Source organism: Myxine glutinosa, chromosome 1 (genome assembly GCF_964187855.1).
Source record: "Myxine glutinosa chromosome 1, kmMyxGlut1.1, whole genome shotgun sequence".
Classification (NCBI taxonomy): domain Eukaryota; kingdom Metazoa; phylum Chordata; class Myxini; order Myxiniformes; family Myxinidae; genus Myxine; species Myxine glutinosa.
In genome coordinates this window covers 71818924-71963102 of record NC_136261.1, presented here as the reverse complement: position 1 = coordinate 71963102, position 144179 = coordinate 71818924, and the positions used below count along the sequence as shown (strand labels likewise).

The 144179-nt window shown below is 43.5% G+C and overlaps 3 protein-coding genes across 12 annotated transcripts in view; 1 reads left to right on the top strand and 2 right to left on the bottom strand.

The window, feature by feature from the left end:
• Positions 1-16868, top strand: part of LOC137425077 (CD276 antigen homolog) — a 48258-nt gene extending 31390 nt beyond the window's left edge. For all 3 annotated transcript variants that reach the window (XM_078773321.1, XM_078773323.1, XM_078773328.1), the window contains exons 2-5: positions 5472-5536; positions 6837-7196; positions 12935-13089; positions 15180-16868. In XM_078773321.1, coding sequence (XP_078629447.1) covers positions 5472-5536; positions 6837-7196; positions 12935-13053 — 544 coding nt within the window. In that variant the 3' untranslated portion in view covers positions 13054-13089; positions 15180-16868. The remainder of the gene's footprint in view (positions 1-5471; positions 5537-6836; positions 7197-12934; positions 13090-15179) is intronic.
• Positions 16869-44357: 27489 nt separating this feature from the next.
• LOC137425046 (pancreatic alpha-amylase-like) lies at positions 44358-98907 on the bottom strand. 8 transcript variants are annotated; one of them, XM_078772920.1, is made up of 11 exons: positions 98710-98907; positions 75198-75391; positions 63982-64128; positions 59945-60142; positions 59582-59812; positions 56696-56829; positions 52690-52812; positions 52412-52511; positions 50434-50555; positions 48935-49060; positions 44358-44710 (listed from the first exon to the last, which is right to left on the bottom strand). In XM_078772920.1, the coding sequence occupies exons 2-11, from the start codon at positions 75384-75386 to the stop codon at positions 44521-44523; spliced, it is 1560 nt and encodes a 519-aa protein (XP_078629046.1). In that variant the 5' UTR covers positions 75387-75391; positions 98710-98907; the 3' UTR covers positions 44358-44520. The 8 variants fall into 8 exon arrangements, with proteins under 8 accessions (XP_078629046.1, XP_067969171.2, XP_067969180.2 ...); XM_068113070.2 differs by lacking the exon at positions 98710-98907 and adding an exon at positions 95684-95919; XM_068113079.2 differs by lacking the exon at positions 98710-98907 and adding an exon at positions 95684-95818 and having other exon boundaries at positions 75198-75387.
• A 13111-nt stretch (positions 98908-112018) lies between these two features.
• On the bottom strand, positions 112019-143803 carry LOC137424999 (uncharacterized). Its single transcript, XM_078773234.1, has 11 exons — positions 143701-143803; positions 138734-139795; positions 136702-137268; positions 126132-126237; positions 124912-125046; positions 118624-118711; positions 117698-117917; positions 115354-115496; positions 115031-115231; positions 113579-113677; positions 112019-112663 (listed from the first exon to the last, which is right to left on the bottom strand). Exons 1-11 carry the CDS (start codon positions 143801-143803, stop codon positions 112604-112606), a joined length of 2784 nt encoding a protein of 927 aa, XP_078629360.1. The 3' UTR covers positions 112019-112603.
• Between the last annotated feature and the right edge of the window lie 376 nt (positions 143804-144179).

Below are 144179 nucleotides of genomic sequence, written 5' to 3'. Positions count from 1 at the left end.
CGTTAATCACAGAAAAAGTGAAACCGACACATAAAACACAAAATAAGGGGAGCGGAAGACAAGATGAGGGGGAAGGACACAAACACAACATTTGAGAGCAGGGACATCGAGAGAAATGTGGGAGGGAGAGTGCTTGGGGGGGAGGTGGGAGAGGTATAAAACATATGGACACTGCAAGGACTTCCAGGAAAGAAGTTGGAATTTCAAAAAAAGTGTATCTGGGGTGAATTAGCAGGGGTAGAAAAGATCAAGGTTTTGGATGGGGGAAGATAAGATATAGTGGTGAACAGCTGTTTTGAAGATCTGGAGGGAGGAGTGGGATTGAAGGGAGTGTGGGAGATTGTTCCAGAGGTGGGAGAAAAGGGGAATGAAAGAGTGAAGGTGAGCAGAGAGCCTAGATTTTGGCAGTTTAACCATAAGAGGGTTGCTGGCAGATCTTGTGCGACCTGTAGGAATATTTGGGGGACAGAGCACAGAGAGGGCTGGGGGAGCAAGACCGGAGAGGAGTCGGTAGAAGACAGAAAGACCACCAACCTGCCTGCGTTGAGTGAGTGAAAGGCCCTCAGAGTTAGCTTCTTCGCAGGAGATTCCAATGATTCTGAAAGCTTTGGTTTCAACAGCGTGAAGCCGAGCTAGGTGTGAGGCAGGAGCACCAGCCCAGAGGGGAGAGCAGTATTCCATTGAGCTGCAGATGAAAGCCTTGTATGTGGTGAGGAGCTCAGGTGTGCCAAGGAAGGACTTCACACGACGGAGGATGCCCAGTCGGCGACTGGCTTTGGAGGCCAACTTAGAAATGTGGTTTTCCCAAGAAAGATCATGGCAGATAGTGAGACCCAAAAGCTTGAGCGACAGAACTTCTTGGAGAGTATTGTTGAGAAAGTAGATGGGAGGGTTTTCCAGTCGGTCTTTTCGGAGAGACATAGTAAGTGTGTGAGATTTGTCAGGATTGAAAGACGTGTTCCACTTGTTTGACCAGTCTGATTTTGTCCAGGTCTGCAGAGTGAGGAGGCTGCAGACTGCCGATCTGAGGGATGAGGAATGGAGCGGCAGATAGTGGAGTCGTCAGCAAAGAGATAGAGAGGATTTTCCAGAGAGTCGGAGAGATCATTGATGAAGACCAGAAATAGCACAGGGCCCAGAACACTACCTTGGGAAACTCCAGACAGAACAGGAAGGGGAGATGAGAGAAATCCATTCAGGGCCACATGTTACCTACGACCAGAGAGGAAGTCCGCAAGCTATGAGTGGAGATTTCCATGGTTACCATAGGAGGAGAGTTTGGTGAGCAGAGCTGGGTGCCAGACCGTATTGAAGGCACGTGATATGTCAAGTGAGACAGCTCTGATTTCCTGTTTGGCATTGAGGACCTCCATCCATTGTTGAGACAGCAGAAGCAACATGTCCAGAGTAGAACGACCTGGTCTGAATCAAAATTGATGGTCAGAGATCAAGCCATTGGAGAAGAGGAAGGATTTGATATCCGAAGCAATGATGGATTCCATGACTTTGCTGATAATTGGGAGCAGGCTGATTGGTCTGTAGTTGCAAGGATTTGTTTTTGCACATTTTTTGTGTAAAGCGGGAATGTTTGCTGATTTCCAAGATGCTGGCAGATGATCTTGAGCAAAAGAGAGGGTGAAAAGAACAGAGAGAGGGTGAGATAGAGCGGCAGAGCAGGATTTTAGGACCCGTGGGCTGATGCCGTCTGGTCCAGTTGCAGAATCAGAGTCGAGGTTTGACAAAAACTTCTCCACCTTGTCAGGAGAGAAGGACACAGAGTCCAGGAGCAGTTGGGTTCGACTGGGAAAGGTGGGAACAGAGAGAGATGGGTTTGGGACACAGGATTTTGAGGCATTCGGCTTTGTCACGTGCGGTGTCAACTGTGTAGCCATTTGAGGTAAGGGAGGGGATGGAGGGGGAACAAACACCAGAAACGGATTTGACCAGACGCCACCAGGATTTGGAGGAAGGAGACAGGTTTGAGAGTTCATTCTTGAGTGTGGAGAGATTGTGCTTCCTGGCACTCCTGAGGGTGGACACACACTTGTTCCGAGCTTGGTGGAAGGAACTGAGATTGCCTTCCAAGAGGCAAGCTGTTTCTGGGCAACTGCCTCACCACAAGATTCAGTGTACCATGGACGGGAGGAAGGGTAAGACAACCGGAGACGAGATGGGATAAATCTGTGCATGAGAGAGAGCAGTTTGCTTTGGAAGAATTCCCAGGAAGAATTGATGCCAGGGGCAGTAGAGATGGGAGACCAGTCCAGAAGATTGATGTCTGCTTGCAGACCGTGTCAGTCAGCCTGAGTGAAATGCCAGACCTGTCAGCGCTGAGGAGGCTCTCTGAGAATGGCCAGAGAGATGTCCACTTTAACAAGCACATGATCAGAACCGATTGGAGCAGAAGAAGAGCAGCAGGGAAGTTTGTCATAACCAAGTCTAGAAATTAAAACATCCCGACATTTGATGGACGATTGTAGTAATTGGGCTGATCGTACAGTTTTAGCAAAGGCTTTGAGTCCATCGAGTTTAGGATGTGTACAGTACAGACAGTACATGGACAGCTGCACTGTTACACGATGAGTCCGTACGTAGTTTGATGACTTTGATGGACAACAGATGTCTTGAGCACATTGGCTCAGGTGAACCCCATCACCACAAAACACGTCATTAGCATTCGACAGTGTTTATTTATTAATTGCTTTTTCTATCTATGTACGGTATGTTTAATTAATTATGTTGTAGTTTCTTAATCCTTTATTTGGCTCTTCCAACTTTCAATCCTAGGTTTGAAATGCATGGGGGAACTAGAAGGGCACTCAGTAGAGAGCATACATACCTCCACCTGGTTGGCCATATCACTCAATGGTGAAGAATCACTTAAAACGTTCTACCCAGCTGGATCCGGATCCGGATCTTCACCAAAATTGAATCAATTCTTCCTTGTCACACACTCAACCTGTCCAACAAGTTTCGTCCAAATCTGTTCATAACATTTTGCGATATCATGCTATGTATCGTTTTTGGTCCTATCTCCCAATGGTGAAGAATCACTTTTAAAATTCTAGTAGCCGGATCCGATTCCTGATATTCACCAAAATCGAATCATTTCATTCTTGTCACATACGTTACATCTCTGCCAAATTTCGTCTGAATCCGACCACAACTTTTTGAGATATCCTGTTCACAAACGGACAGACAGGGGTGAAAACATAACCTCCATCCACGTTTGGTGGTGGAGGTAACAAGACATGTAGACCACCCCATATAGTTCAATGGTTTTTAATTCAATATTTTTTTGTTTTGTATTCCATTGCAGATGTTTTAAAGACGTAAACTGAGATCTACTACGACTAACAATTATTTAATTGGCTTTTTTCCTGTTGGTTGAGTGGTGTGAAATTTTGCCCAAGTCATCCAGTAACAGGCTGGCCAGGCCTGATATTGGATCGGAGGTGATTTGTTCAGAGTGCTGGCAATAACTCGTTTGCTCTTCATGAAAGACACTGTCAGATCTTCAACATCCAACAGTTAATGCTAGCAGACGGGACACCTGGCTGAAGGTCCATCAGAGGGTCCTCGCGTTTTGCAATGATAAGATCAAGCGTTGTACTTGTCGAATTATGACGTCATAATGGAGACACCTATGTCAGCATCATTAACATATTTTATTCCCCATGGAGAGTTCTTTACAATGAGCCATGTCTCAATTTTTTCTATTCAGCACTTTCGGAGATGTCGAGGTGCAAAGTTTTTCGTTTTTTCCTCGATGGCGGCCAAACCACGCGACCGATGACGTCATCATTATATTTTTCTCCACCAGTTTATGCCGACATGGCGCTCAAGAAATTTCATCTTGATTGGATGAAGTTTTGTACTTGTCGAATTATGACGTCATAATGGAGGGACCTATGACATCATCATTAGCATCTTTTATTCCCCATGGAGAGTTCTTTACAATGAGCCATGTTTCAATTTTTTCTATTCAGCGCTTTCTGAGGTATAGAGGTGCAAAGTTTTTCGATTTTTCCAAGATGGCGGCCCGAACCACGTGACCTAAGACGTCATACTTATCATTAAAAAATTATACAGGTGGAGTTGCACCTATGGTGAAAATTTCCTGTCAATCGGACCAACGGTTGCAGAGAAAATCATCTTTATTCTGTGCGGACAAACAGACAAACAAATGAAAAATCGGTCAGAGACCGAGGACTTGCTGGAATGTACTTTTTTATCGGCCATTTTGGACAAACATGACGGCCGAACCACGGCGGCCACGGCCACGCTTTGTGGGTTCAAATACTTTGGGCATGTGGGTGGTTAAGCAGGATCCGTCCAGACGCTCCGCCCTCTCTGACCCGCCCAGACGCTCCGCCCTCTCTGACCCGCCCAGACGCTCCGCCCTCTCTGACCCGCCCAGACGCTCCGCCCTCTCTGACCCGCCCAGACGCTCCGCCCTCTCTGACCCACCCAGACGCTCCGCCCTCTCTGACCCGCCCAGACGCTCCGCCCTCTCTGACCCGCCCAGACGCTCCGCCCTCTCTGATCCGCCCAGGACGCTCCGCCCTCTCTGACCCGCCCAGACGCTCCGCCCTCTCTGACCCGCCCAGACGCTCCGCCCTCTCTGACCCGCCCAGACGCTCCGCCCTCTCTGACCCGCCCAGACGCTCCGCCCTCTCTGACCCGCCCAGACGCTCCGCCCTCTCTGACCCGCCCAGACGCTCCGCCCTCTCTGACCCGCCCAGACGCTCCGCCCTCTCTGACCCGCCCAGACGCTCCGCCCTCTCTGACCCGCCCAGACGCTCCGCCCTCTCTGACCCGCCCAGACGCTCTGCCCTCTCTGACCCGCCCAGATGCTCTGCCCTCTCTGACCCGCCCAGACGCTCCGCCCTCTCTGACCCGCCAAGAAGCTCCGCCCTCTCTGACCCGCCCAGACGCTCCGCCCTCTCTGACCCGCCCAGACGCTCCGCCCTCTCTGACCCGCCCAGACGCTCCGCCCTCTCTGACCCGCTCAGACGCTCCGCCCTCTCTGACCCGCTCAGACGCTCCGCCCTCTCTGACCCGCTCAGACGCTCCGCCCTCTCTGACCCGCTCAGACGCTCCGCCCTCTCTGACCCGCTCAGACACTCCGCCCTCTCTGACCCGCTCAGATGCTCCACAGTCTCCGACCCTCTAGGACAGCCCACCTTACACTCTCATCTTCTCCATCTGATTTGACACTTGTGCTCTTCCTCTCAGCCATTTTCTCTCCCTCTCAGCCACTCCTGCTCTCCTCACTAACTACCATCCACTCCACCTTCTAATCCACTCCTCTCCTCACTAACTACCGTCAACTCCATTGTCCTCTTGCAAGCAAGTCAATGAAGTGACTTTCCAGAGTTGTTTTTGGATACTCTAATAATTGATATTGTGTTTTTGCAAGTATTTTACTGTTCAACAACAACAAAAAAATCCAAATGTTTCTATTGCAGGATGAAGAACCTTCAACTTGTCAAGATGCTTTCAATGCTTTTCATTTTTATTCACCGGTGCAGAGGTAACTGGCTTATAAATAGTATTATCTGATACTTTGAATTACTGTACCACAATATTATAGAAAGAAAATGATTTCTGACCTCGGCATGAATCTTTATTATGAACTTTAATTGTGCTCATTATTGCATTAAAAACGATTTAATTCAAATATTGTAGTAGCGTAATAGTATGTCCCCTCGACATTGCGCCCTCTTTCTTCTTTTCATCATTGACCTCACACCTTGAAGAACATTATCCATTTGTTTGCTAATGACTCCACCTTCAACTCAACTCGTTATAAATCCCAGCATACCTCCTCCTTGCTGCTGATCGCCTCTCAACTGCTGCTGCCTCCATCAGTCGTGATATCGATCTCGTCTTCCAATGGGGCTCTGACAACCTCGTCTGCTTCAATCAGTCAAAGGCTCAAACCCTCCTTGTTTCCAGCAAGACCAACACAGCCAGCCCTACTCTTGTGTCCTGCTCTCAACTCCAGCAGGAAATCTACTGTGCTGAAGCTTAGTCCACTATGGGCCTGTCACTTTCCCATCACAGACAGATTGGTGATCTCTCTACTCTCCAGTCTCCTTCCTGATCTTGCACCCTTTGCCCTTTCCGTGCTTTGTCGTCTTCCCTCCCTGCCCCCCAGGTTTCTGCAGGGCGCACACGATCCACCATCGACCCCCTTCTCGTGAAACTCCCTAAATCCAGGATCACTGCTCACCTCCACTCATTTGTTCCTCTTCTTTCCCACCTGTGGAACCAACTTGCACATTCTCTTCAATCTCATTCTTCCCTCTGTGTCTTTAAGACAGCTGTCCTCCAACATCTCAGATCATTCCCCATCCAAAAGTATTGTATTTTCCACCCCTGTTAATCCATGCCCCACACCTCCTTCCAAGTTTCCAGTTTTTCCTTACTCAGAGTATGTTCTTGCATCCATGTTGTCCACCCCGTGCATCCTGCCACACCCCTCATTCTTCTCCACATTACTTTTGTCCAAGTGTCCCTCTATTTTGTCCTTCCACCCTGCTGTTGGTGTTCTCTCTTTCTGCTGTTCGTTTTGTCCTGTTGCGTCCTGATCCATTCAGTGTTCAGCTCTTACACGAGCTTTGACTCTATAAAAAGTTTTTTTTGTTGTTTTTTTATATACATTTATCTCCAAGATTTATTCCTCTTAACATGGCTGGTTTGAATTAACTTGAGAAAGGAGTACTCAATGTGTTTATTTATTAATGGAAGTTCCATGGAAGTTCAAAAGTGGTTATGTTACAATATGAATAGCCATTCAACTTTAAAATGGTGCTGCTTCTGTTTTTCAGGTTTTAAGCTCGAGACATCGAAGGATCCATTGACTGTTCAGCTCGGTGGTACTGTTGTCATCCCCTGCTTTGTGAAGACTCGTGGAAATATCAATCCCAAGAATATGAAAATATATTGGAGCCATTTTGATGGCACAGGGCTATCACCTGTGCACTATTACTACAAGGGTGCCAACATCCTGGAGAATCAGAAGCCTCGATACAACAATCGCACTTCTTTGCCCGACGAATCCAAGATACGTATTGGAAATATCTCCCTCATACTGACTGCGGTTAGGAGACACGATGAGGGACGATACAAATGTGAGGTGGATCTTTCTGAGGAATCCAAGGAAGAATGGGTGGATGTCAGGGTTTCAGGTACGTACTTTTGCAAATAGGTTTGTTTCATACGACTCCCTCTCACACTGAATTCGTTTGCAGTGTTTGTTGGGGGAGGAAGGGAGGAGGTGACAGTTGTGAGGATCTGGGAAATTATTCCAAAGAAAACATTTCATCAATGTTGCTCTTTATCGATTTTGCATGATATTTTGTCCAAATGTTGCTCTGTGCTCGTCACGGTTACCATCGGGAGTTGAAGGGGGTGAATAAAATGAGGGTGGCGGGAGTTGAGGGGTGAATAGGAAGGTCGTGTTAGTTGAGGGGTGAATAGGTGGATAGCGGGAGTTAAGGGGGGTGAATAGAAGGAGTTTAGTGGGTAAATAAAAGGAGGGTAGCGGAAGTTGAGGGGGTGAATAAATGCAGGGTATTAGGAGTTCAGGGGTGAATAAAAGTTGGGTAGCGGGAGTTGAGTGAATAAAAGTTGGTTTGAGGGGGCTTTAGGAGGGTAGTGGGAGTCGAGGGGGTGAATGGGAGGGTAGCGGGAGTTGAGTATGTGAATAAGAGAATTATCGGGAATTGATGGGGTGAATAAGAGGTGATCTGGAGTTGAGGGGTGAATAAGAGGTGATCTGGAGTTGAGGGGTGAATAAGAGGTGATCTGGAGTTGAGGGGTGAATAAGAGGTGATCTGGAGTTGAGGTGAAGAAAAGGAAGGTAGTGGGAGTTGATGGAATGTGAAAGGGACATGGAATGTAGGGACAATGACAGGGAGATCAGGTGAAGTGGTGGAAGTATTGGTCAGAAGAAGAGTGGACATATGTTGTGTGCAAGAGACGAGATGGAAGGGAAGTGGTGTGAGAATGGTGAAGGGTAGGCAGGGACAGAAATACAAGTTTGTGTGGCAAGGGTGCCCGGAGGGCGTGAATGGTGTTGGTGTCCTGTTTTCTGAGGAGTTTGTAGACAGTGTGGTGAGTGTGACTAGAGTGAGTGATGGTTGATGATGGTGAAAATGATGATTGGAAAGCTCTTGGTGAACGTCATCTCGGGATATGCTCCGCACGTCGGTCGGAGCGATGAAGAGAAGGACAAGTTCTGGTGTGCGATAGAGAAGCTGATGGAAAACGTGAAAGATGAGGAAGTTGTTGTGGTAGGTGGAGACCTAAATGGACATGTGGGAAGGAGTATGGACGGTTTTGAGGGAGTTCATGGGGGTTACGGATATGGTGTGAGAAATGGAGAAGGTGAAAGGATTTTGGAGTTTGCTGATGGAGCTGATTTGTTGATTTGTAATACTCAGTTCCAGAAAGAGGACAATAAGCTTGTTACATACACGTCGGGTGGGTCGACGACAACCGTTGACTACCTGATGGTGCGTAGGCGAGATAGGGTGCACCTCCGGGACACAAAGGTGATCCCGGGGGAGGAGGCTGTTTCACAGCACCACTTGGTTGTCTGCGACATAAGTGTGAAAGATGCGAGGAGAGCTCGGCGGGTGACGTACCAACCTAGAATGAAGGTGTGGAGGTTGAAAGAGGTGACAGTAAGGGAGGCATTCAAAGAAAGGCTGAGTAGGGTCGAGGATGATGTGGTTGAGCTTGAACGTGGTTGGATGTCAATGGAAGATAGTCTGTTGGGAGCCGTTGGTGAGGTATGTGGATGGACAAAAGGACCACCAAGGCACTCGGAAACATGGTGGTGGGATGATGAAGTTGGAAAGAGGATTGACGAGAAGAGGAATAAGTTCAATGAGTGGCAGAAGGCGAAGGGTAAGGGAGCAGAAAAAGCAGAGCATGAAAGATAAGGCAGCCAAGAAGGCTGCAAAGAAAGAGGTAGCAAAGGCGCAGGAGGCATGTCGGAAAATGTTCGGAGAACGCTTGGATTCGGAAGAGGGTCAGAGAGCAGTATTCAGGATTGCAAAGCAGATAGCGAAAGAGAGGTGTGATGTGATGGGGGTGAGTTGCTTGAACGATGAAGTGGGACAAATCGTTGTGGACCCAGATGGAATTAAAGGAAGATGGAAAAGATATATGGAAATGCTGTTGAATACAGAGAATGAATGGGATGGCAACATAGAGAGTAACCCAGTTTTAGGACCGGCAGAGAAGATAACTGAGAAGGAAGCTGAGGAAGCGATAAAAGCAATGAAGAGTAGAAAAGCGGGAGGGCCGACGGGAGTTGTGGGAGATATGTTGAAGGCAGCAGGAAGTTGGGGTGTGAAGAGAATGACAGAGATCTGTAATCTGGTGGTGAAAGAAGGCTGCATTCCAGTGGATTGGGAACTGAGTACCCTCGTCCCTCTAGACAAGGGGAAAGGTGACCCTCTGGACTGTGGCTCGGACCGAGCGATAAAGTTATTGGAGCATGGAATGAAGGTATTGGAAAGGGTGTTGGAGAGGAGGATAAGGAAGAAGGTGAAGATCGACGAAATGCAGTTTGGATTTATGCCAGGAAGAGGAACGACAGACGCGCTCTTTATTGTGAGGCAGTTGCAGGAGAAGTACATGGAGAAGAGGAAGAAGTTGTTTCTTGGGTTTGTTGACCTGGAGAAAGCATTCGATAGGGTTCCACGCGAAGTATTGACATGGGCATTGAGGAAGTTAGAAGTGGAGGAATGGTTGATCAGAGTCGTGATGGCAATGTACAAAAGAGCGCGCACAGCTGTAAGGACGAAGGACGGGAACAGTGGTGAGTTTGAGGTGAAGGTGGGAGTGCATCAGGGGTCGGTACTAAGTCCACTACTATTTGTAGCTGTGATGGAGGTGCTGGCTCAGAACGTAAAGGAGGGTTACCGTTGGAGTTGTATGCAGATTATCTGGTGTTGATTGCGGAAAGTATGGATGGACTGAAGGAAAAGATGAACAAGTGGAAGGAATGTATGGAGACAAAAGGTCTGAAGGTGAATATAGGAAAGACGATGGCAAGTGGTAAAGCATGTGGTGAGGTGGAAAGAACTGGGAAGTGGCCGTGTGCTGTGTGCAGGAAGGGTGTGGGAGTGAACTCCATTCAATGTACAATGTGTGCTGAGTGGGTTCATCAAAAATGTAGTGGTCTGAGAGGGTCATTAACCAGTGTGGCAGCTACATTCAAATGTAAGGTGTGCACAGAGGGAGCTGCAGATGGAGGAAATGTTGAGTTGGATCTTGGAGACGGCGTGAAGCTGGAAGGTGTGAAAATATTTTGCTACCTCGGAGACATGCTGAATGGAGAAGGTGGATCAGACTCGGCAACGGTTGCTCGAGTGAGATGTGCATGGAAGAAGTTTCGGGAACTGAGTGGCGTGCTGATGAGGAGGAGAGTGTCGCTGAAGCTGAAGGGAAAGGTGTATGCTGCATGTGTGAGAAGTGTTATGATTTATGGGAGCGAGACATGGGTTATGAATGTAGAGCAGCAACGAAGGCTGGAAAGGGTGGAAATGCGAATGGTTCGATGAATGTGCGGAGTGTTGGTGAGAGAGGGGAAGACAAATGATGAATTGCGAAAGATGATGGGAATATTGCCTGTGATTGATGCTGTGAAGAGGAACAGGTTGAGATGGTTTGGTCATGTGTTGAGGAAGGATGAAAGTGACTGGTTGAGAAGAGTGATGGAAATGAATGTAGAAGGAAGTAGAGGATGGGGAAGACCGAGAAAGACTTGGCTAAAGATGGTGGAAGAAGAAATGCGGGCAAGGGGGTGAAACAAGGAGAGATGCAGAAAATAGGGCAAAATGGAGAAGATAGTCATTGGGGACCGCAAGGCTAACCCCCGCTCTTGCAGGGAAAATGGCCTTAAAATGCATGTTGTTGTTGTATATCTCCGATACACAAGAGATCATTGAAGTGACTGAATAATTAGTGCTCAAACATCTCAAATCACTGAAACCCGACAAATCTCCAAGTCCAGATGGGATTCACTTGAAAGTACAGAAACAGCAGAGCAAATGTGGAAACCTCTGCTTAATCTACAGGGATTGTTGAAGGAAAAGTACCATCTGCCTGGAGAAAAGCCAATGTTGTGCCAATCCAGCAGAAAGGACGGAGAGACGAATGAGGCAACTACTGTCCTGTTACTTTGACCTGCATAGGTCATGTGATATACGTCACTGCAGAGCATATGGAATGCCACAATATTGTTATGTTTGTGGGGATTGAGATGAAGTACCTTAGTTAAGTCAGGAATGCATAGTTTAGCATGGGCCGTGTGATGCGAAGAAGAAGAATCTCCAAGTAATAAGTAGGGAATATGTATATAATAAGATCGTATGCGTCTCCATTCGAGGGGTAGCGCTATGCTAATTAGGTAGCGCTTAAGGATAATCCCCAATGTGTAATTGCCCTCCTGTGATTTTTACCCTCGCCTGAGGAGAGGGAATTGCATTTGAGTCCGTTTTTGTCTGTCTGTCTGTTGTTTGTCCGCACAGAATAAATATGATTTTCTCTGCAACCGTTGGTCTGATTGACAGGAAATTTTCACCATAGGTGCAACTGCGAAATTGTTTTATATTGTTTTATATGTTTTATACCATGTTTTATACCTCTCCCACCTCCCCCCAAGCCCTCTCTCTCTCCCACAGTTCTCTCGATGTCCCTGATCTTAAATGTTGTGTTTGTGTCTTTGCAGTGTTACGATTATATTTAATAAATTATTAGTATTAACGCTATTATTATTATTATTACAAAGGCAATACTACTGTATTAATAAACCTGGGTTAATTTGTCCGAAGCAGCCTGAAGGTGAGCCATGAAGGAATGAAGCCTAAGGCCTATACGTACTGTCATTGGAAGACCCATAACGCCTGTACTATCGATATTTGATGGTCATTTTAACAATCGGTTTGTTTGTGTTTCACACTGAATGAAAAACGAAAAGGTAGAGCATGGAGATTGTGGTCCATGACAGGTTCGACGATATGGTTGGCCTGAACGGCAAAGGAATCAAAATGGCGGTGTGTGGAGTCGGCCGTCGTACGCTGTGATGACATCACAAATGTAATCACATCACCCCTGTCATGTGACCATATCCTCAGCTCTGATTGGTGTACATTTGAGGGGACGTACATGCATACATACATACATCATATGGACAGACAAACACTGTTCTCGATGGCTTTGCCGTAAAAATGGGGGATATTGTAATCTACTCGGTCTGTATGTCTATCCATCCGTTACACTATTTCCTCCTAAACCATTCAGTACAAATTCACCAAACGTGGTAGTTATGATGAACATGTGGTACAAAGGACAAAGGTGCAAGAGCAGTGTCATATTTGACCCTGAGCGTGGGGTCAAAAGATCAAATGCCTAAAAATGCAATTACGGGCACATTTTAAAATGAAGCATTGTTGGGGGGGCTCATGACATATGTAACAATTTTGTTTTGGGATTTGGCCCCTGTTTCTTGCCCAGGAGGTGGGGACTTGGGACCACAGGGGTCAAAACAGAAAAAACAATTTAACTCAAAATTTGATGTTGGGTCATTCCTGGTGGAACCCTTTGCCATCTTTCAACTTACCTACAGGAGGGAAGCACGGGGATTTGCTATGGTGTGCCATCACCTTCCTTCTAGTTTTTATTATTCCTTTGTTTATCGACAACACTGACATTGCACATATCTGTGTTCATTGAGCGTATTAGAGTATAAATTAAGTCATATATGCATCTTTATGGCTAATTGAGTTGCCATTCTTCAGTGACCAAACGAACCATAAAATTTGGAACCTGCACATGGTACCAGCACATTCAGGTGTTGTATGGTCTGTCACCTTGAGATTATAGTCTGTGCCTCTATTTCTTTCCCTAGGCCAAAGTCGAGCAAATGCACTGGAACATTCATCCGGATGGATGAGGACCGGAGGTGGTGGTCTGGTTGCTGTAACTGTTACATTCATATTTCTGATTTGGGAGGCCTTACTCCTGTAGTATTTCAACTGTCTTGTCTTGGAAGCCAAATTATTGGTAAGTCTTTTTATTATTTCTTATTATTGTGTTTTTTTATTAGTTATTATCATTAAGCATTTTTATGTTGTGTTGTTTCTACTGTGCTCTTTTTTTATTAATATAAACTGCTACAGAATTGAAAAGGTGAAACATATAGAAAGATGTTTCCCAGCCACAAATTTTAATACTCCCCAATTCCGATCTCCCAATGGCTAAATCAGATCACTGACATATAGGTCAAGCCAGAAATACCAGTTATAAAAAGAACTGATCATATTTGATCTATAAACCTGATCATCTGGCATGAGAGATTGTTGGTATGACTCACAACAGCGTGTAACAGTGCGTGAGGATACCCGGCACGAGACTGTTAATGTCGAGCAGTTCTTGAGAAAAAAAACAAGGTCTTCAAAAACCAACATAACAATCCCCGAATGTCACCAGGGGGGATGTTGAGGGAAAGAATCCACAAAACATTTTCACAGCAGTAAAACAGGAAGCACAGCTCGTCCGCAAGAGACGACTTCCACACCATGGCCTGTGGTAATGCCTTCTTCGGGTAACCGTTAGTATAAAGTTACTGAAAAAGGATGCAGCACATGAGAGACTTGACAGAGGAATGGCATCGCCATCGGCAAGGCAAGCTACACAACGGTGATGATGGAGTGATTGCAGCCGAATAACACCGAGATTCCCCTGAGGTGTGGTCCAGACTTTGGCAACTTGTTTTCCATGGCCACTTTGCAGTCATCGAACCATACACTCGTGTTTCCCAAGTGTTTAGTGGTCCGCTCAAGATTCCTTTCTCTCTGCAGCTGTGTCGGATGCCTCGCTTCAGGGAAAATAAAAATGTTCGTTTGGGGGAAACGCTGAACTACCACCTATGGCATTCGCCACAAATTCACCATGCTCGTTTTACTCACAGGTCTATAATCCTCGATCCATCGGCACATTATGCGGTCACCGAGTCCTTCCGATCCCAGTTGGGGTTTGAACCCTTGGCCTGACTTCTTTTTGAACGTCTCCCTTCTCGGTGGGAAATTCTTCCTCTTATAAACCAGATCATCTGACCTTGCTTAACATGTCTGCTGACACCAAATGCGTCAGCCAATCAACATTAACCGAACCACAAACAATGAAATAGGTTCTGGCAGAACGTGTGCGATCTGGACAGGCAAGAGCTGGGCATAAGGGTGAGATGGCAGGAGGAACAACACCCGGATATAACCTGGAAAAAGCTGAAAGGCCACCAACAACCTGCCGCTGGCGAGAATGAAGCGGACCCAGATAATCCACTTCCTAACGATACATCCCAATGACGATGATGCTTTCTGCCTGGCTGGCCTATCCTCGGTCCATCTGCCCATCCCAGAGCACAGGAAATGTATTCTGGATCTCACGGTACTTGTGGGGAGGGAGGAGGCGGAAACTGCACTTGTGAAGAGGAAGTACAAAAGTCTCCATTCCTGCTAGAAGCTTGTTTGTTGACCAGCTGACCGGTCAGGCTCCCTGGCTCCTTGGAAAATAGTCCTTGCTGTCTTTCTACCGAACAATCCACAATGCATCTGTTGCTTGCCCAATTTGCCAATTAGCATCAGATCTCATCTTGGGCATCCACACGGAACATGAAGGTTTAATTCGGGAAAGTTTTCCATGCTCACATTCTTCTTCAAACAGGATCAACCTTCCATTATACTTCATCGATGGCAGTCTCTGGAATAATATTCAACACTCACCCTCCTGATATTTTATTTGTTTTCCCTCTGCGTCTGCTCTCCTCCCTCCGTCGGTTCATCAAAACGGCAGCCCTCCATTGTTCAGCCTCGACCTCTTCATATTTAGACAGACCAACATTTGCAGTACAAAATGGAGAATGTCGGTCTGTTTGGCCTTCCGATCCACGTGCTCGCCTTTTGATTTTCATGCACTAAATACACAACGCCCCTTGTGAGTCGTGACTTTTGTGTATTAACACAAGTAGAGCTGATTGGTTGCTCTACCATGTAACGGTTAGTTTCCAAATTCCAATCGATGTTAAATTAAGAAAATAATGTTGCATTTAGCTTTTCCTTGCATATTAGTTGTTTAAATGCTGTTCTTCCCCACAGTTCGGCCTCCTATGACCATGAAGAAAGAAGTTGAGTTGTGCGGATGAATGATTAATCCAGCACAACGTTAACTCGTGATCTCACATGATTGGATCAACAGTTCATTATTTATTTTTGTTGCTGCTGTTCCTGTGATCTCTCCCTGTTGCATAGTAGGAGTGGACATCACTTTAATTTAAATCGTTTTTTTTTTTTTGCACTTTCATTTGTTTTTGACCGCACGTGTAAATTTTGCACTTTGTTGTTATTTTATTCTTGTGAATGTCTGCGGTTGTAGCTGTTAATTTTAGCGTCTTTTGTAATTTTTTTTGGTATTTAAATGTTTCTACCGCACAGTTGAGGAACTGACTTTTGCACTTTTGCAAGTAATTTAAGCACATTTTAGTCACTTTTAAATTTTAGCACTGCATTCTGCGGTCACCTCTTCAGCCAGGTTTTCAATACGTACCGGGACAAGTTCTTCATACAGTATTTGCTGAGTGGGCAACAAGTTTTGGTGCTCGACCTCACCAATTACAAAACACTCCAAATTTTGACATCCTTGTGTGGAAATGAATGCATTATATAGGGAATAATGTAAATGTCGGTGTAAAAATGAATTGTCATCTCTGGACCAATCAGTGGCACCGATGGTCGTAAAACGTCTGTCATCTTTTGATAAAGGTGGACAGACCCTACATATAAACATCCTCCAAATATTGTATTCCACCAAATCAAAGTACATGTGAAAGTTTACAATGTTTCAGCATTACTCTAAGCCGGCAGCATTAAGGAGTTGGTTTCGATTTGCACTTGTTGTTGGAAGATCTTATTTGTTTTAGTATTGGATCCAAGCAATAATTTGTGTTGCTGAAATATAACCATTCCTTTCATGCCGTGAGGTGCATAGGACTGCCGAGGCAGTTTCATTGGCGAAGGAGTACAATCCTGGACGGGTCGCCACTCCGACGCAGGATACTCAAATGGCTTATTACTCCAGTCACCTGGTTCTCATTTTGCTGACCTCAGAAGGATGACGGGGTGGGTCGACCCAGCTGGTGTTATTTCAACGTCATGACGGGGGTTAGAACTCAACATCCTGAGATCTTAAGCCAGACACCTTAACTGTTAAGCCAACCTGGTTGAAATATATTGCCAATTAATTAATTCTGCTGGCAGAACAAACCTGTACAGTACCTGTTTCTTTAATCGAGCACAGCCGGTCGCTGTGCAGACCTCTATGCTATGCAAGGGTAGTCTTCTTCCTCCATTGTTGTTATCTCCATTTGTGGGTTTCAGAAGATGGGAGGGAATTCTCCCAGAACTGAAAATCTCCACCTCCTTTTTCGGTAAAGCATTATTATTCCTGAGCCAGATTGTGAAATTCGTTCTCATAGCTTCATTCCAAGGACTCTTTTTAACATCCTCACTGAACCTCTGACAGCCAGGATGACCTTTGCAGGTCATCACACCTCTTGAGTGCATTCCTGCGTGTTTTTGTATGGGAAATCTGTTGAATTTTGCTGACTGTGGGAAATGGTATTTTTATATAATTAATTTAATCTGTGTGAATGCTGTTTTTGAATATTTAGCTGTGCCTATCAAACATATTGTATTACTGTTATGCTCTCAGTTGGAATGCTTGAATTATTTTGCAATATCATGAACCTTATCGCTTATGGCAATAAAGATGGATGAGTGTTGGAATAATTCCTTTGATGAAGCGTCATATCTTCAGATTGATCTGACATGTGGTGTTTCTGTATGGAAAGCCAGGATAAAGCTCTTGTGCAAATGCCTTGGTTCAATTCCTCCCCTTCCTCTTCCTGTTCGTCCATTCCCGTGTTTGTCCCTCTTTCACCATATCTACCTTCCATGAGCCTCAAAAATAAAATAAAGTAAAAAAGCTGTGCTTTAGGATAACGATGAATAATAATGGGACAATTGTCTTTCCTCATTGCCAGATCTCAAAATTGAGTAACCCCGACCTTTCCCCATGTTTAGCTCACCTGGAACGAAGGCCAGGGGAGCTTCTGCGATTTTTTTTTTTTTTTTTTTTGTGTACAAGATCGAGGCTCCTGTAAGAGCTAACATTAATCACATAAAAACAAACTGACACATAAAACGTAAGATAAAGGGAGCGGGAGACAAGATGGAGAGAGAGAGAGAGAGGGAAGCACAAGTACAACAGCAGAGAACAGGGACATCGGGAGATCTGTGGGAGGGAGAGGGCTTGGGGGGAGGAGGCATGGGAAGGCGGGGTTGGAGGGGCGGGAGAGGTATAAAACACATGGACACTGCTCGGACTTGCAGGAAAGAAGTCGGTATTTCAAAAAAGTGGATCTAATCTGGGGTGAATTAGCGGGGGTAGAAAAGATCAAGGTTTTGGATGGGGGAAGATAAGAGATGGTGGTGAACAGCCACCGAACCTGGGAAGACCTGGAGGCAGAAGTGGGATTGAAGAGAGTGAGGGAGTTTGTTCCAGAGGTGGGAGAAAAGAGGAATGAAGGAGTGAAGGTGAGCAGAGAGTCTTGATTTTGGCAGTTTAACCATAAGAGGGTTGCTGGCTGATCTTGTGCGACCTGTAGGAATATTTGGGGGACAGAGCACAGACAGCTGGAGGAGCAAGGCCGGAGAGGAGTCGGTGAAGACAGAAAGACCACCAACCTGCCTGCGGTGAGAAAGTGAAAGGCCCTCGGAGTTAGCTTCATCGTTGGAGATTCCAATGATTCTGAAAGCTTTGGTTTCAACACCGTGAAGCCAGGCTAGGTGTGAGACAGGAGCACCGGCCCAGAGGGGGGAACACTATTCCATTGAGCTGTGGATGAAAGTTTTGTATGTGGTGAAGAGCTCAGGTGTGCCAAGGAAGGACTTCGCACGACGGAGGATGTCCAGTCGGCGACTGGCTTTGGAGGCCAGCTTGGAAATGTGGTTTTCCCAGGAAAGATCATGGCAAATAGTGAGACCCAAAAGCTTGAGCGACAGAACTTCTTGGAGAGGATTGTTGAGAAAGTGGATGGGAGGGTTGTCCCTTCGGTCTTTTCGGAGAGACATAGTAAGAGTGAGATTTGTCAGGATTGAAAGACATGTTCCACTTGTTTGACCAGTCTGATTTTGTCCAGGTCTGCAGAGAGTGAGGAGGCTGTAGACTGCCGATCTGAGGGATGAGGAATGGAGCGGCAGAGAGTGGAGTCATCAGCAAAGAGATAGAGAGGATTTTCCAGAGTCGGAGAGATCATTGATGAAGAATTTGTTCATTTGATCATTGAATAATTTATGAAAGATGGCCGTCAGATGACGTCAGTCCGTCCATCAGTCAGTCTGTACTCACTTGAAACCTCTCTGAAACTGCTGATGGGATTACGACCAAATTTGGCACAAATGATATTTGTTGTGTTGTGACTAAGGTTTGTTCATGGCATTAAAAAAAATCGGGGTCTAAGGGGTTTGACCGGGCTCAGAGGATCCAGGTTTAACCCCCAAAAGTAGGTATTTGCTTTTTCCTCTGAAACCACACACACTATTTCGATGAAACTTCACCACAAGCTTAATCACCCATGATGTACCAAAGTTTGTTCAAGGCATCAGAAAAATTTGGGGTCTGAGGAGGTATATGGGGTTGGGGGAGGGGGCTGCCCCCCAAAATAGGTATTTTTTTCTTTGTTTGTTTCAAGTCTTATGATTATGTTAGTTTGAAGGTACATGCTGTCCTGTCTTCTAGCAACCATTGAATTTGGTTTTAAATACCTTTAGTCAATGCAGTATACTGTTTATTCCACCAGGTGAGCGCCAGGGGTATTGCCCCCATGTTTATTTTCACCACTTTTGTGAAAGATTTTAAAATGTCGTTGAAGGTGTATGCGATGGGTGGGGAGTGGAGGTGGGGGCTGCACACATGGCATTTGCCTCAACAGGTGTGGGTTTTATGATTGGTCAATGGGATTTTAAAATTTGACTGACTTGAAAATTGTACATTGGAATTTTCAACAGCTTTATGTAAGCCAAATTCGTTTTTGACGATTGTGGAAGTGGTCAGACTGAAGGTGATAATTATGATTGTTCAGTGGTGCATGTGCTGTGAATCAGCTGCCTTACACACATACGAACACACACACACACATACATAATCCGGCCAGACGGAAGCGAAACAGTTCAATCTTGGTTTCCTCAGACCACAGAATCTTGTTTCTCTCAGTCTGAGAGTCCTTTAGGTGCTTTTTTGCAAACTCCAAGCGGGCTTTCATGTGTCTTTCACTGAGGAGAGGCTTCCGTCTGGCCACTCTGCCATAAAGCCCAGACCGGTGGAGTGTTGCAGTGATGGTTGTCCTTCTGGAGGTTTCCCCCATCTCCACACAGGATCTCTGGAGCTCAGCCAGAGTGACCATCGGGTTCTTGGTCACCTCTCTTACCAAGGCCCTTCTCCCCCGATTGCTCAGTTTGGCCGAGCGGCTTGCTCTAGGAAGTCCTGGTTGTTCCAAACTTCTTCCATTTAAGAATTATGGAGGCCACTGCGCTCTCGGGAACCTTCAATGCAGCAGCATTTTTTTGTCGGCTTCCCCAGATCTGTGCCTCGACCCAATCCTGTCTCTGAGCTCTGCAGGCAGTTCCTTCGACCTCATGGCTTGGTTTTTGCTCTGATATGCATTGTCAGCTGTGAGACCTTATATAGACAGGTGTGTGCCTTTCCAAATCATGTCCAATCAATTGAATTTACCACAGGTGGACTCCAATCAAGGTGTAGAAACGTCTCAAAGATGATCAAGAGAAATGGGAGCCACCTGAGCTAAATTTCAAGTGTCATAGCAAAGGGTATGAATACTTAAGTCAATGTGATATTTCAGTTTTTTCTTTTTAATAAATTTGCAAAACTTTCTAAAATCCTGTTTTCTCTTTGTCATTATGGGGTATTGAGTGTAGATTGATGAGGGAAAAAATGAATTTAAACGATTTCAGCATAAGGCTGCAACATAACAAAATGTGAAAAAAGTGAAGGGGTCTGAATACTTTCTGAATGCACTGTGTATCGAATGACTGATTCCACCTTTTTGGCGAAACAATCCTGCTCTCGATCTGTATACAGATTACCTCCTCCCCAGCTACCTTGAAGAATTAGTGCCCTTCATCAGTATTGGAACAGTGAAGTCAAATTTGTTATTATTGCTATATCCTCAAGAAATTTGAATTTGAGATCAAAAGATGAACATGAGGCAGGATTACAAGTCAGCTTTTATTTCTTGGTATTTCGGTGAATATATGTTTTACGATTGTAGAACAATAGCACTTTTTATTTTATTGACAACAGCATGTTGTAAAGTGTAAACAATAGCACTTTTTATGTTCTTAAAGTAAATGAAAGTTGTGTAATAGTTAGTATTTGGTGGTGTATCCCTCACATGCAATAACTGCATCGTGTGTGTGACACGTCAACATGTGTGACTTTGTCAACAGCCCAAGCCACAAAACTACCTCCACCATGCTTCATAGATAAGGCTTTATGCTTTGGAACATATGCAGATCCTTCCTTTCTCCACACTTTCACATTAACATCGCTTTGGTAAAGGTTTATCTTGTTACCATCTGTCCATAAAACCTTATTCCTGAACTCGATTGGCTCACCTCTGTACTTCTTGGCAAATTCTAATCTGGCCTGAATATATTTGGTGCTGATGAGAGGTTTGCATCTTGCGGAGTAGCCTTTGTAATCTGCTGTTAAAGTCTTCTGTGAACTGTAGATTGTGATACTTCACCCCTGCACTCTAGAGGTAGTTGGTGATGTCACTGACGGTTGTTTTCTGTTTTTTCTTCACAGCTCTGATGGTTTTTACACACTTTTATTTAACTCCATCTGAACTTTGTTTGTCCCGTTTCAAATCTTTGAGCCATTCATTTTTATTTTTTTTTATTTTTTTTGGATACTGAATGGAGGCTCGTGAAAGAGCTAAGATTTTCACAAACAAATCAACCAGACAAACAAAATATATAAAAAGAGGGAGCGGAACACAAGATGGGGAGAAGGGGAAACACACAAACACAACATTTGAGAGTGGGGAGATGTGTGGGAGGGAGAGGGCTTGGGGGGAGGAGGCGTGGGAAGGGGGGGGGTGGGGGGTGGGAGAAGTATAAAACACAAGGACACCAAGGACTTCCTGGAAAGAAGTTGGTATTTCAAAAAAGTGGATTTGGCGTGAAATTAGCGGGGGTAGAAAAGATCATGGTTTTGGATGGGGGATGGTGGACAGCTGTTTTAAAGACCTGGAGGGTGGAGTGGGATTGAAGAGAGTGAGGGAGTTTGTTCCAGAGGTGGGAGAAAAGAGGAATGAAGGAGTGAAGGTGAGCAGAGAGTCTTGATTTTGGCAGTTTAACCATAAGAGGGTTGCAGGCAGATCTTGTGCGACCTGTAGGAATATTTGCGGGACAGAGCCCAGAGAGAGCTGGGGGGGGGGGGGCAAGGCCAGAGAGGAGTCGGTAGAAGACGGAAAGACCACCAACCTGCCTGCGGTGAGTGAGTGAAATGCCCTTGGAGTTAGCTTCATCGAGGTAGATTCCAATGATTCTGAACGCTTTGGTTTCAACAGCGTGAAGACGAGCTAGGTGTGAGGCAGGAGCACCAGCCCAGAGGGGAGAGCAGTATTCCATTGAGCTGCGGATGAAAGCCTTGTATGTGGTGAGGAGCTCAGGTGTGCCAAGGAAGGACTTTGCACGATGGAGGATGCCCAGTTGGCGACTGGCTTTGGAGGCCAGACTTGAAATGTGGTTTTCCCAGGAAAGATCATGGCAGATAGTGAGACCCAAAAGCTTAAGTGACAGAACTTCTTGGAGAGGATTATTCAGAAAGTGGATGGGAGGGTTGTCCAGTCGGTCTTTTCGGAGAGACATCGTAAGAGTGTGAGATTTGTCAGGATTGAAAGACATGTTCCACTTGTTTGCCCTGTCTGTGATTTTGTCCAGGTCTGCAGAGAGTGAGGCGGCTGCAGACTGCCGATCTGAGGGATGAGGAATGGAGCGACAGAGAGTAGAGTCATCAGTAAAGAGATCGAGAGGATTTTCAAGAGAGTCAGATCATTGATGAAGACCAGAAAAAGCACAGGGCCCAGAACACTGCCTTGGGGAACTCCAGCCTGAATAGGAAGAGGAGATGAGAGAAACCCATTCAGGGCCACACGTTGACTATGACTGGAGAGGAAGTCTGCCAGCCATGCGTGGAGATTTCCATGGATACCAAAGGAGGAGGGTTTGGTGAGCAGAGCGGGGTGCCAGACCGTATCGAAGGCACGTGATATGTCAAGGGAGACAGCTCTAATTTCCTGTTTGGCATTGAGGACCTCCATCCATTGTTGATAAAGCAGTAGCAGCATGTCCAGAGTAGAGTGACCAGGTCTGAAACCAAATTGATGATCAGAGATCAAGCCATTGGAGAAGAGGAAAGATTTCATATCTGAAGCAATGATGGATTCCATGACTTTGCTGATAATTGGGAGAAGGCTGATTGGTCTGTAGTTGCTAGGATCTGTTTTTGCACCTTTTTTGTGCAAAGCGGTGATGTTGGCTGATTTCCAAGCAGATGGCAGATGACCTTGAGCAAAAGAGAGGGTGAAGAGAACAGAGAGAGGGAGTGAAAGAGCGGAAGAACAGGATTTTAGGACCCGTGGGCTGATGCCGTCAGGTCCAGTTGCAGAATCAGAGTCGAGGGTTGACAGAAACTTTTCCACCTTGTCAGGAGGAAAGGACACAGAGTCCAGGAGCAGCTGGGTACGGTGGGTACAGAGAGGGATGGGTTTGGGACAAAAGATTTAGAGGCAAACACAGAGTTGAGGCATTCAGCTTTTTCACGTGCGGAGTCAGCCGTGTGGCCGTTTGATGTGAGGGAGGGGATGGAAGTAGTGTATATATGTTGCTTCTGGGACACTCTCATTTTCCCATTGACTTACATGTTAATTTTTCCCCTCCCTCATTGTCCCAAAACACCTCTATTTCTCCCACCCTGTTCTTTACAAACCTTCTAACCTTTTGACATGTTATCCTTATTCATTAGACCACTTAAACAATGGTCCTTCTGTGTGAACCTGTGATCCTTCTGACCTTATGGACCTTTTAACCTTTTACTCTTAATATCATCTGGTGAATCATCTTTGACCCACTCAAACAACGACCCTACAAATATTTGTTTATGCGTGGGAAATAATTTAATTGTCTTGCCACTCCCTTCACCATCTAATATATTAACAAAAAAGATGTTTGAGTTTGGTTCTTTATTAAGATATTTTAACTGAGCTAAGATAAAATGGTAAACCTCCCTCAATGTTCTTGTTTGAGCGCCTCCAGTGCCACATACCATTTTTAAATTAAAGTATATATTTTCCTGGCAACCATCAAAGTTTTCCGTCCACTCAAAAATATTTCCATCTTTTTTACCCAATTCACCGGTATTTAAATTAATTCTCTTATTTGTTTTGTAAATTTTTTTACCAGTTGTCTTTTCAATTATACCTATTTGATATTTTTCACATTCGTTATGTTTACCATTTATATACCAAGGTTGATTACACCTCCACTCTTTAGTCTGGTTGGTACTTGGTTCTATCATTTATATAATAGTAAAAAGGCGGCGGTAGCCCGTTAAAATCCCTAACCCCCCTTTTTAACTTATCACTTATATACTTATATAACCATAAGGGAGACTATCAATTCCATTTTCTAAAATAAACCTCTTATCATCAAAAGCCCCCAATGCTTTCTTATTCACCTCTTCTGAATATAATTTATGTTTATAACTTCTTATTCCATTAATCTTTCTAAACTCTTCTTTCTTTGTTGTTAAACAGTTATAATAATCCTTAAAGTTTATTGTTTCTTTAATGACATTTTTCTTTATGCCTTTTAACTTCTTATCAGTTTTTTCAACGTTATTCACAATGTATTTATAAGCATAAGCCTTAGACCTCAATCAAACAAATTCACTCATGACATTTCCTCCTAATTCATCCTTAAACTTTCCAATCACCTTTTTATTTTTAGAAGAGAACAACTCACTCTCTGGACTGTAATTACTAGTGTCATAGATATTAATGTCCTTTTTCATGTCTGAATAAACATCATCAGTATTAATTTGCAAAATAAAACTATCTGTATCCATATAAAGTAGATGAACATCATTTTGATATTTCTTCCTCAAGTTATTATAAAAGTAATCATACATTAATGACTTTGATAAATCAAGAATTGATGTTCCAATATAAATAGGTTTGTCCATTTCAATACTCTCTTTAATCAAATGGATCGCACAAAAGTTCTCAGTAAAGACCTCAGCTCTAGTAAAACTCGGTCTATTAATTAATTTTGATGCTTGTTTCCAAGATGTTGATAGTCTGATATTTTGTCTTTTTCTCACATTTTCCATGGTCTTACCAAAGACCGCATTATTCATCAATTTATAAAAGTCTTTCTCAAAATCTGTTTTTGACTCTGTTCTTCTTTGTGTATTAAAATCAATGTACCCCTTCAACCAATGACTTTGATTGAACTTTAGAACCCTATGGATCTTCTCTACTCTTAGACCTTTTGATAAATATTGTCGCAAATTTCTTTGGTGTAGAACATAATTTTTCTTGTTATATAATGTAGTAAGTAATTTTTCTGTTGATTCACCTATATTAAATGATTGTTGATAATCACTTAACCACTCCTTCTTTGGACTTTCCTTTTCACAAGCAAATGGGAGATCTTTGTGTCGGTTATGAAGTTCCTCTGGATATTTCAAATCGACCTCAAAATAATAACCAACCTTTGAATCATTCAATTCTTTTTGTGTAGAGATACATACATCTTGTAAAACCTGTTTGTAATCTTTTTCCTTTACCCATCTAAGTTTTCCATAAGGAAGAGCCTGAGACATTGCCCAGCCATACAGGTTGTTCGCATCATAATACATCAAGTAGGAGCTCTCTACTGATGGATTATAATTTGGAATGTACTTGTTATTTGCTTTAGCATATCTCTTTGAACAGACTTGTGAAATTCCTCCTCTCTTTGCCTTTTCAATCATCAAAAGCATATCAACATCGGTTATCAAATCCAAAGCTTGTTTTGTCATTTTTAACATCGCGCTCCAAGCCAATCCAGGAGCAGTGTAATAGTGAGCAGGATCCAATCCATATCCAGAATGACAGATTGTTCTGAAAGCCTCAAACACATCAGCCAACAAAAGCACATCAGTTTTTAGGTACAAATCGTGATACTCACCAAGATTCTTGATGTTATATTTTTTCCAAACATTTTGTGCGTGTACATAATCTTTATCAGATATATGACTATTATTTAATTTGTTATAGAAATTTTCTTTTAAAGGAAGTTGTGTTTCATTGAATCTCTCAAATGAGTCCATATAGTCATAGGGGTAAATTCCCTTTTGTGTTAGAAAATCTTTATCTAAAAAATACTCTGAAAGACATGGAAACTCTTTTAGATTTTTAACCAAGTTAGCCAATGGACTTGCCATGAATTTAAATGTATCAAGAAATCTGATATGAGTAATAGGAGATGTGTGAATTGTTTTTGTGAATGAAATGTATTTCTGATCCGTGTTTGGAATTGCTGAGATACTTCCAGAAGTCTTTGAGAGTTCCTTGATAAATAGATGTGTATCATAATGAGCGTTGTTATGAAGAAAGACAGGAATGAAAGAGGGGAGTTGATAATTAATATTACAACTTTGATGAGCCGGACCTCTATATTTACCAGTGAGATGACAATGGTCTCTAACCTTTAGACCTTTACCAATTTTCTCCTCACAAATATGACAGACATTGTTTTTTATAAATTCCCTTTTTTCTTTACTTGTTAAGGACATTGGTTTATTGGTTTCTCTCATTATCTTGGTTAATCGAACACAGTCTTTTTCTAGTCGTTTCACAAACTCCTCTGGGGTATTTGAGCCTCTATACATCTCTAACTTGTTATATTTATCACCAACGGATGATTTGATATAATAACAAAAACCACAAGGAGTATGTTTTTGATATTTATTTGTGTATGATTCTTTTGGATCTGGAGAAGCAGTATCAATTTTTTCTAAAATACTTTCAAAATCAGCATATATAACAAATGGATGTTTTATTGTTTTCTTTTCATCTTTGAATGTGATCTTTGAGTCTTTTTTAGGCATGTTGATTACCGTTGATTTATGTTCACCACAATAATTTGAATGTTTATCTAATCTTTCTTGTGTATGGAAGAAGTTAAGACAACGCATACAAATATATATTTTATTTGTTCTTTTACATACTTGTGGTTTTATTAATTTTGTAATATCTTTGATGTATGTATAATGTGAATTTTCGTCTGAATTAAAATATAGAAGATTAATATGAGTTTGTTTACAATTGTCAGAAAGCTTTAAAACCTGAATGTTGTTTGTTTCTGTTAGACCATAAACATTAACTGATAAATTATTCATCTTTTCAAATTTAGGAATATCATTTAAAGTCATCGGAAACTTTAGATCTTTCGTATTTAATGTATTCTCATATTTTTTATAATGAGATACTCTTTCATCATGAAAATGTGGAGGATGTAAGTGTGCTAGAATCGACCAGAGAAAACATTTATTGTCTTTATTTTTGATATTGATAACTGCTTTTCTATTTTTGATAACACTGGGTAAATCAATGTAAGAAGAAGCTTTTAGAGGATCTGATTTAAGAATATGAATGTCTATGTAAATAATTTTTCCTATATTGAATCCACTTCCTACGATTGAATTATCCACATCTTGCTCTTGTTTAATAAGTTCATCATAGACTCCTGATGTTTTAAGATCTTGATATGAAGATATAAAGTGTGGCTCAGTTCTCATGTATGGTGTATCTATAACTCCTTTGTCCTTTGTCATTTCTAATTTTACTCCCATATAAAATTTAAGTGGTTTCATTTCTTTTAGTGTTTTTTCAATCAACGTTTGAACAGCAGGTTTAACTATTTCTACAGCATCAACTATAGACTCTGGTTCAGGAGGTTTGAAGTTAAAGACTCTTATTTTAATATGTCCTTTGAATGCACCATCAGAGTTTTTAATCGTAAACAATTTTGACAAGTGTTTGTTAGTTTTAAGATGGGCTTTAAACCCCTTCTTGAGGATGGTTGTTTTACAGACCTTACAATGTTTTGTTTTAGGTGGAAGAGGGGAAAGTTTGTTAAGAATGTTGTATGTATGTTTTGCGGTGAGAATATGTTGTTTATAATATTTTACTTCCTTCTCGCAAGTATCACAACAAACCATATTTATAGCGTGAGAAAACGTGGTGTTTTATATATATCACTGTGCTTAAAATAAAACACTTTTGAGCTTTACAGCTCCGTTTTATATATATCGCTGTGCTTAAAATAAAACACTTTTGAGCTTTACTGCTCCGTTTTATATATATCGCTGTGCTTAAACTAAAACACTTTTTCACTCAGAATCATCGAAGTCATAACTATCACATGAATACTCAGAATCATACTCAGAGTCATCAATAAAGCTACTCTCATAACTATCATTTGAGCACAAACTATTCGTATCATAACTATCATCTGTGTTCAATGACATACTATCATCACCATCGTCCGAGTTCAATGAAATACTATCATCACTATCGTCCGAGTTCAATGAAATAGTAAAATCTTCACTGCTGTAATGACTCATATTTAATTAGCAGAAAAAACCTTTCCATCTATACCAATATACTTTCTTTCATTAACGGATTCAATCTCTACATTTTTAATATCAAAAGTTATCTTTAAATAATCTCTAACTATCATAGAACGAAATGACATTTCACCAGAAATATTAACATCATTCATTTTACTTAGATCTACACCCTTTGGATTATTAAAGTAAATACAAATTTCTCCACGAGTATTGTTGATGGTCTTATCATTCTTTTTCAAAGTATCGTGGTCAATCACTTTTTCAAGCTTTGAATAAATTGCCAGGAGTAGAGGAGAAACTTTTGTTAGATTTACTTTAATGGATGTCTTTCCAGGTATAGTTAGAGCTCTTCCTTTAAATGAAATAGAGGGGCTCATGTTATTTTCCATAACTGGTTTTACCCAAAAATTTCCATATTTATCTTTGTTCAATTTAACATCTTTGACATATTTTTCTATATCTTTCACCGAAGTAGAGATTGATTGAAATTTGTCTTTTGTGCTTTGAAACATTGTATTTATTAATGAATAAACTTGCGTTTAGTTTAAGTAAAAATTTACCATATAAATATGATAAGTTCTGAAGGATATTTAGAATTTCCAGACTCTCCATATGATAAATTAGAGAATTGTCCGGCTTGTGATAGAATAGGGCTTAATAATGAGGGTTCATATAAACAATGTATTTTCTGTGATTTAATTTTAATTAATGATAATTAAAAATATATATATATATATAACTCTTTTAAATTAGAACCAAAAATGAATTACTTTACAAGATTAATAAGAGAGATGAATGTTAAGTATTGTGATGATAATACACCATTTTTTTCAAGGGAAGAGACTATTTGTATTGAGGAAATGTATAAGGGTTTAATGATATTTATTATTCAAAATAATTCTAATGGAAATGTTAATACAAGATACTATATAAATAAAATAATGAATTATTTTGAAATTAAACCCGAACTCAGGATAAAATATATAGTTTCTAAAATAGCTCAAAAAACGTTAGATGACTTGTTTTCCAAATATATAAATGAATGATTTTTTACCCGTTTGGGAAAATAAGATAAAATTTAATAACCATAAAAACATTCCAAATTCATTGAGATGTCTAATAGTTGGTTCAAGCGGATGTGGAAAAACCTGTTTACTTTTAAAGATGCTCCTTGGTCCTAATTTTTTAGATTATGATAATTTAATAATTTTTACAAAGTCTAGTTTTCAACCCGAGTATCAACTACTCTCACAGGGTTTTAATGCAGGTCTTAAAAAGGAAGACATTATCGGTTTATTTAAACTTCAAAACAAACTAAATGATTATAATATTGAAGATATAATACAATTATTTTGTGATACACAGAAATCAAAATCGAAACCAAAACCCAAAACTTGTATTCTCAGTGATAATACGGATGATATACCTTCACCTCAAGATTTAGATAAATCAAAAAAGAACCTCGTCATCTTTGATGATTGTGTTAATGAGAGAAACCAAACAGTAATGGATAGCTACTATACAAGAGGGAGACATTCTTCTTGTAATTGTATATATCTTAGTCAATCATATTTTCAACTCCCTCGACGCTCAATAAGAAACAATGCCAATACTTTTATTTTATTTAAGTTAAATTCAATAGATGTAAATAATTTTTGGAGAGATAATTGCTCTACGTTATGTAGTAAAAAAGAATTTGAAAATTATATGAAACACACGATTGAAAAATATAAATATATTGTTGTGAAACAAGATGAGATATTAAAGGATGTATTTTTATTTTAAACATAATTACATATATAAATGATAACTATTATTATTAATCTTGTGGGTAAATCTGCTTCAGGAAAGAACTTTCATAAATCTAAACTCTTGAATAGTAAAAATGAAAAGATTGTAAGTTTTTTTTAAAAACACCCTATGATTCGTTTTGTGAGTACTACAACCAGAGCAAAGCGACCAGGAGAAGTAGAAGGGAAAGATTATTACTACATTTCAATGGAGGAACATATGCGATTGAGGAACGAAGGTCAAATATTTGAGGAGGTCTCTCTTGGTTCTACAAAATATTCACATTGTAAGAGTGAGTTAAATAAAGTAAAATCTAATGGTCTTGGGATTTTAGAAACTAATCCTGAAGGAATGAGACAAATTATTAAACAATTGTGTGGTGATGGAGTTAAGATTTTATCATTCGGTTTTGATATCGATGAGGAGACTCAACGCAAACGTATGAAAAGCAGAGATACAAGTATTAGTGAAGAAGAAATAACAACTCGTATTAATACCAATAAAGAATTTGATGAAATATTTAAAGAAAAGGATTTATTTCAACACATTTACTATAATGACAAAGAAAAGGAAAATTTTTCCATTGACCTTTACAATTCATTAAATGATATTTTTCAATAAATAAATACAGAAAATGAATACCGAAGAAAGAGTAAGAAAGTTTAAAGAACATCAAGAGTTGGTTTCAAAAGTTGTAAAGCAACAGGAAGAGATAAAGAAGAAACGGAGACAGAAACTAACTGGTGAAGAAGCCTTTGAAAGAAAACAAGAGAAATTTTTTAAACCGCTTTTAAAAACTCAACACCCTACAGTTCCCACAGTAGAATTTACTCCGAAAAAACTTCAAATGCTCAAAGATTTTAGTCAGATAACAAAACAAGAACTTGGAAAATTAGAATATAATGATGAAGAATTATTTCAGAAACTTGAGGAGGTAAATCAACCCCCTAATTATGTAGTGGAAGCTCTTCAAAACAATGAATATTTGGCAGATTCAAAAACCAGAGTAGGTCTCATTCCAACAGAAGAACCAGCAGTGTTCCATCTTGTGAAAGAAAAGGTATTGATATTTAATGATGAATTGATGTTCTTGAGTTCTACTCAACCAAATGTTAAATTAACTCCAAGATTAATGTTTCTTCTAACAAACCCCGGATTCAGCGGTTCAAAATATTTTGAGGAACCACTTGATATGGAAAGAGAGGAAGATAGGGTATATATTGAGTTGCTAAATGCACTTGATTATGGAGTTTCTGTTGCTGGTAAAAGTAAGAAGAATGAGAAGGAGAAACATATTATTGATGCTTTAAGTAAGCTTGGTTCGGGTGTTAGTTTTCTTCCAAATGACCCATCACAATTAGTTAATAGGCTATTATTGTTGTTAGGTAGTAAGAAGGCTGGAAACAACAATTGTTTTAATGAATCCTCAGCCATTTTAGATCAGTTGATGAATATGAAAATAATTAATAAATGTCAATACAAAGATATTTTATTCGATATTAAATAAGATGAGAAGCACAATTCTTAGTTTTAATTTCACAACAAGCGATTACACAGCTTCATTCCCTTACCCACAACAACTTGACCCCCTTACCTCATATGAGGCATCTTTATTGTCGATGGAAACTTATAATACTTTGTTTAATATCACAGAGAAAAACAACAAGTTTAGTTATAATCCAGGAAGTGGATATAAAACTATAACCGTTTCACCTGGAGCTTACGAGATTTCTAAAATATCTTCAGAAGTCTCTCGCCTTATGAAAGAAAAAGGTGATGAACCAAAAAATATTGTAATAGATATTCAAAAACACACTTCAAAATCAACTATTAAACTTAAAAATAATTATAAAGTTGATTTCACGATTGAAAATTCGTTTAGAGAGCTATTGGGTTTCTCTTCAAAAAAGATTGAAAATAACGGGACGTTTTACAGTGATAATGTTATCCAAATATCCTCCGGTATAAATTCAGTATTAATTCATTGTGATTTGATTGATGGTGCTTATAACGATGGAATAAGAACAAATACAATATTTTCATTCAGTGCATACTCAACCCCGATTGGTTATAAATTTAATATGGAACCAAAAAATCTTGTCTATTTACCTGTGTCAGGAAAAACCATATACAGAGTAAATTTTAGGATAACCGACCAAGATAATCGTATGCTATCCTTTAATGATGAAATTATATCCATCAGAATTCACCTACGTGAAGTTTTTCAATAAATAAATAATGGTTATTGTGAGAAAACACGAGTTGGGAAAATATAAAATAATTACAGGGGATGGGATGTTCCTTTCACCATACTATACAAGGTATGTGGGTAGAGGATACTATAAACCAAAGAGACAACGGGGTGTGGGACATCAATTTAGAAATAAAGGAGATGGGATAATTGATACTCTAATGGGTATTGGTTCAACCATCCTTAAACATAAAGACCTAATTGGTTCAACTGCTTCTGCCGTGGGCTCCGTTGCGGGTGCTATAAAGAGTATAAAAGATGCTCAAAAGGAGTCTCATAAATTACAAGCAATCAAAGAAATAAAAAAAGGTAAAACTCAACTATCTTCACAAGAACGACAAAAAATCATTAAAATACTTGGGTCAGGGTTTCAACGATTTTAATCTATCTATAATTCCAGTAATCTCTGTATGTGTGTGTGTCTGTGTGTTTGTCTGTGACCGCTGTTTCTCGACAACCACGGGTCCGATATACTTGAAACTTGCCAGGTATATTGCTGGGGACCCGAGGATGTGCCTTTTCAAGGTTTGAAATTAATCGGACAAGTGGTTCCCAAGGTATGGTCACCGTACTCGCAAGCCGTTCGCTTTGGCTTTGCGAATGGACCAAACCATTTCATGTAAATAGAGGGGGGGGGGGGTTCTACCGTACTCGCAAGCCGTTCGCTTTGGCTTTGCGAATGGACCAAACCATTTCATGTAAATAGAGGGGGGGGGGGTTCTGTGGTCGTTACTGCCACGTGGTTTCAAAGTTTTTTTTTGTTGTTGTTGTTTGCACGCATGTTTTTTTGCACCCACGTACGGGCACGCCCTAGTACTATATAAATACAAGTATGGAAGCGATTGATAGTATCTATGATTTGGATGATACAATTATCATTTCAAACTCCACGAAAAAGGAAGACTATTTTAAGGTAAATGCTATAACAGGAACAGGCTGGAATTCAAACGGAACAAAAAGTTTTGAAATAAATAATCAACAAACTTACTTGAATATAGCTGATAGTTTCTTGCTGTGTAAATTTAAATTCACTAAGGCTGCAAATAATACTAATGCTACACTCGTAAATGATTTCTTCTGGAAAATGTTTGATAGTGTTCGCCTGTATATTGGAACACAAGAGGTTGAAGCGGTTGATTATGTCTCTGCTACATCTGAAATGATGAAATTTACACTATATTCGTTTGGTGATAGAATGGGTAAGGGAGCTGTTGAAGGTTTTATTCCTGATATGTCAACGGGTACAAACACAGACCCTGGTTATAGTCAAAGGAAGGCAATGTATAATGATGACACAAAACCAGAGAATAGTTTTACCGTAGCAGTACCTCTGAAAGGTATATTTGGATTTTGTGATTATGACAAAGTTTTGTATGGTCTTAAAATTAGATTTCAACTACAAAGGAATGATAATGTAAATAGGTTGCTTTTTGGGGTTGAAAATGCTTTTGGAGACAACAATAAATTTGTTATTAATGATTTGTGTTGGTATATCAGTGAATATACTCCTAATCTTAAAACGGAAGAGATGTTAAATAGAAGACTTAACTCAAAGAAACCGCTAAATGTATCATACCTTAAAAGAAGATGTCAACACGTTAAACTGGAACACACTACCTACACTTGGAATTTGGGTGTTCTTCAAGGAAAGCCACGATACCTCTGGCTCATTTTTAAAAAACCAGATGGAGAGGACGGTACTAATAAGAATAATGCGCTGAGTGATAATGCTAAGGTGAAACAACTTCGGGTTTCTCTTGATGGCACATTTTATCCGCGAGATAGATTGGAAATTGATTGGGGAAAAAATGATTATGCGGAAGCCTACAAGTCCTACCAAAAGGTGTGTGAAAGTAATGGTAATAATGATCCTATTTTGGATATGGTTGCGTTTCAAAAACTTTATACAATCTACGCAATTGACCTGAGTTCTCAAAAGGAAACTATAAAGTCTAATCGAGTGGATACTTCTCTATACATTGAAAAAGGGGAGAGTGAAGAGGTTAATGCATATTGTTTGCTTTTGGAGGAAACAGAATTACAGATTAATACAGATAATGGTGTTATGATTAATATCACATAGGCTTTTTCTCATAAATAAATGGTTGGGGACTGGGGTATATGTTAATCAAATCAATCTTAATAAATTAACATCTTGTATTCAAAATCAAAAGCCTTGTATTATTAATCTATCTATAATTCCAGTAATCTCTGTGTGAATGTGTGTGTGTATGTGTGTATGTGTGTGTGTCTGTGACCGCTGTTTCTCGACAACCACGGGTCCGATATACTTGAAACTTGCCAGGTATATTGCTGGGGACCTGAGGATGTGCCTTTTCAAGGTTTCATATTAATCGGAGAAGTAGTTACCGAGCTATGTCCAAAAAACGATTCAACCAATCAGAGAGCAGAGAGCTATCACGTGTGCCGAACGTGGCGAACAGACTCTGCCTCGGACGGCACATTTGAGAGCGTATTCATTTATTTCACGTTGGCAAACTATGTTGGCGCTATGTTGGCGTTAAACTATGTTTTAAAACTAATTAAAACTAATTTGCGATTCATCGTAACTGCGATATGCGACCTTCCGGACAGTGAAATGAGGACGTCACTTCCGGACTTACGGATAGTCATAGTGACGACGTACTGATGCTGAACGTGGCGAGCAGACGCTGTAAGGTACGATCGATTGTAGTACACGTTTATAATAACTCTGCCGATACAGGCCCGATTAACTGCAGCGCCATCCGAGCTGCGGCGTCGGGACGATACATTCATTGTACGGTCACATCACGCACTTACGGGCACGCCCATGGGCCCATGGGCACGCCCATGCATGCATGGGCGAAGACATTTTTTTTTTTTTTTTTGGCAAGGCACGGGCACCCACGTACGGGCACGTCCTAGTGTTAATACAATTCAAAGAAAAGGAGCAGTAAGAATTGATGTTTTACTCACACACACACAAGTAAAAACACTAAATGATGTTGGATCACTTAAAATTAAAATGACGAAACCTATGTTAAAGAAATATTCAATAGACGAGTCAAGAGGAGGATTTCTCCCGTTTCCAATTCCTTTATTTGCTGGTTTAAGTGCGGCGGGAGCATTGACTGGTGGTATTTCAGCAGCGGTAAAAACTGCTAACGAAAGGAAGGCACAACTAAAAGCTCAAAAAGAATTGGAAAGACATAACAAGGAGTTGGAGAAACAAATTAGTGGAAGTGGTGTAATTGTAGATTTTGCTCAAAAACTTGAAAGTCTACCTGATAAAGCTAGATTGTTGGTTGGAGATATGCTTTCCTCTATCGCTCAAGCGGGTGTTAAACTAACTAAACGGGGTAATGGATTGTATCTTTCTCATAAATAAATGGATAAATGGTTTAAACAATTTGGAAAGAATACAACATCAAATATAGAACTAGCTAAGTATTGTAAAACACTAAAAATTGATAATGTGGTTATTTGTATGAGAGATAAATTAATACATATAAATAAGAATACAAAGAATATTATTATGAATTTAGACACAGAATGGTTCTCATTGGGTTTGTATTCATAATAGTCAGGATAAATATTATTTTGATAGTTATGGTATGCCACCACCTGTTGAAGTAATACAATTCTTACAGAATGGTGTTTATCAAACATTTCAAGTTCAAGAAATTAATTCTAAATGTTGTGGTCAATTATGTTTATATGTATTATTTCAACTCAACAATAATGAAAATTTTTATGATATCATTTTTAATCTAATATAAATGACTTATGTTGGAAAAGATGGTTCTTTCTTTGGAAAATCTTCTCAGGATATTGATTTATCAAATTATTATACAAAGGCACAGGCTGAACGACAAAAATATAGTGTAAGTAAAAATATTAATATGAAGAATACTTATAAATTAATCAATTATCCAAACCCTACAGATGCGAATGACTTAATTAGATTTAGTGATTTATCACAATATATATTTTTAAAGAAAACAGCACGTTTTGTTAAACAAGTAAAATTTACAACCACAACACCTGGTTATACTGACCATACACCTTTCCTCATTGAATTTAACTACCTGCTTACAATTGAATTTTATAAAGAAGGACATATAGTTAATATGCGAATTAATAAATGGGGGTATGATATGCCTGATTTAGGGTATAATTGGTCTTTTTCAATAAACATAGAAGACCTACATGATTTAAATCAGTCTCATAAAGAAGAATATTATCCACTTGGTGAGGATAAGGATTTATGTGGAAGTACAATTAGTAAACAACAAATACTTGATTTTAAGAAAAGAAAAATATATGATAGTATAGCGATGGTTCGCATGACAAAGAAGGAAGGTAATGAGATAAGGATAGAAAGCCGAGGAATACAAACCGATTTGGTAGTGGGAAGATGGGGTGGTATTACCTGTCATAATATTAATCTCACATATATTTCTGATACATAAATGGCAGGAAGAAGACTACAAGAGAATTATAATTTTTGTATTCAGGGATACCTACAAGAAAAGGGTGCTCGGTATTACATACCTTATGATTTGGAGCATATACATGGGAATTTTGTCATTAAAAACTGGCCTTATACTGATATTGTTAAACCCACAAATAGAGACTTGTTTAAAATATTAAATAAAAATGAACTTCTCAAAGTTATGAAATATAAAACTCTTTTAGAAATCGTCAACAAATCTTATTGGTATCCTATTATGAGAAAAATAATTATAGATACAAGAATATCTCAAAATCCAGATGAGTATATGTATAATATTCTTTGGGGTTCAAACTCAAGGGTAGCAAGGGATGAGGAAGGAGTTGAAGAAGAGAAGGAGGAAAGAGAGAAAAAGGAGAAGGAGGAGAGGGAGAAAAAGGAGAAGGAGGAGAGGGAGGAAAGGGAGCAAAGAGAGAGGGAGGAAAAATATAAAAAGATGGAAATCAGTGAGATTCGTAAAAGATTGAGTGTATTACAGCAAATAAATCAATCTCAACGCACCGAAGAGGAAATTAAAGAATTAACAACTCTTATGAAGATAATGGTTTCAAAAATAACAACGTCAATGTCTTCAATTTCAGGGAGGAAATTTAAACGAGAAAGTGGTGAAGAAGAAGAAGAAGAAGGAAAAGATTATGTGATTGATGATGTTGGTGTCATTGACTTTAGTTCGTTTTTATTTGTAAATAAATGGAGGAGAGAGTGAAGGCATTCCTTAGGATTCTTTATGTTTTAAAAATTAAGATAGAAATGTATATGTTAAAAACCAAAAAGGTTTTGATACTCTATCGGAATTTTTCTGATAAATAAACAATTGTCTCAAATGTAAAAAGAAAACTAAATCTAAAAATATCTCTTATGTTAAAGCTAAAAATAATAGAGTTTATCAAAAAGGAATATGTCAAGTGTGTGGCTCTAAAAAGTGCCAATTCATCTCACCTAAAAGAGGAGGAGATATACAAAAGTTTCTGTCAGGAAGTAAATTTACAACAACTGGAATTCCAGGGGAATTACACCTTCCAGGGTATTCTTTCTGTGGTCCAGGAACAAACCTGGATAAAAGATTAGATGAGGCTGACAATCCTAAACCTTGGTCTAAACCTACAAATAGGGTTGACGAAGTGTGTATGAAGCATGATATTGCTTATGGGAAAACCACTACGTTGACTGAAAAACATAAAGCCGACAGCGAAATGTTGTATAATTTGTCTTTGATACAAAATCCAACGTTGAGAGAGAAAGTTGATAGGTTTATTGTGAGAAATTTGATAAATGCTAAATTGAAACTTGGTCTTGGTTATTCCTCAAAAAACTATTAGGCTCTAATGATGTCATCAAGACTGAGGAGCTTTTGGCTGAAGAATTACACAAACCTATAATCACAAAGTTTAAAAGAAGGAAGGTTTATTCTAAATACACTGACCACATATGGTCCGCTGATTTAATTGAATTGAATAATGACAGGGGATACAGGTATACTTTAACCGTTATTGATTTGAGGAGTAGATTTGCCTGGGTTGTCCCTTTAAAAAATAAAGGGGTGATACTTTAATGTTAGCCTTTAAGCTAATATTTGATCGGGATAAAAGGAAACCAAAGAAGTTATGGACTGATGAGGGAACAGAGTTCTATAACAAAATATTCATGAAATTTCTTAAGGGGAAGGGTATTAAATTATACAGCACCTTTAATGAAGGAAAGGCAGTTGTTATTGAGCGTTTTAATCGTACTTTAAAAGAGAAATTATATAAAAAATTCACACAACTCGGTTCTCAAAAATGGGTGTATTTAATTCAGGATATTGTAGATAATTACAATAATACAGTTCATTCATCAACAAAATCAAAACCATCAGAAACATTTACAAAATTAGAATATGAAAAGGAGATTAATTTGAGAAAGCCCAAGTTTAAAGTTGGTGATATTGTAAGAATATACAAATGGAAAAGTCATTTTGAGAAAGGTTATACACAAAAATGGACTCGTGAATTATTTAAAATCATTGATGTAATGGATACAGTCCCTTGGACCTACAAATTATATGATTTAAATGAAGAAGAAATCTTGGGTTCATTTTACTCGCAAGAATTACAAAAAACACAAGTAAGCAGAAAATACCCTTGAAAATAATAAATAAATAAATAAAATGTAATGGGGATACGTTTTTAAATCTGTGAACCCCAAACACAGAATCCCACAACTTTTTAGTTGGGGCTTAACTTTTGTGTGTGTATAATGGGGATACGTTTTTAAATCTGTGAACCCCAAACACAGAATCCCACAACTTTTTAGTTGGGGCTTAACTTTTGTGTGTGTATAATGGGGATACGTTTTTAAATCTGTGAACCCCAAACACAGAATCCCACAACTTTTCAGTTGGGGCTTAACTTTTGTGTGTGTGTGTATGTGTGAGTGAGTCATAATAATATACAAACCCTAACCCAACCCCATCCCTAACCCAACCCCATCCCTAACCCAACCCCATCCCTAACCCAAACCCATCCCTCACCCAACCCCATCCCTAACCCAACCCATCCCTAACCCAACCCCATCCCTAACCCAACCCCATCCCTAACCCAACCCCATCCCTAACCCAACCCCATCCCTAACCCAACCCCATCCCTAACCCAATCCCATCCCTAACCCAACCCCATCCCTAACCCAACCCTAACCCAACCCCATCCCTAACCCTCACATTCAAAATCCCAACCCTAACCCAATCCCATCCCTAACCCAACCCCAACCCTAACCCTCACATTCAAAATCCCAACCCTAACCCAACCCCATCCCTAACCCAACCCCATCCCTAACCCTCACATTCAAAATCCCACCCAAACCCTAACATAATCTTTCTTTTCTTCTTTTTTTAAATACGTTTTTTTTTTTTTTTCTTCCCTCCAATTCTGTCTTTCAAGGCTTTCAAGTTTGAAGAAGTAGAAATGGGAAGAAAGAATTTTCCAGCATTTTCTTCCTCGAACTTTCTTGATATTGCTTAAATCAAGCGTCATTAAATAAAGAACATTGTTCATTGCTTTAGAATCCAAAGAGTCTCCAAGAGGAACCCCACAGGTAGAGTCTCCAAAATAAAACCAACTTTCCAAGTTCCCAAGGTATAACCACATTCCTGTTGAGCCTCCAAGATAGGTATCACATTCCGAGTCATCAAAACAAAACCCCCATTCCGAGTCTCCAAAAATATAACCATCTTTCCAAGTCCCCAAGGTAGAACCACAATTTTCAGAAATATTGGGGGTTTCTATGATGTGTCTCACATAGTATAACTGCGGACCATCAGGGAGAATTCCCATTTCACAATTTTTTAGGGTTTCTATGATGTGTCTCACATAGTATAACTGCGGACCATCAGGGAGAACTCTCCTTGCCCAATTTTTTAGGGTTTCTATGATGTGTCTCACATAGTATAACTGCAGACCATCAGGGAGAATTCCCGTTTCCCAATTTTTTAGGGTTTCTATGATGTGTCTCACAGAGTATAACTGCGGACCATCAGGGAGAATTCCCGTTTCCCAATTTTTTAGGGTTTCTATGATGTGTCTCACATAGTATAACTGCGGACCATCAGGGAGAATTCCCGTTTCCCAATTTTTTAGGGTTTCTATGATGTGTCTCACATAGTATAACTGCGGACCATCAGGGAGAACTCCCCTTTCCCAACTTTCAGAAATTTGTGGGTCTCCAATGTATGACTTGTATTCTGGCTCATCAAGGTAGAACTTGTTCAGTGGGTTTTGTTTTGATAACTCACAACAAGTATCATCATGGTAAAACTCTTTTTCAGGATTTTGTGGATCTCCAAGGTATAACTCTTTGGCTGGGTCATCAAGGTAGAACTCGTTCTGGGGGTCTTGGTTGTTCAAAATGTCTTCAAACAAAAAAATAACTTCATCCCAAGTTGTGTTAAAAGCAGAATTTTCATTTCGTATCTCAGATACAATTTCCTGTGAAAGAAAATAACAATGTATTAATTTAATACAATATTTTTATTTGTATAAATCAAGCTCTATGAATATTAAAATAAACTTTGTTAACTCTTACACGAGTCTCATCTAAAAAAAAAATTAAAATAAATAATTAAATAAATAATTAATTAAATAAATAAATAAATAAACAAACTTACCTCCATTGATAAGAGGTTCGAGTCCAGTTCATCAATCTGAAGGTTGAGTTCTACACAGGTAGTAGGACTCCAAGGAATAGCAAAGTTATCCCATTCCATTTCGGCATAGTAGTCCATTCTCAAGTGAAGCAGAAAGCGTGTTTGAAAAAGCCTGTGTGGTTGGTGCCTTTTATAAGGACTGGGTGTCATTTCCTGTGGAAATTCCCTGGGCGTGTCTTAACTGGAAATGATGTGATGGAAATTCCCTGAAAATGATGTAATGTATTACCTGGAAATGATACAATGCTGAAGAGTTTATAAAGTGGGTGGGGCTTAGCAGAAGTGGGCGGGGCTTAGTAAAAAGGTGGGCGTGGCTTAACAAAAAGTGGGCGTGGTTTACCAAAAAGTGGACGGAGCTTAACAAAAAGTGGGCAGAGCCTACCAAAAAGTGTGTGGCACTGGAGGCGCTCAAACAAGAACATTGAGGGAGGTTTACCATTTTATCTTAGCTCAGTTAAAATATCTTAATAAAGAACCAAACTCAAACATCTTTTTTGTTAATATATTAGATGGTGAAGGGAGTGGCAAGAGAATTAAATTATTTCCCACGCATAAACAAATATTTGTAGGGTCGTTGTTTGAGTGGGTCAAAGATGATTCATCAGATGATATTAAGAGTAAAAGGTTAAAAGGTCCATAAGGTCAGAAGGATCACAGGTTCACACAGAAGGACCATTGTTTAAGTGGTCTAATGAATAAGGATAACATGTCAAAAGGTTAGAAGGTTCGTAAAGAACAGGGTGGGAGAAATAGAGGTGTTTTGGGACAATGAGGGAGGGGAAAAATTAACATGTAAGTCAATTGGAAAATGAGAGTGTCCCAGAAGCAACATATATACACTACTGATGGAGGGGGAACAAACACCAGAAACAGATTTGACCAGACGCCACCAGGATTTGGAAGAGGGAGACAGATAAGAGAGTTCGGTCTTGAGAACGGAGAGATATTGTTTCCTGGCTCTCCTGAGGGTGGACACACACTTGTTTCGGGCTTTGCGAAAGGAAATTAGATTTCCTTCCATTGGATTTGCTTTCTAGGAGACGAAAGCAAGTTGTTTCTGGGCAACAGCCTCACCACAAGATTCCGTGTACCATGGACGGGTGGAAGGATAAGACGACTGAAGACGAGATGGGATAAATCTGTGCATGAGAGAGAGCAATTTACTTTGGAAGAATTCCCAGGATGAGTTGATGTCAGAGGCGGTAGAGATGGGAGACCAGTCCAGATGATTGATGGCTGCTTGAAGACCGTGCCAGTCGGCCTGAGTGAAATGCCAGACTCGTCGACACTGAGGAGGCTCTCTGAGAATGGTCAGAGAGATGTCCACTTTAACAAGCACATGATCAGATGAGCCGATTGGCGCAGAAGAAGAGCAGCAGACATTTTCAGGGAAGTTTTCTTTCAGGGAACAGGAAGTTTTCTTGGTTCCATACATCCTGGAGAGCTGTAATTTGGCCAACGGTCCTCTTTTCTGGTATCTATTTCTATTTTCATCTATAAAAAAGGTTTAAAACTTTTAAAAAGTGTGTAGCCCTAAAACATGTTATTTTGTTTCCTTATGTCATCAACTGCAGTTGTTTTCCTTGGCTGATCTTGCCATTGTCTATTGCTAAGTATACTAATGGTTTCTTTCTTTGTCAAGATATTCCAAATTGTTGTATTTGCTCTGCCCAATTTTGTGCTATGGTTCTAATTGAATTATTCTTTTCATTCAGCTTCCTAATTGCCTGCTTTTCTTTCATAGACAGTTCTCTGGTCTTCATGTTGGTTTTTGCCTGCTGACTCCCAAGGCAAAAGCAAACACTAAAACCAAAATCTGACATCTGTAGCTCTTATGTGTGAACAATCAATGCAACAAGAAACACCTGATCACTAAGAAACATCTGTCATTCATTTGTTCCAATACTTATGTTTACCTAAAATTGGGGGACTGAACATAAAAAAGTGTGACTGTTCTACAATGGATGGTATAACATGCATATATAAATAGAAATACCAAGAAATAAAAACTCACCTTCTGTACTTTTGCCTCATATTCATCTTTTGATCTCAAATCCAAATTTCTTGAGTACTGTCGAACCCCGCTATTCACGGGGGATACGTTCCTGGAAAGTGCCACAAACTACAAAACTGCAAATAGCTGTGCATTGTTTCAATGGAAAAAAGGGGGATTGGTTTCCGAACATGAAAATCTGTAACTGTTGAGGCAAATCCCGCGAATGTCGACAAAAACCTGCAAATGTTGATGAAAATCCAGCGAATGTCATTGAAAATCCACAAATGTATGCAATACCATTGTTTCAATGGGGGAAAAGGGAGACAGCTAGTTTCACTAATAGTGGTGCAAAATCTGCTTTTACATTTGGTGGAGTGTTTTCATTCTGTACAGTAACTCGTGAGGATGACGTGTTATGCAGCTGTTGGAATATCCCACGAAGCTGCACACAGTGTGAATGGCGGGACATCTCAGGAAGCAATGTTTACCGTGTGAATGGTGGGATATCCCACGAAGCAATATTTACCGTGTGAATGACGGGAGAGCCCATGAAGCATCCCACAAAGCAATGTATATTGTGTGAACAGCAGCATATCACGTGAAGCAGTGTTTACCATTTGAATGGTGGGATGTTACGTGAAGCTATTCACAGTGTGAATGACAGGATATCCCGCAAAGCTTGCTTTTAGCGAGGCTAAAATACTTTTATGTGGCCGCAAAGGCCATGAAAAGGCACAGCACAGTACCGCGAATGTAGAACAGGTCATGCTCGCGACTTGTAAAAAAAAAAAAAAAAAAAAAAAAAAAATTTGCGCCCACGAAAAGCTGCAAATACACGGGACATAGGGCCATGAGTAGAGAAGTAGGTCGCCATTTATCAACCGCGAATATATGGAACCCGCAAATAGCGGAACCGCGAATAGCAGGGTCCAACTGTATATACTATATAGCAATAATATTAACAAATTTGACTTCACTGTTCCAATGCTTATGGAGGGCAATGTATATTGGAATTTCGTTGGCACCTGATGCTTTTCCATTTGGCAGCTCTTTCAAGGCTCTATGTACCTCACATTTGTGATTGCATTTCACTTCCTGTGTTTTGCCTCCCCTCCCCCACCCCATCCCAATTATTTATTAAATATTTTGCTTTTAAACGATTGCTGTGTATTTGAGTCATGATCTTGTCTTCCAGCATAAGTCAGTATCCTCATTAAACCAATCTCGTTCACTGAAAAAGCTGCGCAGTAAAATTAATAAAAACATGTCGTGAATTATCCGCATGTGCAGTTCCGCATCCGCTCGGCTTCTTGGGCAAAAATTCTCCAACTCTGTCTCGCATCACCCGTGGGTGTGACCGAGTCTGTTGCACATTGGTTGTCAGTTGTGCGACAAATCTAGACCACCATTACAAAATGGTGATCAGGCATGCGTTTAAATCTTGAGGGAGGGGGAAGGACAGATATGTCCCCGAGTACAAATTCTAAATTGAGTGCAATCCGGCACCAAATTAGTTTTGATCGTGCAGACTAATTGTTTGTTTTAAAATAATGTAATACAAAAGTGGCGAACAAAAGTGAACCGACTGTAATTCTGTCTGTGAGGAAATGTACAGTTCTAGGACCTCTTACACATCTAATGGTGACTGAACCGTGATGCCACACCACCACCTGCTGCAGAGGTTTCTGACTCACAGGTGGTTCCTGCCACCATATCCACCCTATTTAGGCAGCCATTACCTGTTAATAAGAGCTTTAGGTTGCAGACGGGATGATAAAGATCAACATTAAATGGACAAACCGGCTGACTGCTCACTGACTTCTCCCAAAAGAGAAAGTCACATGTTTTCTCAATGAGATTTATTGGGGATAAATACCAACAAAGGCAATGGTTTTTCCACCTTTGTCAGTTGAAGTTGAAATGAAGAGCACAATGAGCTTTTCACTCAAGGACAAATGAATGATTGTTTATAATTTGGCATTGACATGAATGGCAATCATAGGATCTTCAGCCCAGCTTTCAATATGTAAGTGAGCCATTCCATCACTCCCGACCAGCACAGAGCCTGCCGTGCAGTGCCCATCCATAAAATCTCCTGATATGATGTCACAATATGTGCCAGCTGCTAGGCCTGTCTGAATCGCCAAGTCCAGAACGCTGAAAAGGTCAGAGGATTGAGCGGTGTGAGAACTGCATAATTGCCATCACATACATTTTGAATCAATCTGATAAATGTAAGTCATGTCTGTGTGCAAGCAAGAAAAACTGTATATACAAAATAATACATTTGCGTACAGTTAAAAAAAAGAGTTTTTAAGTCTTGGGTATTTAGAATATTTTTAGTCACCGGACTTGTCCCATTTTCCCAGTCCGAATCCCAATGAACCGCGTCACAGTTGTCACACCGGCTAACTGATTCTAGCGCACCAAATAGGGTCTCAGACCTGTTTGCTGCATTACCGTGCTGAGGTGGTATGCCCGAGCCAGTCGGGAGACATGCTGAAAGGTGCTGTGCGCCCAATCACCCAAATTAGTGACCCGAGCGATGGCCGCTCAGGTGTAGATAGGTTTTGTGCTACGAGCTAGTCGCCACAAACCCAATTGGTCGTTTGGATATAAACATCGGTTAATGTGGCTCACAATCAAACACAGCTCAAATCACTCGGAGACCAAGTGAATTTGTAATGGTGTACTAACAAGCAAAAATTGTGGGAATACAAAGAAGCAATACAGTTATCATTTGTACAAAGAAATCCCCATACGTGCCCTGAATTTTGGACGAGCGGTGGCTCCTTAATTATTTTTGTGCTCAAGGCCTCAGACATTCCATAGGACAAGAAGAATCGGACAAGACAAAACCGCTGATGTATCAGGTGGGACCTAGCAAAACCCAAGGGTGAATATGCACCCAGCAGGACTAGTTTGTGGGCGTAAGCACAAGCCGGCAATATGGGAAGGGATGTCCAGGTGCGGTTCAAGGTGGGGGGCTTTCGTGGAAAGAGGGCATGCTGCAAACAGGGGGCATCTCGTGTCGGCGGAAGACACTGGGACTTGCCTGCAGCTTTCTCTGTCGGGTCCCGGAACATCTCTCCACCCCCATGGTTCGCACCACCCCTTTACCATCATAGCCCCTCCCCCCTCCTTTGTCCATGACACCACTGGCCCCACCCCGCATGGCTATCTGGCCCGTGAGCAAAGTTAGTTGGTAGGGAATTCTGCTTTGACCTCTCCCCCAGTTTGATGGTGCTGACAACCCAAAGGACAGTGTGGGTCTGGTGGCAGTGGCAGGTTTTCCCACCTAAAATCGTGCCGACGTTAAAAAGGCAACCAATCGTTAAAGGCAATCATTAAACGATCGCTGCAGGCAATCGTTAAAAAGCAAATACAAGACAGACTACAGAGGAATAAAACATAAAAGATTTCAAGGGAAAGCGGTTTTAGACACACACATGCCTGGCAGGAAGATGACAGCTCTCTATAGAAATAACGATTTATAATAATAATAATCGTTATACGATGCAAGGTTACCTCCAAAAGGCATTCTCACAACAATATATTAATATGTGCTCCATGAGCCTCAATCTTGTGCACAGATAAGTAAACAAATTGATAAATAAATGAAATATCACTCCGAGCGACACTTTGCAAAACAGAACAAAGTAGAATGGCACTCAGTAGAGCATCCTTTTGACCTCAAAAATAATTAGTGGTTGAATTCAGTGACCTGATATGAAAATCGACTTCAAAGTTTAAGATAACCGGAAGAAAATTGACAATTTTAGAAATTTGGTGGTTGGTTTCACTAAGCCGATATACAAATCCTATTCAGATTTCAAGTCAATCGGATGGAAATTGAGGATTTTAGATTTCGAAAAAAGTGGTTGACCTTTGGCATATGTTGACCTTTTGACCTCAAAAATATATAGGATTTTGTCGGACCACGAACTCTACCATTTGGTAAAGTTTCGTGAATATCAGTTTAAAATTGTGACCTGTAGGCAAGTATAAGTAAGCAGACTAACAAACACACACAAACCCACACAAGAGCTCCTCACCACATACAAGGCTTTCAGCCGCAGCTCAATGGAATACTGCTCTCCCCTCTGGTCTGGTGCTCCTGCCTCACACCTGGCTCGTCTTCACGCTGTTGAAACCAAAGCATTCAGAATCATTGGAATCTCCCGCGATGAAGCTAACTCCAAGGGCCTCTCACTCACTCACCGCAGGCAGGTTGGTGGTCTTTCCGTCTTCTACTGACTCCTCTCCGGCCTTGCCCCCCCCCAGCTCTCTCTGGGCTCTGTCCTGCAAATATTCCTACAGGTCGCACAAGATCTGCCTGCAACCCTCTTATGGTCAAACTGCCAAAATCAAGACTCTCTGCTCACCTTCACTCCTTCATTCCTCTTTTCTCCAGCCTCTGGAACAAACTCCCTCACTCTCTTCAATCCCACTCCACCCTCCAGGTCTTTAAAACAGCTGTTCACCACCATCTCTTATCTTCCCCCATTGGTAGCTCTTTCACGAGCCTCGATCTTGTATACAACAAAAAAAAAAAAAAAAAAAAAAATCCAAAACCTTGATCTTTTCTACCCCTGCTAATTTCACCCCAATTCCACTTTTTTGAAAAACCAACTTCTGTCCTGGAAGTCCTTGGTGTCCTTGTGTTTTATACTTCTCCCTGCCCCCCCCCCCCCTTCCCACGCCTCCTCCCCCCAAGCCCTCTCCCTTCCACACATCTCCCTGCTCTCAAATGTTGTGTTTGTGTGCTTCCCCTTCTCTCCCCATCTTGTTTTCCGCTCCCTCTTTTTATATATTTTGTTTGTCTGGTTGATTTGTTTGTGAAGTAAATGTTAGCTCTTTCACGAGCCTCGATTCAGTATACCAAAAAAAAAACAAAAAAAAATAAATAAAAACCGGCATGATCAACATACATACTTGCAAAAAAATAAAATATTTGGCAAGTAACAAATGAAATATCACTCATGGAGCAACACTTGGCAAAAGAGAACAAAGTAGAATGGCACTCTGTAGAGCATCCTTTTGACGTCAAAAATAATTGGTGGTTGAATTCATTGACCTGATATGCAAATCGTCTTCAAAGTTTAAGTTAATCGGATGAAAATTGATGATTTTAGAAATTTGGCCTATGTTGACCTCAAAAATAGTTGGTGGTTGATTTCAATAGTTGATATGCAAATCCTATTCAGATTTCAAGTCAATCAGATGAAAATTGAGGATTTTAGAAATTTGAGTAAAGTGGTTCACCTTTGGCCTGTGTTGACCTTTTGGTCTACGCTGATCTCAAAAATAGTTGGTGGTTGAATTCAGTTAGCCAATATGTAAATACTATTCAAATTTGAAGTCAATCAGATGAAAATTGAGGATTTTCGAAATTTGAAAAAAAGTGGTTGACGTTTGGCCTATTTTGACCTTTTGACCTCAAAAATATATAGGATTTTGTCGTACCACGAACTCTACCGTTTGGTGAAGTTTTGTGAAGATCGGTTTAAAATTGTGACCCGAAGGCAAGTATAAGTGAGTGGACAGACAAACAACCACACACAAACAAACACACATACGGACAAAAACACATACACAGCCAAAAACACACACACAAACAAACACACACACAAACAAACACACACACAGACAAACACACACACAAAACACACACACACAGACAAACACAAACAAACACACACACATACAGAGACAAACACACACACACACAGAGACAAACACACACACACAGACAAACACACACAAACAAAAACACACACACACACACAGACAAACACACACAGACAAACACACACACACACACACACACACACAGACAAACACACACAGACAAACACACACACACACACACACAGACAAACACACAAACAAACACACACACACACACACACACAGAGACAAACACACACAAACCGGTGTGATCAACATACTTGCAAAAATTTTAAAAATCTTTTTTGCCAAGTAATAAATGTAAAACGAAGACCAATAAACTCTCCAAAATTACATTGTGTTCAATCTATATCCAGCAAGTATGAAATGTCAAACTGATCATGTGACTGTGTTTGCCAAACTATGGTAATGACCAGGATTTGACATTGCGAACAGGATCCACCGAGGGCATTACTGGAAAAGCTTTAGAAGGTCAATGGGCTGAGTGAGCACAGAGAACAATTCAGGATGAGATTGATTCATCTGTGATGTGATGGCAATGGGTCTAGTGTTTTAGCCTTACTTGGACTTTTATTTATTAATTCATTGATAAGCATCACACAACCAAAGTTTAATGTCATCACAACCGCCCAACATAATTCACACTACCTGGCATGGAATTATTGAGGCAGATGGGTTGGAGGCTCTCACCTGTCATCGTTGTTGAACACAATGAACCCACGATTACCACGACCAAACGCCACTTGGTTGTTTCCATTATCCCACCAATTTCGGAGATCACTGCTCCCAGCTGCATTCCGGAAGGCCACCATGTTTCTAACAGGATGAACACCACAATTAGCCCAGTGTTTTGATCGCACAATCACCACTCTGATACCGTAACCCCAATTATTCATCACTTTCCTTGGTAGTTTGGAGAGAGTTCTGCCTATTTCCAATTGTTTCAAAAACTGACCCAAAACTTGTGCTGCTATCGGTAAAATTGACATTAGTTTCAGCAACAACCGAGCTATAGAACCGGTGCGTGGTACACTGGGCGTCCCATCCGTCAGCATTGGTTGGTGGACCATACGTTGAAGATCTCATGGTGTCCTTCCCGAAAAGTCGACCGGTTATCGTGGCACCATGAGCAAATGAAAAATTCCTCTACTGTAACTCCACCATCCTGCATTGGAGGGGCAACTCGTCCTGAATTGTAACTTCCTGCCAGGAAGCTGTTGATGAGATTTTTTCTTTTTCATGAATAAGCACCGACAACAAATATCAGAGCCCACTTTTATACCATGAAAATGGCACAAAGGTGGTTGAGGAGAATTAGACTGCATTGTCGTCTACCGGGTGAGGAGCATGCCTGACACGGCTTCAGCGACACTGTGCACCCACCTTCTTCCACACATAGTTTTGGGTTGCCGTTGGCTAAATACTAGATCATCCACCTTTTGATGGTTGTTGCTGGGTAATACTAGCTCATCTATCTCAAATCAAGGGTTCCACTACCCCTCTCGGCTAACTGAGTTGCCACAAACTAGTCCAATCCGGATGGGTGTTTTTTAGGAGACACCATCTCCTCACTGGATGGCTGTTGGCTCCCGAAGAGAGCTCATCCTTTCCTTTGTTGGGTGTTGTTATTGTTGTTGTTGTTGTATAGCCCCGGACAGTTCTGTCGAACAAGCCCGCGGCACGGAGATGGCCGATCGACCTCGCAGGAGCTACCCAGAGATCCCCCACATCCAGGATGGTGTACGCCTTCACAAAGTCAGGGCCAAAACATAGTGAGAGAGAGAGAAGAGGGAAAGGGCTGGTCCATGGGGACCAATCAGCACTCTGACCGTGACCACGCCTGACGTGATTTGGCCCCTGACTTGCATTGGGGGTACAACCACCGTGAAGAGGGGTCCCCGATAGTTATTTTGTCAGGTGGTGGTTTGAATCCTGGCTGGGTGTCACTACACAGTCACCCTCTGCTGTCAGGTTTTGTTTTTAGTATACCGAATGTGCTGCCAAAGTTTTATTCCTTCGCTGTATGATTTGTATCAAAATAGACACATGTACTGTACATGTATGTGCACATGTGTGATCTGCATAATCTCTTTATATATACTTTTGGTCTTTTACAGGTAATCAGTGGTTGAGTTTTCACAAGGTTGGAACCTCTGACACCATTGCTAACTTTTCAATTGGTTCCTTACTTGATCTGGCGCCAGCGGTGCTCACAGATCCAGTCATTGCCACATGTCAGGTCACTGTTGATAGTAACTGGCTTGGTGCTGCCATTGCTGTAGGAAGGTGGGCCCTGCCAGTCGTTGATATCCTAATGAATGAGGCATGTGTTATTGACACTTAATGAAAAGCAGAAAATAACCAAACACACTTTCACATTAGTCAAGATAAAGCAATTAAACAACGTCAGTGACTGTCAGTTAATTTTGATGAAATATAAACTGACGATTCATGTGATCTGATACATATAGTGCCTTCAGAAAGTATTCACACCCCTTGATTTTTTTCACATTTTCTTATGTCACAGCCTGAATTTAAAATGGATTAAATTGAGAGTTTTTGTCACTGGTCTACACAAAATACCCCATAATGTCAAAGTGGAATTTTTTGGTTTAGAAATTTTTACATAATAATTAAAAATGAAAAGCTGAAATGTCTTGAATCAATAAGTATGCAACCCAACCCCTATGCTATTACACTAAATTCAGCTCAGGTGCATCCAATTTCCTTTGGTCATCCTTGATGTCTCCACAGCTTGATTGGAGTCCACATGTGGCCAATTCAATTGATTGGACATGATTTAGAAAGAAACACACCTTTCTATAGAAGGCTCCAAAGTTGACAGTGCACGTCAGAGCAGAAACTCTACCATTAAGTCCAAGGAACTGTCTGTAGAACTCCGAGATAGAATTGTGATGAGGCGTAGATCTGGGTAAGGGTATAAAACAATTTCTAGAGTGTTGAAAGTTCACAAGAGCAGAGTGAGCTTCCTCAATTGGAAATGCAAAGAATAAGTAACTACCCAGACTCTTTCTAGAGCAGGACATCTGACCAAACTAAGCAACCGGGCAAGAAGGACCTTGGTGTGGGAGGTGACCAAGAACCCAATGACCACTCGGACAGAACTAGAGTTTATTGGCTGAGATGGATGGGAGAACCTGACGGAAGGACAACAACTGTCTCTGCAGCACTTCACATGTCTAGGCTTTATGGGAGAGTGGCCAGACAGAAACCACTCCTGAGAAAAAGGCACATGACAGCGCACCTGGAGTTTGCAAAAAGACACATGAAAGACCGAGAGCATGAGGCAAATATTCTGTGGTCTGATGAGATGAAAATTGAACTCTTTGGCCTTAATGTAAAGCGTCACGTCTGTCAGAAAATGAGAACAGCTCATCACCCATCTAATACCATCCCTATCATGAAGCATGGTGGTGGCAGCATCATGCTATGGGAATGATTGTCAGTGGCAGGGACTGGAAGACTTGTAAGGATAGAGCGAACAATAAATGGAGCCAAATGTAAGGAAATCCTTGAGGTGAACCTGCTTCAGAGTGCAAAAGACCTGAGGTTGCGGAAAAGATTTACGTTCCAACAGGACAATGACCCCAATCATACAGCCAACGTAACACTGGAATGGCTTCAGAACAAGAATGTGAAAGTCATTGAATGGCCCAGCCAAAGCCCAGACTGGATCCCATTGAGAATGTGTGGAAAGACTTGGCGCTTCTATGACGTATTGACTCAGGGGTTTGAATACTTATGTAAATTAGATATTTCTGTATTTCATTTTTTATTAATTTTGTAAAAATGTTATATTGGCATCCCTCTCCCAGCAGTAATTTGGCCAGGAATTTGCAATTTGTCCTGAGGGATGGCACACACATTAACATCCATCCTGTGAAGTTTTACATCTATCCTGTGAAACACCGGGATGACTGTTTACAGCTGGGTAGCTGGGTAGCTGGGGCCGATATACAGTACATACATATATATATATATATGTGTCATCCACATGGCGATTCATCCTCCAGAAGTGTGTGTGTGTGTGTGTGTATATTTATATTAGATAGCAGGATTTCAAAATGGCGTATTTACTACACTTCGTTGAATGCAAAATCTCCTTCTGGAGGATGAATGTCTGGACATATGTGCTTCTTGACTTGCCTTGTCATTAACGAAGTATCGGTTCCAGTGGAAGCTGGACATTATACGGGGTTTCCCGTATGGATGCGCCAATGTGAACGCCACTGCTACCTTGTATAATCTGAATATAACCACGATGTTACGCAACCATGTTTCATATTCTCAAGAGTGAAACAATCTCAAAAGCAAAGGTCAGTGCAGATTGAACGTCACAACAGTGATATCAAGAAGCTACCAATAAACCATAAATAACTGTAGTAGGGATATAATAAAAGCGCATGATAATAATAAATTTCTACCTTGAATCCCAAAACGTGAGGACCGCCTTTCCGCCAGCACCGCTTCCACGTTGGTTATCGTGGTTATCTACAAACACCAGTGCACTGGTTGATGGCATGAAGGCCCAGCCCTCACCCCAGTTCCTGTACACGAGATCATAAAAAACATCATCATTGTAAGTCAGTTGAGTACCAGTTCACTGGTAATTCCCTGTTTGTCGTAAAAAGGCGACAAAAAGGGTTGGCGGCAGGAAGGGCATCCGGCCGTAAAACATTGCTTCAAAAAGGGGACCAAAAAAAAACAACAACAACCACGGTCCCCAAAAAAGGCCAACCCCCGCTTGCGGGGAAAAATGGCCTCTAAAGGTGTTTTTTTTTTTTTTTTTTTTTGTAAGTCGGATTTAGCTCATCATTGGATCCATTGCATTATTACGTCACAATATGATCATGATTGGGTGGAGTTCTCGTCTCCAGTGGAGGTTAGAACCGCCATATTGGTTTTCCTTCTATTGAATTTTTTTCCTTTTTTTTCTCACAAATAGTCTACTTGCCAGCAATGTGAACCCAGAAATGTTGAGTACCCCAAAGTTTTAAGTTAGAAATGTACAGTATGGGTCCCCAGCACTTAGAAACTGCCGGATGCTAACTTGCATATGTTGGGCAATTAGCAAAATTAGCATTAATAGCATTAACCCTATCAAACATAGGCCTGGGACACTGAAATTTCTGTTTCGCTCTATTGCTCCACTTTTATTCACAGGTATTAGAGGTAACAAAGGCAAGTACCATACCAAACTAGAATAATATGACTATGGGTAAATAATATCCTCAAAATTAAAACACAAGTATACCCAAAATTATCAGAGCTGAAAAATATGTGCACTAGTTACACAACATAAAACTTCCATCAAGAAAGAGCGTCTTGCACTTCTACTACTCTGCACTGTTATAAAGCATATCCTCATCATAAAACTCATCCTCATCGTCTTCATCTTCTTCTCCTGACTCTACATTCTTGTCATATTGCTCCTCTTGCTGTGAGTGTGTGAGTGTGTTGCAACATGTACTATCAGAGCCTTTGCAGAAGCAGTAGCTGGTATAGGCCAGGCCTGCAGCTACGCAGCTGCACTTTGCTGTTAAACAGGGCTTTAACCCAGCTTTGCAGCTACAGCTGATCATTTCCAACACGGCAGGAGGAGCAACGGGGCTTGCATCCAGGATGGGCATGATGACTTCCTCTCCCTTCTCGCCTTCCTTCTTATTCCATCCAAACTCTGTTATGTCCACAGCTGGTGGGTCAGGGCAGTCTGCTGCTTTCCAAAGCAGCACCTGTAGATGGGCACGCCGTCCATGGAGGAGAGCGTTGCGCTCTGTAGGAGGCAGTGTCTTCAGTGCTGGGGGGGTTTGCGCTTTCGGTAGATGTCATATCTGGCGACGTTCAGAGATGCCGACTCCCTCTCGTTGTACAGAGCCAGGAAGAAACCACTCACTGCCTCTGTAATCTGTAAATCAGTAGCTCCCTCCTCTCCGATGAAGTGAAGCAGGTCACCAGGTACTACTCTCATGGCCTTGAGTGCGGACACCTTCCCTTTCCCCGCGGGATAGGAGGTGGTGTCACATCCGGAGAGAGCATGCATAGCCAGGATGGAGCGACACTGCTCACCGAGATTCTCTACTGTCGAATTGATGTTGAGAATAGTGCCATCCCATCTCTCCATCTGCAGGTTACATGTGATACCCACCTTCCAGCACCAATAGACCATGAGTACGAAAACATCAGTGTCGTCGCTGAGAATGCGGACAGTTTCAGCTCCGCGACTGGCTGCATCCAACATGTATGAGATGAGGGAGACGTCAGCCTCGTCATGAGTGACAATACTGTCTGCTTTGCTGACCATCTTGATGTGATCTCCTATGCTGTGTGTGCACAGGAGCTCACCCAGTCTCCGTTTGTTTGTCTTGTTCTTCATCACTTTGTCGCGGCTAGGTAGAGGGGTTGTCAGTGAGAGTCGGTACTCTGTTGAGCTCTCCCCAGCTCTTCTCTGCCTCTCGTGGTCTTTGGCAGAGTCTTGCTCATACCGGTCAAAGATGAAAAATGTTTCGGTGATGTAGCGATTAAGCCGGCGCCCCATGCTGGCTGCGAGGTCAGCCACAGTGCCTGACGATGGCCACACCACGTGGTAGATGAGCTGTGATGCATCAACGAGTACAACATGTGGTGTGTGGGGATTGGGGGCAAGGATTCCAAGACGCTGGACGATCACAGACTTGTTACCCTTCCTGAGGCATCCATACTCATCGATGATGGATGCAGGGACCAGGCCGAGCTCGTAGTCAAAGAGGGCAGAGAGCTCCATTCTTCTCTTGCTCCCCACCACCAGCAGCCGAGCAAACAACGCCTCAAGGTCACATGTGGTCTTCGCATTGACCTTCACTCTTTTTTTGGTGAATGTCATTGTCACCACCTTATTTGAGATGGGCGCATGAAATCTCTCAGGAAGTGATGAAGAGAACAGTGTGCTCATGTCCTGTCCGATCTTCAATGCATCTTGCACATTCACCTTTTCATCTGCCACCTGGCCATTTATGATATGGTGGAGGGTCGCGGTCTCTATGGTGAGTGGATGGGAGTTTTCCTGTAGCACTCTCAGGATTTTAGCCCGGTCCTCCGCGTCCAATTCCCGCCGTCCTTTACCCTCTTCTTTGTGTCTGTTGGGCTTCATTGTCTTATCCGGTGCTTCAGCATCGTCGCAAATCTCATCCAATGACTTGGAGAGATAGGAGCAGATGCCGAAAGATTGGATCCACATGGCGACCTGCTCAGGGTTGGTGGAGATGCCTTTCATCCCTCCTACTCCCTTCCCTTGCTTGATGCATGTCTGCTCCCCAAACATGTCTCCACTCACTGCAGCTGCACCATCAGAGTGGCGGCACACATGGCTTCCAGCGTAAAGGTCATCCTTGGCAGTAGCAGGAAGGTACTGCATGTCGCGCAGATGCCATGTGATCCATCTTGCGTAGTGGTGATGACCGACAGCAAAGAAATAGGGCAGCATCTCTTCAAGGCAGTGTTGTTGCAGCATCCAATCACCCTCTCTTTCTGCTCGCCAGAACCTGTGAGCTATTAGGGTAGGGGTGATGAAACAATCCACCCATAGCCAGCCTGTGGGGTGCTCTTTGGCTTTCTCCAGGAATGCCGTTATCTGCTCATGAGTCTTTTCTCCCTCCTCTAAGAAGTCATGAAGAAGAGCAGACACAACCATACGGAAGGCTCGCATAGCCTTGGGCCAGGCCTTCCCGTTGAAGATGGATTTCTACGGCTGAACGGATGGTTGGGTGAAAAAAAATGCACGGCTTTTACATCCCTTTTTCACATGAAATTTTGATCGCAGGAAATTTTTTTAAGAACACTCACGGAAAGCATATCTGTCTAAGTGTATTATGTCCAAATTTCATACAGATCCTTCAAATAGTTTGCTCACACGAAGCATTCAAACGGAGCAATAGAGCGAAACAGAAATTTCAGTGTCCCAGGCCTATGTTTGATAGGGTTAATGCTAATTTTGCTAATTGCCCAACATATGCAAGTTAGCATCCGGCAGTTTCTAAGTGCTGGGGACCCATACTGTACATTTCTAACTTAAAACGTTGGGGTACTCAACATTTCCGCGTTCACAAGAGGGCTCTATAGGCTTGGCAAATAGACTAAAAGAACATGCAAATGGAAAGCACCACGTAACAAACTACATTTTTTGTATATAACCACCTTTAGAGGCCATTTTTCCCCGCAAAGCGGGGGTTGGCCTTTTTCGGGAACCGTGGTTGTTGTTGTTTTTCGGTCCCCTTTTTGAAGCGATGTTTTACGGCCGGATGCCCTTCCTGACGCCAACCCTTTTTGCCGCCTTTAACGACAAACAGGGAATTACCAGTGAGCTGGTACTCAAACTGTATTGTATGAACTGTATTGTAAACTGTATTTTATGAAAATTGTATGAACGACTAATATCAACCCTGCACCCATGATCACCTGAGGTAGGCCATCTTCTGCCCACTCCACTTGCGGATAACCGTCCCAATGTTGATGCTGTATTTGAACTCTGTAACGTACCCAATGCCAAGGTACTCTGATGATGAAACAGCTTCGCCCCCTTGATCAATGACCTGCCAGCAGTGTCACCAAATGGAAAATTGATCTGAATTTCAATGCGGCTTTTGAACGAAGTTAAACAAACAATGAAGAGGCTCAAGAAAAATACAGACAGATGTAAGGCACATAATGCTCCAACACATAAAAACATTGACAGAAGAAAGTTGTAGAAAATGAAAAAAAATGAAAAAAGATTTATTTATTTTTTATCCGCTGTTTTTACAAGAGAAATGTGTGAACCACAGTTGTCACACAATTCCACCGCAGCCATGATGACATTTACAGCATTAACTCCAGCAATAAATTGTGTGCAAGCATGGCATCCACCTCACATATCATTACATTCATGCTGTGTTTTTAGGCCCCATTGGCATTAGTCCGAAACGGGGGGCTCATAGATTGGGTCTCATCCATGTGTCCGTGCGTCCGCAACCATATCTCGGACATGTATGGACCAATTTTGTTCATGATTGGCACAAAGACAATACATTAAGGTATACATATGCCCATCATTTTGTTTCGCGATGCAATCAAAGATGGCCGACTGGCGGCCATTTTAGTTGTTAAAAAAACCCCAATGTTGAACACGTCCTCAACCGTTTCTCTGACATGCATTTACCGATGTTGTTCAAACTTGGCACACAGATAATGAATGAAGGCTTACATATGCACGTCATTGTTTTTTGAGTTCAGATCCATGATGGCCGACTGGCGGCCATTTTGTTACTTCAACGTTTCCCCAACCATTTCTTCACATGCATGGTCCGATCTTGTTCAAACTTGGCACAAAGACAACACATGAGCTAGACATAAGCAGAGGATTGTGTTTTTAATCCGACCAAAGATGGCCGATTGAAGGCCTTTACCTACATACAGCAAAATTAATGAAAACACGGGGGCAATGACATTTTATGTCGTTTTCGTCTTGTTTCTTTTGTTTCTCTAATTTTGCCCACAAGTGTACTAAATGTACTCTAGTGGTCATGTGACCCAAGCCATTTCAACAAGATAAATTTGTCCTGCAGACCCTCAGTCGATTCAATTGATGACTTGGTAAATCAGGTACAACCTAAGTCTATTTGGCAGCAGAAGAGCAGTGAGTGTGACAATAGAACAAAACATTGTTTTACAAACCTAAGGAAATAGCAAAAAAAAAAAAAAAAAATGCATCCTCAAAACTTTTCTCTGGACCAGCTTTTCTTATTCCTCCGAGTAGATTCTGGGAGCATCCCTGTGCTTAGTATATAATCATTAAGCTCACTTCATCAGAATACAATCCATGACATCAGTTTTTCATCATCTACAAGGCCTTTGTAGCTCTGAAGTGTCATGGATTAAAGTTCTCCACATGGATAAAGTTTCTTCTGAAGTGTCATGGATTAAAGTTCTCCACTGTGGACCGGTACTGCTGTGCTGCTTCCTCCCATCTTGCCTTTCATGAGGCCATGCAATCTAATCTTATATTTGGCAACAGAAGACTGAGACCACTGCTCCAACTGCCCAACCACTTCTCCTCCTGATCACATGACCAACCATAAACCCTTACCTTGCTATCCTCTCCAATCCTCAACATAATCACCTGCATTCATTCACCTCCATATCCTCTTACCTGTGAAACCATCTTCCCAAACCGATCTCCTGTTCTTACATCCAGGGCCTCAAGTCTGCAGTGCTTTACCTCCTCATGCTCTCTTCCATTTCTACCTTTGACCTTTATTACATCAAGTGAGATCTTGTCTTACTATCACCTGCAACCCGCACCTTGTGCGATGTGCATCCTTACATTCTTGTCCTGTATCCCCTTCACCCACTTTGTGTAGGTTGACTGTTTTCTCTCCATAGTTTTGCTCTCACATAGACCTCACGACTTGTAATTCATTTTTTCAAGCTGCACTACATAAAGGTTTGATAATAGATTTCTGGTCTGTGATTTAATGATGATGATGATGATGGTGTGAGTCGTCGTTTTCGACGAATCTCTTCCCTTCGTTGACCTGCTCACTAAGCATTGGGTGTTGTGCGATGGCTGTATAGTCCAATGCAGAACCCAGAGTGTCTACCGCAAACATCGCAACTGCAGACTGGTCCTTGCGGAGATGGAAGTTGGCAGCTTTTCCTTTCTTGCCTCCGCTGTCTCTCGATAGCAAGTTTCCCACATTTAAAGTGGTCCAGGCCTTTGCGGCAAATGTTAGGCCAAGCTGACCTGTTTGTGGCCTGATCTTCCCAGGTGACAACTGGGATGACGCAAGACTTGAGTGTAGACTTAAGGATGTTCTTATAGCGCTTCCTTTGTCCACCACGTGACCGTTTACCAAATTTAAGTGGGTCATAGGAAAGCGCTCTTGGGATTCTATGGTCTTCCATGCGTGTGAGGTGTCCTGACTACCAGAGCTGGGCTTGCATCAGTAAATATTGCACGTTACTCTGAGATTTAATATCACGAATCAATATGATAATTATCCGAAAGTGATATATACACAAGAAGAGGCCATCGACATACTATATACCCAAAAACTGAACAATTGTTGTCCCCTAACCCAACTCAACACCACGTTCGATTACGGAGAGAGAGAGAGAGAGAGAGAGAGACAGAGAGAGAGAGAGAGAGAGAGAGAGAGAGAGAGAGACAGAGAGAGAGAGAGAGAGAGAGAGAGAGAGAGAGAGAGAGAGAGAGAGAGAGAGAGAGAGAGAGAGAGAGAGACAAGATCCAATAGTAAGGTGAGATATTGACAAACCTTCCAATCAAAAACAGGTTTGTAAACGAACCTCCTGATAGATGAATGGACGACTTCCAGATGGGAAAAAGTCGGTGTTAAGATTTTTGAGACGTCCTGTGATTGCTTGTATGTCACCAGGCCACATGTGCTTCCCAGCATCAAGGCGAAAGCCCGCGACCCCGATATCGATGAGCCTGTTCAAGTATTGCGCCAAAATATCTCGAACATAATCCTTATCCTGAGATATATCCAGCAAGCTCACCAGCCTGCAATTCCGCACCTGGGACAATGGATTCAGCTCATTATGTGAACCTGTACTTCTATACATACATATAAATGGTAAATCACATTTGATGTTCATTCAAAAACTCTTTCAAAATTATTTGTGTTGGTTAGAGTAAAATCAGAGTACCTGGTACTTGTCCTGGTAACTGTCGATGTTCCCGCTGGCCGAGTGGCACTTGGCGTCATTGAAGTCCAGGTTGGAGTAACCTACAGAAGGGAAGGACTCCTTGTTGGTGTCATAGCTGCTGCCGCATGTTGAGGCCGTTCCTGGACCGACCCCAGCACCACACATGTGATTCAGGATTGCGTCAACGTATATTCGAACCTGTGGCAGGAGAACGGCGATGTTAACACTATGATTATAGGATTTTTGTTTTGTTTTTAGCAAATCTGTCTGTCTGTCTGTGTTTTTCTGTCTGTGTGTGTCCACATCCATATATTTTCATTTTCATTTTTTCTTCTCTGCAAACGCTTGTCCGATCGATGCGAAATTTTAAGCAAAGGCGGGACTCCCCATGGAGAATACTTTATTGATAACTCTGATGTCATAGGTCACATGGTGTGGCAGCCATATTTGATTAAAGGTAAAAAATGGATATCTTCTTCTCTGAAACCGCTCAATGAAAAAAATTGAAACTTGGCTTGTGTCATAAATTCCCCATGGGGTATATAGTGTGATAACGATGATGTCATCGGTGATGTGGTATCCCAGCCATAATAGGTTGAATCTAAATCCTTATCCGAAAAAAAATCTGAAACTTCATGCACCTGATCGACGAACGGATGTGAGTGAATAATTCAATGTATGATGTCATCAGTAACGTGGTCTGGCAGCCATATTGGATTGAAAATAAAAACGTTAAAATAACTTTCTCCAGAACTGCTTAACAGATCAATGCGGAACTTCATACACATGAAACACTAGGCCATGGGGAATATCGTTTTAATTGTTTTCATATTCTTCTTCATTGACACAACTTAGCGTTAATGTGCACAAAGGTGGTTGTAAAATAACCTAATAATCAATCGATAAAGCTACAGATAATGGCAATGTATGTGAAAATAATAGGGGCATAGATGATACAGATATATGGGCCATAATGGCGGCGTGTTCAGTTAACGATAGTATTTTTTGTGCAGAATGAGTGTGCGAGGCGAGACTATGCCCTCTCCAGAGTGCCGTTGTAATTGGCTTAGGATTTCTTCCTTCAGATCACTGTTTGGTATTATTGTTATGGATTATTGGTGGAAAAGTTCAACTTTGACTGTTCAAGATTGTGGCAACTTTGAGCTGCTTAGTGACTTTCATCAAGGAAACAAAATGCAAGACCTACCATTGTGCAGGTTTGTCCTTGACAATATTAAGTTGGTGCCTGTATTTAGTAAGCAGGGTATTAAGGTTTCTTCTGTTTTCATTCTGGGTTCTCTTTAACCTTCAGAGGAATGAGGAGGTACAGGTACATCCCAAATCGGTTGCTTTTTTTTTTTTTTTTGTATACAAGATCGAGGCTCGTGAAAGAGCTAACATCAATCACACAAAAAGTCAAACCGACACATAAAACACAACATAAGGGGAGCGGTAGACAAGATGGGGAGAGAGGGGGAAGGACACAAACAACATTTTTTGAGCAGGGACATCGAGAGGTCTGTGGGAGGGAGAGGGCTTGGGGGGAGGTGGGAGAGGTATAAAACATATGGACACTGCAAGGACTTCCAGGAAAGAAGTTGGAATTTCAAAAAAAAGTGTATCTGGGGTGAATTAGCAGGGGTAGAAAAGATCAAGGTTTTGGATGGGGGAAGATAAGAGATGGTGGTGAACAGCTGTTTTAAAGACCTGGAGGGAGGAGTGGGATTGAAGGGAGTGGGGGAGTTTGTTCCAGAGGCGGGAGAAAAGGGGAATGAAGGAGTGAAGGTGAGCAGAAAGTCTTGATTTTGGCAGTTTAACCATAAGAGGGTTGCAGGCAGATCTTGTGCGACCTGTAGGAATATTTGGGGGACAGAGCACAGAGAGAGCTGGGGGAGCAAGGCCGGAGAGGAGTCGGTAGAAGACAAAAAGACCACCAACCTGCCTGTGGTGAAACCTGCTTTCAACCACCAACCACCAACCTGCCTTACCACCAACCTTACCGGAAAGACCACCAACCTACTTTCACTCTGGTCATGAGATCTCAAGTCTAAATCTACGTGAAGGTCCTTATTGTGAGTCAAAGTCCAAACATAAGTGTTTCAACATGTGAGTCTGAATGAGATAAACATGAGTTTAAACATACGAGTCAAACATACGAGTCTATAAACACGTGAGTGAGTTTAAACTGAGTTTGAGTTTAAACATACGAGTCAAACATATGAGTCTGAATCCGAAATGGTTTAATAAAATGAGTAAGATTTATACATGTGTTATTATAAGTTGGATAATTGTCAATTACTTCAATTAAAAATATTTGACCCTTTACACTGTTTGCCTCCTTACACTGTTTTTCTCCTTTACACTGTTTTACTTTACACTGTATTTGTTTACTTTTGTCGATTTTGCATTTGTGACTTAAAATGTAACAATTTGATGCTTCAGAGATGAGCACACTTCAGTTTATGCGAATTTTGTTTCTCACGTGGTCTCAGGGGTATATAAAGCTATGAGAAGAGCGCACCTGTTGTGTCCTAAGAGTCGGCTCCTTTGGGGATCTCACCATCCACGGTCCATGTGCTCCGCGCGCATGGCACGTCAAGCCCGAGATGTGGGCTCGCCCGTCTTTCCCTCACATGGATTTCATCCCCTGCACTTTTCCCCCAAATAAATACATTTTCTTGGGTTTAATCATCGTTTGACTGGTCCTGTTGAGCTTTATTGCATTTTTTGGGGATGCCTTGGACTATTGTGATTCTCAACCATAAAGCCTTTAAATGCCCTGAGTCTTACTTCTGGACCTCCATTATTATTGGGGTAAGTAGTTACTCTCTGATGATGTGTAACTCTGAGTCGACCAAGGTTTTGATCACTGGCCAGCCTAAACCCTGGTGCACCAATGTCAAAACTAAACAATTAAGAGAGCAAAATTGCATCATCTGGGAAATGGTTATAAAGCACAACTTGAACCTTCAAGTGGAAAGGTAGTGGGGTGCCCACACAATGATTTACACTACTGAACTGCTGCAGCAGGCCCAACGATCCACCGCAACAGGAGAAAGTGGGGTGCTGAGTATGGCTGCTGCTACTTATAAGACCCAGTCATGTCTTTCACCCATATGGGTCATGATACTCATCAGCCAGTCATGTCTCTCACCCATGTGGGTCATGATACTCATCAGTCAGTCATGTCTCTCACCCATGTGGGTCATGATACTCATCAGTCAGTCATGTCTCTCACCCATGTGGGTCATGATACTCATCAGTCAGTCATGTCTCTCACCCATGTGGGTCATGATACTCATCAGCCAGTCATGTCTCTCACCCATGTGGGTCATGATACTCATCAGTCAGTCATGTCTCTCACCCATGTGGGTCATGATACTCATCAGTCAGTCATGTCTCTCACCCATGTGGGTCATGATACTCATCAGTCAGTCATGTCTTTCACCCATGTGGGTCATGATACTCATCAGTCAGTCATGTCTCTCACCCATGTGGGTCATGATACTCATCAGTCAGTCATGTCTCTCACCCATGTGGGTCATGATACTCATCAGTCAGTCATGTCTCTCACCCATGTGGGTCATGATACTCATCAGTCAGTCATGTCTCTCACCCATGTGGGTCATGATACTCATCAGTCAGTCATGTCTCTCACCCATGTGGGTCATGATACTCATCAGTCAGTCATGTCTCTCACCCATGTGGGTCATGATACTCATCAGTCAGTCATGTTTCTCACCCATGTGGGTCATGATACTCATCAGTCAGTCATGTCTGTCACCCATGTGGCTCGTCGTACTTGCCAGAACCAGTCATCTCACCCATGTCACTTATGGAACTTGTCAGAGTCATTCACTCTCTTCATCAATGCGATCCCGTCTTGTCCCTTACCCATAAAACTCTTGGTTCTCATCAGATTCGGTCATGTCTCATACATGTGGCTCGTCATACCCGCCAGATTTAGTCACGCCTCTCATCCCAGGACTTGTATGTACAAATGGGGACAAAGGGTAAAAAAGTTTTTTTTGCCTCACCCCAACATTGTTGCATCTTTTCACCATCTCCTTGAACTCTTCTTCAGAGCCTGAACGGGAGCAGAGCTTGTAGCTGATGGGCTGGTAACGTTCCCACCAGGGTCGCCAAGGGTCGGTGATGATGAGGTTCTCATTTGGTGGAGACACCTAGCATGAAATACAAGCATAATGATCCAAAATGACAGTCACTGATGTTCTGATGAGAATGGTAAGGAAGGGGTTAAGGTTTTTTTGTTTTTTTTTGTATACAAGATCGAGGCTCGTATACAAGGACACATAAAACATATAATAAAGGGAGCGGGAGACACGATGGGGAGAGAGAGGGAAGCACACAAGTACAACAGTAGAGAACAGGGACATCGGGAGATCTGTGGCAGGGAGAGGGCTTGGGGGGAGGAGGCATGGGAAGGGGGTGGGGGGTGGGGGGGGGGGGTGGGAGAGGTATAAAACACATGGACACTGCTGGGACTTCCAGGAAAGAAGTCGGAATTTCAAAAAAGTGGATCTGGGGTGAGTTAACGGGGGTAGAAAAGATCAAGGTTTTGGAAGGGGGAAGATAAGAGTCGTATAAAAAAAGTCAATCATTAACGTACGGACAACGCCAATTTGTGATCTTTCATACTTTTTAACATTACTAACACCATACCGTGAATCCCCTACCCATTAATATCATAATAATCACCTCCCCTACTCTCCATCTTATCATCCCACAAAACTGAGCTTTTTTTTGAAGGCAATGGGGTTGTTTTTTTTAACCAGATTCTAAGTTTTCTTTATTCACCTGTTTTACCACAACATAATAAACAGTACCAACTAGCTTAGAAGATAAAACGTTTAACTGCTGCAGGGATGTCTTGGTGGGCATATTTGGAATTATTTGATGGGGTAAGCGGTACGCGAGCACACTGTTATCCAACCACACACAAACAATCCGTGCAAACAAAGCCACACTTCCAAAATCATGGAGCTGCCCGGAGGAAAGGTTCGAAGTTCACTCAAACTTGAGTTTGTACAAATGTATCCGCTCGCACAGGACGAACACAATTCGCACTTGGCCGAAGAGAGTTCAAAGAAAGTTAGGAAGAAAAAGTTTTCCCAAGAACCATGCCTGGCATTGTCCTGTTCCGGTTAAACTCGGCACCGATTTCCTTCCTTTTCGACTTCGTTTCCAGATAGTGCCACACACACCTTTCCCTTGTGACGAGTGAGTTTCCTGAACTCTGTCCTTTTTTTTATCCTGAAACTTTTTCACATGTTGTTCGTTGTTTCCTTATCCCCTTCCATCATCACCACCATGCCATTCTTCTCTTCTTCCCTTTAATTTTTGAAACGTACTCCGAAGGATCGTGTTCCTCTCTGTCACCCAAACCGATATAGGACAACGTTGGCTGCACACAAAGAAAGATTAACTGTAACATGTGAAGTACATGAACAAGATAAACACGAGGACAGAGCCACTCATATCTCACGCATGAGGCTCGTGGTACTTGCTTGGGCCAGATACGGTATACATCCACAGAGGAGATAAAACATTAACATCCAAGGAAAAATTAACATCCATGGAAAAAAGCACTTGGGCAAACAGCGTTTGCAAGAAACTTGCAGTGAGTTTGGGATCTCAATAACTCGATAACCAAGCAAGCTAGAAATACCCAAGAGAGCAAGGCCAAGGAGGGCTGTTTCATCTTCAGGGCTTCATCAGGTTGATACTGATTTTGAGTGAATGATGATCGAAGGTTTTCACATGTAGGCCTGTATTTTGAAATTGGCTGACAATAGCCTAGTCGAGGTTTGTGCACACAAGGAATTTGTAATTTGGCCATGGTGTCGGTGATAGCTCGTCTACTTTTCAGGAAGCAAACCATTGGCATTTGGGGAAGAATGAGGGCTAGCGGAGGACACACTGGGTGGGCAATATGGATATATAAGGCCACATCTTCTCAGGAACAAAAACAGAAAGTGTTGGAAAGATGTGGGATAGGAGAGAGTTAGCGGGGATAGAAAAGATCATGGTTTTCGATGACAGATTTTCTGAGATGGTGGTGAACAGCTCTTTTTCAAGATCTGGAGAAAAGAATGAGATTACAAAGAACGTGCAAGTTGGGTTCAAGGAAGGGAAAAAGGAACAAATGAGTGGAGGCGAACAATGATCCTCATTTTGGGAAATTCGCCAGAAGGAGGTTGCTAGCAGCCGACGTGTGCCCTGCAGATACGTGGAGGGAACGGAGCACAGAAACAGCAGAGGGTGCAAGACCAGAAAGGAGGCAGTGGACGACAGAGAGACCACCGACCTGTCTGTGATGTGAAAGTGATAGGCCCACAGACTCACCATCATGACCGGGGATTCCAATGATCTCTAAGGCCTTGGTTTCCACGGCATCAAGCTGAGCAAGGTGTGAGGGAGGGGAATCAGCACATAAGGAAGAGCAGTACTCCATCAAGCTGCAGATGAAGGCCTTGTAGGTGGATAGGAGTTCTGCTGTGCCAAGGGAGGACTTTGTACAAGGGAGGATGCCCAGTTGGCAACTGAATTTTGGAGGCCAACTTAGAAGTGTTGTTTGCCCAAGAAAGATCATGGCTGATAGTGTGGCCTACATGTTTGAGTGACTGAACAAGAGGATTGGTGAGGAAGTATATGGGAAGGTTTACGAGCTGGTCCTTTGGGAGAGACAGAATGAGTGTAGGAGATTTGTGAGGAATCATATTCCAAGTGTTTGACCAGCTTGTGATTCTATCAAGGTCTGTATAGAGAGGGAAGAGGCTGTAGCTTGCCTGTCTGAAGGATAAGGGATATTAGGGAAGAGGGTAGGGTCATGAGCAAAGACAAAGAGAGGATTTTCCAGAAAGTCAGAGAGATCATTGATAAAGATGAGGAATATGACTGGGCCCAGAACACTGACTTGGGGCACTCCAGCTTTGACAGGGAGAGGAGATGGGAGGATCCCTTTTAGTCCTTGAGCCAACCGGCCATATTTTGAAGTGAATGCTCCGGCGGGGGGAGTAATTCTCATTATGATTTTCCATTAGACCAATGTCTCAAGTGTCAGAAAAGGTGTGATGGACATCTGAGAACGGTAGCTTAGTGCCCGGATGGACGCCATCTTTGAAACCACCCAGCTCGAAAATGCCCATTTGGTGGGGTACATTGTTGCACGTGTATCTGGACTTCTATACTAGCTATCGATGTGCGGTTGACGACTAAATATACGTCCGATGTGTACCGTCTAAATAAAAAATAATATGAAGCATTTTGTTTTAGATTAATTATTATAAAAATCAATTATCGAAAAAAAAATCATATATTTTTCAATATTTTATTATTAGACTTGTACTTTTTTTAGTGAAACAACACTGGTATGATTTTCCAAATTATGCATTGTGCTACACCGTTTATCTGTCTATAAAAATAACTCAAAAACTAAAACATATCATCCACCACGAGTTTACACAAAAAATATATGAAAAGGCGTGCACTTTCCACAAACCGAAACTATGTCAGTTGGAATTTCCCGCCGATAATCAACCCACAGAACCCAGTGCCGAAAGTGACGTCAGTCTATTCTATATCTATATTCTATATTCTATATCTCAGTCTGAGATTTGTTGCGGTGACCTGATTAATTTCTGAGGGGGGGGGGGGGGGGGTGGGTGGCTTAAGAACTAAATATGAACATGTTAGATGGCGCCACATACAACTCTATTATAGAGTTGTATTGTGGCGCCATCTAACATGTTCACTGACTTGGATGAGTATGTCTATGTAAGCTGGCGAGCTTTTCGGATATCGGAGTAATCTAACGTCAGTCTTTTTGTTCTTTCAGCTGAGATGGCCGGTGTCGAGGCGAAACGGGCGAAGATTGAACCTGAGTCCGGAACGTGCATCCTGTGCAGCAAGAAGTCGCCACTCTCTGAACTAAGCAAGGCAGCGGGCAACAGTTCTTGGAAGACATTGTGTGACGCAGCCGCAGTTAGAAACTTTTATCCAATTCTAAAGCTAGTCCAAGAAGGCGCAGTTGAACTTCCTAATATTCCAATATTATACCATAGGGCTTGTAGATCAGACTTCACTCACAAAAACCACCTAGCTACTTTGACCAATGCAGCTAGAAGTTCTTCAGTTGATACTGGCGATGCGGTGCGACGGCGATCATCACGGGAAGAGACAGGATCAACTTCAACGGTCTACGATGATAAATGCATTTTTTGCCAGCGTGCTTCAAAATTCATAAAAGGCAGTCGTACCCGTGAAACAGTTGTCTTGGCTGTTGAACTTCGAGCAGATAAGACAATAAGAGATGCTGCGACAGCTCGCAATGATGAGAGAGTTTTGGCATTGACTACACGAGATATGGTTGCAGCTGAGGCTCACTACCACTTCTCCTGCTATAGAAACTACACACGGCCCCAAAAACCTCAAGTAGAAACTGACATTGAAGATAATATCGAGAAAAAAGAAATGATACGATGTATATTCAATTTCATTCGCACTGACTTGTTCTTGAACCCGAGGATTGTTCCAATAGTTGATGTTGCAACAGATATCCTGTCTTCAGATACATTTTCAGTTGATGTTCGTGACTCCATCAAGAAGAATCTGCAGCGCACATTACAAAGAGAGTTTGGAGAATCGCTCATCTTCTTCAATGTGAAACACCGTGTATACTTGATGCCCGATAATCTGACAAAGCGAGAGATTGCTGCAGAGTGCGTAAACCTGAAAGCAGAAGTGAAAGCATTTGAACGAACGGACGGTGAAAGTAACATTGTGCGTGCAGCTACTTCACTGCGACACCAGATCAAAGATGCTCATTACAATGAACGTTGGCCGCCTCAGCCAGCAGAACTCACTTCAGATTACGTGAAGATACCAGATTCTCTTCGTGTATTTCTGCATACTTTGATTTGCGGGAGTGGGGGTAGCTCTGCGCGTGCCGACACACTGGTATGGTCGATGGCTCAATATATCATCAATGCTGTACACCGGGGTACCATCAGAACATCGAAGCATGTCCTACTTCCGTGGGTCATGAAAACGCTCACCGGTAATACAGAGGTCATCAGAATATTGAATCGACTCGGGCACGGATGTTCGTACACAGTTCTGGAAGAAATCGAGACAGCGCTATGCATAGACAAATTAGCAAGTGTGGAGAAAGATACAGTACCACTTCCGTCACATGTGCACCCTTCGGTCCCGACTGTATTAGCATTCGATAACATCGACAGGCTAGAGGAATCGCTGAGTGGTGGCGGAACATCGCATCGCGTCAACGGTATCATCGTCCAACCGAAGTCGCAGTCGTGTTTGCCGCCCCAACCTCCATCGGCAGTATCCAAAGCAGATAAGAAGCGATCTATCCCGTCATCCAGCGATTTAGTTCCAATATACAGCGGTGGGAAACGAGAGGGCCCACCTGCAATCAAGCCTGCAGATCTTTCTGACACTCTTGCAGGCGCAACATCCCTTGCGCAGCGCCGAAATCACGTATGGATTATGACTCGCATGCTGGAACCATGCGACCAGACAATCAGTTCGTGGACTGGTTTCAACATCATGACTAGAGATCGTGTTCAGGTGACGGAAGATGTAGTTGGCTACCTGCCGACTATAAACGCGCCTGCCACAGATATGGCAACAGTGCAAGAAATCCTCAGAGAAGCTCTGAACATCATGTCATCACTTCAGCTTGAGCGTATACCGGTGGTGCTAGACCAGGCACTATTTGCTAAGGCGACCGAAATAGCATGGAAAGATGTCGATCGATATGGAAGAATCGTGCTCATGATGGGGAACTTCCATACCATCTGTAACTTCATGTCGAGCATTGGGAAAATGTTTGGAGATGCAGGCCTTCGGGATGTAGCTGTTGAGTCAGGAGTAATCGCTGAAGGTTCCATCAACAGGGTTCTGGAAGGCAAGCAATACAACCGTGCTGTGCGACTCCACAAGTTGATGTACGAGGCACTAATGCGCATCATTTGGAAGGGCTTCCAGGTGTGGATAGAAAGCAATCATCCTGACAAGGAACCCCAGATTCGAAGCACTGACCTCAAAATTCGCAGCATCAAGGAGGATGTTTGCCACGAGACTCTCGCTGCTGCTCTCGATGATGATTCATGTGTACAGAGCTTTGACATGTTCGCGAAATACCTACATTTTCTGCGAACCAAACATGGAGACCTGGCTCGCTTCTGGATGATGTATATTGATATGGTAGAGACCCTGCTGGGGTTGATTCGTGCGGATAGAGAAGGCGACTGGATGCTTCACTTGGCTTGTGTCAGAAGAGTGATCCCTTGGTGTTTCGCAATGAACAAGGTGAACTATGCTAGATATCTACCAGTGTACTATGCACAGATGACGCAACTCCACGAAACATGCCCCGAGTTGTACAGGCATTTCAATTTCTGGCGGAGTCGTGGAAACATGAAACAAATCGCGAAAAGCTAGGCAACAGAACACTGTATGTCACCTGTGGTGAAAAATGTCTGGTACTGACCCGCGATAGGTGGAAGTTGGTGCAAGCACTCGAATGTAGCCACGAGGAAGCAGACACGCGTATGTTTCTCCACGCAAAGCACGCCGCTACCCACTACAAGACGATCATCTTAGTGGCAGATGACACCGACGTTCTGATCATCAGTCTTCATCTCAGCAGAACCATCGATAGTCAGCTCTTCATCAGACGAGGAACAAAGGTTCGAGTCAGAATGATCGACGTTGGAAAGTTGGCTGCGGTATTGGGGTCTGGAGTTTGCAGTGCATTGCCAGGGCTTCATGCATGGAGCGGGTGTGACACTGTGAGTGCTCTGGCTAGCCAAGGAAAGATAAAGGCTTTGAAGCTTGTGCAAGCGAATGAGCTGTATCTTCAAGCATTCACAGATCTGGGATCTTCGTGGAATGTACCAACAGACGTCTTCAATAGCATTCAGGCCTTCACGTGTCAGCTGTACGCCAAGAACACGAAGATCGTCGGTGTTAATTCGCTCCGTTATCACATGTTCTGTGCAAAGAAGGGCCAGATCGAATCTGGACAATTGCCGCCTTGTGAAGACTCCTTGATGCAGCATACGCTTAGGGCCAACTATCAGGCGGCTATCTGGCGACGCAGCCTTGAAAACCTACCAGACGTCCCAACACCATCAGCAGGACATGGTTGGGAACTCGATGATGGCGGTTCGCTCACAATCCGATGGATGGCGGGTCTACCAGCTCCAGATGTCGTCTTGAATCTCATCTCATGCACATGCAGAAGGACGTGTCGACCGTCAGATTGCTCCTGCATACTGAATGGGTTGAAGTGCACTGTTGTGTGTAAGCTGCAGGGATGCTCCAACATGGTGCAGGATGATGCTATCGTGGCTCAGGATGCCAATGACTCTGATGGCGACTCTGATGATTAACTTTGTGTGCACTGTATATTGTATAGCATATGTTGTTCTCTATTATAATGCAGGCCAAATTGCCTGAAAATCTTTATAGACAGATAAACGGTTTAGCAAAATGTATAATTTGGAAGATCATACCGGTGTTATTTGACTAAAACATGACATGTTCAATGATACCTCCGCTTGCTTATTAGGAATATACATCGTATGGTGTTAAAATCAGCTCCATACGTCTTTCCAAACTCTAGTAATGAATAATTAATATAATTGGCGGCCATTTTGAAATCCAAGATGGCCACCAAAGTGCAGATTTCCTATGTAACAATTTCCGCCTGCTTATTAGATATCGTATGGTGTTAAAATCCTCTCCGTACGACATTCCTAACTTGCGTTATCGTCAGAATAGATAATGCCAGCGGCGGCCTAAGTCATTTTATGCCTCTTTACATTTATTTGTTGTAAACTCGTGGTGGATGATATGTTTTAGTTTTTGAGTTATTTTTATAGACAGATAAACGGTGTAGCACAATGCATAATTTGGAAAATCATACCAGTGTTGTTTCACTAAAAAAAGTACAAGTCTAATAATAAAATATTGAAAAATATATGATTTTTTTTCGATAATTGATTTTTATAATAATTAATCTAAAACAAAATGCTTCATATTATTTTTTATTTAGACGGTACACATCGGACGTATATTTAGTCGTCAACCGCACATCGATAGCTAGTATAGAAGTCCAGATACACGTGCAACAATGTACCCCACCAAATGGGCATTTTCGAGCTGGGTGGTTTCAAAGATGGCGTCCATCCGGGCACTAAGCTACCGTTCTCAGATGTCCATCACACCTTTTCTGACACTTGAGACATTGGTCTAATGGAAAATCATAATGAGAATTACTCCCCCCGCCGGAGCATTACTTTTGGTCTGGCTCAAGGACTATTTGAGAGCCACACGTTGACTACGAGAGTAGAGTAAGTCAGTAGGCCATGTGTGTAGCTGAACTTGAATACCATGGGCAGAGGGTATGGAGGGCAAGGCAGGATGCCAAACTGCATTGAATGCTCGAGATATGTCTGGAGAGATAGCCCTCATCTCATACCTGACATTGGTCATAGGGCCGCCATGCATTGTTGGATGAGCAGAAGCAGCATGTCCAATGTGGAGTGATCAGGCCTAAATCCAAAATGGTGATCTGAGATGAGGCATTCAGCCCACGGGTCCTAAAATCCTGTTCTTCCGCTCTTTCACTCCCTCTCTCTGTTCTCTTCACCCTCTCTTTTGCTCAAGGTCATCTGCCATCTGCTTGGAAATCAGCTAACATCACCGCTTTGCACAAAAAAGGTGCAAAAACAGATCCTAGCAACTACAGACCAATCAGCCTTCTCCCAATTATCAGCAAAGTCATGGAATCCATGATTGCTTCAGATATGAAATCTTTCCTCTTCTCCAATGGCTTGATCTCTGATCATCAATTTGGTTTCAGACCTGGTCACTCTACTCTGGACATGCTGCTTCTGCTTTCTCAACAATGGATGGAAGTCGTCAATGCCAAACAGGAAATTAGAGCTGTCTCCCTTGACGGATCACGTGCCTTCGATACGGTCTGGCACCCCGCTCTGCTCACCAAACCCTCCTCCTTTGGTATCCATGGAAATCTCCACGCATGGCTGGTGGACTTCCTCTCTAGTCGTAGTCAACATGTGGCCCTGAATGGGTTTCTCTCATCTCCTCTTCCTGTTCAGGCTGGAGTTCCCCAAGGCAGTGTTCTGGGCCCTGTGCTTTTTCTGGTCTTCATCAATGATCTCTCTGACTCTCTTGAAAATCCTCTCTATCTCTTTGCTGACGACTCTACTCTCTGTCGCTCCATTCCTCATCCCTCAGATCGGCAGTCTGCAGCCTCCTCACTCTCTGCAGACCTGGACAAAATCACAGACTGGGCAAACAAGTGGAACATGTCTTTCAATCCTGACAAATCTCACATTCTTACGATGTCTCTCCGAAAAGACCGACTGGACAACCCTCTCATCCACTTTCTGAATAATCCTCTCCAAGAAGTTCTGTCACTCAAGCTTTTGGGTCTCACTATCTGCCATGATCTTTCCTGGGAAAACCCCATTTCAAATCTGGCCTCCAAAGCCAGTCGCCGACTGGGCATCCTCCGTCATGGGAAGTCCTTCCTTGGCACACCTGAACTCCTCACCACATACAAGGCTTTCTTTCGCAGCTCAATGGAATACTGCTCTCCCCTCTGGGCTGGTGCTCCTGCCTCACACCTAGCTCGTCTTCACGCTGTTGAAACCAAAGCGTTCAGAATCATTGGAATCTCCCGCAATGAAGCTAACTCCAAGGGCCTTTCACTCACTCACCGCAGGCAGGTTTGTGGTCTTTCCATCTTCTACCGACTCCTCTCTGGCCTTGCCCCCCCAGCTCTCTCTGGGCTCTGTCCCACAAATATTCCTACAGGTCACACAAGATCTGCCTGCAACCCTCTTATGGTTAAACTGCCAAAATCAAGACTCTCTGCTCACCTTCACTCCTTAATTCCTCTTTTCTCCTGGCCCTGGAACAAACTCCCTCACTCTCTTCAATCCCACTCCACCCTCCAGGTCTTTAAAACAGCTGTTCACCGCCATCTCTTATCTTCCCCCATCCAAAACCTTGATCTTTTCTACCCCCGCTAATTTTACCCCAAATCCACTTTTTTGAAATACTAACTTCTGTCCTGGAAGTCCTTGGTGTCCTTGTGCTTTATACTTCTCCCCCCCCCCCCTTCCCACGCCTCCTCCCCCCAAGCCCTCTCCCTCCCACACATCTCCATGCTCTCAAATGTTGTGTTTGTGTGCTTCCCCTTCTCTCCCCATCTTGTTTTCCACTCCCTCTTTTTATATATTTTGTTTGTCTGGTTGATTTGTTTGTGAAATAAATGTTAGCTCTTTCACGAGCCTCGATTGAGTATACAAAAAAAAAAGAAGAAAAAAAAGGCCTTTGGGGGAAAGGAAGGATTTCATGTCAACTGTGATGATGGATTCCACGACCTTGCTGATGACTGGAAGTAAACTAATAGGTCTCTAGTTAAGAACATCAGTTTTTGTACCTCGTTTATGTAATGCGGTGATGCCGGCTGATTTCAAAGCAGATGGAAGATGACATAGGCCATATGATATGGTGAGCAGAGCAGAAAGAGGATGAGCAAGAGTTGCAGAGCAGATTCTTAGGACATATACGCTGAAGCCGTCCAGGCCAGTTGCAGAATCGGAGTTGAGGGATAATTTACTTTGTAATTGGGATCGAGACAAAGTTGGTTCATGGGCTCTTATAAAAGGTAACTTATGTAACAACCCTGAGACATTCACCAGTAATCATGATGGACCCATGGCAGCAGGTAAAGCAAGTGTAATTTCTCTCATTAGCTTCCTCCTGATACCCATAGCTATATCCGCAGGGCCAATCGGCTTGTAGGCAGCAAGAAGAATATTGATGCACGTGACTCCATCGTAGGATTACACCCATAGCTTTGTGGTCTTGTGGGGAGCACTTCAAATTGGAGTCAACCTTTTGGGAAAACATCTTTCTATTCATGAAGTTATAACCTGGAAGTCACTTACCCTAGGCATGCTATTCCAACAACAAGTTGGCACAAGCAATGGTAAATCACTAACCCAGGCTGATCAATTAACTGTTGACATTTGCTCATAAAACGTCACGACAACTGTTCATCCTACACTATCTTACATTATACAGAGTCTCAATCACACAATGCACAGAAACTCAGTAACTGCCTGCGCTTGCATTCCCAGAATGTATCAGTCAAGTAGCTCACCTGCACACCGGCGAATCCATTCGGATTAAGCCAGCGCTCACATTCATCTGCGATGTCATTCCAGCGCCACTCGAACAGGTGAACAATGGTCGTGCGGCCTGGCACTGCATTAGTGTCCCATTGGGCTGCTGTAGGCTTCAAAAATAGCGGCAGGAAGAGGACCAGAAGTACTGATGGCTTGACAGTCATTCTGTCTGGGGATGAGGGTGAGCCAGGCGGGGAGTGAAGGTGGTGCGAGAGAAGGGGGTGCAGGAGAAATGCACTAACAGTCAATTTAGACAAGGCTTCCGCCAAGGAGTCATCAATATATTTAAAAAATGGTTGTAGTTGGAAAGATCCATATTCACTGAAGGCAACACCAATCTGCTACATAAGAAAAGGCCTATACCTGTGTGGCTGCACCTGGATGGGTTTGAGGGTTGTGGAGTAGTGGCTGAAACCAAAATCCTATCCAAGTTACTCCTGATGACTCCATCTTTGCTATTTACTTATTCCGGTTCCTTCTGATCACTTCAATATAGTATTTGGTCTTCCCCTTTGATTATTATGCTTCCGCCTCCATTTTTTAAATCTCAAATGCCTCCTTTTTGCTTCTTTTTTTTCACACGTATTGCTACTTATGATCCTACAGCCCAATTATTTTCCCCTCCTTGCTCCCCCAAAAATAAAAAAAAATACAATAAACTCACCACACATTCTTCTTCACTTTGAAACAAACAAAAAAACCGGAAAAAACAATAACAACATCAGAAAAAACAAACTCTATCCTGTGCTCAGTTACCGGTACTCCTTATTTCCTTACCCAGCCATTCTTCTTTTCAATATCTCCAAACTGAAAATTCACTGAATAAAAGCTTTCTTCCTTGAAAAGCTCTTTATAACATTAAAAACACTTCAAAAATGTATTTTAAAATGCCTTACTTTGCTTATTACTCTGTCAGGAACAACAATTCACTCTTCTTCTTCATTAATATCTCATTTTCTTTTTCACAAGGTTTACTGCCCAAAACGCCTTCACTCATAAACACTTAGTTCACCCAGCCTTCTATTTACCTACAGCCAAATTTTCCTCCATGCATTCAACAAAAAAGCATTCTTACCACCTCACTCATGAAGTCTGTCGCAGGTGATCCAGTTTGGGAATCCTAAGACGTCCATTTAGCAGAATATGTGCACATGACAATAATTTGCCCTTCACGTCCATTTATGGTGTCAAACGTCTCTGTCAGTATCCTCCCTCCCATCTGCTTTCCCCTTGTCCCACCCAATCTTTGCTTCTCCCTCGTCCCATCCCCTCTCAGGTACCCCCTTGTCCTGCCCCTCTTAGCTTACCCCTCGTCCTTCCCCCTCTTTCCTCTCCCCCACCCCCACTCTCACGGTTCCACCCCTACCTCTCCATTTTCTCCTGGCCCCTACCACTCCAGCTCCAACCCCTCCCTGCAGCCTCCTGGCTTCCCCTCGCCCTGCACCTTCTCCTTGCTACTTTGCACTTGCACGTCCCTAGACATTGCACATCCAAGTTTCAAACTTGTCTCCCTCCTCTAAAACCTGGTGGTGCCTTGTTAAGTCTGTCTCTGGAGTATGTTCCCCTTCAACCTTAGTCAGGGCCCTTAGGGATATTTTGGGGTCGTTTGGTTCAAATTCTTCCAAAAGCACCAAATTTGGCCCAGATGTTGCCCATGCCATACTCTTTCGATTTTTGACGGGCGCCCACCCCCCCCCCCCGGGGGCCCCATATTGGCGAAATACTAAATGGCCGCCACCCGGATTAGAGGAAAATCAGTTAAATAACCAAAAGGGTTGGAATCATGTACGATACCACTTTTCAGGGGTTTTCGAGGTCGAGGAATCCAATTATGATGTTATTTTGATGATTCGAGGTCAAGGGCAACCCTCAAGGTCATCTTAAAGGTCATTTTTGAGTCAAACATGTCGGTTTTTGAGTTTTTTATCAAGGTTTACACGAGGTTCACCATTTTATGTTTCTGGGTTGGGTAATCGAACTCTGACCTTATTTTTGACAATTAGAGGAAATATTAACATGTCTATTTCCTAATTTTCAGGCATATGCAGTTCATCAGTCTAATTACAAAGGTACGGATTTTGATGTTTTATGAACTGTATGCCATATCCTTGTGTTTAATTTTTGTGCGATCATGATCCGGGTTCATGTATACATGATTGTATACATGTCATAAATATGACGTCATAGGTCATGTGACCTGGCGGCCATATTGGATTTTATGAAAACCTTAAAAATGGATCCCTGCCTTCATTTTTCGATCGATTCATTTTGAACTTTGACCACTTATAGTACGCCATATGATTGGATGCATATCCTAATTATGACGTCATAGGTCAGGTGACATGGCGGGATGGACCGGTATGGTCCCCGGATCATACCGCCCTTGGCGCCCGTCAAAAATCGAAAGAGTATGGCATGGGCAACATCTGCGCCAAATTTGATGCTTTTGGAAGAATTTGAACCAAAATATCCCTAAGGGCCCTGACTATAGATGATTGTAACTTGATTCTTCTTTAACCTGTTTATAGGGTCAAACTTGACGCTTCTTTAACATGTTCATCGGGTCAAACTTGACGCTTCTTTAACATGTTTATAGGGTCAAACTTGAATTCTTTAACCTGTTTATAGGGTCAAACTTGACGCTTCTTTAACCTGTTTATAGGGTCAAACTTGACTTCTTTAACCTGTTTATAGGGTCAAACTTGACGCTTCTTTAACCTGTTTATAGGGTCAAACTTGACTTCTTTAACCTGTTTATAGGGTCAAACTTGACTTCTTTAACCTGTTTATAGGGTCAAACTTGACGCTTCTTTCACATGTTTATGGGGTTAAACTTGACTTCTTTAACCTGTTTATAGGGTCAAACTTGACTTCTTTAACCTGTTTATAGGGTCAAATTTGAGTCTTCTTTAACCCGTTTATAAGGCCAAACTTGACTCTTCAAATGGTACCACAGCCGACTACTCTCGTGGAAAGGCAGAATGCTTCAATTCTGTGTTTGTTTCAAAATCTTGTGTCCCCAAGCCCTCACGCCCTATATACCCATCCTTCCCAATCATATCCAACGACTCATGGACTCTTAAGAAGACGTAGAAGTTTTTTTTATAACTCTCGACTGACTTTGCTACTGGATCGCTTGACTATGACACTGCTACTGGACCTCTCTGCCCCTTTTATCCTGACATTGGTGAAGGTCATCTTCCATCTAATTGGACATCAGCCATCACTGCTTTACATCCAAGACCAATAAACGTGCAACAATGGATCTCCTTAACTACAGACCAACTCGTTTACTTCCAATCATCAGCAAGATCATGGAATCCATCATTGCATTTTGACATAAAATCACACCTTTTCTCCAATTACCTCATCTAAGATCATCAATTCAGATTTAGACAAGGTTACTCCACCTTGGACATGCTGCTTCTACTCTCCCAATAATGGATGGAGGCCCTCAACATCAGACATGAGACCAGTGCCATCTTTCTGGACATATATCGAGCTTTTGATACAGTTTTGATCCTGCCTTGCTCTTAAAACTCGCTACCTACGGCATCCAATGAAACACTACTCTTGGGTCACTGACTTCCTCCACTCTCGTATCCAATGTGTGGCTCTCAATGGTATCCTTTCATCTCCTCACCCTGTCAAGTCTGGATTGCTCCAAGGCAGTTTTCTTGGCCCAGTCCTATTCCTCATCTTAATCAATGATCTCTGACTCTCTGTAAAACGATCTTTATTTTTTTCTGATGACGGGATCTTCTGCCCTGACATTCCTCGTCCTTCAGACAGACAGGCAGTACACTCTTCCCTCTATTGAGACCTTGACAAACTGGTCAAACACTTGGAATATGTCTTTCAAAACTGAGAAGTGCATGCATGCGCGCGCACACACACACACACACACACACACACACACATATACACACACACACACACACACACACACACACACACACACACACACACTTCCTCTCTCAATCTCTCTCTCTGAAAGGACCATACCACAAACCCTCCCGTCGACTTAATCAACAACTCTCGACGAAGTTCAGTCACACTGAGGGCTGTCCATGCGCTCACGCTTTCGAAGTGAAGTAATTTTTTCACAGTTGTGTTTTTGTCATGGCTGTATCTGTCTTTCTGTATGTGTACTTGTGGTGTGTCTTTGGTAAGATTCTCGGTGTTGATTTTTCGTACCTGCATACAAAATCGTCGGTTAATTCGTGTCGCGTATTCTGAGGCCTAGTAGGTTTCCGTGTCCAACCTTGGGGCCTTGTTTTTCTCTCAGTGGTTCATCGATTGCGCTGCAATTACTTTCGTTCCCTGTTTTTTGTCCCAGTCTTTCACCCCATACTTCCTTGTTTAAAATCTCAACTCAGAAAAAAAAAACCCCAAAAAATATTTCCTTCTCTGCTCTAATTCGTTTATTCGTTGTTCTTATTTGTTCGTTCGTTCTTCGACCACGTTGTTCGTGATCACGTTGTTAAAAATGTTTAAACTTTCCCCTGAAGAACTGTATTCTGTCATATATTTTAACACCTTTTTCTTCTTCTTCTATAAAAGGATGCTTTCGACTTACTCACCGAATCTATTCATTCCAAAAAAAATTCCATCTCTTACAGTGCCTCTTTCATACATTCCCTAAACTCTCCTGCTCTCCACCCCCCCCCCCCCCTCCAGCGTCCTCAAACGTATTTTTGACTCGAAGGTCTCAAGAAACTCATTTTGCAATAAATGTTCGTTTCCCATTAATCGTACACTTTTCAAAATCCAATCTCACCCCTCCCCTCCAAATCTTCCCCATCACCCCTTCCCTCCAAAACTTCCCCATCACCCCTCCCCTCCAAAACTTCTCCATCACCCTCCCCTCCAAATCTACCCCCTTGCCCCTCCCCTCCAAATCTTCCCCATTAACCATCTCTTTCAAATATTCCCCCTTGCCCCTCCCCTCCAAATCTTCCCCATCACCCATTCCTTTCAAATCTTCCCCCTTGCCCTTCCCCTCCAAATCTTCCCCATCACCCATTCCCTCCAAAACTTCCCCATCACCCCTCCCCCCCAAAAACTTCCCCATCACCCCTCCCCTCCAAATCTACCCCCTTGCCCCTCCCCTCCAAATCTTCCCCATCACCCATCTCTTTCAAATATTCCCCCTTGCCCCTCCCCTCCAAATCTTCCCCATCACCCATCCCTTTCAAATCTTCCCCCTTGCCCCTCCCCTCCAAATCTTCCCCATCCCCCCCTCCCTCCAAAACTTCCCCATCACCTCTCTCCTCCAAAACTTCCCCATCACCCCTCCCCTCCAAATCTACCCCCTTGCCCCTCCCGTCCAAATCCTCCCCATCACCCATCTCTTTCAAATCGCCCCCTTGCCCCTCCCCTCCAAATGTTCCCCATCACTCATCCCTTTCAAATCTCCCCCCTTTCCCCTCCCCTCCTAGACTCCCCTCTCACCCCTCCTCCTCAAAGCATCCTCCCTGCTTCTTCCCCCTTCCAACTTTCACCTTCATCTCCCCCAACCTTCTGCCTCGCTCTTCCCCCTCCTCAAATAACACCTCACTGTGCCACACCCAATCACCATCAAACCTTTTGTCCGCCCCATTCTTCCCTTTCTCCAAGCCATTCTGAAATCTTTGACACACCTTCAACAGCTCTCCCTACCTCTTCCTCCTCTTCCCCATCTTACCCTACCCCGCCCCCCCCCCTGTTCTGTATCTGATGCTCCCCCTTCCTCTTCATTAACGGTATGCACCTCAAACATTCGGGGCCGTCGCTCAAACTTGACTGATCTCTCCATACAGGTTGCTTCTGACAAACCAGACGTGATCTGCTTAACAGAAACTTTCCTCCTTCATGATGTCCAATTCCTTGGTAACTCTCCCAGGTTACTCCCTCCTCCGGTATGATAGACCTGAGCCTTGTCCTGGAGGTGGGGTTGCTATCTTTATTAAAAAAAACTCTCTTCCTCACTCGCCCTGCACTGCCCTCTCTCCACCTCACCCCCAGGAATACCTTTGGCTGCGGCTTCCCCTTCGCTCCCACCTTTTGTTCATATGTGTGTTGTACCGTCCACCAAACAGTGATGACTCCATCTACATCTCGCTGTCTGACAATATGGACCAACGTCTATCTCCCCATCCCAACTCTCTCTTCCTCATATGTGGTGATTTCATTTGTCACCATGCCAGTTGGCTGGGTGTGGGTACTGTTACATATTTATGTGAATGTATGTGAATTACCATCCAGGTCTTTGCTTATCCATGTGTAGTAGATTAAGGGTTGTTGTGGTTAGAGGGTCAGGAGCCCTTCTGAAAAGAGGCCGGAAACGGAAGAGGAAAAGACACGAGGAAGAAAAGCGACGAGGATTCTTTTTCCTCGCCCCGCTCCGGCAAAAGGGGGGATTGATATTGAGCCGTGTGGAAAAGCGGCGTTCCCAAGCCCGTTTGGCGAGAGGAGTTACCGGGACGGATACCTGCCCGGTGGACGTCAAACGGTCGTGTGGCCGTGCATCGACCCAGCGGTTGGCACCGTTCGCGACACCGTCTAAAAAGACGCGTACGGGTCGCACGTTGGGGCCTAACACGCCTTGCAAGCGGCGTGGGGCTTTTGGCTTGCTTTCCCGTACCCGCTTCGCGTGGCCACGAGGGGCTGCAGCCGTGGTGCCTGGTACGATACCTGCCCGGTGGAAAAACGTCCACCCGGGGTTCGTTCAACCGCCCGAGTGCGGCGACGCCGACCATCATCTTGGTCAGGAGGGGCCCAGAGACATTGTGCGGGACCGAGACCAAAAAGGGGTCGTGAGTACCAACGGGGACACACATACATAAGATGGCCATCTTAATCATATAGGGAATTGATTGTGGATTGGGAATTGTTGATGGTTGTTTGTTGTTGATTGCTCGGGGAATATATCCGTGATTGTAACATTGAAATTGTATGATATCTTTACCCTGGAAATATATCATTGAACATCAGTTTCTCTTGGGTGGAATTCATAGGGATTGCGTTGCGAAAGCGCATATATAATACTACTTTCTGGCGAAGGTCCTCTCACGGTCCGGGGGTCACCGAGACCAGGTAGTCACCGAGGGGACCACGTAACAGAATTGGGGGCTCGTCCAAATTACGATTTGCGGCTTCGCAATTGGGTCTACGTCCGGGATCTAAAATTATATAACATAATAAAATAATAGTTTTTTTAATTAAAATTTATTAATTAATTATTAATTGGTAAATTTTTTTGAGAAATTGGGGTAAAGTCTTGGGTGAAGGTTAACAGGTGTTAACGATAGGCACCATGGCGTTTGTGGCACAGAACTTTGTGGTAACCCCGAGTGAGGCACAGTTCCGAGCGTTACTAAAGTCGGACCTCTTGAAATTGGCCAAACATTTTAACTTGGAGGTCCGAACTAATTTGAGGAAGGCAGAGTTGCAGACCACGGTGATACAGTCTATGGTGGGATTAGGAACATGGGACGAGTTAGCCTGGGAGTGGCTACCCGAAGAACCAGAAGACGTTGAGCTCCGGAAACTGGAGTTGCAATTACGGAGCCAGGAACGGATCAAAGAAGAGGAAAGGAAAGCGCCAGAGAGGCAGAGAAGAATTGGAATGGCAAGGATTTGGAGGGTCGGACCATAACAGTAGGGAAGGCATTTCGTAGGTGTCGAGAGGTCTACAGGAGAGGACAACTGGGCGGTAGTTTTGGTGGTGGCCGCAATCAATATTATTATGGAGGCTCCCTGAGTTACGGCAGCTCCCGAAGGAAGGATTGTCAAAGTAGTGGCCGAGAAGGAGACCGCTATTCATGGGACTACAGTGACAAGCGGTCCCACCATAATCATTAGGGAAGTTCGGAAAAGTAGAAGCACTGAATGCGGCGGAGCCGCCGAGCCAAGATTCCTACACGGATTAACCGTGAACGCCACGTTCCTAAAGGCGTCCATGTAGTGAACTTTCATGCACGGACTAACCGTGAACTCCACGTTCCTCAAGGCGTCCATGTAGAGAACTTTCCTGCACGGACTAACCGTGAACTCCACGTTCCTAAAGGCATCCAGGTAGTGAATACTCGGCTTGGCCGCCCGAAAAAAGTGCTATCGAGTTGCTTAACTTTGGATCTTGGATCAACCCCTTAACCTTCATTCACAAGAAACTGACAGTCGAAGTCAGAGGGTCATGAGATGGAGTTTGGCTTGGCAGGAGTCCAATGGGAAATTGAATATGTAAAGGGCAGGGACAATGTCGTTGTTGGTGCTTTGTCCAGAGTGAATTACCTTTGAAAATCTCTGGGGGTTTGGTGAAATTTTGTTGCTTTAATATTAAGTGATAACGGTGCCCGGGGGGAACTGATAATGTGGGGGGGGTTGAGTTATCTGGTTTGTTTCTCCAAATTGGCCGGCAAAGAAAGTTTTCGCTGGGTTCAAACTTTCTTTCTTGAAGGGGGGGAGTGTTACATATTTATGTGAATGTATGTGAATTACCATCCAGGTCTTTGCTTATCCATGTGTAGTAGATTAAGGGTTGTTGTGGTTGGAGGGTCAGGAGCCCTTCTGAAAAGAGGCCGGAAACGGAAGAGGAAAAGACACGAGGAAGAAAAGCGACGAGGATTCTTTTTCCTCGCCCCGCTCCGACAAAAGGGGGGATTGATATTGAGCCGTGTGGAAAAGCGGCGTTCCCGAGCCCGTTTGGCGAGAGGAGTTACCGGGACGGATACCTGCCCGGTGGACGTCAAACGGTCGTGTGGCCGTGCATCGACCCAGCGGTTGGCACCGTTCGCGACACCGTCTAAAAAGACGCGTACGGGTCGCACGTTGGGGCCTAACACGCCTTGCAAGCGGCGTGGGGCTTTTGGCTTGCTTTCCTGTACCCGCTTCGTGTGGCCACGAGGGGCTGCAGCCGTGGTGCCTGGTACGATACCTGCCCGGTGGAAAAACGTCCACCCGGGGTTCGTTCAACCGCCCGAGTGCGGCGACGCCGACCATCATCTTGGTCAGGAGGGGGCCCAGAGACATTGTGCGGGACCGAGACCAAAAGGGGGTTGTGAGTACCAACGGGGACACACATACATAAGATGGCCATCTTAATCATATAGGGAATTGATTGTGGATTGGGAATTGTTGATGGTTGTTTGTTGTTGATTGCTCGGGGAATATATCCATGATTGTAACATTGAAATTGTATGATATCCTTACCCTGGAAATATATCATTGAACATCAGTTTCTCTTGGGTGGAATTCATAGGGATTGCGTTGCGAAAGCGCATATATAATACTACTTTCTGGCGAAGGTCCTCTCACGGTCCGGGGGTCACCGAGACCAGGTAGTCACCGAGGGGACCACGTAACAGTACCTCTCTCACCAGCCATGGCTCTTCAGCAAAAGACTTCTGCGACTCACTGGGACTGACACAATCTGTCAATTTCCCGACCCGGATCTCAGTCAACGGAGCATCTTCTCTTCTGGACTTGGTTATGACCAACTTCCCTGAAAATGTCTGCTGCTCTTCTTCTGCTCCAATCGGCTCATCTGATCATGTGCTTGTTAAAGTGGACATCTCTCTGACCATTCTCAGAGAGCCTCCTCAGCGTCGACGAGTCTGGCATTTCACTCAGGCCAACTGGCACGGTCTTCAAGCAGCCATCAATCATCTGGACTGGTCTCCCATCTCTACCGCCTCTGACATCAACGCATCCTGGGAATTCTTCCAAAGTAAATTGCTCTCTCTCATGCACAGATTTATCCCATCTCGTCTTCAGTTGTCATACCCTTCCTCCCGTCCATGGTACACGGACATCTTGTGGTGAGGCTGTTGCCCAGAAACAACTTGCTTTCGTCTCCTGGAAAGCAAATCCAATGGAAGGAAATCTCATTTCCTTTCACAAAGCCCGAAACAAGTGTGTGTCCACCCTCAGGAGAGCCAGGAAACAATATCTCTCCGTTCTCAAGACCGAACTCTCTTATCTGTCTCCCTCTTCCAAATCCTGGTGGCGTCTGGTCAAATCTGTTTCTGGTGTTTGTTCCCCCTCCAACCCCTCCCTCACTTCAAATGGCTACACGGCTGACTCTGCACGTGAAAAAGCTGAATGCCTCAACTCTGTGTTTGCCTCTAAATCTTGTGTCCCAAACTCAACCCTCTCTGTACCCACCGGACCCAGTCGTACCCAGCTGCTCCTGGACTCTGTGTCCTTTCCTCCTGACAAGGTGGAAAAGTTTCTGTCAACCTGACTGACAGAAATCTGATTCTGCAAGTGGACCTGACGGCATCAGCCCACGGGTCCTAAAATCCTGTTCTTCCGCTCTTTCACTCCCTCTCTCTGTTCTCTTCACCCTCTCTTTTGCTCAAGGTCATCTGCCATCTGCTTCGAAATCAGCCAACATCACCGCTTTGCACACAAAAGGTGCAAAAACAGATCCTAGCAACTACAGACCAATCAGCCTTCTCCCAATTATCAGCAAAGTCATGGAATCCATCATTGCTTCAGATATGAAATCTTTCCTCTTCTCCAATGGCTTGATCTCTGATCATCAATATGGTTTCAGACCTGGTCACTCTACTCTGGACATGCTGCTTCTGCTTTCTCAACAATGGATGGAGGTCTTCAATGCCAAACAGGAAATTAGAGCTGTCTCCCTTGACATATCACGTGCCTTCGATACGGTCTGGCACCCCGCTCTGCTCACCAAACGCTCCTCCTTTGGTATCCATGGAAATCTACACGCATGGCTGGCGGACTTCCTCTCTCGTCGTAGTCAACGTGTGGCCCTGAATGGGTTTCTGTCATCTCCTCTTCCTGTTCAGGCTGGAGTTCCCCAAGGCAGTGTTCTGGGCCCTGTGCTTTTTCTGATCTTCATCAATGATCTCTCTGACTCCCTTGAAAATCCTCGCTATCTCTTTGCTGATGACTCCACTCTCTGTCACTCTATTCCTCATCCCTCAGATTGGCAGTCTGCAGCCTCCTCACTTTCTGCAGGCCTGGACAAAACCACAGACTGGGCAAACAAGTGGAACATGTCTTTCAATCCTGACAAATCTCACACTGTTAAGATGTCTCTCCGTAAAGACCGACTGGACCACCCTCCCATCCACTTTCTGAATAACACTCTCCAAGAAGTTCTGTCGCTCAAGCTTTTGGGTCTCACTATCTGCCATGATCTTTCTTGGGAAAACCACATTTCCAAGATGGCCTCCAAAGCCAGTCGCTGACTGGGCATCCTCTGTCGTGCGAAGTCCTTCCTTGGCACACCTGAGCTCTTCACCACATACAAAGCTTTCATCCGCAGCTCAATGGAATACTGTTCCCCCCTCTGGGCTGGTGCTCCTGCCTCACACCTAACTCGGCTTCACGCTGTTGAAACCAAAGCTTTCAGAATCATTGGAATCTCCCGTGATGAAGCTAACTCCGAGGGCCTTTCACTCACTTGCCGCAGGCAGGTTGGTGGTCTTTCTGTCTTCACCGACTCCTCTCCGGCCTTGCTCCTCCAGCTGTCTGTGCTCTGTCCCCCAAATATTCCTACAGGTCGCACAAGATCAGCCAGCAACCCTCTTATAGTTAAACTGCCAAAATCAAGACTCTCTGCTCACCTTCACTCCTTCATTCCTCTTTTCTCCCACCTCTGGAACAAACTCCCTCACTCTCTTCAATCCCACTTCTGCCTCCAGGTCTTTCCAGGTTCGGTGGCTGTTCACCACCATCTCTTATCTTCCCCCATCCAAAACCTTGATCTTTTCTACCCCCGCGAATTCACCCTAGATTAGATCAACTTTTTTGAAATTCCGACTTCTTTCCTGGAAGTCCGAGCAGTGTCCATGTGTTTTATACCTCTCCCGCCCCTCCAACCCCGCCTTCCCATGCCTCCTCCCCCCAAGCCCTCTCCCTCCCACAGATCTCCCTGTTCTCTGCCGTTGTACTTGTGCTTCCCTCTCTCTCTCTCCATCTTGTCTCCCGCTCCCTTTATCTTACGTTTTATGTGTCAGTTTGTTTTTATGTGATTAATGTTAGCTCTTACAGGAGCCTCGATCTTGTACACAAAAAAAAAAATCGCATAAGCTCCTCTAGCCTTCGTTCCAGGTGAGCTAAACATGGGGAAAGGTCGGGGTTACTCAATTTTGAGATCTGGCAATGAGGAAAGACAATTGTCCCATTATTATTCATCGTTATCCTAAAGCACAGCTTTTTTACTTTATTTTATTTTTGAGGCTCATGGAAGGTAGATATGGTGAAAGAGGGACAAACACGGGAATGGACGAACAGGAAAAGGAAGGGGAGGAATTGAACCAAGGCATTTGCACAAGAGCTTTATCCTGGCTTTCCATACAGAAACACCACATGTTGGAACAATCTGAAGATATGACGCTTAATCAAAGGAATTATTCCAACACTCATCCATCTTTATTGCCATAAGCGATAAGGTTCATAATTTTGCAAAATAATTAAAGCATTCCAACTGAGAGCATAACAGTAATACAATATGTTTGATAGGCACAGCTAAATATTCAAAAACAGCATTCACACAGATTAAATTAATTATATAAAAATACCATTTCCCACAGTCAGCAAAATTCAACAGATTCCCCATACAAAAACACGCAGGAATGCACTCAAGAGGTGTGATGACCTGCCAAGGTCATCCTGGCTGTCAGAGGTTCAGTGAGGATGTTAAAAAAAAGAGTCCTTGGAATGAAGCTATGAGAACGAGGTGGTCTTTTTGTCTTCTGCAGACTCCTATGCGGCCTAGCTCCCCCAGGTCTATCTGTGCTCTGTCCCCCAAATATTCCTTCAGGTCGCACAAGATGTGCCTGCAACCCTCTTGTGGTTAAACTGCCTAAATCAAGACTCTCTGCTCACCTTCACTCCTTCATCCTCTTTTCTCCCGCCTCTGGAACAAACTCCCTCACTCTCTTCAATCCCACTCCACCCTCCAGGTCTTTAAAACAGCTGTTCACCACCATCTCTTATCCTCCCCCATCCAAAACCTTGATCTTTTCTACCCCCGCAGCTCAATGCTAATTTCACCTCAATCAACCCCCGCTAATTTCACCCCAAATCCACTTTTTTGAAATACCAACTTCTGTCCTGGAAGTCCTTGGTGTCCTTGTGTTTTATACTTCTCCCCTCTCCCCCCCCTTCCCACGCCTCCTCCCCCCAAGCCCTCTCCCTCCCATGCATCTCCCTGCTCTCAAATGTTTTGTTTGTGTGCTTCCCCTTCTCTCCCCATCTTGTCTTCCGCTCCCTCTTTTTATATATTTTGTTTGTCTGGTTGATTTGTTTGTGAAATAAATGTTAGCTCTTTCACGAGCCTCGATTCAGTATACAACACAAACTCTTGGGTCTCAGTCTCAGCCATGATCTCTCTTGGGTATACATTTAAAAAAAAATTTTTTTTTTTTTTTTTTGTTGTATACTGAATCGAGGCTCGTGAAAGAGCTAACATTTACTTCACAAACAAATCAACCAGACAAACAAAATATATAAAAAGAGGGAGCGGAAAACAAGATGGGGAGAGAAGGGGAAACACACAAACACAACATTTGAGAGCAGGGAGATGTGTGGAAGGGAGAGGGCTTGGGGGGAGGAGACGTGGGAAGGGGGGGGGGGGGGGGGGAGGGAGAAGTATAAAACACAAGGACACCAAGGATTTCCAGGACAGAAGTTGGTATTTCAAAAAAGTGGAATTGGGGTGAAATTAGCGGAGGTAGAAAAGATCAAGGTTTTGGATGGGGGAAGATAAGAGATGGTGGTGAACAGCTGTTTTAAAGACCTGGAGGGTGGAGTGGGATTGAAGAGAGTGAGGGAGTTTGTTCCAGAGGCGGGAGAAAAGAGGAATGAAGGAGTGAAGGTGAGCAGAGAGTCTTGATTTTGGCAGTTTGACCATAAGAGGGTTGCAGGCAGATCTTGTGCGACCTGTAGGAAAATTTGCGAGACAGAGCCCAGAGAGAGCTGGGGGGGGCAAGGCCAGAGAGGAGTCGGTAGAAGACGGAAAGACCACCAACCTGCCTGCGGTGAGTGAGTGAGAGGCCCTTGGAGTTCGCTTCATCGCGGGAGATTCCAATGATTCTGAATGCTTTGGTTTCAACAGCGTGAAGACGAGCTAGGTGTGAGGCAGGAGCACCAGCCCAGAGGGGAGAGCAGTATTCCATTGAGCTGCGGATGAAAGCCTTGTATGTGGTGAGGAGCTCAGGTGTGCCAAGGAAGGACTTCACACGACGGAGGATGCCCAGTCGGCGACTGGCTTTGGAGGCCACATTTGAAATGTGGTTTTCCCAGGAAAGATCATGGCAGATAGTGAGACCCAAAAGCTTGAGTGACAGAACTTCTTGGAGAGGATTATTCAGAAAGTGGATGGGAGGGTTGTCCAGTCGGTCTTTTCAGAGAGACATCGTAGGAGTGTGAGATTTGTCAGGATTGAAAGACATGTTCCACTTGTTTGCCCAGTCTGTGATTTTATCCAGGTCTGCAGAGAGTGAGGAGGCTGCAGACTGCCGATCTGAGGGATGAAGAATGGAGCGACAGAGAGTAGAGTCATCAGCAAAGAGATACAGAGGATTTTCAAGAGAGTCAGAGAGATCATTGATGAAGACCAGGAAAAGCACAGGGCCCAGAACACTGCCTTGTGGAACTCCAGCCTGAACAGGAAGAGGAGATGAGAGAAACCCATTCAGGGCCACACGTTGACTATGACTAGAGAGGAAGTCCGCCAGCCATGCGTGGAGATTTCCATGGATACCAAAAGAGGAGAGTTTGGTGAGCAGAGCGGGGTGCCAGACCGTATCGAAGGCACGTGATATGTCAAGGGAGACTGCTCTAATTTCTGTTTGGCATTGAGGACCTCCATCCATTGTTGAGAAAGCAGAAGCAGCATGTCCAGAGTAGAGTGTCCAGGTCTGAAACCAAATTGATGATCAGAGATCAAGCCATTGGAGAAGAGGAAAGATTTCATATCTGAAGCAATGATGGATTCCATGACTTTGCTGATAATTGGGAGAAGGCTGATTGGTCTGTAGTTGCTGGGATCTGTTTTTGCACCTTTTTGTGCAAAGCGGTGATGTTGGCAGATTTCCAAGCAGATGGAAGATGACCTTGAGCAAAAGAGAGGGTGAAGAGAACAGAGAGGGAGTGAAAGAGTGGAAGAACAGGATTTTAGGACCCACGGGCTGATGCCGTCAGGTCCAGTTGCAGAATCCGAGTCGAGGGTTGACAAAAACTTTTCCACCTTGTCAGGAGGAAAGGACACAGAGTCCAGGAGCAGCTGGGTACGACTGGGCACGGTGGGTACAGAGAGGGATGGGTTTGGGACACAAGATTTAGCGGCAAACACAGAGTTGAGGCATTCAGCTTTTTCACGTGCGGAGTCAGCCGTGTGGCCATTTGAGGTGAGGGAGGGGATGGAGGGGGAACAAACACCAGAAACAGATTTGACCAGATGCCACCAGGATTTGGAAGAGGGAGACAGATAAGAGAGTTCGGTCCTGAGAATGGAGAGATATTGTTTCCTGGCTCTCCTGAGGGTGGACACACACTTGTTTCGGGCTTTGTGAAAGGAAATGAGATTTCCTTCCGTTGGATTTGCTTTCCAGGAGACGAAAGCAAGTTGTTTCTGGGCAATAGCCTCACCACAAGATTCCGTGTACCATGGACGGGAGGAAGGGTATGACAACAGAAGACGAGATGGGATAAATCTGTGCATGAGAGAGAGCAGTTTGCTTTGGAAGAATTCCCAGGAAGAATTTATGTCAGAGGCAGTAGAGATGGGAGACCAGTCCAGATGATTGATGGCTGCTTGAAGACCGTGCCAGTTGGCCTGAGTGAAATGCCAGACTCGCCGACGCTGAGGAGGCTTTCTGAGAATGGTCAGAGAGATGTCCACTTTAACAAGCACTTGATCAGAAGAGCCGATTGGAGCAGAAGAAGAGCAGCAGACATTTTCAGGGAAGTTAGACATAACCAAGTCCAGAAGAGAAGATGCTCCGTTGACTGAAATCCAGGTCGGGAAATTGACAGATTGTGTCAGTCCCAGTGAGTCACAGAAGTCCTTTGCTGAAGAGCCATGGCTGGTTAGAGAGGTACCCACACCGAGCCAACTGGCATGGTGACAGTTGAAATCACCACATATGAGGAAGAGAGAGTTGGGATGGGTAGATAGAAGTTGGTCCATATTCTCAGACAGCGAGATGTAGATGGAGTCATCACTGTTTGGTGGACGGTACAACACACATATGAACAAAAGGTGGGAGCGAAGGGGAAGCCGTAGCCAAAGGTATTCCTGGGGGTGAGGTGGAGAGAGGGCAATGCAGGGCGAGTGAGGAAGAGAGTTTTTTATAAAGATAGCAACCCCACCTCCAGGACGAGGCTCAGGTCTATCATACCGGAGGAGGGAGTAACCTGGGAGAGATACCAAGGAATCAGAGACATCATGAAGGAGGAAAGTTTCTGTTAAGCAGATCACGTCTGGTTTGTCTGAAGCAACCTGTATGGAGAGATCAGACAAGTTTGAGCGAAGGCCCCGGATGTTTGAGGTCCATACTGTTAAGGAAGAGGAAGGGGGAGCATCGGATACAGAACAGGGGGTGGGGGGAGCGGTAGGGTAAGATGTGGAAGAGGAGGAAGAGGTAGGGAGAGCTGTTGAAGGTGTGTCGGAGATTACAGAATAGCTTGGAGAAAGGGAAGAATGGGGCAGACAAAAGGTTTGATGGTGATATGATTGGGAGAGGCGCAGTGAGTTGTTATTTGACGAGGGGGAAGAGCGAGGCAGAAGGTTGAGGGAGATGAAGGTGAAAGTTGGAAGGGGGAAGAAGTGGGGAGGACGCTTTGAGGAGGAGGGGTTGAGAGGGGAGTCTAGGAGGGGAGGAGCGAGGGAGAGTCTCGGAGGGGAGGGGTGTGGGGGGAGATTTGAAAGGAATGGGTGATTGGGAAGATTTGGAGGGGAGGGGCAAGGGGGAAGATTTGAAAGAGATGGGTGATGGGGATGATTTGGAGGGGAGGGGCAAAGGGGTAGATTTAGAGGGGAGGGGTGATGGGAAATGGGATTTTGGGGTGATGGGATTTTGAAAAGTGTACGATTAATGGGAAACGAACATTTATTGCAAAATGAGTTTCTTGAGACATTCGAGTCAAAGATATGTTTGAGGACGCTGGAGGGAGGATGGAGTGCTGGAGAGGTTAGGGAATGAATGAAAGATGCACTAAAAGAGATGGAATTTTTTTTTGGAATGAATAGGTTTGGTGAGCAAGTCGAAAGCATCCTTTTATAGAAGAAGAAGAAAAAGGTGTTACAGAATATGACAGAATACAGGTCTTCAGGGGTCAGATGAGACATTTTTTAACAACGTGATCACGTAATCACAAACAACGTGGTCGAAGAACGAACGAACAAATAAGAACGAATAAACGAATAAGAACAGAAGGAAATGTTTTTTTTTTTTTTTTTTTTTGAGACTTTAAAACAAGGAAGTATGGGATGAAAAGACCGTGAAAAACAGAGACCGGAAAGTAATTGCAGCGCGATCGGAGAACCGCTGAGACAAAAACAAAGCCTCAAGCCAAGGTCGGACACGGTAGCCTAGTACTACACTTAGGCCTCAGAATACGCGATACGAAAGACCGACGATTCTGTACACAGGTATGAAAAACCAACGCCAAGAATACTATTAAAGACACCCCAATAGGTACATACACCGAGAGAAAGATACAGTTTCGACAAAAACACAATTGTGAAAAGTTACTTAACTTCGAAAGCGAGCGCGCATGGACAGCTTTGAAGAGACGAGAAATTTGGCTTCTGTCACCTTTTTGGCCTCTGTGACCTTTCCAAAACCAAAAGGCTTTCTTCCACACCTTGATGGAATACTGCTCTCCCCTTTCACCCTCTGGGTTTGTGCCCCTGCTTCACACCTTGGTCAGCTTGATGCCATGGAAACTAAGGCCTACAAGATCATTGGATTATCTTGTAATTGGGAGGGTTGAGGAATGTGGAATTGGACTTGGGATAGGGGGGATGGTGTGTAGAACTTTGAGTTGGGGGGGGGGGGGGTGGGGGAGGGATGCAGACTTGGAGTTGGGAGAGGGGTGAGGGATGCAGACTTGGAGTTGGGAGAGGGGAGGGGTGAGGGATGCAGACTTGGAGTTGGGAGAGGGGTGAGGGATGCAGACTTGGAGTTGGGAGAGGGGTGAGGGGGAAGTTTGCAGATTTGAAGAAGAAAGGGTTTGAGGACCCAAAATCATATTTTACATTACGCGTTTTTCCTATGGGGGCCTGCCAATGACATTCCTATCAAACTCTGTCAATATTCCATACTTTATTGGGAATTTCCTTGCAACAGCCCGGTAGAACTGGGTTATCTGCTAAGCTATATTATAAATGCAGCCACATCTGCCTGTGTCGTGCTATAACCTGAGAATGGATTATCGGATTTACATTATCTACATTATTTATTATCTACATTATTATTATCTACATTATTTACATTATTTACATCCGTGGTTCCCAACCTGGGGGCCATGGCCCCCTTGGGGACCATGGTGTATTTCTCGGGGGACCATGGGGTAATCTGAACCATACTAAAAATTAAATATTGTTTTGGTTTTTTTTTGTTTGAAGAGAAGAGCTTGACGGAGTTTTGGGTGGGAATGGGTCGCTACCCTAATATCAGCCAGATAGCTATCCGGGTGCTTCTGTCATTCTCGTCTACCTATCTCTGTGAAGCGGGGTTTTCCACGCTGTTGAATGTCAAATCGAAATAGCATAATCGGCTCCACGTGGAAGATGACCTCCACTGTGCCCTGACTGTGACTCAACCACGGATACCCCAATTGGTAGCTAAAATGCAATTTCAGCCATCCCACTGAGTTTTTAATTCACTTTTACGGCACCTGCACCACGTCCCTAGTTTTGATTACCTGAGTTGTTGTCGAATTGAGTTTATTTTGTGAGATTATAACACAATTGCGTTAAATACAGACACAACAGGTTTTTAGTTTTCACATATTCTTGGCTTGGAACCTTTTCATACTGTTTTCTGGAGTGACAGTTCTATTTTATGCTGTCCATAGTGTTGCTACTGATAATATTAAAATCTCATATCAAACATGCATCATTCGAGCGACGTTGCTTTGTTTGCTTCTTCCAAAAACGATGTAGTTGGGAGCCAGTAAGGAACAGAAAAAAACCATGGAACGAAATGTTCATGTTGGCTACTTGGAATTCCTCATTTTCTGTGTAATAATTTACCAATTCTCATACAAGCAAAATAGCCAACTAAAGGAAAAACCACCTCAGAATGCACCACAGAGCATCTAGAAATCAAAATTTTCCTTGGGGGGGGCAACCCCCAGACCCCCCTAGCCTGCTTACACGCGCTCCGCCGCTCGACCCTCGCGAAACGGAGGGGGTGCTGGGGATGTGCTCTAGGAGCCAAGGGGTCCATAACACAAAAAAGGTTGGGAACCCATGATTTACATCATCGGATTTACATTTACGGATGAGAACGGATTATCGGATTATTTTAGCGCTTACATGAGCCTCAATGTTGTATACAAAAAAAAATCAATAAAACCGACGGTGGATTCAGGGAATTCACAGGAAGGTTTGTGATGCAAAAAAAAAGGAAGGAAGGTTTGGGTGCATGGGCACACGTAGCAAAACTGCAAACTCCAACTTGCGATATGTTGGCTATCCCAGCATGGAGGGCAGGATCTCCAAGGCATTCTTTTCTGTTCTTGCTCCATAGATTATCCATCACAACTAATACAAGTGCAAGTGCACAGTTGTATATTATCTGCAATTCAGTATCTAAAGAGGCTGCGATGAATATCTGCACCACCTCGCTCCCTGAGTATAGAGCTAGGCCGGAATCTATATACACCACCTAATTTTATTTCCTCCCATTAACAACTGATTTTATTTTAGCAATTACACAAATATTGTTATTATATAACAAATATTGCACAAATATTAGCACACTCAACCCCCAAGCTGTCGAATCTCGACTCAGCTATAAACTACCATTCTGGTGTTTCGCAGGCAGGGAGATATATCGGTGTGTGCACCATCCATGGGATTGACGTTAAGCCGGGTGTCCCATGTGCTAGCATTAGTTGGCAGACGTGAAATATCCCACGGTGTTTATAGTGAAGGGCCGGGGAGTTATCGCAGGCAGCATGAACAAACTATAAATTATTCCCCTAATTGACTGCTTATAGAAGGCAATGGCAAACCACATAGAATAACCCTAACCCTTGCACAGAAACTGATTCGGCAGTATCGACATTCCATAAAGGAGTATGGTACATTGATGATGATGATGATGAGCACAAAATTGCCAACCAATAACAGCAGCAATTTTCCAGCATAAGGAAGGGATTTATGAAGATAACGGTGTTTTGTATCTAAAAAAAACAATGTATAACAAATTATATTATCACATTCTAACTTTACACCGAAGTTACGAACTTACTTTGTTCTCACCTTCGTCAAAACGCGGTGGAGCTCCAGCTCAAGATGCACCTTAAATATTTATTCAATCACGCCAAGTGAAGCGAGCCTGGGAACACCACCAGGTGTTGCCCCCATCGCCAACAGACTCTAAACTCCATCCGCAGCAACTCAAACATTGCGAAGGTTTTTCCAAATACGATATCGATCTGGGCTAACGGAGTCGTTATCGATGTGCATGCGCACGAAGGACTGCTTGGGATGATGATGATGATGATGTGCCAGGTACAGTTTTGCTTATTTTGTGGTTTCTTTCCAAAGTTGTGCAACTTCGCTTCTGTTGCATCATCTGATCCAACACACCAAAAAATATTTATTTATTTCCATGCTCGACTGCACATGAACTAATGTTTTAATCGAATTATCCCAACAATCTGAAATTGCATGCACATGATCTATGACCCATTTGAATTGAAATATTAAAATTATGACATCATAGGTCACATGGTTTGGCAGCCATATTGGATTTAATCCAAAACCTTAAAAAACAAAATCTTCTCCCAAACCACTGGAGCGATCGACTCAAAACTTTACATGTGTCAATGACTCGGCATGGCGATTAAAAGTTGATCACAAAAACGTCATCGGTCACATGGTGTGGCAGCCATATTGCATTGAAGGAAGATATTAAATAATTATATCTCAGAAACCACATAACCTATCGATAATTTTTTTTACAAATACCATCTAACACCATTGTTGCATACTAGGGCATGCCCGTACTATATCTATATCTAAAATTATATCCCCCCCCCCTCTATTTACATGAAATGGTTTGGTCCAAAGCGAACGGCTTGCGAGTGGTGACAATCCCCCCCCTCTATTTACATGCAATGGTTTGGTCCAAAGCGAACGGCTTCCGGAGTTTGGTAAAGAAATCGCCATCGCGTGCACAAACGCGCAGGAAAGCGAATGAATCGCAAATTCGTTTTTATTAGTTGTAAAACATAGTTTAACGCCAACATAGTTTGCAAACGTGAAATAAATGAATACGCTCTCAAATGTGCCATCCGAGGCAGAGTGTGCCCGCCACGTTCGGCACACGCGATAGTTCGCTGCTCTCTGATTGGTTGAATCGTTTTTTGGACATAGCTCGGTAAGTAATTGTCCGATTAATATGAAAACTTGAAAAGGCACATCCTCGGGTCCCCAGCAATATACCTGGCAAGTTAAAAGTATATCGGACCCGTGGTTGTCGAGAAACAGCGGTCACAGACAAACGTACAAACGTACAGACAGAGATTACTGGAATTATAGATAGATAGTTTGAAAATGATGTAGGTCACGTGGTTTGGCAGCCATCTTGGATAGAAAAACGAATCTTATCTGATCAACACAAAACTTCAAACGTGATCCCCGACGCATACATATGCAGAGTGCACATTTTTGATGTCATATGTCACGTGTTTTGGCAGCCATATTAGCTTGAAAGCCGATATTTAAAAAAAGAAAATAACCCATCTCCGAAACCGCTTCACCGATCGAGGTGAAATCTGTCATGTCTGGTAAAAATGTGATACTTGAAAACAGCTGAAGGGATTGAAATCAAACTTTTTTTTTTTTTTTTAGGACAGTGAACAAGGGCCTCTATCCATCGTCATGGGCAGGGACTACACGGAGGCATATTGGCGACACAGTCGCATTGCTCCACTTGTATACTAAATCGAGGCTCATGGAAGAACGAGGTGATGGAGAGTCGAAGATATGGCAATTATTTAAATAATTCGGGAGGGGTGTGGAAGGATGAAGATGGTTGTGATGTAGGGTAAGGAATGAATAAAATGACAGAACATTCACCTTTTGACAAGACTCTCACCCAGACATCACAACCATTATACAAGTATATATATGTTGCTGGGGTTGGGTAAGAATAATGAAAATATGCATTGCATGTTGCAAGAAGCAGTCTTGGAGGATGTGACGCAGCAGAAGAATTTGACAGTGGTAATAGATACGGGGTAGAGAGCGTGGGGTGTTGGTGGGGTAAGCACACAGTGCCAAGTAGTTAGAGCTAACAGGGTTTAAGGTTGTATTCATAGGGGATACAGTATAAATCAAAAGAGGTAATGTTAACAATGTATAGAAATTGAATGAGGCCTCATCTAGAATATTGTCAACAATTCTGGTGACCACATTTGATCTGGAATTACATATAGTTGCCATAGAGAGAGTATACAGTGTAGAGATGCTAGATTGATCCCAGGCCAGCTAGCTATAGACAAAGGTTAAGGAGACATGACTTTAAACGGAGGAAGGAGATTTTAAAAAATGTGATTACAGTGGGATATGATGAAGCTGTTTAGGATAATGAAGGGTATAAACAAAACAAGTGCAGAAGAAGTCTTCAGTTGAATGGACAGCGATAGAACCAGGCGACATAGCCCGAGAGCAACAAATAGGAGAGTAAGGATGGTAGTAAGGTAAGGGTAGTAAATGCATGGCAAGGTCGCCCTTGAAAGGTAATGATAGCAAAAGTGTAGGTATGTTTAACTTTAAGTTCGCTATACCTAGATCGCATTAGGGATAGAGGGATGCTTCGATATTGGCAGGAACAGTATCGGTAGGTGAGGTATGGATGGGTCATACATCTATTTATGTCAAACTGCATCTTCCAATCATTTCCCAGTCTATTAAAAGTATCTTGCCTTTCCTGAATCTCATGACTGATGGCATTTTAAACGCTACAGTGACCGTTTTAACGCTTGGTCTAGATGTGGATCCCGGTTATACACCTAAAGGAGAAGTACACAGTACGCATACCTCGAAGCTTTCCTGCCAGCCCTGTAATGACCATGAAGGTTCATATTATGGCGCCACAGCTATAATTCTCTAAATAGATCAAACAAATATAGCAACATCCACAACTTTATTGCAACACGACAGTATTAATGCCTGGGCTGAATGCATTTGCACTTCAGAACCCATCCTACTGAGGCTCACACAGGTGCAGTCTCTCACGTCGAGGGCCTTGGATTATATAATCTTATCTTTCAATTCACCTGTCTCCGCCTATATGACGTATGGCACAACAGGACCCAGTAGTAGTAGCAGTAGTAGTGCTTTTGTTGGAAAGGTTACAGAGATTTGCGTTCAGAGCTCATGCAAGCTCAGGCAAACATATGTTCCCAGTTTAATGTCGCTCAATTCCTCATCTCTGCAAGTCCATGGTTTGAACTACAGTAGACAAGGTAGAGCATTTTGAAGAGAAAGCACTACCAAGACAGACAAGGGGAAGGTAAAAGAACGCCAAAGAACACCAAAAAAAAAGAACGCCAAAGAACACCAAAAAAAAAGAATGCCAAATAACACATTTATACAAATAAGAGCAAAGTATCTTGTGGGGAGACCGTACAGAGTGCATCATTTATAGTCCAGGTTTCCTTAAACTTTTGAACAGTGTTACTATATTCTGCCGCCTTGTACTCGGAAATAATGCGTGAGCGTATTAAGCCCTTCAGCCATACAGAACTGTGTTCCACCACATCTTTCTCTATTTTTGCCTTCCTGGTTTTATATATTGCCATTTTTGCACAGGCTAAAATAAAGTTAACAAGGAGATCTCGTGACTTGCTTAATTTATTTACCGGGTGCCCGATGATAAAAAGTGTTGGAGAGAAGTGAAGCCAGAAGCGCAAGAGAAGATTTTTCATCAGTAAGAACACTGGTTCAAGACGGTGGCATTGAAGGTATATGTGAAATATAGTTTCCCTTTCACCACAAAAGCAGCAATCCTCTGAGAAGTTAGTGAAATGCCGCATCATAGATCCAGAGCTCAGTGCACCATGTAGCAACCTCCAACTTAAGTCTGCCATCATTCTTGGCGTTGGGTAGAGATAGAGTGAATCCCAACGTGGATGAACAGTCGAAGGAAGTGGAAGAATCTCACGCCAGGGAGTATCCAGTCGGGTTGCAAGAGCTATATAATGGAGCGAGTGGATCAGGTATATATTTTTCCTTGATAGCCCACAGAACGACATTTCCACTGTGCCAGGGGTCTTACTCATATTGTTTGCAGGTATTGGCTGAGAGAGGTCGCAACATCGCGGTCGGATTTTAAAATCCATGGAGTTACCGATGGACATCTGTCCAGATCCATCGCCCTCTTTGGGATTCTCTAGATATTCCAGACAATCGGGAGGCAAGGAGCTTTTGACCTCTTCAAGTATCCTGGAGGGGATCCTGATTGTCCTCAGGCCCATTTTCGCTGCGAGTTCCTTGGGTAAAAGCGTTCTCTTACCATCGTTCAGAAGGTCTCCCACTGTGGATATGCTACCAGCTAAGAGGCTCCTTCTTACTGAAAAGGAAGCCAGAGTTGGGCCCTGTAGAAGAGGGTTGAGAATGAGCGGTTCTTCTAACAGGTCCTTGCCTGGATAAGGAACTGTTCTTTGTACGTCGACTACATTCCAAGCCTTCAGCATTTCTTGATAAAAAAGAGGCAATGTAGCACTAGACAGGCTCCGAGATGTAATGATGAAAAGATTCCTTTTGTACCCAAGATTGAGCACTTTGCTGAAGAAGTATGATGCCAGTGAGCACCATTGCGGTGCAGGGTTCACATGTAGGTAACGTTGTATGGTCTTCAGCCTGGATGCGTGGTAGTGGCTTCGAAGGCAGGGAAAAGACTGTCCACCTTCTGAAAAAGGCAAGCTCAGAATGCCCAGGGAAACCCAGTGTTTACCATTCCAAAAGTAGTCCAGTAGCTTCCTCTGCATCTTAACCAGAAACTCCTCTGGAGTGCTTATGCAAGAGAGCCTGAATACTAACTTCGGAATTATAAACTGTTTAATAAGGAGTGTTTTTCCCCTCAGAGACAGGACTTTTAGTAGTCCACTCCAGTCTCTCAACTTTGCTTCGATCTTGTCCCCTAAAGTGTTCCAGTTAATGAGTGGTGAGGACCCATGGGAAGTGGATAAGTGCACCCCCAAATATTTGAGCTCATTGCGATTCCAGGTCAATTTCTGAAAAAGTGTTGGTAACTCCTTTACCTGCATTTGTCCAATTAGAAGCCCCGAGCTTTTCCTCCAATTGATTGTAGCAGACAATGCTGCTGAATAGACCTGCTGACAATCATAAACTATTTGCATATCCCTTGCATTACTGGCAAACACGAGAACATCATCTGCATATGCAGAAAGTTTGAGGTTGACCCTGTTGTGTGGCACCACAATGCCAGTTAGCCTTCTTCTCATCAAACAAAGGAAGGGTTCGATACATAGGGAATATAATTGGCCGTACAGGGGACATCCTTGTCTTATTCCTCTCTCAAATGGAAAGGGCGCGAGCAAGAAACCGTTGACTTTGACTAGGCATTCTGCCGACATGTACAACGTCTGAATCATGCCTACAAATCTCCTCCCCAACCCAAATGTTAGCAAGGTTTCAAACAGATACTCATGGTTCATCTGGTCAAAGGCTTTCTCCTGATCCAAGGAAAGAAATCCGACTTGAGTCCGAGTCATGTCCACATATTGTATCAGGTCTCTGACAAGGGATATGTTGTCATGTATTGTCCTGCCTGGAATGGCATAAGATTGGTCCGGGCTGACTAATTTTGTCAGGACTGGTCCGAGACGGAGTGACAACATTTTAGCCATGACCTTATAATCCACACACAGCAGAGACACAGGGCGGTAATTCTTCAAGTCTCTCAAGTCACCCTCCTTGGGAATCAAGACCAGCATCGCTCGACGCCAAGAAAGGGGCATTATACCTGTATCACATGCTTCCTGAGCTACGCTTAGGTAATCAGGTCCAACCAAGTCCCATACTTTTGTATAGAATTCACATGATAAGCCATCCATGCCAGGGGCTTTATCTCTTGATAGGCTGTGCAGGGCGGTTTTCAATTCTTCCAGAGATAATGGAGTCTCCAGCTGCTCCCGGTCTTCTACAGAGGCTTCAGGAAGACTACTCCACAAAGTGCCACCTGCACCTGCATCTGTGCTCTTACCCGAATACAGCTGAGCGTAAAAGGCTCTAATTCGTTTTTGAACACCCTCAGAGCCATTGAGCAAGAGACCATCTTCTGCGAGAACACTCGCTATAGTCCTGAATTGACCTTTGCGTTTTTCCACCCCTTTGAGATAATTCAGGACATATTCATCCTCAGAAATAAACTGCAAACGAGAGCGCACATACGTCCCTCGTGCCTTCACACGACTACATGCTTTAAGGGTGCTCTTTTTTTCTTGGTATGCCTGCAGTTCAGTACAGGTAAGTGTGGCCAGGTGCTTCTCAAGGTGCAGCAGTTCCTCTTCCAGTCTTTTGATCCCTAACCCAAGTGTTTTGCTCGATCCATACGAGTATTCCTGACACAGCAATTTCAATCGTACCTTGCCTACATCCCACCAGAATCCAAGTGAGCAAAAATCTCCTTTTTTATTCCTCCAGGCTTGCCAAAAATTCAAAATGATTGACAAAAAGGCTTCATCCTGACTTAAAGCATTGTTCAGGTGCCACAAGCCAGGGCCTCGCCTTGTTTCCGCCAGGGAAAACTTAATCCAGGCCAAGTTGTGATCTGTGAAATGGGCAACTTTTATGCCAGAGTCACTGACAATCTTACACCAACGGTGAGACACGTAAATTCTATCGAGCCGGGATTGTGATATATGACAAATATATCACAATATACATTGTGATATATATCGAGCCGGGATATATGACAAACCTCTGATACTCTATACGTGAATGTTCTGTCTGTGGGGTGTTGTATGTGCCAAGTATCCCTCAAGTTTAACAGTGTTATGGTTTGTTGTAATATTCTTACAGAGGGATTATGCGGCTCCTGACCTATTCGATCAAGGGAGGGGTTTAGAGTGCAATTAAAGTCTCCTCCAAGAATTACACACTCTTCACCAGGCAAGGTGAGCATGAATCTCTGCAACCGGTTGAAGAAAATCCCCCTTGCAACTCCTACACAAGGTGCATAAATGTTGACGAAATTGACAACAAATTCTTCAAACTTTGCTTTTATATGTAGCAACCGCCCCACACTGGCTTCCTTTACGACAAGTATTTCAGGTTTCCTCTTTGGTGAAAAGAGGGCAGCCACTCCACAAGATGTGTCCGTTAGGTGACTGAAAAAGGCCAAGCCTTCCCATTGGTTTTCCCATCGAGATGCAGCCTCTGGGGTCGTGTGGGTTTCCTGCAAAAAGGTTACTTCAAGTTTTTCCTTCACACAGAATGACAATACCTGGTGCACACGGAATGCATCCTTACAGCCATTGACATTCAATGATCCTATTCGTAAGTTTGATGTCATTATTGTATTGAGAGTTTTGTTTCTGTGAAATTCATCCTCCTAAACGAATTTATATTCAGGCCCGTAACTCAACAACTTTGCTAGAAACTTCCTGACTCGGGCTTGTTCGGCCGAGCCTGAAGTCCTTGTTTTATGTCCCTCTCTCCTTAGTGCATACAAGGAATGCACTAGCAAGTCATAATCTTTCCACCGTTTCAGCGCATTTTCCACTTTCTTCCTGCTATGCAAGCTTTGTTCCAGGAACTCGAGTATCTCCTGGCTGGGAATGCAGGAATGGCGTCCTGCAGGTAGGTCTGTCTCTAAACCAGTCAGTGACCCTTGATAGTCTTCCCCATCACCAATACTTTCCTCATCATCGCTGTCTGGAGGTTCAAGATCCTTCTCCTTTGGTGTACTTGTACAATGTGTCAAGTCTTCTGCCATGTCGTCTCTCAAGGCTGACTTGGCATAATCTTCTGGCGCAGAGGAACGCTCCTTTGGCTCTGATGCGGCGGACGTTGCTACACCTGTGGGAGTGGATGCCTCCTCCTCAGTTGGTATAGGAGATCCAACCTTTTGGGGTGGTAAAATAGAGATGTGCTCAACTATTCCCCTTTCTGCGCCAACAGTGAGTGAAGTGACATCACCTGAGATGTCGGTCAGTGCCAGCAACTTTATTGATGCTTGTGTGTCTGGTTCCCTCTCTCTGTCTGTCCCACCGATGAATGCTACTTCAGAATCCTTTGAAACTTCGGTGTTAATCCTTCGGTTCAGAACTGCTCTTGTAGATGTTTCAATCCCTGGTTTATTTTGAAGCTTCGTTGCAGTTGTTGTTATTGGATGCATTTTCTCAGGAGCCAACATCACAGTATCGTTTGGCCCTGTCAAGTCAGATACCTCTAGGTTGTTTGTCTTTACCATGCTGGGTTTACTACTTGACGGTCTCCCTTCCTGTTCATTCTTCAAACTGTCTTTGGGTGGATCTGAGAGAGAAGACTCTCCATATCCTGTCGTTTGATGAATAGTTTCCTCTTCTTCTTCCATTTCTTCAGATTGGGTTACCACTCTTTTCTCCTTCAGAATACGAGGCTTTACAAATCCCTTTGACACATTACTTCCCGTGTCATCCTCAATTGTACCAGGGTGTTCCGTGGTTCCATCCTCTGTGGGTTCTGATTTCCTCTTCTGTGCTCTCTTTGCCTTCCCTGCTCCCACTGCCTGCCATTGATTTATGGCAGCAGAAGAGTTGGGATGAGAAACTGGTATAGAACTTTCTTGAGGGTCCACTGCCCTCGAGCACAAAGGAGCAACCGCCTCTCTTAGGTTACCTTCAGTGACGCTGGGATCCTCTCGAGGCTGATCTGGACGTTGAGGAGCTGCAACCTCTTTAATGATAGTGGGGCAGTCTGCTCTCCTGTGATCCTTCGCTTTGCATACAAAACAACGGGGTTCGTTTGTCATATAAAACACCCTGTAATTCTTTCCATCAAAAGGAATAACAAAAGACCCCTCACATTCAGCATCCTTTCCCAATTCAATGGATACTTGTCTTTTAAAAGACCAGACATGTTGTAGGGAGGGCTCATGACAGCCCAAAGACACAGGCTTGATGAGTGATCTCAACACTCCCAGTCGTTCCAGGAAAGGCACCACGACATTGTCAGGCACGTAAGGAGGTATATTAGATATAATTATCCTTGTACCAAGACTTGAGAGTGGCTCGACTTGTACAAAGAGTCCTCCCACACTAATCCCTTTCTCAATGGCCTTGTTTGCTGCAACCTCTGAGTTAAGAAAGAACACAGCTTGTCCATACATTTTCGAGGCTGCAACTATCGTTGCTGGATCAACCACACTAGCGAGTGCGTTCACATAGGCCTCTATTTGGGTGATTTGTCCCAACTCGCATTTCACCCCGTGCTTCCTTGTTAACGCCTTAAACGGGTGGGGAGGGCGGTTCCCACCTGCACCAGAGGTAGTAGCGGCCATCCTTGCCCATGTACCATCCAGAGGCATGATTGCTATTAACGGTATATTTCCCGTCAAATGAAAATGGAAAAAAAAAATATCAATTAGCTCGTTCGCGAGCTTTTGCTTACTTTAGCACGACCGTATCGGTTTGCTAATGATTAACTCAAAAGGATAATCAAACGCGCGTTGAGCAAATAACTTATCGGCTTAATCGCAAAAAGGATGCAAATATAGCACAGAAAATCAAGGGTCATTAAGCAAAAACAAGGAAGTCAAACAGTTTGTGATACGCCACAAATCGGGCGTGGCAAATCTAATCCCACACGGGTGCGGTCGCACGCCGCGGCTAGGCCCGAACACAAAAGGACTAATAACTCAAACGGGACGTCAAAGTAAAATAACGAAATGAACCAACTCGGTTCAAATAACCCAAATAAACCAAAAATACAAACGAAAACGGAAGAGGATGAGAAGGAAATGTCGAAAATAGCACGGCTCGAGGAGCAGCAAAATGGCGTGGCGTGGCGTGGCGTAGTAGTAGTAGTAGTAGTAGTAGAGGTAGTAGTTGAACAGTCTGCATTCCTAGTGGTAGTGGAACTGGAACAAACTCCGAATTCACAGGAACCCTCATCCATGTCACTGACAAACCCCATCCATGAACCATTTAGCAACAGTGTAATATGTCCTTCTACAGAAGGGATTTAACCCTTTAATCTCCTGCGATGAGGCTAACTCCGAGGGCCTTTCACTCACTCACCGCAGGCAGGTTGGTGGTCTTTCCGTCTTCTACCGACTCCTCTCCGGCATTGCTCCCCCAGCTCTCTCTGTGTTCTGTCCCCCAAATATTCCTACAGGTCGCACAAGATCTGCCAGCAACCCTCTTATGGTTAAACTGCCAAAATCTAGGCTCTCTGCTCACCTTCACTCTTTCATTCCCCTTTTCTCCCACCTCTGGAACAAACTCCCCCACTCCCTTCAATCCCACTACTCCCTCCAGGTCTTTAAAACAGCTGTTCACCACCATCTCTTATCTTCCCCCATCCAAAACCTTGATCTTTTCTGTCCGTGCTAATTCACCCAAGATCCACCTTTTTGAAATTCGAACTTCTTTCGTGGAAGTCCTTGCAGTGTCCATATGTTTTATACCTCTCCCACCTCCCCCCAAGCCCTCTCTCTCTCCCACAGTTCTCTCGATGTCCCTGATCTTAAATGTTGTGTTTGTGTCTTTCCCCCTCTCTCCCGGAATCAGTACATTCGGAATCGGAACGGAATCTTGTGGTGAGGCAGTTTTTTCTCTTTTTTAATATGCAGAGTCGAGGCTCGTGAAAGAGCTAACATTTATCAAACAAACAAATCAAACAAACAAGCAAACAAAGTACATAAAAAGGGGAGCGGTCGACAAGATGGGGAGAGAAGGGGAGGAAGCACACAAACACAACATTTGAGAGCAGGGACATCGGGAGATGTGTGGGAGGGAAAGGGCCTGGGTGGGGGGGGGGGGGGGGGGGGGTCAGGATAGGTATAAAACGCAAGGACACCAAGGACTTCCAGGAAAGAAGTCGGCACCTCAAAAAGTGGATTTGGGGTGAAATTAGCGGGGGTAGAAAAGATCAAGGATTTGGATTGGGGAAGATAAGAGATGGTGGTGGACAGCCGTTTTAAAGACCTGGAGGGAGGAGTGGGATTGAAGAGAGTGAGGGAGTTTGTTCCAGAGGCAGGAGAAAAGAGGAATCAAGGAGTGAAGGTGAGCAGAGAGTCTTGATTTTGGCAGTTTAACCATAAGAGGGTTGCAGGCAGATCTTGTGTGACCTGTAGGAATATTTGGGGGACAGAGCCCAGAGAGAGCTGGGGGAGCAAGGCCGGAGAGGAGTCGGTAGAAGACGGAAAGACCACCAACCTGCCTGCGGTAAGTGAAAGGCCCTCGGAGATAGCGTCATCGCGGGAGATTCCAATGATTCTGAATGCTTTGGTTTCAACAGCGTGAAGACGAGCTAGGTGTGAGGCAGGAGCACCAGCCCAGAGGGGAGAGCAGTACTCCATTGAGCTGCAGATGAAAGCCTTGTATGTGGTGAGGAGCTCAGGTGTGCCAAGGAAGGACTTCGCACGACGGAGGATGCCCAGTCGGCGACTGGCTATGGAGGCCAGCTTGGAAATGTGGTTTTCCCAGGAAAGCTCATGGCAGATAGTGAGACCCAAAAGCTTGAGTGACAGAACTTCTTGGAGAGGATTATTCAGAAAGTAGATGGGAGGGTTGTCCAGTCGGTCTTTTCAGAGGGACATCATAAGAGTGTGAGATTTGTCAGGATTGAAAGACATGTTCCACTTGTTTGCCCAGTCTGTGATTTTGTCCAGGTCTGCAGAGAGTGAGGAGGCTGCAGACTGCCGACCTGAGGGATGAGGAATGGAGCGGCAGAGAGTGGAGTCATCAGCAAAGAGATAGAGAGGATTTTCAAGAGAGTCAGAGAGATCATTGATGAAGACCAGTAAAAGCACAGGGCCCAGAACACTGCCTTAGGGAACACACCAGCCTGATATGAACAGGAAGAGGAGATGAGAGAAACCCATTCAGGGCCACACGTTGACTATGACTAGAGAGGAAGTCCGCCAGCCATGCGTGGAGATTTCCATGGATACCAAAGGAGGAGAGTTTGGTGAGCAGAGCGGGGTGCCAGACCGTATCGAAGGCACGTGATATGTCGAGGGAGACAGCTCTAATTTCCTGTTTGGCATTGAGGACATCCATCCATTGTTGAGACAGCAGAAGCAGCATGTCCAGAGTAGAGTGACCGGGTCTGAAACCAAATTCATGATCAGAGATCAAGCCATTGGAGAAGAGGAAAGATTTCATATCCGAAGCAATGATGGATTCCATGACTTTGCTGATAATTGGGAGAAGGCTGATTGGTCTGTAGTTGCTAGGATCTGGTTTTGCACCTTTTTTGTGCAAAGCGGTGATGTTGGCTGATTTCCAAGCAGATGGCAGTTGACCTTGAGCAAAAGAGAGGGTGAAGAGAACAGAGAGAGGGAGTGAAAGAGCAGAAGAACAGGATTTTAGGACCCGTGGGCTGATGCCGTCAGGTCCAGTTGCAGAATCAGAGTCGAGGGTTGACAGAAAATTTTCCACCTTGTCAGGAGGAAAGGACACGGAGTCCAGGAGCAGCTGGGTACGACTGGGTACGGTGGCTACAGAGAGAGATGGGTTTGGGACACAAGATTTAGAGGCAAACACAGAGTTGAGGCATTCAGCTTTTTCACGTGCGGCGTCAGCTGTGTAGCTGTTTGAGGTAAGGGAGGAGATGGAGGTGGAACAAACACCAGAAACAGATTTGACCAGACTCCACCAGGATTTGGAAGAGGGAGACAGATAAGAGAGTTCGGTCTTGAGAACGGAGAGATATTTTTTCCTGGCTTTCCTGAGGGTGGACACACTTGTTTTGGGCTTTGTGAAAGGAAATGAGATTTCCTTCCGTTGGATTTGCTTTCCAGGAGACGAAGGCAAGTTGTTTCTGGGCAACAGCCTCACCACAAGATGCCATGTACCATGGATGGGAGGAAGGGTATGACAACTGAGTTCGTTGTCCTATATCGGCAGTTGCCCTGAAACAACTTGCTTTCACCTCCTGGAAGGCAAATCCAATGGAAGGAAATCTCATTTCCTTTCACAAAGCCCAGAACAAGTGTGTGTCCACCCTCAGGAGAGCCAGGAAACAATGTCTCTCCACTCTCAAGACTGAACTCTCAAACCTGTCTTCCTCTTCCAAATCCTGGTGGCATCTGGTCAAACCTGTGTCTGGTGTTTTTTCCCCCTCCAACCCCTCCCTTACCTCAAATGGCTACACAGCTGACTCCGCAGGTAAAAAAGCTGAATGCCTCAACTCTGTGTTTGCCTCAAAATATTGTGCCCCAAAACCCATCCCTCTCTTTACCCATCGTACCCAGTCGTACGCAGCTGCTCCTGGACTATGTGGAGAAGTTTCTGTCAATCCTCAACTCTGATTCTGCAACTGGACCAGATGGCATCAGCCGACAGGTCCTAAAATCCTGCTCTGCCGCTCTTCAACAGCCTCTCTCTGGTCTCTTCACCCTCTCTTTTGCTCAAGGTCATCTGCCATCTGCTTGGAAATCAGCCAACATCACCGCTTTACACAAAAAATGTGCAAAAACAAATCCTTGCAACAACAGACCAATCAGCCTTCTCCCAATTGTCAGCAAAGTCATGGAATCTATCATTGCTTAGGATATCAAATCCTTCCTCTTCTCCAATGGCTTGATCTCTAATCATCAATTTGTTTCAGACCAGGTCACTCTACTCTGGACAGGCTGCTTCTGCTGTCTCAACAATGGATGGAGGTCCTCAATGTCAAACAGGAAATTAGAGCTGTCCCCCATGACATATCACGTGCCTTCAATATGGTCTGGCACCCCGCTCTGCTCACCAAACTCTCCTCCTATGGTTTCCATGGAAATCTCCACGCATGGCTTGCAGACTTCCTCTCTGGTCGTAGTCAACGTGTGGCCTTGAATGGGCTTCTCTCATCTCCCCTTCCTGATCAGGCTGGAGTTTCCCAAGGCAGTGTTCTGTGCCCTGTGCTTTTTCTGGCCTTCATCAATGATCTCTCTGACTCTCTTGAAAATCCTCTCTATCTCTTTGCTGATGACTCTACTCTCTGCCACTCCATTCCGCATCCCTCAGATAGGCAGTCTGCAGCCTCCTCACTCTCTGCAGACCTGGACAAAATCACAGACTGGTCAAACAAGTGGAACACGTCTTTCAATCCTGACAAATCTCACACTCTCACTATGTCTCTCAGAAAAGACCGTCTGGACAACCCACCCATCTACTTTCTCAACAATCCTCTCCGAGATGTTCTGTCACTCAAGCTTTTGGGTCTCACAATCTGCCATGATCTTTCGTGGGAAAACCACATTTCCAAGCTGGCCTCCAAAGCCAGTCACCGGCTGGGCATCCTCCGTCGTGCGAAGTCCTTCCTTGGCACACCTGAGCTCCTCACCACATACAAAGCTTTCATCCGCAGCCCAATGGAATACTGTTCTCCCCTCTGGGCTGATGCTCCTTCCTCACACATAGCTTGGCTTCACGCTGTTGAAACCAAAGCTTTCAGAATCATTGGAATCTCCCGCAATTATGCTAACTCTGAGGGCCTTTCACTCACTCACCGCAGGCAGGTAGGTGGTCCTTTTGTCTTCTACCGACTCCTCTCCGGCCTTGCTCCCCCAGGTCTATCTGTGCTCTGTCCGCCAAATATTCCTACAGGTCGCACAAGATCTGCCATCAACCCTCTTCTGGTTAAATTGCCAAAATCAAGACTCTCTGCTCACCTTCACTCCTTCATTCCTCTTTACTCCCGCCTATGGAACAAAGTCCCTCACTCTCTCAGAATGGAAGGGATTTTGTTCACTTCCATTCTGCTGTAGCTCTTCCACGAGCCTCAATCGTGTATACAAAAAGTGATTTGGAACACTGCAGCATTATGCTGTACTCTTGTATGACCATTCCAGTATCCAAGAGTGCGTCAATGATGCCCAAAAGAGTAGAGCCATGGACAGTCTTTCTCCACCACAAGCTGCACTTCTCCAACACACAGGGCAGGCTAGCAGGCTGGTCACTCGAGCACAGATTGGTGGTTATTGTTCCACATATTCCATCTCCAAATTAATGGGGCTGGAACCAAGATGACTAAAGCAGCTGGAAACAGAACTGAGCAAGTACATGGGGCTGGAAACTGGACAATTCTTACAGAAGCTTCAAGTTTTTTGAGAATTACTTCACTGCAGCTGCAAGACTAGTTGTAGAAATCACTGCAAATGTGGGAAGGCAGCCCTCCAGTGCAATGCTCTGTCATTGCAATCGACAAGGTTCGTGATCAAATTTTGTATTATTTGATGAGGTCAGATTCACTGTTACCAATGTTACTTTACCTTTCCTATTGCAATAAGTAGTAGCCAGTATAATCACCATTGATCATAAGTGCTAGATGATGCCGTTGTCCTATTTTTATTTTATTTTCATTAAACACTGAATTTTGCCTGAAAAAGGCCGTATGACATGAGGCATTTTGATAGCCTGTTAAATTGTAATCAGGATGATATAAAATTTTGTGGAAAAAGGTTTTCATTGAACATTTCATATCTCTATAGATTATACGAATTGTGTCTGATGGTGGCCATTTTGTAAAATGGCTGTCAAAGTTGCCATGGGGACAATTTGTGATTGCTCTATTACCAAAATGTTTTTTCTTGTCATGGTCTAGCATTATGCCAAGTTTCATGCTTTTATAATCAAAGGCAATTATTTAACATACGTATCTGCTGTAACACTCATCTCCCCTCCCAGCACCTACCTCTCCAGGTCACATGTTCTGCCAGAACCCCTTTCCCCATTATCCTCCACAAGTCCTAAACTCAACACTGACTTCCATTCTTCTATACCCCCACTTTTCTCACGTGTGGAAATGTCTTCTCGAGTCTGTTGTCTAAATTTCCTTCCTACAGGATTTTTAACTTGCTGTCCACCTCACTGTCTCTCGATTTTCTCCTCCCAAGCTTCACCATACCCGCTGAGACCCTGCTCGCACCCTTCTCCTGAAATTTCCTCTGTGGTGCTATGGATCCATTTATTGCTGTCCCACTGTTTTCCCCTTTCAGCCTGGTGTTGGCTTAGCGGTTAGGGTGCCGGCTTGGGATCCTAGGATCCTGGGTTTGAATCCTGGTCGATCGCTGAATTAACGCCAGGGGGGTTGACTCAGCCTGTCATCCTTCCGAGGTCGGCAAATTGAGTACCAGTTCACTGGTAATTCCCTGTGTGTCGCAAGAAGCGACCAACAGGGTTGGCGGCAGGAAGGGCATCAGGCCATAAAACATTGCTTCAAAAAAAGGGGACCACGGTGCCCAAAAAAAAGGCCAACCCCCGCTCTGCGGGAAAAATGGCTTCTAAAGGCGGTTCCACTGTTTTCCCCTTTTCTCCAACTTGTGTGTTCATTCATTGTCCCCCTGTTCTTCCATGAGCCTCAATACCTGTTTAATAAAATAAATTAATCAAGGCTTCATAAAGCAACAAAACACTATTTAATACTCAATATGATTGTATTTTTTTATTTAAAACATTCCCAGCAACTTAAAATAGGACAAATATAGTTGCAGCTCAATCAATAAAACTATCAAAACATATCAAATTGAACTATTACGATCAAGAACTTCACATGTTTAGGTTCACATGGGACGGCGGAAGCCGTGGCCAGTCCAGCGAAAACTTCAGCTGGTAGGCCGGACCCATTGTGAGCGAGTAAAGAACAAAGTGGAGTAAAAAAAAATCAAACTGCAATTTTCACATGTTGAGGTCAATAAGTTGTAGTCAATTTCAATCAGCTTCCCAGAGCACAGCTTCAAACTTTGCTTCATATATATTTATTAAATTATATTCATTCATAAACAGTCTGTTTTAACACTGAATACAAAGCAGTATCATCTAGAATCTAGATTATATTACATTTTATATACTGTTTAGGTTAGCACTGCTCAACATTCTTTCAGGACAAGTAGGAAAGAGAGGCAAACTCTTGTTTATGTATCAACCTGGAGTTTTTGATCTCACTTCCATATGCCACAGCATATGGAAGTGGAAGTACGGCCACAGCATATGGAAGTACGGCCAACATTTTCATTTATTTGTGCTCAACACACAAATCGGCGCTCGGCCTTTTTCTGCCAGTGACGGGTACGACCTAGAAGAGAATGTACAGTATATGTTGTTAATGTAAAACTTCTCTAAACTTGAGCAAATAAATAAATGTGGTATCATAAATCAGAGAAGCATTCCATTATGTAGCATTAGAGTTTAAAAAGCCTGTTTCAGACTGGTATTGATATATCGAAGTGAAACATGGACGATACGGATCAAAAATAGAAAACAAATATGATGGATAAGAATGTCACTCGGTGGAGCGCATACCTCTGCCAGGCTGAACAGTTTACGTTTTGTATCCCACTGATAGACCGGATCTAGATTCGGTCCTGAACCAAAATCGAATCGGCTTGTTCTCGTCACCTAACCAACTCATCCACCTCGTTTTGTCATTACTCATCCACAACTTTGGGAGATACCATGCTATATATCATTTTGGCCCAATCTTTCAATAGTGAAGAATCACTTTAAAAAAAAAAATCTCAGATCCAGATCCTGATCTTCACCAAATTTGATTCAGTTAGTCCTTGACACACAAACTGTCGACCAGGTTTCCTCCAATTCCATCAATAACTCTTTGAGATATAACAGACAGACAAAAAAGGGGTGAAAACATAACCTCTGTCCAACTTTGGTGGTGAAGGTAATATATAGGAGGGAGTAAAAAGGAAGTAGAAGTCAAATAAAGTAGAGCAAAAATAAAAAAAGGAAAAAGAGCAACTTTAATACCCTTCTCTAGCTGGCTAATATTAGCCTGGAGTTGGCTTAACAGTCAAGGTGGCTAGATTAAGACATAGGGTACTGAGTTCCAGCCCCGGTTGTGCCGTTACAACAACACCAGGTGGGTTGACTCAGATTGTTATCCTTCTGAGGTCAGCAAAATGAGTACCAGCTTGCTGGGAAGAATGAGCCATTTGAGAGACTACCACATTCGTTGGTTATAAAGCCCACGTACCGTGGAGGGTGCTTTGCCAAAGTTTGCATGAGCATAGAGCAAGACCGCAATGTTGCGATGCCTGGCTTCAAGTGCAATGGACAGTGCCGTGCTGCCGTCCTGCATTCAGGCACAAAGGGCAGAAAAACAACAATCACGACTGCAGCAGCAGAATTGCTTACAGCAGAGATTAAGAAAGGTGGATCTGCAGTTCAACTTTGAATGCTGAAAGAACTGAAGGTTGGTGTTTTGTAACAGAATAACACATTTCAAGAGGATGAATGCATCCCTCAACAGGGTGCTGGAAGACTATGTATGGCCAAAGATGTTGTATAATAAAACCAGAAAACAGAATTGGATCCGAACACTGTGAGAAGAATATGTCTCCTGCCATGCTAGATATCAACCCACCGTGACGTTTGATCTCAATAAGAGGTCACATGAAAAACTAAGGGTCATGAAAGAGGGAGAGGGAGATAGAGAGAGAAAGAGAGAGATAGAGAGCGATAGAGAGAGGTAGAGAGAGGTAGAGAGAGATAGAGAGAGATAGAGAGAGATAGAGAGCGATAGAGAAAGAGAGCGATAGAGATAGAGAGCGATAGAGATAGAGAGCGATAGAGATAGAGAGCGATAGAGATAGAGATAGAGAGCGATAGAGATAGAGAGCGATAGAGATAGAGAGCGATAGAGATAGAGAGCGATAGAGATAGAGATAGAGATAGAGATAGAGATAGAGATAGAGATAGAGAGAGAGAGAGAGAGAGAGAGAGAGAGAGAGAGAGAGATCACAAAAGATAGAAGAGAGCATCGGATGCTACGAACTCGAGTTATAGTCTGCAAAAAGATTTTCGTGACCTTTGACCTGTTAAAACAAAAATGGATTCCATTCATAGTTGTATTACAGTTCATACTTTTGCCAAGTTTGCTTGAAATCCCTTAAGGAAGGAGGAGGGAGGGGGGACTGGGTCATACAAGAGTAGACTTGCAAGCAGACATGAACATAAACCGACCCTGACTGATTACAATAGGCTCCCTCTTCCAGAGGCAAAATATATAGATGGCCCTCAATGTCTTCACTAATACTCATGCCGTTATCCTAATCTGCTCAACACATCTGATATACGAGGGGGATTCAAAAAGCTTCCAAAACATAACTCCCATTGCAATGGCCTTGGGAAACTCACCCATGGCTGGGAAGAATGCCTGCAGTGGCACAAAACTATATTTAAAAGGATGAACAGCTGTGCTTAGTTTTGCTTGATGGTCAGGAGGAAAAAAATAGAGGAAAGATTTTAACCCCTCCCCTCTCCATCGTGCTTCCCTTATCAAACAGCACCCCTACCAATGTTCTCCACCTCTATCCTTATCAAATTATTTGTATAATGAACGGACTCATTTAGTGTCATTGCGATGAATCATCAGCATAAAATCCAGAAATTTTGGAGTGACTGGCAACATGCAGTGATTACACACATTGTCTGTAGCAGCGGCCTGGCACCCAGGTTGTGCGAGCAGTATTCCAGCAATCTCGACATGTCCGTGCTCACACGCACACATCAGCGCCGTGGAGCCATCATAGTCATGAGCATTCACGTTGGCACCGTGGGCCAGCAACTCCTGCACCATGTTAACCCGTCCATGACTCGCTGCCAGCATCAGCGGAGTCTGCCCAGCCTGATCAACACACAAAACAATACGGACATAAAACGGCACAATTTACACATCACTTGCAAAGAAAGGGTGATGGCTCGGCACAGAATTTGAGCATTAAAAGACAAGTATGGCTTGAGGCCGACCTGGCTGGCTGGAGCGTTGACATTTCCCATGACCAACAGGCGACGCATCACTTCGATGTGCTTGGGTGATGTTACAAGTGCAAGGGATGCCAGCATTATGGCATTGTAGCCAGCTTTGTTTGGTTTGTCCACATCACAGACACCTTGCAAAAAGAAAGATACATAATAGAAAGAAAAACTTTGCTATCTCCCGAGACAAGCTGTGAAATAATCTCTAACAACGTTGATAGCTGTGCTTGATGTCACATCTCATTGCTTTAAAGCAAAGGTTGTATTTAACATAATGGAAGAAATCTCTCTGCACCCATGTTTTCCGTCACGTGCTATGCTGGTCATGCAAAAATTATCCATTTTTCATGCAAATAATTATATATACAAGTACACTATAAAAGGGAGCTGTTGATCTGTCTGTGTGTCTGTCTGTGTCTCCATTTTTCTTAGACATGGCTGAACGGATCTTCGTCAAACTGTCAGAGGTTCATCAGAGTGAGTGCCTGGGAGTGTTTTAGGCAAACAAATAAAAAAATTCTGGAATAAAAAAAGTTCGCTTTTTGGCATAAAAAAAAAATTTAATAAATAAATAAACTAAAAAAACAAAAATAATAAATAAATAAATTTTAAAAACAAAAATAATAAATAAATAAAAAAAATAAAAAAAATAAAAATCGCTCAATAGTGCCGAAGCCTTTTTTAAAATTAATGACAGTTATATACAAGTACACATTCGCATAAATCATTTCAAAACAATCACCAGACATTTGAAAATAAATAAATCAAACAATTCCGGAAGTGTACGAAGGGACAGGTTTCAATTGGAATGCTTGCGATGACTCGCTTACCTGTAGAAGTTTTATACTTCTACAGTTTCATAAATTCCTCAATAAAATTATGATTTTTATATGAGCCTCGATAACGTATATAAAACTAGAACGGCACTCAGTAGAGAGCATACCTCCGCTAGATCAACAGTCTACGTTTTGTATCCCAGAGTAGACCAGAAAATCAAAATGCAGAATCACATTTCATCAAAATCAGCTGCCCACAACTTTTTGAGATATCCTGCTTTGTATCCTTTTTGGCCCTATCTCCCAACGGTGAAGAATCACTTTAAAAATTCTACTAGCCGGATCCGGATCTTCACCAAAAATCTAATCATTTCGTCCTTGTCACATATGCTACCTGTCTGCCAACTTTCGTCCATAAGATAATTTGTAAAAAGGCTGAGGGGTCTTTGTCCATCCATCAAAAGTATGAACGTCACTTTTGAAATCAGGACTTAAAGGATGTGTTGCAGTAAGGAGACCTCTGTTAAGAAAGGGGAACAATATTAAAAGGCTAAAGTATGCACAAGAACGCATAAATTGGATTATGGACCAATGATCAAAGGTGCATTGGGCAGACGAGTCAAAGTTTATGTGGATTGAAGACGGTATGTGAGACAAAAAAAATTAAAAAAATTATAAGTAGCCTTGTTTAAACAAATAATTAAGCATGGAGGAGTCCAATTCAAGTTTGCAGGGCAAATCATCAATGGTGTTGGGAAATTGCTGAAAATTGATGGTATATTCTGCATCAAGGTATAAGCAAATTTTATTCGACCATGCAATCTCTAATGGTGCAAGACTTATCGGTCCAAACTCTATCCGACAGCAAAATGATCCGACATACTGAAATGGAGTAATTAAAACTTTGCAAAAGAAAGGAAGTTGGAGGTAGTCCTTCGACTCATGGAATGGCCACTCAAAGCCAGAATCCCAATATCATTGAATCTGTATGGGAATATTTGGACAAAAAAAAAAGAAAAAAAAAGAATCCCAGCAACTTAGATGATGTTTGGAAGGTTTTGGAAGAAGTGTAGAAAATCATTCTACAAGAGTTTATGACAAAATAATTAAAAAGCATCCCGAGAAGAATTTAATGGTGTTGAAGGAAAAGGGTTGACATACTCACCTGTTAAGTTTATATCAAGGTATATTTTGTATAAATTTGGTTATTTGAATAAGATTTTCTTTTTCGTAAAGGTGTTTGCATTGAACACGAAGTTAGTTTCCTTGTGCATCAGAATAGAAAACTAAAATGTACAAGACCTTTGCCCAGCAGTGTGTATCACGTGTATCACTTGTACGCACGTACGCACACACACACACACACACACACACACACACACACACACACACACACACACACACACACACACACACACACACACACACACACACACACACACACGCACACACACGATTCCTTTGATCTGGACCATTGTGCCTTTCCCACAACAACTCGACCTTCTCCCCCACACATTCCTTCTTGTCCCAGAGTTACCCATAAAAATCGAGTCCAATACCAGTGTCTAAAAGAAGGCCCACAATGGGAAAGTTGGAATAGGAGATGGCGTAGTGAAGTGCAGTATTTCCGCTAACATCGACCATGTTAACCATAGATTCCGCCAGGCTGCACGACACCCGCCGTAGTGCTTGAAGAAGGCCTGCAGCTGCAGAGTGTTTGCTCGTGCTGCTACCAAATGCCTCAAACCACTTGTAACGCAGCTTGGCAAGAGCAGCCTCCTGCCATGTGGAAGAAGAAGGCACACAAAGAAAAAAGAAAAAAAAATCAATCTTCGTTTACAGTCATAAATTTCAATATAAAATGGGACACACAATTAAATTCCATAACATGAGAAACCAGCATGAATAGGTTTTGGAGTCAATTCAGACCATGACATTCAAGACCTTGCATATTCACGCTTGATAAAATGTGACCTCCTTCTACATTTGCAGGCTTTCACGGGCACAAAAAAAAAAAAAGAGAAAATCTCCCACCAGCCGAACACACGTCACTTATAAAAGCATCTTCCACGCCATGCATAAAAACACTTCGAGCCACGCATAAACCATTTCCACCAGCTGTGCACGTTACAGTTCCAAAAGCATCTTCCACGTATCATGCATAAAATGGCTGTACGTGCACAACCACGAGATTCGACATTCTTTTCACTGGTATATTTCACTGTTTTCCTGACTTTCTTCAACATTCACGGCCAAGTGCTTTGCGTATTCATTGTTTTTCATGGAATTTGTTTTTTCCCCTTATGAATCACGAACCGCTGGGAACCTATCCCCCCTTTTCCCATTGAAACAAAGCTCCCACATTCGCAGATTCGACATTCGCTGCATTTTCCAGGAACGTATCCTCCGCAAATGTCGGGGTCTGACTATACTTTAAGAACTTTACAATTACCATAATACAAACAAAATACTGTACAAGACTCACGTTTTTGAAGTTGGACAATGGTTCTTCCATCACCAAGCAACTTTTCAGCTCTTCACAGGCTGACAGTAGGTCATCTCCAAGTTTAACACTACAAAAAAGTTATTCAATGGGAGGGTAAAATTGTAAGTGAAAGACTGCTTCAAGTGGGCAAAACTTCAATGCTTTGTTTCACCCATATGTGTTTGATTCATTCACATAGTTATTCGTGTAAGGTTTCAGCACATCACTTCTACGGTTTAATATCAACTTCCCAAGGAAGACCCTTATCGAAACAAATATTCACAAATAAACCCAGACACCACGATGCTCACTTTTCCATCCCCCAATCCCACCTTGATGTGGTTTATGATATTATAGTGAAGAGCAAATTTTTTTGTCTTGCATTCACTTGGTCACTGCACACTTGTCTTAAAGTCATTCAAAATATATCTTGCCTCGTCTTAAGGCACTGCTTAAAGATCAAGTTTGAAGGTGATGATCTCTGAGACAAACTGAAAATGAAGGCATATACTGTATTTACTTGGAACATGTCTGTTTTTTGTATATTTTTTGCTAACTTATAAATAAAGTTGTTGTGCAGCAAACTTCTGAGAATAGAGTATCGTTTCAAGTTGAAATACTATTTGCAACGAGGCACCGAAGTTACATTGTTTTACCATAAATAGTACAAGTTATTTTTATATTTACAATAGTTAAATAGTACAATAGTTATTTTTATATTTATTCACTGCTTTGGAGCCAACATCTGCCAATCTGCCATGTCTGTAATCCAAGATTCAATATTGGAACCTAAGCTTCTTTGATCATATTATGGTGAATCAAAAGTAAACACTTGTACATAGTGATTTTTCACTTGGCCTTTTACAAGTTTCTAGACTTGTTTTCACTTCCAATGTTTTTGGACTTTGGAATCACCCTGTGTGTGTATGTATGTATGTATGTTTAAAAAAATTGTGTGTGTGTGTGTGTGTGTGTGTGTGTGTATATATATAATAAGAAAAGACAATGTGTCAGTCAGTCAATCAGTGAGTCAGTCTCCTCCATAACTCCAAAACCATGAAACCTAGCGGTTCCAAACTTTGCATGCATACAAAGGCAACTCCAAAGGAGTGCGTGAATGAAAACTGGGTGTTTGGATAAAGATAAGCACCCTTTTGAAGAGAAATAATGCCTTAACTTCATGAAAGGCTTTATCTTTGGTCCGCTCAACATCACCTCGCAGGGGTTGTAGCCACCATTTTGTTTCAGCCTATTCAAACGTGCCTTGCTTTGGAAACACTATCCACTCTCACGGACTAATTAAAGTATATAATCAAAATCTGTGTTCGGAATTGAGGATCACATTTTGTGGACTAAATAAGTGTCAAATCTGGAGTGAAATATAAACATTTAAAGAAATTACTGATTCTTATAACTAAGCTTTAAGCAGGGCTGTCCTTCATCCTTCTCCATATTGCCAAAGCATTAAACTCAACTTTTTATACTGTTCCAACAATTATATTGATTGAAGGAAAGATAAAGGAATGTGCCCAAAGTGCAACTTTATTGAGTGCAACAAAATTAATTAAACAGCGGGATCGTTATGAAGGCTTCCAAAGCACCTCGGTACTCTGTGGGGGGCGGGGGGGGGGGGGGGGGTGGGGGGTGGGGGGGGGGGAATCGCTGGAGTTAGGAAATCAAATTAAAATTACTATTAACATGATGGGAGGATTACAATGAGTAAAGCAACGGGACAAGTGAACTCCAAATGATCATCATCGAATGCATGATCTTCATTAGTACAAATCGCTAATCTCTTGCCAAGCCAGCCAGCCGTTCCTTATCAATCGTTTAGTTGGAGTGCTTGTGCCGTTTGGCGAGCGCTCTACAATCTGCTTGGTAATGGAACACAGCCCTGTTTCACCATTCTCTCTTTTTTTCTTTTTCTTTTCTTTTTTTTTGTAAACTGAATCGAGGCTCGTGAAAGAGCTGACATTTACTTCACAAACAAATCAACCAGACAAACAAAATATATAAAAAGAGGGAGCGGAAGACAAGATGGGGGAGAGAAGGGGAAGCACACAAACACTTGAGAGTACACAACATTTGAGAGCAGGGAGATGTGTGGGAGGGAGAGGGCTTGGGCGGAGGAGGCGTGGGAAGGGGGGGGGTGGGAGAAGTATAAAACACAAGGACACCAAGGACTTCCAGGAGAGAAGTTGGTATTTCAAAAAAGTGGAATTGGGCTGAAATTAGCGGGGGTAGAAAAGATCAAGGTTTTGGATGGGGGAAGATAAGAGATGGTGGTGAACAGCTGTTTTAAAGACCTGGAGGGTGGAGTGGGATTGAAGAGAGTGAGGGAGTTTGTTCCAGAGCCAGGAGAAAAGAGGAATGAAGGAGTGAAGGTGAGCAGAGAGTCTTGATTTTGGCAGTTTAACCATAAGAGGGTTGCAGGCAGATTTTGTGCGACCTGTAGGAATATTTGTGGGACAGAGCCCAGAGAGAGCTGGGTGGGCAAAGCCAGAGAGGAGTCGGTAGAAGACGGAAAGACCACCAACATGCCTGCGGTGAGTGAGTGAGAGGCCCTTGGAGTTAGCTTCATCGCGGGAGATTCCAATGATTCTGAATGCTTTGGTTTCAACAGCGTGAAGACGAGCTAGGTGTGAGGCAGGAGCACCAGCCCAGAGGAGAGAGCAGTATTCCATTGAGCTGCAGATGAAAGCCTTGTATGTGGTGAGGAGCTCAGGTGTGCCAAGGAAGGATTTCGCACGACGGAGGATGCCCAGTCGGCGACTGGCTTTGGAGGCCAGATTTGAAATGTGGTTTTCCCAGGAAAGATCATGGCAGATAGTGAGACCCAAAAGCTTGAGTGACAGAACTTCTTGGAGAGGATTATTCAGAAAGTGGATGGGAGGGTTGTCCAGTTGGTCTTTTCGGAGAGACATCGTAAGAGTGTGAGATTTGTCAGGATGGAAAGACATGTTCCACTTGTTTGCCCAGTCTGTGATTTTGTCCAGGTCTGCAGAGAGTGAGGAGGCTGCAGACTGCCGATCTGAGGGATGAAGAATGGAGCGACAGAGAGTAGAGTCATCAGCAAAGAGATACAGAGGATTTTCAAGAGAGTCAGAGAGATCATTGATGAAGACCAGAAAAAGCACAGGGCCCAGAACACTGCCTTGGGGAACTCCAGCCTGAACAGGAAGAGGAGATGAGAGAAACCCATTCAAGGCCACACGTTGACTACGACTAGAGAGGAAGTCCGCCAGCCATGCGCGGAGATTTCCATGGATACCAAAAGAGGAGAGTTTGTTGAGCAGAGCGGGGTGCCAGACCATATCGAAGGCACGTGATATGTCAAGGGAGACAGCTCTAATTTCCTGTTTGGCATTGAGGACCTCCATCCATTGTTGAGAAAGCAGAAGCAGCATGTCCAGAGTAGAGTGACCAGGTCTGAAACTAAATTGATGATCAGAGATCAAGCCATTGGAGAAGAGGAAAGATTTCATATCTGAAGCAATGATGGATTCCATGACTTTGCTGATAATTGGGAGAAGGCTGATTGGTCTGTAGTTGCTGGGATCTGTTTTTGCACCTTTTTCGTGCAAAGCGGTGATGCTGGCAGATTTCCAAGCAGATGGCAGATGACTTTGAGAAAAAGAGAGGGTGAAGAGAACAGAGAGAGGGAGTGAAAGAGCGGAAGAACAGGATTTTAGGACCCGTGGGCTGATGCCGTCAGGTCCAGTTGCAGAATCAGAGTCGAGGGTTGACAGAAACTTTTCCACCTTGTCAGGAGGAAAGGACACAGAGTCCAGGAGCAGCTGGGTACGACTGGGTACGGTGGGTACCGAGAGGGATGGGTCTGGGACACAAGATTTAGAGGGGAAACACAGAGTTGAGGCATTCAGCTTTTTCACGTGCGGAGTCAGCCGTGTGGCCGTTTGAGGTGAGGGAGGGGATGGAGGGGGAACAAACACCAGAAACAGATTTGACCAGACGCCACCAGGATTTGGAAGAGGGAGACAGATAAGAGAGTTCTGTCCTGAGAACAGAGAGATATTGTTTCCTGGCTCTCCTGAGGGTGGACACACACTGGTTTCGGGCTTTGTAAAAGGAAATGAGATTTCCTTCCGTTGGATTTGCTTTCCAGGAGATGAAAGCAAGTTGTTTCTGGGCAATAGCCTCACCACAAGATTCCGTGTACCATGGACGGGAGGAAGGGTATGACAACTGAAGACGAGATGGGATAAATCTGTGCATGAGAGAGAGCAATTTACTTTGGAAGAATTCCCAGGATGAGTTGATGTCAGAGGCGGTAGAGATGGGAGACCAGTCCAGATGATTGATGGCTGCTTGAAGACTGTGCCAGTTGGCCTGAGTGAAATGCCAGACTCGTCGACGCTGAGGAGGCTCTCTGAGAATGGTCAGAGAGATGTCCACTTTAACAAGCACATGATCAGATGAGCCCATTGGAGCAGAAGAAGAGCAGCAGACATTTTCAGGGAAGTTAGTCATAACCAAGTCCAGAAGAGAAGATGCTCCGTTGACTGAGATCCGGGTCGGGAAATTGACAGATTGTGTCAGTCCCAGTGGGTCACAGAAGTCCTTTGCTGAAGAGCCATGGCTGGTGAGAGAGGTACCCACACCCAGCCAACTGGCATGGTGACAATTGAAATCACCACATATGAGGAAGAGAGAGTTGGGATGGGTAGATAGAAGTTGGTCCATATTATCAGACAGCGTGATGTAGATGGAGTCATCACTGTTTGGTGGACGGTACAACACACATATGAACAAAAGGTGGGAGCGAAGGGGAAGCCGTAGCCAAATATGGTTTTATAGGATTATAGGAATACAGTTTATTGGGATCAAAGTGATCTAATTTAATGGGATCTGAGATAATTCGTCTATTTAGCCAAGAGGTTTAATGGGATCATACATGCAATCAGAGGAAGTTAGTTTAATAGGATCATGTGGGATCAGAGGAAGTTCGTTTAACAGGATCATGTGGGATCAGAGGAAGTTAGTTTAATGGGATCATTTTGCCCTTACATTTGCTTTGTCATTTTAATTAAATATTTTCAATGACTTTGTTGCTCAACATTGATGCTATTCTTCGATGTTTGTTTGTTTGCAAGACAAGACAGTTGACAGTGGTGGGGTGGGAGGAGGGAGGGGAAGGAGTGAGGTGGGAGTCCAGAGGAAGGGGAAGGGTGGAGAAGGGATCGGGTGGGAGGAGGATGGGGAAGGGGTGGGGTGAGAGCCCCAAGGGAGGGAGGGGTAGGTGGGAGGAGGGTGGGGAAGGGGTGGGGTGAGAGCCCCGAGGGAGGGAGGGGTGGGTAGGAGGAAGTGGGATGAAGAGGAGGTGGGATGAAGGGGAAGGGGTAGCGTGGGAGTCCAGGGGGAAGGGGGGTTGGTTGGTGAGGAAGGAGGGGAAGGAGGGGAAGGGGTGGAAGGAGGGGAAGGGGTGGAAGGAGGGGAAGGGGTGGGAGCCAGGAGGAGTGCGCAATGTTGATGGGTACCTTTGCGTTCACCCCTCCTCCGTCTCCCCTCTCACTCCTCCTCCAGCTCCCCCTCACTCCCTCCTCCGGCTCCTCCTCACGCTCCCCTCACCCCTCCCCCTGCTCCCCTCACCCCTCCCCCTGCTCCCCTCTCACCCCATCCCCCTGCTCCCCTCTAACCCCTCCTCCTGCTCCCCTCTAACCCCTCCTCCTGCTTCCCTCTAACTCCTCCTCCTGCTCCCCTCTAACCCCTCCCCCTGCTCCCCTCTCACCCCATCCCCCTGCTCCCCTCTAACCCCTCCTCCTGCTCCCCTCTAACCCCTCCTCCTGCTCCCCTCTAACCGCTCCTCCTGCTCTCCTCTAACCCCTCCTCCTGCTCCCCTCTAACCCCTCCTCCTGCTCCCCTCTAACCCCTCCTCCTGATCACCTCTCACCCCTCCCCCTGCTCTCCTCTCAACCCTTTTTTGCTCTCCTCTCACTCCTCTTCCTGCTCTCCTCTCACCCCTCCTCCTGCTCTCCTCTCACCCCTCCTCCTGCTCTCCTCTCACCCCTTCTCATGCTCCCCGCTCGCCCTTCCATTCATGGATGACCCACAAAATATGCAATGGATAAAAAAAGTAAATACCTATTTTTATGGGGGTCACACCCCCTATAAATCCCCCAGACCCTGATTTATTTAATGCTGTGAACAAACTTTAGTATATCACAGGAGATGAAGGACCCAAATAATATCACTCATATAATAGGATCATATGGGATCAGAGGAAGAAGGAAGAAGAAAAAAGAAAAAAAAAGGTGTAGAGAAAGATACCTTTCGATATCGTCGTCATCACCAGCCTCCATTGGTTCTTTTAATTCCTCTTCTTGCTCTTTCTCTGCCTCGTTACTCGACTCCAACGATGAACTATCATCAGAGCTTGAATCCTCGCTGGATGTCGACTCATAGCTGTACAAAATCAATTATACTCTTTTGGCAAACAACTTTGGAGAGAAAACTAGTCCGCTCGGCTCGGGGGAGGGGGAGAAACTAGTCCGCTGTGGGGGCGGGAGGGGGGGGACTAGTTTGGGTTCAGGGAGGGGGGGAGTGGGGGAAACTAGTCCAAAGGGATCACGGGAAACTAATCCGCAGTCCGCTGGGTTCAGGGGAAACTATTCCAAAGGGATAATAGGAAATTAGTCCAATGGGATCACAAGAATATGGTTTTATAGGATTATAGGAATATAGTTTATTGGGATCAAAGTGATCTAATTTAATGGGATCTGGGATCATTAGTCTATTTAGCCAAGAGGTTTAATGGGATCATACATGCAATCAGAGGACGTTAGTTTAATAGGATCATGTGGGATCAGAGGAAGTTCGTTTAATAGGATCATGTGGGATCAGAGGAAGTTAGTTTAATAGGATAATGTGGGATCAGAGGAAGTTAGTTTAATAGGATCATGTGGGATCAGAGGAAGTTAGTTTAATAGGATCATGTGGGATCAGAGGAAGTTAGTTTAATAGGATCACATGGGATCAGAGCAAGCTCGCTCAATGGGATCAGAAGCACTCGCTCAATGGGATCAGAGGAAGCTCGCTCAATGGGATCGGAGGAAGCTCGCTCAATGGGATCGGAGGAAGCTCGCTCAATGGGATCGGAGGAAGCTCGCACAATGGGATCAGAGGAAGCTCGCTCAATGGGATCAGAGGAAGCTCGCTCAATGGGATCAGAGGAGTTCGCTCAATGGGATCAGAGGAAGCTAGCTCAATGGGATCAGAGGAAGCTCGCTCAATGGGATCGTGCCTCACTTGCACTTTGTTTAATAAAAAATTCCCTTTCTTTCACACACTATGCCTCAACATCCTCGATAAAGTTTAGTTTTATCAATGAATATTAAATTTTGGTGCTCTTTATTTATGAACCCATACTCCCTCTCACCCCAATTCTCTTTGCTACCGATAGCCAGTGCCACAGTTTCATAATGTGGAAAAAGTAACTGCTGTAATTTGTTTAACACAAACAATACATTCCAGGAGGAGGTCATTCATACCCGCCATTTACACCAGTAAACTGTAGAATCTTTTTCGGTGTTACTCTAACTTCATGGTCTCCCTTCTTCATTATAGATTTGGGTTCAGCCGCTGGAGAAAGGACAACTATAAAAAGAAGAAAACATTTTGAAAGTCAAAAAAGAGCAAAATCTTTTAATCATAAAATTAACAAAATATAGCTTGCTGAAGCTACGTCAACGATAACAGTTTGCTTGTCTTTACATATGATGTATTGTCTTTACAAGTAAAGATTCCCTTCATTCAACAAAAACATATTTTGTGTACTGTTTGGCTATACTGCAGACATACACACAGGTACTTAATTCACACTTTGCATTCTGAGATACTAGGCAAGAACTGATATTCACAATAAACATAGTGTTACGGATGCGTCACTTCCGTTGTTGTGGTTTTCATCCACGGTAAACATTTTTGATTCCATGTACTATTAATTATTGCTGTCGTTTAAGGGAAATAGAGGTTACTTTTCAAAAGGTAAAAAAGTCAATGTTTTAAATGAAACCGGAACCGGACGACGACGAAGAGGAAGAGGAGGGGAAGAAGGCGGAGCGAGTGAGTCGGACAAGAAGACTAGTTGCTTTGAGGTCTGGAGCAAACGTTGACGAACGGAGATCACGAGCGAACTTCGGGTTTCCCGGGAAAGGGATTCTTACGACAGAGTTGTTATCGCTGTGACAGATCAACCTGCGTGTCAGGTTTTGGCGATTGATTCCGAGGAGAATCATCGTCGTGCCATTACGCCTCGAGAACGGGCCGTCGGCCATTTTTTTTTAACCTCGCGCAGGACTTGCGCTTCGCTCAAGATTTCATCTTGCTTCGACCATTTTCACCACATTTAGACGTTGATCTGGTGTGTGTGTGTGTGTGTGTAACGTGGCTTTTGAGTGGCAAATCTGCGTGTCGCCGATTTGGAGCCGTGAAACGTCCATACCCGAGGGTGTGATTTCCCAGTCGCCTTGAGGGCGCCTATGCGCAGCTTTGTGTTACAGATTCGTCACTTCCGTTGTGGTGGTTTGCATCCACTGTAAATATTTCTGATTCCATGTACTATAATTATTGTTTTCAAAAGGTTTATTGTTCATGAACTGTTTTCAAAAGGTAAAAAAGTTAATGTTAAAAGAAACAGGAAACCGGATCGGGAACCGGATGACGAAGAGGAAGAAGAAAAAAGAGGGCGGAGCGAGTGAGTCGGACAAGAAAGCCGAGCCGCTCCGAGTTCTGAAGCGAACGTTGGTGAGCAAGAGTCACGAGTGAACTTTCGGGATTCCCGGGAAAGGGATTCCTGCGACAGAGTTGTCATCGCTGTGACCGATCAACCTGCATGTCAGGTTTTTGGTGGTGGATTCCGAGGAGAATTATCGCTGGGCCGTTACGTCTCAAGAACGGGGCGTCGGCCATTTTGACTCGCGCGCTTCGCGCGTCGAGCAAGGTTTCTTTGCTTCGTCAGCCGTTTTCACTGCTTTCAGACGTATCTGGTGTGTGTGTGTGTGTGCACCGTGGCTTTTGAAGAGTAATTTGCAGTTCGCCGACTGTGAGCCGTGAAAGTCCATACCCGAGGGTGTGATTTCCCAGTCGCATTGAGTGCGCCTTTGTGCAGCTTTGGGCTGTGTGACTGTACTTGCCATCCACACGGGATTCTGGTGTCGATTGGACATCGTTCTGGCGATCGCTGGAGCGAATCGACTTTGGCTTGAAACTGGAAACAACTTGGGTTTGAGGCCGGGAATGAGACATTTGGAATGTTCTGGTTTCACTCACTTGAAGCACAGTGAGCTATATATTACGAAACTGATGGTACCATCATAGGATATATTGATTGTACTTTTGATTACTATTATTGTTGTAATGTTATTCTTGTGTGATCTTAATACAATATTTGTTTGTGAGTAACAATTGGTGTGGCTTCACCATTGATCTTTGACATACGGAATAACACATTTTTCTGCCGTGACTCCTCTCGGGGCTCGGAGGTACACCGTGACCAGGGGGTCGGGGAGGAGCACATAACAGAAATTGGGGGCTCGTCAAATTGGCTCAGGGGTTCGAAATTGGGATCCTCGTCCAGGATTAAATTCCCTAACATTCGTCCGGGATAGAATTCCCTAGCATACCCAAAATTCCCAAATTTGGAATTTTTCTAACATTCCCAAATTTTTCAAAACATTTTGGAAATTTTTGTGTGAAGGTTAACAGGTGCTAACTGATAGTCACCATGGTGTTTGACGCAGAACAGTTTGCGGCATCCCCTAATGAGGCACAGTTCCAAGCATTAAAAAAATCGGAACTCTTGATATTGGCCAGACATTTTAACTTGGACTGTGTACGGTGTGTACCCTGGTTAGAATAGGTACACCGTATCCCTGCGTGTCGTAAGAGGCGACTAAGAGGGTTGGCGTCAGGAAGGGCATCCGGCCATAAAAACATTGCCTCAAAAAGAGAACCATGACAATGACAACTACATATGGGCAGGGTACAGCCGGAAGGGGAGATCGGTTTCTGAGGTTTGGGACATGGAATGTAGGGACAATGACAGGGAGATCAGGAGAAGTGGTAGAAGTATTGTTCAGAAGAAGAGTGGACATATGTTGTGTGCAAGAGACGAGATGGAAGGGAAGTGGTGTGAGAATGGTGAAGGGTAGGCGGGGACAGAAATACAAGTTTGTGTGGCAAGGGTGCCCGGAGGGCGTGAATGGTGTTGGTGTCCTGTTTTCTGAGGAGGTTGTAGACAGTGTGGTGAGTGTCACTAGAGTGAGTCATAGGTTGATGATGGTGAAAATGATGATTGGAAAGCTCTTGGTGAACATCATCTCGGGATATGCTCCGCAGGTTGGTCGGAGCGATGAAGAGAAGGACAAGTTCTGGTGTGCGATAGAGAAGCTGATGGAAAACGTGAAAGATGAGGAAGTTGTTGTGGTAGGAAGAGACCTAAATGGACATGTGGGAAGGAGTATGGACGGTTTTGAGGGAGTTCATGGGGGTTACGGATATGTTGTGAGAAATGGAGAAGGTGAAAGGATTTTGGAGTTTGCTGATGGAGCTGATTTGTTGATTTGTAATACTCAGTTCCAGAAAGGGGATAATAAGCTTGTTACATACACGTCAGGTGGGTCGACGACAACCGTTGACTACCTGATGGTGCGTAGGCGAGATAGGGGGCACCTCCGGGACACAAAGGTGATCCCGGGGGAGGAGGCTGTTTCACAGCACCACTTGGTTGTCTGCGACATAAGGGTGAAAGGTGCGAGGAGAGCTCGGCGGGTGAAGTACCAACCGAGAATGAAGGTGTGGAGGTTGAAAGAGGTGACAGTAAGGGAGGCATTAAAAGAGAGGCTGAGTCGGGTCGAGGATGATGTGGTTGAGCTTGAAAGTGGTTGGATGTCAATGAAAGATAGTCTGTTGGGAGCCGTTGGTGAGGTATGTGGATGGACAAAAGGACCACCGAGGCACTCGGAAACATGGTGGTGGGATGATGAAGTTGGAAAGAGGATTAACGAGAAGAGGAAGAAGTTCAAGGAGTGGCAGAAGGCGAAGGGTACGGGAGCAGAAAAAGCAGAGCATGAAAGTTAAAAGGCAGCCAAGAAGGCTGCAAAGAAAGAGGTAGCAAAGGCGCAGGAGACATGTAGGAAAATGTTCGGAGAACACTTGGATTCGGAAGAGGGTCAGAGAGCGGTATTCAGGATTGCAAAGCAGATAGCGAAAGAGAGGTGTGATGTGATGGGGTGAGTTGCTTGAAGGATGAAGTGGGGAAAATCGTTGTGGACCCAGATGGAATTAAAGGAAGATGGAAAAGATATATGGAAATGCTGTTGAATACAGAGAATGAATGGGATGGCAACATAGAGAGTAACCCAGTTTTAGGACCGGCAGAGAAGATAACTGAGAAGGAAGTTGAGGAAGCGATAAAAGCAATGAAGAGTAGAAAAGCGGGAGGGCCGACGGGAGTTGTGGGAGATATGTTGAAGGCAGCAGGAAGTTGGGGTGTGAAGAGAATGACAGAGATCTGTAATCTGGTGGTGAAAGAAGGCCGCATTCCAGTGGATTGGGAACTGAGTACCCTTGTCCCTCTATACAAGGGGAAAGGTGACCCTCTGGAGTGTGGCTCGTACCGAGCGATAAAGTTATTGGAGCATGGAATGAAGGTATTGGAAAGGGTGTTGGAGAGGAGGCTAAGGAAGAAGGTGAAGATCGACGAAATGCAGTTTGGATTTATGCCAGGAAGAGGAACGATAGACGCGCTCTTTATTGTGAGGCAGTTGCAGGAGAAGTACATGGAGAAGAGGAAGAAGTTGTTGCTTGGGTTTGTTGATCTGGAGAAAGCATTCGATAGGGTTCCACGCGAAGTATTGACATGGGCATTGAGGAAGTTGGAAGTGGAGGAATGGTTGATCAGAGTTGTGATGGCAATGTACAAAAGAGCGCGCACAGCTGTAAGGACGAAGGACGGGAACAGTGGTGAGTTTGAGGTGAAGGTGGGAGTGCATCAGGGGTCGGTACTAAGTCCACTACTATTTGTAGCTGTGATGGAGGTGCTGGTTCAGACCGTAAAGGAGGGTTTACCGTGGGAGTTGTTGTATGCAGATGATCTGGTGTTGATTGCGGAAAGTATGGATGGACTGAAGGAAAAGATGAACAAGTGGAAGGAAAGTATGGAGACAAAAGGTCTGAAGGTGAATATAGGAAAGACGAAGGTGATGGCAAGTGGTAAAGCATGTGGTGAGGTGGAAAGAACTGGGAAGTGGCCATGTGCTGTGTGCAGGAAGGGTGTCGGAGTGAACTCCATTCAATGTACAATGTGCGCTGAGTGGGTTCATCAAAAATGTAGTGGTCTGAGAGGGTCATTAACCAGTGTGGCAGCTACATTCAAATGTAAGGTGTGCACAGAGGGAGCTGCAGATGGAGGAAATGTTGAGTTGGATCTTGGAGACGGCGTGAAGCTGGAAGGTGTGAAAACATTTTGCTATCTCGGAGACATGCTGAATGGAGAAGGTGGATCAGACTCGGCAACGGTTGCTAGAGTGAGATGTGCATGGAAGAAGTTTCGGGAACTGAGTGGCGTGCTGATGAGGAGGGGAGTGTCGTTGAAGCTGAAGGGAAAGGTGTATGCTGCATGTGTGAGAAGTGTTATGATTTATGGGAGCGAGACATGGGTCATGAATGTAGAGCAGCAACGAAGGCTGGGAAAGGGTGGAAATGCGAATGGTTCGGTGGATGTGCGGAGTGTCGCTGAGAGAGAGGAAGACAAATGATGAATTGCGAAAGATGATGGGAATAGAGCCTGTGATTGATGCTGTGAAGAGGAACAGGTTGAGATGGTTTGGTCATGTGTTGAGGAAGGATGAAAGTGACTGGTTGAGAAGAGTGATGGAAATGAATGTAGAAGGAAGTAGAGGACGGGGAAGACTGAGAAAGACTTGGCTAATGACGGTGGAAGAAGACATGCGGGCAAGGGGGTTAACAAGGAGAGATGCAGAAAATAGGGCAAAATGGAGAAGATCGTCATGGGGACCGCAAGGCTAACACCCGCTCTTGCAGGGAAAATGGCCTTAAAATGCATGTTGTTGTGTTGTTGTATTTTAACTTGGAGGTCCGAGTTAATATGAAGAAAGCAGAGATGCAGACATTGGTGGTAGAATCTCTGGTGGGACAGGGAACATGGACAGAGGTAGCCTTGGATTGGTTACCCGAGGAAAAAGAAAATGTGGAGCTCCGGAAAATGGAGATGCAACTGCAGAGCCAGGAAAGGTTAAAAGCAGAGGAAAGGAGAGCTGCAAAAGAACTCGAGGAGAGAAAAGCAGAGGAAAGAGCAGAGGAAAGGAGAGCTGAAAAGGAACTCGAGGAGAGAAGAGCAGAGGAAAGGAGAGCTGAAGAAGAAAGAAGAGCAAAGGAAAGAGCAGAGGAAAGGAAAGCCGAAAGGGAGTTAAAGGAACGTGACATGGAGTAACAGAAGGAAGTTAAACTCAAGGAGCTAGAATTAATGGGAGAACGGGGAGAAGTAGCATCCATGCCGGCTGGCTCGACAACTAGTCAGAACACCTGGGATGTTGGGAGGCATGTGAGGCTGGTTCCACCCTTCAATGAAAAGGAGGTAGCCAAGTTTTTTTTAACACTTTGAGAAAGTGGCTCAAATGCTAAAATGGCCTGTGGGGTCCTGGACTATGTTAGTGCAAAGTGTTCTGGTGGGTAAAGCTCAAGATATATTTTCGGCTTTACCGAATGACCAATGCACAGATTATGAGGAAGTGAAGAAAGCCATTCTCAAAGCCTATGAATTGGTTCCTGAAGCTTACCGGCAAAAATTTCGGAATGCCCGGAAGAGGGAGAGTGAGACCCATGTGGAGTTTGCCAGAATGAAGGAAACCATTTTTGATCGGTGGTGTGATTCGAAAGGGGTTGGGAAAGACTTCAAACGGTTGCGACAATTGATCTTGGTGGAGGAATTCAAACAGTGTGTCACGCGGACATTAAAGTACATCTGGAGGAAAAGAAGCTACCAGAGTTGTATGAGGCAGCAACCGTGGCAGATGACTATGCCTTGACACACAGGATGGGGTTCCACAAACCTAACTTCCCGCCTAGAGTTAGCCCCGGGAGTTATGGTACATCCGGTGCGGAGAACGAATATTCATGGGGGCGGCCTAGAGATGACTATGAGGACAACTCTGATACCGCGACTTTTAGGGATCAGAAGACTACAGTTCCAAGACAGACTTATCTTCCGGGGGCCCGAGGCAGACCACGAGTTTTTCCTCCGGGCCTACTTGCGCTTTTTGCAAGAAACCTGGACACTTGATGTCCCAATGTTATGCCCTGGAAGGAAAAATCAGGAGCGGAGTCAGACTAGTACAACTCCGAATGCATTGGCAAATGCGAGAAATCGTCCTTGGAGGACAGTGCCTTGTGAAGGTTCCCATGCTCGTCAGGTTCACTATGTTAACAAATATAATTTCGTTCAAAATTTTGGTAGATTAGCAAAACTATACATTTCTGGAATACTCAGAGCATGAGGAATCCAAAAATTAATGTTTGCATTTGCATAAACACCTTTGCGAAAATGACACTCAGGACAGTGATGAAGAGTCAGGTTCACTATGTTAACAAATATAATTTCGTTCAAAATTTTGGGAGATTAGGAAACCTGTACATTTTTGGAATCATCAGAGCATGGAGAATCCGAAAATCAATGTTGGCATTTGCACAGACACCTGCAAGGCCGCCATTTTGGATTTTCAAAATGGCCGCCATAAAATACATATTTTGCGCTATCTCGGCTTCTAGTCAACCTAGAAACTTAATTAAATATGCTAATCCTATGTTTTCTGGGTTAAGGGTGTAGTACTGGTGAAAATTTGAGAAAACTACATAGGTACCTTTGAGAGGCCTTTACACAAAAACAAAGTCAAGTTAATATCTAATTTTCAGTTTTTCTTGAAAGATATAATCTTGGCTTTAACTCAGACCAGTTTCAACGCTTCTTTGTCATATTACATGCATATAATTTGCATAAATTAGACCGTCAATAAAAAACAAGGAAAAACAAAGAACACATTTCTACTTCTATCTTCTATGTCACCTATCATTCTTTTCACACAAAACTTGGTACATGTATTATACATGTGTTACTCTACTACCTGATGAGAGGATTTTGTGAAATTATGTCAAATGTTCACTAATTAGCTAATTATGCCAATTACCAGATAAAACTTGGTTGTCCTTCAATAAATCCACAATGGCTACTCCTATAAACAAAAGCCTTCATCATTTTAAAGGAAGTGATATTCTGAATATCCGGTCCAAATTTCAGCCCAAAAGAATGATGCATTTCCCAAGTTATAACAAATTTCATGCAAAATATTATATTGAATTGAATTGAAATTTTAATTTTTCAATAATTAGGGGTACTTCTATGACCTCTAATAGAATGATTCTTGTTTATAAGACTATAAGGAAACTGTTCAGCTTAAAAGAAAAAAGAAAAAAATCACCTGTTCACCAGTACTACACCCTTAAGGAATCCAATAAAGGCCTCAAAATAGTGCTCAGGATTATAGAAAAGCAACAAACAAAGGTAATTGAAAACCATTGTCTTTATATTTGTGATATAACTGTATTACATAATACATGATATTGCAAGTCCTTTGAAGTTATAGGTATGGGTTTATAAAGCAAGAAAGCAGCCTTGTTAGTATCAGATTGAACTATAAGTCCTATACACAGGATCTACTAGGTCTACACCGTTCAGGAATATGCTTTTACAGATCTTCATCACTGTCCTGAGGGTCATTTTCGCAAAGGTGTCTATGCAAATGCAAACATTAATTTTTGGATTCCTCATGCTCTGAGTATTCCAGAAATGTATAGTTTTGCTAATCTACCAAAATTTTGAACGAAAAAACATAGTGAACCTGACTATGCCAAAGTTATGGCATCACAGAATGACCTTGTTCAAGAGGGTTACAAACCTTTTATTTCAGAGGGGTTTGTGTCACTGGATGGAGACTTGACTAACCACAGACCGGTTAGGGTATTGAGGAACACAGGAGCACATCAATCTTTAATGCTTGAAGGCATTTTGCCATTGGCAGAGAAGACGGCAACTGGTGTGAGTGTACTTAACACATTTTTCTGCCGTGACTCCTCTCGGGGCTCCTCGGAGGTACACCGTGACCAGGGGGTCGGGGAGGAGCACGTAACATTTGGCAGCATGACTGTAACTGCCAACCCAATGGGATTCTGGTCTCGATTGGACATTGTTCTGACGATCGCTGGAGCGGATCGAACTTTGGCTTGAAGCCGGAATCAACTTTGGCTTGAAGCCGGGTTTAGAGACATTGGGAATCATCTTCTTTTCGCTCACTTGGAGCACAGTGAGTTATATTGTACGAACCTGATGGTACCATCATAGGAAATATATATTGGTTGTACAATCGATTACTATTGTTGTTGTACTGTTATTCTTGTGTGATCTTAATACAATACTTGTTTGTTTGTAACAATTGGTGTGGCTTCACCATTGATCTTTGACATACAGAATAACACATTTTTCTGCCGTGACTCCTCTCGGGGCTCGGAGGTACACCGTGACCGGGGGTTGGGGAGGAGCACGTAACAATAGTCACTTGAACAATGGCTCACATACCATTGAGGAACACCACATAAAGTAATATATGTAAAGGAGCAAGTGTATGTATGTGTGTATGATTGCACGTATGTATCATCTACTCAGAGGATTTGACTAAGGAAGCGGAAACTTTCAGGGATTAACAAGCGTTACGCCTAGGTCCCCCGTCGGTGAAGTGATGCGAGTTGACAAAGTGGAAGACGCAGGAAACATGGAAGAGTCGATAATATTTGCGAGTGGGTTGGAGACACACCCACACACCAGATTAGAAGTTAGTAGTTCGTTTATTTTTCCAAGATATTTCGCTCACAAGGTTCAGACATACATGGCGGCGGCCATCTTGGATTTTGACGTAGCGACCCAATATTCAATAGCGTTCTTCCTTATGCCTAGATACACCCACACACCAGATTAGAAGTTGGTACTTCGCTTATTTTTCAAGATATTCCGCTCACAAGGTTCAGACATACATGGCGGCGGCGATCTTGGATTTTGACGTGGCGACCCAATTTTCAATAGCGTTCTTCCTTATGCGTAGATACACCCACACACCAGATTAGAAGTTGGTACTTCGCTTATTTTTCAAGATATTCCGCTCACAAGGTTCAGACATACATGGCGGCGGCGATCTTGGATTTTGACGTAGCGACCCAATATTCAATAGCGTTCTTCCTTATGCCTAGATACACCCACACGCCAGATTAGAAGTTGGTACTTCGCTTATTTTTCAAGATATTCCGCTCACAAGGTTCAGACATACATGGTGGTGGCCATCTTGGATTTTGAGGTGGGTTGCACCCACACACCAGATTATAATTCGGTCCTTCGCTTACGCACGCACGCACGGACGGCCGCACACACGGACGGAGCGGAAAACCATAGTCCCCCTTTCGCTCTGCGGTGCGACGGGGGACAATAAGGGCACCCTGAAGTTGTGGCTGTGCAAGTTTTGTTAGATTCTGTCACGTTTTGAAAATATATATATTTTCGCAGATCTTGGCATTTTCTTCCTTTGGTGGGAGGGGAAGAGTGGGTGCAATTTGAATTATCCGAGCGATATAACCACAATGTAAAATATATGCACATAAGCAGCGTATGCTTATTTTAGTTTCATATATGTAACCTGGGTTAATTTTATTTTCGTGAGTGATCGAGGCAGCGGTCTGTTGCCTATACACCGTCCAAATGAAGGGATGTGTCACAAGAATGGGTTGCACACTTGGAACAAGATTGGCTACTCTGCTGTGGTATTAATAATCATAAAGATAGTAACACGTCACCCTCTCCCCCTCCTACTCCCCACCCAACCCGTCATACTCTTCAGAGTAGTTTGTCATTACAAATACACCAATTTACCTGATCACTTTATCTTTCTCATTGTTGACATTAAAGATTGCACATTTGACAAAACAATTACGAAACACCTTTACCTTTGGCTGAGGAAGTGAAGAGCACATCTGCTTGACCAAATGCACGTGCATCTTCACAAGAAAGAGAAAATGATTTCTTTTCAACTCGGCTGCCATTGGAGTCACATGTACGAGATATACTGCCTGGAATTGATACGCAATTTTCAAACGTGGTCACAGTGTCAATTTCAACCCTTTCAATGGGCCGAGGAGATTGCTCAGCTGAGCGTAGCACTAAAGCATCACTCGCCGCCTGTGGCTCGATGCTGGTTTGAATATCGGTTGAAGTTCTGGGAAGCTCAGTGGGCTGTAAGGGATGCAGAGCCGAGGAGGATTTCCTGAGCAGATCATTTTCAAAGGGATGGTTGGGTAAAGGATGTGTGAATGAAGAGGCTTCAAGAGCCCTGTGGTCAGCTGAGGTGAGACACATTACTTGTGCAATGTCTGTAGTAGTCCCAGAAGCAGGGTCCTTCTGAGGCCGTGTGTTGTCACTCACAGCACAGGTTAAGTCATAACAACTAGACAGTAGAATTTCTTGTTTTTTGAAGAGGTTGTGAACCTGGTCCGCACATACAGTCAGTGGTGCAGCTGTGGTTGTGGAAAAAGAAACGGTTTCGTAGGATTTGAATACACATAAAATGTAATCATTAGCAAACACTATCACCCATTACACAACACTACATGATATCAGCAGTGTCTGCACTGCCTCTCGACCATTCTTAACTGAGGTTCAAGGACTTGTGTTTGCTTAATCATCATAATGACAAAATAAGTGACAGATGGGTTAGAGAGGCAGCGTTCATGCCAAGGATGAAAAGTTCCAAAAATCTGGCTTTAGGCTTACATGTCCTCCAAGTCTGGGTTTAATTCCTGACCAGACCATTAACTGCCAATTGCAGGTTCATTGCAGGCATCACAAAACGACCCATCCCTCAGGTGAACTTTAAGCTGGGTGTCACATCTGCTAGCATTTTTGGTGGACGTTAAATATCCGAAGAAGGGGCAGGTTATGACCAGAATGCGAAACAAATGACAAATCACCTTCAAATCGAAAGTCAGGCCAGTTACAATAGTTTGTGAGAGTTGGGCCAGAAACTTTCGTTCCCCCACCGATCTCACTAAAACTTGGGAGGAGTAGGAGTAGGCGTAGGAGTAGGATAGGTGTAGGAGTAGGAGTAGTAGTAGTAGTAGTAGTAGTAGCAGCAGTAGTAGTAGTAGTAGAAGTAGTAGCAGCAGCAGCAGTAGTAGTAGTAGTAGGAGTAGTAGTAGCAGCAGCAGCAGTAGTAGTAGTAGTAGTAGTAGTAGTAGTAGTAGTAGTAGTAGTAGTAGAAGTAGTAGCAGCAGCAGCAGTAGTAGTAGTAGTAGAAGTAGCAGCAGCAGCAGCAGTAATAGTAGTAGGAGTAGTAGTAAACAATTCGTAAAAAGCAGTGAGATATTGCTTTATAAGCTTCTAACAAAATCAGAGTGACTCAACAGGTGGCCATTACAAAATGGAAAGGGAATTGACAGATTAAGGAAACGCAGGAGAGACGAGAATTAAAAAGATAACTACACGGAAGCGTTAGCAAAACCCTACAGGTAGAAAATGCAAGCAATAGAGCTAAAAAGATGAGAAACACTTAGAATATGGCTACAAGTGTTCTGCAAACCATGAAGCTCATTGACTAGAAATGGTCATTTACTTATTGCGCATGCATGTTGTGGATGGGGGGTGGGTGTGGAGGGAAGGGTGGGTGGCAAGTGAGAAAATTAAAATTGAGAAAAGGAAGGAAGGTGAGAGTACATAGGTGAGTGTGGGACGAGTCGGGAGAGACAGGAAAACGTTTAAAAATAATACACAATGTAGGCTTATCAAAGAGCAAGGTGAGGGAAAGAAGTTAACCTTCTGACTTGGCAGTGTGTCAACCAATGGACAAAACAGGCAAGAGATGAATGAATCGGAGAAGGTATAGAAGGGGGTGGGGTAGGTAGGACACGGTGACCTGAAAGCATGAGGGTTGGGTGTGCTAGTGTGGAATGGGGGTAGAAAATAAAATGTGCAAAATATGCTTACGTTTTGTGTACTCAAGAGTTGCAAATGGCTCATCAGGCCCACACGCTACGCTGTGTTTCTCAACATCTGCCTGGTTGGAGCCGACCAGAGTCACCATTTCTGGAGCCTCCCCAACTGCCACAGACCTCAAACGTGGTATCATGGAATCATCAGGACCAGTTCTAGCGTCCAACATTGTGGGTTTGGCACTCACAGCAACATCTGAGAAATGAAGCTTCTCTTGATTTCTTCCACACTTTGATAAATCAGAAACATTGTGCTTCCTTGTGATGCCAGTCTCCAAAACACTCTGCTCTTCCAATTCGGGTGCCGATTTCATTTTGGCCATTTCCAACTGGGCACGCGTTTCTTGGAGCTCCTTTTCAAGACTAAAGACATGTCGTCTCAGAGTATGCACATCATCCAATGATTTGGAACCCAAGTCACAATCCTCCACATCTGTGTCAACAACAACAGTTGTAACGTTTTGCTTGTGTGATGCTGCTAACTGCTCAGAGTTACTTCCTGAAAGGTTGTGCATGCTTTTCAATTCTGCTAGCTCGGCACGCAACTTTCTTACTTCGCATGCTTGACCCTCCAGCGCCTGAAAGCCCCGGAGTGCCGCTTTCATTTGGTCACGCACTGCACAGAGCTGACTGGTCGCGGTAGATGGTGAGTGAAAATGTGAGGAGGCCGTTTCCCTGGTAGCGGCCATCTTGGAAGCATCCAATTTTCTTTGCACAAGAGTTTCCGGCTGCGGTCTCTCCCCGTAACATTCTCCTTTGCTCATCTTTGTGTCCACTGAGTGCTCTGCGCAATCTTTGAAAGCACAGTAACTGCAAGAAAGAGACAAATCATTTGAAAACACCAACGACGAGTTGATTGATCCTGTTGGTTCTGAAGCCTGGAGCAAGTGCTTACAATCTTGACTATGTTTCTCCACACTATTGCTTTGCTCTTGCGCTCGTCCCACTAGGCTTTGTCCCTTCTCGTGGTTTTCAACATATTTCAGGAAGTCGAGGTCGATCCGGAAGCCATAAGGTGCCTTAATGCAGTAACCATCCTCTTCACATTCAATTTCATCTGAAACACCAAGGAAAAAGCAACAATAAAGAAAATTTATTCCATTTTCAAAGTTTCAACTTTACTTGACATATCATCCTGCAAAATAAAACAATTCAGTTCTAGTGAGGAAAATATCATTTTGATTTTACTATTAACTTTACAATTCAAAGTAATGCAATTTTCAAAGACATATCAAGACTTGAGAAAGCTTTAAAGCCTCTGCCCTACCGTCCGTTTGTTTACTTTTCGCTAACGTTATGCTTGCTGCCGTACCATACCGTAATAATAGTTCTGTACTACCTGCATATGTCCCCTCGAAAAGGAAGCTACATCTGGCTCTCTCAGCTGAAGCCTTTGTGAGTGAGCATATCTTGAGTGGTGATAAGGAGCTCTTGCCAGGTGACATATGCTCAGTCCAAGATGGGAAGAAAGTTCAGCAAGAGCTATGTGGACATTGACAGGACTTCAGTTCAGGTGCATGAGAAGCTGATGGCCATCCGCTGGATCCACACTTGTATCTCGTCATCTCAATCAAGTCTTGCCACTGGATTCCTCTATTCCCGGATGAGGAAGTGAGGTGGACGCTGCACAACCCTTCCTCACTTAAATCCAACTCACGTGCAAGCCATGTCAATACCCCCACACCCTTCTCAAGTCACATGGCAATGGGAAAATGATGAAGCAGCAGTTGTGCACACACAAAGTTGTAGCAGTACAGCATGCAGGCGGCTCAGGGCAGAGAGTCACATGTTCGCTGACCTGAAACAGCAGTGGAACTTGGCAACCACCTGAATAATCGAGCAGTTTTTTTTAGGATCGTACTGCTCAAGTCACTCTGATCAAGGGGCTAGAGAAAGGTGCCCTAAACATTTCCTGCTTCATCCGAACCTTTGTCAGTACACCACGACTGACAAGGATCCCACCATAGAGGTTGAATAACCAATCATAAGACGAAAACACCACCAACCACTTTCAGAACCTGGAATCAGCCTTACAAGACGTAACCATCAAGACTGGTTCGATGACGCTGTGATACAAAAAACTTATTGAGGAGAAACATCACCAACACAAGGCCTACCTTGATGACAATACCGCGACTCAACAACATTTGCAGGACAGTCCAGTGCAAGCTCAGAGAGATGAAAGACTCATGGAAGATGAGATCCAGTCCAATGCAATCAGAAATGTCACACAGAGATTATACAATTCCCTCAACATAATATACAGGCCAACGTTATCAGGAACATCCCTAATACTTAGTGCTGGTGGCCTGATTCTGCTCACTGAAAAGACAACATCCCAAGGAGATTGAGAAAACACTTCAGCATGATTCTTAACCACCTTTCAAACATTAGTAACAATCAGTTAGCTCCCCCAAGTTGAAATCAACGTCACTTGCAGATCCTCCCACTCTGACAGAAACTGAGAAAGCAATCAGTCTTCTTTTATATGGCAAAGCACAAGGAGCAGCTATGATCTCAGTCGAGATCGACAAAGCCGATCGGGTTCACATGGAGTTGAGAAATTGACTGAACTCTTCCAGTCAAGATGGGGACAGGAAATGTTACGTCGAGGGTACAAAGATGCCTATATTATATACTTGTAAAAACAGAAAGGAAATTGCCATGTCTGTGATAACCACAGAGGCATCTCAGTGCTGTTGATAGCCACTAACAATCCTCGCTATAACTACATTGCATCGTTTAGTGCAGCACATCGATAAGGAGCTCTTGCCAGAAAGTTAAGTTAGTGCGGCTTCAGGAAAGGCCGAGGAATAGGTGACATGGTATTTGCAGCTAGTCAACTCCAAGAGAAATGTCAAGAGCAACATTCCAATCGAAATACAACTTTCATCGACCTGACAAAACCTTGCGACACCATCAGCAGAGAAGGAGTCTGGAAGATCACGGCAAAGTTTGTAATGGTTCGGCAGTTACATGAAAGTATGCTTGGTCATGTACAGGATGACAGTCACTAATCAAATCAAGCATGGCTGTGTGCTGAGCCCAACCATTTTTAGCATGACGTCCTCCCTGCTATGTTAGCTGACACCTTTCACAACTATGAGGTTGGGATCTGCTTAAAATACCGTAATGATGGCAAACTGTTCAACGTGGGAAGAACAACTATCAGGGACAAATCAATGGCCAAATCGTCCCCTTTCTACCCTGCTGCCTGGATTTGTCAGAGCAGCGTGATCACAGTCAGAGTACCGATTGGTCCCCATGGGCTGGCCCTCTCCTTTCTCTCTCTAACTCTGTAGTAGCCCTGACTTCATGAAGGTGGGGGTGCACCATCCTGGATGTGGGGAATCTCTGGGTTGCTCCTGGGAGATTGATTGGCTGTCTCCATAACGCAGGCTTGTTCGAGAGAACTGTCCGGGGCTATAAAACAACTTACAAAGACTACAGGCTAAAATTAAGTGCAAGAGGTAAGTTCCCAGGACTTCCGTTTTGTTGATAACTGGGCATTGAATGCTGAAAACTCTTCTTCCTTTGGTGGGAGGTGGCCGCAAAATTCCAATCCCAGAAAACTCCTAATTCTGTCTGGCAAGCAGCAGAACATGAGCCACTTCTCAACCTGTGACAACTTCGGTCTTACAATGAGTTCCAAGAAGAGTGGTTATGCACCAACCCGCATGAGGCAAACCATATGTTGAGTGGATCATCACAGTAGGTGCCCGAAATATCAAAGCAGTGGACAAGTTTAGTAACCTTTGAAGCACCCCTTCAAGTGCCACTCACGATGATGAAATCAAAGTCAGGATCGCAAAAGCCAACAGTGTAGCCTTGAAAATATTCCATGCACAAGTGTGGCAGAGGTGTTAGGTATGGATGTAAAAACAAATTAAAAAAAATAGAAAAACCTCGTGTCAGAACAGCTGTACACCCGAAGGCACTACAAGGTATGTGGAGTAATCCACTGGCACATCTGCAAAAAATTCAATATCCCAATCCCAGGAAACTCATGGAAACATGAACCAGAAGCAATTATTGAGAACAAGGACATAATACTCACATATAACCTGATGATCCCATTGAGTAGGACCATTGAAAAAGCATTGCGACCGGATATAGCACTGAGATACAAAAAATAATAATAATAATAATAGAAGTGTTGCTGATTGAGGTTTCAGTTCCCAGCGATTTTGGCCTAAACAACATAGAAATCAAGAAAATGACCAAATACAAAGACCTCAAAAATGAAAGATCCTGGAACCTGGAACGTGAAGAGCGCCAAAATTGTGCCAGTGATAATTGGAGCAATGGGAATGATGAAGAAGAACCTTATGCAGATCTTAAAAACCATACCTGAGAATATTACAACAAACAAACTGCAGTTGGAAGCTGTCCGAGGCTCAATGATGATCCTCAAAGGAGCCCTTGGAACAAAACTCAGAACAAAACTTCACAGGTTGCACCATGAATCCTGACCTCCTCCCCCCTTACCGAAACTGAAGTGAATACTTCGAGGCCTGGGAAGACTCTGTTCCACCTTTTGAAACCCGCACATTATGTAAATATATGCTGACATTAAATAAATAAGGTAAACTGAAAGAGGCAGAAGTAAAGGCAAAAAGGAAAACAAAGTATTCTTACGAATCACCGGCCTCTCTTTTTCTGTGAGGATTTGTGTTCACAACTTGGCATTAAATGATACAAAAACGATATGCGAATGAAGAAATATAAAAACTTTCCCAAGCTGAAAGACGATTCACAGTAAGTTTGTGTGAGGACTTTGGAAGGAACTTTCTGTAATGATCAGCAGCAAGCAATCAAATTAATGTAATTACAAAAAAAAGAAAAAAGAAAAAAAAAGTGTCTAATGGCACCACTAGTACAACTCACAGCAACAGCTAAACAATTAAAACACACTATTAGGGTTAAACATGAAGATTAGCACGTCGACCCAATAAGTCTTACCAGTCACCAGATATCGTGCAAGGCAAATGCTGTGGTTATACAGAAAGGCACGATGGGAGATGGGTTTAGCCCAAGGCCAAAGTCCACCATCTGTTTTTGGCATGGCTATAAAAAGGAGCGGATTTGGTGCACGTTCATGCCACCATGCTGTCATGTACCAAAGAGCTAATAGTGACACCTACGGCACTGCTGAGCTATAGCATGCAGGTAATGGCGTACGTCGGCGGGTTTTGCAACATCCTTCAGCACAAGTAGAACATAGCATGGAAAAAATAGCACCAAGTTTTAGCTCTCTGGCCTTGCCCCCCCAGCTCTCTCTGGGCTCTGTCCCGCAAATATTCCTACAGGTCGCACAAGATCTGCCTGCAACCCTCTTATGGTTAAACTGCCAAAATCAAGACTCTCTGCTCCCCTTCACTCCTTCACTTCATTCCTCTTTTCTCCCACCTCTGGAACAAACTCCCTCACTCTCTTCAATC

Excerpts from the sequence above, each read along its gene's own strand:
- LOC137425046 (XM_068113046.2), bottom strand. The coding sequence starts at position 94,944 with ATGGAGCAAGAACAGAAAAGAATGCCTTGGAGATCCTGCCCTCCATGC. Across the intron at positions 59,813-59,944 it reads GTTACCAGGACAAGTACCAG|GTGCGGAATTGCAGGCTGGT; the intron begins GTACTCTGATTT and ends CCATTGTCCCAG. Across the intron at positions 52,512-52,689 it reads CTCACGTTTTGGGATTCAAG|ATTATACAAGGTAGCAGTGG; the intron begins GTAGAAATTTAT and ends GGTTATATTCAG.
- LOC137424999 (XM_078773234.1), bottom strand. The coding sequence starts at position 143,803 with ATGCCAAAAACAGATGGTGGACTTTGGCCTTGGGCTAAACCCATCTCC. Across the intron at positions 125,047-126,131 it reads TTTACTGGTGTAAATGGCGG|CTATGAGTCGACATCCAGCG; the intron begins GTATGAATGACC and ends GATTTTGTACAG. Across the intron at positions 112,664-113,578 it reads TTGGCAAAGCACCCTCCACG|GTCGTACCCGTCACTGGCAG; the intron begins GTACGTGGGCTT and ends ATTCTCTTCTAG.